The following is a 144,179-nucleotide window of genomic DNA, read 5'->3' as shown; positions in this document are numbered from 1 at the left end:
GTTTTCTGTTACTCCAGACCAGCATGACACTGTTTTCTGTTACTCCAGACATGCATGACCCTGTTTTCTGTTACTCCAGACAGGCGCAACACTGTTTTCTGTTACTACAGAAAACAGTGTCATGCTTGTCTGCAGTAACAGAAAACACCATTGAGGTTGACCCTAATGGCAGAAAACAGTGTCATGCTTGACTGGAGTAACAGAAAACGGTGTTGTGCTTGTTCCTAATAGCAGAAAACAATGTCATGATTCTCTGGAGTATCAGAAAACAGAGTTGTGCTTGACTGGAGAAACAGACAAGCACAATACAGTTTTCTGTTACTCCATACAAGTACCACATTGTTTTCTGTTACTCCAGACAAGCACAACATTGTTTTCTGTTACTCCAGACAAGCACAACACTGTTTTCTGTTACTCCAGACAAGGACGACACTGTTTTCTGTTACTCCAGACAAGCACGACACTGTTTTCTGTTACTCCAGACAAGCTCAACACTGTTTTCTGTTACTCCAGACAAGCACGACACTGTTTTCTGTTACTCCAGACAAGCATGACACTGTTTTCTGTTACTCCAGACACGCATGACCCTGTTTTCTGTTACTGCAGACAGGAGCAACACTGTTTTCTGTTACTCCAGACAAGCATGACACTGTTTTCTGCCATTAGGGTCAAGCTCAACACTGTTTTCTGTTACTCCAGACAAGCACGACACTGTTTTCTGTTACTCCAGACCAGCATGACACTGTTTTCTGTTACTCCAGACATGCATGACCCTGTTTTCTGTTACTCCAGACAGGCGCAACACTGTTTTCTGTTACTCCAGACAAGCACAACACTGTTTTCTGTTACTCCAGACAAGCACAACTGTGTTTTCTGTTACTCCAGACAAGCACAACTCTGTTTTCTGTTACTCCAGACAAGCATGACACTGTTTTCTGTTACTCCAGACAAGCACAACACTGTTTTCTGTTACTCCAGACAAGCATGACTCTGGTTTCTGTTACTCCAGACAAGCACGACACTGTTTTCTGTTACTCCAGACAAGCACGACACTGTTTTCTGTTACTCCAGACAAGCATGACACTGTTTTCTGCCATTAGGGTCATGCTCAACACTGTTTTCTGTTACTCCAGACAAGCACGACACTGTTTTCTGTTACTCCAGACAAGCTCAACACTGTTTTCTGTTACTCCAGACAAGCACAACACTGTTTTCTGTTACTCCAGACATGCATGACCCTGTTTTCTGTTACTCCAGACAGGCGCAACACTGTTTTCTGTTACTCCAGACAAGCACAACACTGTTTTCTGTTACTCCAGACAAGCACAACTGTGTTTTCTGTTACTCCAGACAAGCACAACTCTGTTTTCTGTTACTCCAGAGAAGCATGACACTGTTTTCTGTTACTCCAGACAAGCACAACTCTGTTTTCTGATACTCCAGAGAATCATGACATTGTTTTCTGTCATTAGGGACAAGCACAACACTGTTTTCTGTTACGCCAGACAATCATGACACTGTTTTCTGCCATTAGGGACAAGTACAACACTGTTTTATGTCACTCCAGAGAAGCATGACAGTGTTTTCTGTTACTTCGGAGAAGCACGACGCTGTTTTCTGTTACTCCAGACAAGCACGACACTGTTTTCTTTTACTCCAGCTAAGCACGACACTGTTTTCTGTCACTCCAGACAAGCACGACACTGTTTTCTGCCATTAGGGACAAGCACAACACTCTTTTCTGTTACTCCAGACAAGCATGACACTGTTTTCTGCCATTAGGGACAAGCACAACACTGTTTTCTGTTACTCCAGACAAGCACTACACTGTTTTCTGTTACTCCAGACAAGCACTATACTGTTGTCTGTTACTCCAGACAAGCACGACACTGTTTTCTGTTACTCCAGACAAGCATGACACTGTTTTCTGCCATTAGGGTCAAGCTCAACACTGTTTTCTGTTACTCCAGACAAGCATGAGACTGTTTTCTGTTACTCCAGACAAGCACGACACTTTCTGTTACTCCAGACAAGCATGACACTGTTTTCTGTTACTCCAGACAAGCATGATACTGTTTTCTGTTACTCCAGACAAGCATGACTCTGGTTTCTGTTACTCCAGACAAGCATGACTCTGGTTTCTGTTACTCCAGACAAGCACGACACAGTTTTCTGTTACTCCAGACAAGCACGACACTGTTTTCTGTTACTCCAGACAAGCATGACACTGTTTTCTGCCATTAGGGTCATGCTCAACACTGTTTTCTGTTACTCCAGACAAGCACAACATTGTTTTCTGTTACTCCAGACAAGCACAACTCTGTTTCCTGTTACTCCAGACAAGCACAACACTGTTTTCTGTTACTCCATACAAGTACCACATTGTTTTCTGTTACTCCAGACAAGCACAACATTGTTTTCTGTTACTCCAGACAAGCACAACTCTGTTTTCTGTTACTCCAGACAAGCACAACACTGTTTTCTGTTACTCCAGACAAGTACGACACTGTTTTCTGTTACTCCAGACAAGCACGACACTGTTTTCTGTTACTCCAGACAAGCTCAGCACTGTTTTCTGTTACTCCAGACAAGCACGACACTGTTTTCTGTTACTCCAGACAAGCATGACACTGTTTTCTGTTACTCCAGACACGCATGACCCTGTTTTCTGTTACTCCAGACATTAGCAGCACTGTTTTCTGTTACTCCAGACAAGCATGACACTGTTTTCTGCCATTAGGGTCAAGCTCAACACTGTTTTCTGTTACCCCAGACAAGCACGACACTGTTTTCTGTTACTCCAGACCAGCATGACACTGTTTTCTGTTACTCCAGACATGCATGACCCTGTTTTCTGTTACTCCAGACAGGCGCAACACTGTTTTCTGTTACTCCAGACAAGCACAACTGTGTTTTCTGTTACTCCAGACAAGCACAGCTGTGTTTTCTGTTACTCCAGACAAGCATGACACTGTTTTCTGTTACTCCAGACAAGCACAACACTGTTTTCTGTTACTCCAGACAAGCATGACTCTGGTTTCTGTTACTCCAGACAAGCACAACTCTGTTTTCTGTTACTCCAGAAAAGCACAACACTGTTTTCTGTTACTCCATACAAGTACCACATTGTTTTCTGTTACTCCAGACAAGCACAACATTGTTTTCTGTTACTCCAGACAAGCACAACTCTGTTTTCTGTTACTCCAGACAAGCACAACACTGTTTTCTGTTACTCCAGACAAGGACGACACTGTTTTCTGTTACTCCAGACAAGCACGACACTGTTTTCTGTTACTCCAGACAAGCTCAACACTGTTTTCTGTTACTCCAGACAAGCACGACACTGTTTTCTGTTACTCCAGACACGCATGACCCTGTTTTCTGTTACTCCAGACAGGAGCAACACTGTTTTCTGTTACTCCAGACAAGCATGACACTGTTTTCTGCCATTAGGGTCAAGCTCAACACTGTTTTCTGTTACTCCAGACAAGCACGACACTGTTTTCTGTTACTCCAGACCAGCATGACACTGTTTTCTGTTACTCCAGACATGCATGACCCTGTTTTCTGTTACTCCAGACAGGCGCAACACTGTTTTCTGTTACTCCAGACAAGCACAACACTGTTTTCTGTTACTCCAGACAAGCACAACTGTGTTTTCTGTTACTCCAGACAAGCACAACTCTGTTTTCTGTTACTCCAGACAAGCATGACACTGTTTTCTGTTACTCCAGACAAGCACAACACTGTTTTCTGTTACTCCAGACAAGCATGACTCTGGTTTCTGTTACTCCAGACAAGCACGACACTGTTTTCTGTTACTCCAGACAAGCACGACACTGTTTTCTGTTACTCCAGAGAAGCATGACACTGTTTTCTGCCATTAGGGTCATGCTCAACACTGTTTTCTGTTACTCCAGACAAGCACGACACTGTTTTCTGTTACTCCAGACAAGCTCAACACTGTTTTCTGTTACTCCAGACAAGCACAACACTGTTTTCTGTTACTCCAGACATGCATGACCCTGTTTTCTGTTACTCCAGACAGGCGCAACACTGTTTTCTGTTACTCCAGACAAGCACAACACTGTTTTCTGTTACTCCAGACAAGCACAACTGTGTTTTCTGTTACTCCAGACAAGCACAACTGTGTTTTCTGTTACTCCAGAGAAGCATGACACTGTTTTCTGTTACTCCAGACAAGCACAACTCTGTTTTCTGATACTCCAGAGAATCATGACATTGTTTTCTGCTATTAGGAACAAGCACAACACCGTTTTCTGTTACTCCAGTCAAGCATGACACTGTTTTCTGCCATTAGGGTCAAGCTCAATGGTGTTTTCTGTTACTGCAGACAAGCATGACACTGTTTTCTGTTACTCTAGACAAGCACAACATTGTTTTCTGTTACTCGAGACAAGCACGTCACTGTTTTCTGTTACTCCAGACAAGCACAACAACTGTTTTCTGTCATTAGGGACAAGCACAACACTGTTTTCTGTTACGCCAGACAATCATGACACTGTTTTCTGCCATTAGGGACAAGTACAACACTGTTTTATGTCACTCCAGAGAAGCATGACACTGTTTTCTGTTACTTCGGAGAAGCACGACGCTGTTTTCTGTTACTCCAGACAAGCACGACACTGTTTTCTTTTACTCCAGCTAAGCACGACACTGTTTTCTGTCACTCCAGACAAGCACGACACTGTTTTCTGCCATTAGGGACAAGCACAACACTCTTTTCTGTTACCCCAGACAAGCATGACACTGTTTTCTGCCATTAGGGACAAGCACAACACTGTTTTCTGTTACTCCAGACAAGCACTACAATGTTTTCTGTTACTCCAGACAAGCACTATACTGTTGTCTGTTACTCCAGACAAGCACGACACTGTTTTCTGTTACTCCAGACAAGCATGACACTGTTTTCTGCCATTAGGGTCAAGCTCAACACTGTTTTCTGTTACTCCAGACAAGCATGACACTGTTTTCTGTTACTCCAGACAAGCACGACACTGTTTTCTGTTACTCCAGACAAGCATGACACTGTTTTCTGTTACTCCAGACAAGCATGATACTGTTTTCTGTTACTCCAGACAAGCATGACACTGTTTTCTGATACTTCAGACAAGCACAACACTGTTTTCTGTTACTCCAGACAAGCATGACTCTGGTTTCTGTTACTCCAGACAAGCATGACTCTGGTTTCTGTTACTCCAGACAAGCACGACACTGTTTTCTGTTACTCCAGACAAGCACGACACTGTTTTCTGTTACTCCAGACAAGCATGACACTGTTTTCTGCCATTAGGGTCAACCTCAACACAGTTTTCTGTTACTCCAGACATGCACGACACTGTTTTCTGTTACTCCAGACACGCATGACCCTGTTTTCTGTTACTCCAGACATGCACGACACTGTTTTCTGTTACTCCAGACACGCATGACCCTGTTTTCTGTTACTCCAGACAGGCGTAACACTGTTTTCTGTTACTCCAGACAAGCACAACATTGTTTTCTGTTACTCCAGACAAGCACAACTCTGTTTCCTGTTACTCCAGACAAGCACAACACTGTTTTCTGTTACTCCATACAAGAACCACATTGTTTTCTGTTACTCCAGACAAGCACAACATTGTTTTCTGTTACTCCAGACAAGCACAACTCTGTTTTCTGTTACTCCAGACAAGCACAACACTGTTTTCTGTTACTCCAGACAAGTACGACACTGTTTTCTGTTACTCCAGACAAGCACGACACTGTTTTCTGTTACTCCAGACAAGCTCAACACTGTTTTCTGTTACTCCAGACAAGCACGACACTGTTTTCTGTTACTCCAGACAAGCATGACACTGTTTTCTGTTACTCCAGACACGCATGACCCTGTTTTCTGTTACTCCAGACAGGAGCAACACTGTTTTCTGTTACTCCAGACAAGCATGACACTGTTTTCTGCCATTAGGGTCAAGCTCAACACTGTTTTCTGTTACTCCAGACAAGCACGACACTGCTTTCTGTTACTCCAGACCAGCATGACACTATTTTCTGTTACTCCAGACATGCATGACCCTGTTTTCTGTTACTCCAGACAGGCGCAACACTGTTTTCTGTTACTCCAGACAAGCACAACACTGTTTTCTGTTACTCCAGACAAGCACAACTGTGTTTTCTGTTACTCCAGACAAGCACAACTGTGTTTTCTGTTACTCCATACAAGTACCACATTGTTTTCTGTTACTCCAGACAAGCACAACACTGTTTTCTGTTACTCCATACAAGTACCACATTGTTTTCTGTTACTCCAGACAAGCACAACATTGTTTTCTGTTACTCCAGACAAGCACAACTCTGTTTTCTGTTACACCAGACAAGCACAACACTGTTTTCTGTTACTCCAGACAAGGACGACACTGTTTTCTGTTACTCCAGACAATTACGACACTGTTTTCTGTTACTCCAGACAAGCTCAACACTGTTTTCTGTTACTCCAGACAAGCACGACACTGTTTTCTGTTACTCCAGACAAGCATGACACTTTTTTCTGTTACTCCAGACAAGCATGACCCTGTTTTCTGTTACTCCAGACAAGCATGACACTGTTTTCTATTACTCCAGACACGCATGACCCTGTTTTCTGTTACTCCAGACAGGAGCAACACTGTTTTCTGTTACTCCAGACAAGCATGACACTGTTTTCTGCCATTAGGGTCAAGCTCAACACTGTTTTCTGTTACTCCAGACAAGCACGACACTGTTTTCTGTTACTCCAGACCAGCATGACACTGTTTTCTGTTACTCCAGACATGCATGACCCTGTTTTCTGTTACTCCAGACAGGCGCAACACTGTTTTCTGTTACTCCAGACAAGCACAACACTGTTTTCTGTTACTCCAGACAAGCACAACTGTGTTTTCTGTTACTCCAGACAAGCACAACTCTGTTTTCTGTTACTCCAGACAAGCACAACACTGTTTTCTGTTACTCCAGACAAGCATGACTCTGGTTTCTGTTACTCCAGACAAGCACAACTCTGTTTTCTGTTACTCCAGACAAGCACAATACTGTTTTCTGTTACTCCATACAAGTACCACATTGTTTTCTGTTACTCCAGACAAGCACAACATTGTTTTCTGTTACTCCAGACAAGCACAACTCTGTTTTCTGTTACTCCAGACAAGCACAACACTGTTTTCTGTTACTCCAGACAAGGACGACACTGTTTTCTGTTACTCCAGACAAGCACGACACTGTTTTCTGTTACTCCAGACAAGCTCAACACTGTTTTCTGTTACTCCAGACAAGCATGACACTGTTTTCTGTTACTCCAGACACGCATGACCCTGTTTTCTGTTACTCCAGACAGGAGCAACACTGTTTTCTGTTACTCCAGAAAAGCATGACACTGTTTTCTGCCATTAGGGTCAAGCTCAACACTGTTTTCTGTTACTCCAGACAAGCACGACACTGTTTTCTGTTACTCCAGACCAGCATGACACTGTTTTCTGTTACTACAGACATGCATGACCCTGTTTTCTGTTACTCCAGTCAGGCGCAACACTGTTTTCTGTTACTCCAGACAAGCACAACACTGTTTTCTGTTACTCCAGACAAGCACAACTGTGTTTTCTGTTACTCCAGACAAGCACAACTCTGTTTTCTGTTACTCCAGACAAGCATGACACTGTTTTCTGTTACTCCAGACAAGCACAACACTGTTTTCTGTTACTCCAGACAAGCATGACTCTGGTTTCTGTTACTCCAGACAAGCACGACACTGTTTTCTGTTACTCCAGACAAGCATGACACTGTTTTCTGCCATTAGGGTCATGCTCAACACTGTTTTCTGTTACTCCAGACAAGCACGACACTGTTTTCTGTTACTCCAGACAAGCTCAACACTGTTTTCTGTTACTACAGACAAGCACAACACTGTTTTCTGTTACTCCAGACATGCATGACCCTGTTTTCTGTTACTCCAGACAGGCGCAACACTGTTTTCTGTTACTCCAGACAAGCACAACACTGTTTTCTGTTACCCCAGACAAGCACAACTGTGTTTTCTGTTACTCCAGACAAGCACAACTCTGTTTTCTGTTACTCCAGAGAAGCATGACACTGTTTTCTGTTACTCCAGACAAGCACAACTCTGTTTTCTGATACTCCAGAGAATCATGACATTGTTTTCTGCTATTAGGAACAAGCACAACACTGTTTTCTGTTACTCCAGTCAAGCATGACACTGTTTTCTGCCATTAGGGTCAAGCTCAATGGTGTTTTCTGTTACTGCAGACAAGCATGACACTGTTTTCTGTTACTCTAGACAAGCACAACATTGTTTTCTGTTACTCGAGACAAGCACGTCACTGTTTTCTGTTACTCCAGACAAGCACAACAACTGTTTTCTGTCATTAGGGACAAGCACAACACTGTTTTCTGTTACGCCAGACAATCATGACACTGTTTTCTGATACTCCAGAGAATCATGACATTGTTTTCTGCTATTAGGAACAAGCACAACACTGTTTTCTGTTACTCCAGTCAAGCATGACACTGTTTTCTGCCATTAGGGTCAAGCTCAATGGTGTTTTCTGTTACTGCAGACAAGCATGACACTGTTTTCTGTTACTCTAGACAAGCACAACATTGTTTTCTGTTACTCGAGACAAGCACGTGACTGTTTTCTGTTACTCCAGACAAGCACAACAACTGTTTTCTGTCATTAGGGACAAGCACAACACTGTTTTCTGTTACGCCAGACAATCATGACACTGTTTTCTGCCATTAGGGACAAGTACAACACTGTTTTATGTCACTCCAGAGAAGCATGACACTGTTTTCTGTTACTTCGGAGAAGCACGACGCTGTTTTCTGTTACTCCAGACAAGCACGACACTGTTTTCTTTTACTCCAGCTAAGCACGACACTGTTTTCTGTCACTCCAGACAAGCACGACACTGTTTTCTGCCATTAGGGACAAGCACAACACTCTTTTCTGTTACTCCAGACAAGCATGACACTGTTTTCTGCCATTAGGGACAAGCACAACACTGTTTTCTGTTACTCCAGACAAGCACTACACTGTTTTCTGTTACTCCAGACAAGCACTATACTGTTGTCTGTTACTCCAGACAAGCACGACACTGTTTTCTGTTACTCCAGACAAGCATGACACTGTTTTCTGTTACTCTAGACAAGCACAACACTGTTTTCTGTTACTCCAGACAAGCACAACTGTGTTTTCTGTTACTCCAGACAAGCACAACTCTGTTTTCTGATACTCCAGAGAATCATGACATTGTTTTCTGCTATTAGGAACAAGCACAACACCGTTTTCTGTTACTCCAGTCAAGCATGACACTGTTTTCTGCCATTAGGGTCAAGCTCAATGGTGTTTTCTGTTACTGCAGACAAGCATGACACTGTTTTCTGTTACTCTAGACAAGCACAACACTGTTTTCTGTTACTCCAGACAAGCACTACACTGTTTTCTGTTACTCCAGACAAGCACGACACTGTTTTCTGTTACTCCAGACAAGCACAACACTGTTTTCTGTTACTCCAGACAAGCATGACACTGTTTTCTGTTACTCCAGACTGGCGCAACACTGTTTTCTGTTACTCCAGACAAGCACAACATTGTTTTCTGTTACTCCAGACAAGCACAACACCGTTTTCTGTTACTCCAATCAAGCATGACACTGTTTTCTGCCATTAGGTCAAGCTCAATGGTGTTTTCTGTTACTGCAGACAAGCATGACACTGTTTTCTGTTACTCTAGACAAGCACAACACTGTTTTCTGTTACTCCAGACAAGCACAACTGTGTTTTCTGTTACTCCAGACAAGCACAACTCTGTTTTCTGTTACTCCGGACAAGCACAACACTGTTGTCTGTTACTCCAGACAAGCATTACACTGTTTTCTGTTTCTCCAGACAAGCACAACTCTGTTTTCTGATACTCCAGAGAATCATGACATTGTTTTCTGCTATTAGGAACAAGCACAACACCGTTTTCTGTTACTCCAGTCAAGCATGACACTGTTTTCTGCCATTAGGGTCAAGCTCAATGGTGTTTTCTGTTACTGCACACAAGCATGACACTGTTTTCTGTTACTCCAGACAAGCACGACACTGTTTTCTGTTACTCCAGACAAGCACGACACTGTTTTCTGTTTCTCCAGACAAGCACGACACTGTTTTCTGTTACTCCAGACAAGCACGACACTGTTTTCTGTTACTCCAGACAGGCGCAACACTGTTTTCCGTTACTCCAGACAAGCACGACACTGTTTTCTGTTACTCCAGACAAGCACGACACTGTTTTCTGTTTCTCCAGACAAGCACGACACTGTTTTCTGTTACTCCAGACAAGCACGACACTGTTTTCTGTTACTCCAGACAAGCATGACACTGTTTTCTGTTACTCCAGACACGCATGACCCTGTTTTCTGTTACTCCAGACAGGAGCAACACTGTTTTCTGTTACTCCAGACAAGCATGACACTGTTTTCTGCCATTAGGGTCAAGCTCAACACTGTTTTCTGTTACTCCAGACAAGCACGACACTGTTTTCTGTTACTCCAGACCAGCATGACACTGTTTTCTGTTACTCCAGACAAGCATGACTCTGGTTTCTGTTACTCCAGACAAGCACGACACTGTTTTCTGTTACTCCAGACATGCATGACCCTGTTTTCTGTTACTCCAGACAGGCGCAACACTGTTTTCTGTTACTCCAGACAAGCACAACACTGTTTTCTGTTACTCCAGACAAGCACAACTGTGTTTTCTGTTACTCCAGACAAGCACAACTCTGTTTTCTGTTACTCCAGACAAGCATGACACTGTTTTCTGTTACTCCAGACAAGCACAACACTGTTTTCTGTTACTCCAGACAAGCATGACTCTGGTTTCTGTTACTCCAGACAAGCACGACACTGTTTTCTGTTACTCCAGACAAGCACGACACTGTTTTCTGTTTCTCCAGACAAGCACGACACTGTTTTCTGTTACTCCAGACAAGCACAACATTGTTTTCTGTTACTCCAGACAAGCACAACACCGTTTTCTGTTACTCCAGTCAAGCATGACACTGTTTTCTGCCATTAGGGTCAAGCTCAATGGTGTTTTCTGTTACTGCAGACAAGCATGACACTGTTTTCTGTTACTCTAGACAAGCACAACACTGTTTTCTGTTACTCCAGACAAGCACAACTGTGTTTTCTGTTACTCCAGACAAGCACAACTCTGTTTTCTGATACTCCAGAGAATCATGACATTGTTTTCTGCTATTAGGAACAAGCACAACACCGTTTTCTGTTACTCCAGTCAAGCATGACACTGTTTTCTGCCATTAGGGTCAAGCTCAATGGTGTTTTCTGTTACTGCAGACAAGCATGACACTGTTTTCTGTTACTCTAGACAAGCACAACACTGTTTTCTGTTACTCCAGACAAGCACTACACTGTTTTCTGTTACTCCAGACAAGCACGACACTGTTTTCTGTTACTCCAGACAAGCACGACACTGTTTTCTGTTTCTCCAGACAAGTACGACACTGTTTTCTGTTACTCCAGACAAGCACGACACTGTTTTCTGTTACTCCAGACAAGCATGACACTGTTTTCTGTTACTCCAGACTGGCGCAACACTGTTTTCTGTTACTCCAGACAAGCACAACATTGTTTTCTGTTACTCCAGACAAGCACAACACCGTTTTCTGTTACTCCAATCAAGCATGACACTGTTTTCTGCCATTAGGGTCAAGCTCAATGGTGTTTTCTGTTACTGCAGACAAGCATGACACTGTTTTCTGTTATTCTAGACAAGCACAACACTGTTTTCTGTTACTCCAGACAAGCACAACTGTGTTTTCTGTTACTCCAGACAAGCACAACTCTGTTTTCTGATACTCCAGAGAATCATGACATTGTTTTCTGCTATTAGGAACAAGCACAACACCGTTTTCTGTTACTCCAGTCAAGCATGACACTGTTTTCTGCCATTAGGGTCAAGCTCAATGGTGTTTTCTGTTACTGCAGACAAGCATGACACTGTTTTCTGTTACTCCAGACAAGCACGACACTGTTTTCTGTTACTCCAGACAAGCACGACACTGTTTTCTGTTTCTCCAGACAAGCACGACACTGTTTTCTGTTACTCCAGACAAGCACGACACTGTTTTCTGTTACTCCAGACAGGCGCAACACTGTTTTCTGTTACTCCAGACAAGCACGACACTGTTTTCTGTTACTCCAGACAAGCACGACACTGTTTTTCTGTTACTCCAGACAAGCACAACACTGTTTTATGTTACTCTAGACAAGCACAACACTGTTTTCTGTTACTCCAGACAAGCACTACACTGTTTTCTGTTACTCCAGACAAGCACGACACTGTTTTCTGTTACTCCAGACAAGCACGACACTGTTTTCTGTTTCTCCAGACAAGCACGACACTGTTTTCTGTTACTCCAGACAAGCACGACACTGTTTTCTGTTACTCCAGACAAGCACGACACTGTTTTCTGTTACTCCAGACAGGCGCAACACTGTTTTCTGTTACTCCAGACAAGCACGACACTGTTTTCTGTTACTCCAGACAAGCACGACACTGTTTTTCTGTTACTCCAGACAAGCACAACACTGTTTTCTGTTACTCCAGACAAGCACGACACTGTTTTCTGTTACTCCAGACAAGCACGACACTGTTTTCTGTTACTCCAAACAAGCATGACACTGTTTTCTGTTACTCCAGACACGCATGACCCTGTTTTCTGTTACTCCAGACTGGCGCAACACTGTTTTCTGTTACTCCAGACAAGCACAACACTGTTTTCTGTTACTCCAGACAAGCACAACTGTGTTTTCTGTTTCTCCAGACAAGCACAACTCTGTTTTCTGATACTCCAGAGAATCATGACATTGTTTTCTGCTATTAGGAACAAGCACAACACCGTTTTCTGTTACTCCAGTCAAGCATGACACTGTTTTCTGCCATTAGGGTCAAGCTCAATGGTGTTTTCTGTTACTGCAGACAAGCATGACACTGTTTTCTGTTACTCTAGACAAGCACAACATTGTTTTCTGTTACTCGAGACAAGCACGTCACTGTTTTCTGTTACTCCAGACAAGCACAACAACTGTTTTCTGTCATTAGGGACAAGCACAACACTGTTTTCTGTTACTCCAGACAATCATGACACTGTTTTCTGCCATTAGGGACAAGTACAACACTGTTTTATGTCACTCCAGAGAAGCATGACACTGTTTTCTGTTACTCCAGACAAGCACGACACTGTTTTCTTTTACTCCAGCTAAGCACGACACTGTTTTCTGTCACTCCAGACAAGCACGACACTGTTTTCTGCCATTAGGGACAAGCACAACACTCTTTTCTGTTACTCCAGACAAGCATGACACTGTTTTCTGCCATTAGGGACAAGCACAACACTCTTTTCTGTTACTCCAGACAAGCATGACACTGTTTTCTGCCATTAGGGACAAGCACAACACTGTTTTCTGTTACTCCAGACAAGCACTACACTGTTTTCTGTTACTCCAGACAAGCACTATACTGTTGTCTGTTACTCCAGACAAGCACGACACTGTTTTCTGTTACTCCAGACAAGCATGACACTGTTTTCTGTTACTCCAGACAAGCATGATACTGTTTTCTGTTACTCCAGACAAGCATGACACTGTTTTCTGATATTTCAGACAAGCACAACACTGTTTTCTGTTACTCCAGACAAGCATGACTCTGGTTTCTGTTACTCCAGACAAGCATGACTCTGGTTTCTGTTACTCCAGACAAGCACGACACTGTTTTCTGTTACTCCAGACAAGCTCAACACTGTTTTCTGTTACTCCAGACAAGCACGACACTGTTTTCTGTTACTCCAGACAAGCATGACACTGTTTTCTATTACTCCAGACACGCATGACCCTGTTTTCTGTTACTCCAGACAGGAGCAACACTGTTTTCTGTTACTCCAGACAAGCATGACACTGTTTTCTGCCATTAGGGTCAAGCTCAACACTGTTTTCTGTTACTCCAGACAAGCACGACACTGTTTTCTGTTACTCCAGACCAGCATGACACTGTTTTCTGTTACTCCAGACATGCATGACCCTGTTTTCTGTTACTCCAGACAGGCGCAACACTGTTTTCTGTTACTCCAGACAAGCACAACTGTGTTTTCTGTTACTCCAGACAAGCACAACTCTGTTTTCTGTTACTCCAGACAAGCACAACACTGTTTTCTGTTACTCCAGACAAGCATGACTCTGGTTTCTGTTACTCCAGACAAGCACAACTCTGTTTTCTGTTACTCCAGACAAGCACAATACTGTTTTCTGTTACTCCATACAAGTAACACATTGTTTTCTGTTACTCCAGACAAGCACAACATTGTTTTCTGTTACTCCAGACAAGCACAACTCTGTTTTCTGTTACTTCAGACAAGCACAACACTGTTTTCTGTTACTCCAGACAAGGACGACACTGTTTTCTGTTACTCCAGACAAGCACGACACTGTTTTCTGTTACTCCAGACAAGCTCAACACTGTTTTCTGTTACTCCAGACACGCACGACACTGTTTTCTGTTACTCCAGACAAGCATGACACTGTTTTCTGTTACTCCAGACACGCATGACCCTGTTTTCTGTTACTCCAGACAGGAGCAACACTGTTTTCTGTTACTCCAGACAAGCATGACACTGTTTTCTGCCATTAGGGTCAAGCTCAACACTGTTTTCTGTTACTCCAGACAAGCACGACACTGTTTTCTGTTACTCCAGACCAGCATGACACTGTTTTCTGTTACTCCAGACATGCATGACCCTGTTTTCTGTTACTCCAGACAGGCGCAACACTGTTTTCTGTTACTCCAGACAAGCACAACACTGTTTTCTGTTACTCCAGACAAGCACAACTGTGTTTTCTGTTACTCCAGACAAGCACAACTCTGTTTTCTGTTACTCCAGACAAGCATGACACTGTTTTCTGTTACTCCAGACAAGCACAACACTGTTTTCTGTTACTCCAGACAAGCATGACTCTGGTTTCTGTTACTCCAGACAAGCACGACACTGTTTTCTGTTACTCCAGACAAGCACGACACTGTTTTCTGTTACTCCAGACAAGCATGACACTGTTTTCTGCCATTAGGGTCATGCTCAACACTGTTTTCTGTTACTCCAGACAAGCACGACACTGTTTTCTGTTACTCCAGACAAGCTCAACACTGTTTTCTGTTACTCCAGACAAGCACAACACTGTTTTCTGTTACTCCAGACATGCATGACCCTGTTTTCTGTTACTCCAGACAGGCGCAACACTGTTTTCTGTTACTCCAGACAAGCACAACACTGTTTTCTGTTACTCCAGACAAGCACAACTGTGTTTTCTGTTACTCCAGACAAGCACAACTCTGTTTTCTGTTACTCCAGAGAAGCATGACACTGTTTTCTGTTACTCCAGACAAGCACAACTCTGTTTTCTGATACTCCAGAGAATCATGACATTGTTTTCTGCTATTAGGAACAAGCACAACACTGTTTTCTGTTACTCCAGTCAAGCATGACACTGTTTTCTGCCATTAGGGTCAAGCTCAATGGTGTTTTCTGTTACTGCAGACAAGCATGACACTGTTTTCTGTTACTCTAGACAAGCACAACATTGTTTTCTGTTACTCGAGACAAGCACGTCACTGTTTTCTGTTACTCCAGACAAGCACAACAACTGTTTTCTGTCATTAGGGACAAGCACAACACTGTTTTCTGTTACGCCAGACAATCATGACACTGTTTTCTGCCATTAGGGACAAGTACAACACTGTTTTATGTCACTCCAGAGAAGCATGACAGTGTTTTCTGTTACTTCGGAGAAGCACGAGCTGTTTTCTGTTACTCCAGACAAGCACGACACTGTTTTCTTTTACTCCAGCTAAGCACGACACTGTTTTCTGTCACTCCAGACAAGCACGACACTGTTTTCTGCCATTAGGGACAAGCACAACACTCTTTTCTGTTACTCCAGACAAGCATGACACTGTTTTCTGCCATTAGGGACAAGCACAACACTGTTTTCTGTTACTCCAGACAAGCACTACACTGTTTTCTGTTACTCCAGACAAGCACTATACTGTTGTCTGTTACTCCAGACAAGCACGACACTGTTTTCTGTTACTCCAGACAAGCATGACACTGTTTTCTGCCATTAGGGTCAAGCTCAACACTGTTTTCTGTTACTCCAGACAAGCATGACACTGTTTTCTGTTACTCCAGACAAGCACAACATTGTTTTCTGTTACTCCAGACAAGCACAACACCGTTTTCTGTTACTCCAGTCAAGCATGACACTGTTTTCTGCCATTAGGGTCAAGCTCAATGGTGTTTTCTGTTACTGCAGACAAGCATGACACTGTTTTCTGTTACTCTAGACAAGCACAACACTGTTTTCTGTTACTCCAGACAAGCACAACTGTGTTTTCTGTTACTCCAGACAAGCACAACTCTGTTTTCTGATACTCCAGAGAATCATGACATTGTTTTCTGCTATTAGGAACAAGCACAACACCGTTTTCTGTTACTCCAGTCAAGCATGACACTGTTTTCTGTTACTCCAGACAAGCACGAAACTGTTTTCTGTTACTCCAGACAAGCACGACACTGTTTTCTGTTACTCCAGACAAGCATGACACTGTTTTCTGTTACTCCAGACACGCATGACCCTGTTTTCTGTTACTCCAGACTGGCGCAACACTGTTTTCTGTTACTCCAGACAAGCACAACATTGTTTTCTGTTACTCCAGACAAGCACAACACCGTTTTCTGTTACTCCAGTCAAGCATGACACTGTTTTCTGCCATTAGGGTCAAGCTCAATGGTGTTTTCTGTTACTGCAGACAAGCATGACACTGTTTTCAGTTACTCTAGACAAACACAACACTGTTTTCTGTTACTCCAGACAAGCACAACTGTGTTTTCTGTTACTCCAGACAAGCACAACTCTGTTTTCTGATACTCCAGAGAATCATGACATTGTTTTCTGCTATTAGGAACAAGCACAACACCGTTTTCTGTTACTCCAGTCAAGCATGACACTGTTTTCTGCCATTAGGGTCAAGCTCAATGGTGTTTTCTGTTACTGCAGACAAGCATGACACTGTTTTCTGTTACTCTAGACAAGCACAACACTGTTTTCTGTTACTCCAGACAAGCACTACACTGTTTTCTGTTACTCCAGACAAGCACGACACTGTTTTCTGTTACTCCAGACAAGCACGACACTGTTTTCTGTTTCTCCAGACAAGCACGACACTGTTTTCTGTTACTCCAGACAAGCACGACACTGTTTTCTGTTACTCCAGACAAGCATGACACTGTTTTCTGTTACTCCAGACTGGCGCAACACTGTTTTCTGTTACTCCAGACAAGCACAACATTGTTTTCTGTTACTCCAGACAAGCACAACACCGTTTTCTGTTACTCCAATCAAGCATGACACTGTTTTCTGCCATTAGGGTCAAGCTCAATGGTGTTTTCTGTTACTGCAGACAAGCATGACACTGTTTTCTGTTACTCTAGACAAGCACAACACTGTTTTCTGTTACTCCAGACAAGCACAACTGTGTTTTCTGTTACTCCAGACAAGCACAACTCTGTTTTCTGATACTCCAGAGAATCATGACATTGTTTTCTGCTATTAGGAACAAGCACAACACCGTTTTCTGTTACTCCAGTCAAGCATGACACTGTTTTCTGCCATTAGGGTCAAGCTCAATGGTGTTTTCTGTTACTGCAGACAAGCATGACACTGTTTTCTGTTACTCCAGACAAGCACGACACTGTTTTCTGTTACTCCAGACAAGCACGACACTGTTTTCTGTTACTCCAGACAAGCACGACACTGTTTTCTGTTACTCCAGACAGGCGCAACACTGTTTTCTGTTACTCCAGACAAGCACGACACTGTTTTCTGTTACTCCAGACAAGCACGACACTGTTTTTCTGTTACTCCAGACAAGCACAACACTGTTTTCTGTTACTCCAGACAAGCACTACACTGTTTTCTGTTACTCCAGACAAGCACGACACTGTTTTCTGTTACTCCAGACAAGCACGACACTGTTTTCTGTTTCTCCAGACAAGCACGACACTGTTTTCTGTTACTCCAGACAAGCACGACACTGTTTTCTGTTACTCCAGACAAGCACGACACTGTTTTCTGTTACTCCAGACAAGCACGACACTGTTTTCTGTTACTCCAGTCAGGCGCAACACTGTTTTCTGTTACTCCAGACATGCACGACACTGTTTTCTGTTACTCCAGACAAGCACGACACTGTTTTTCTGTTACTCCAGACAAGCACAACACTGTTTTCTGTTACTCCAGACAAGCACGACACTGTTTTCTGTTACTCCAGACAAGCACGACACTGTTTTCTGTTACTCCAGACAAGCACGACACTGTTTTCTGTTACTCCAGACAAGCATGACACTGTTTTCTGTTACTCCAGACACGCATGACCCTGTTTTCTGTTACTCCAGACTGGCGCAACACTGTTTTCTGTTACTCCAGACAAGCACAACACTGTTTTCTGTTACTCCAGACAAGCACAACTGTGTTTTCTGTTTCTCCAGACAAGCACAACTCTGTTTTCTGATACTCCAGAGAATCATGACATTGTTTTCTGCTATTAGGAACATGCACAACACCGTTTTCTGTTACTCCAGTCAAGCATGACACTGTTTTCTGCCATTAGGGTCAAGCTCAATGGTGTTTTCTGTTACTGCAGACAAGCATGACACTGTTTTCTGTTACTCTAGACAAGCACAAAATTGTTTTCTGTTACTCGAGACAAGCACGTCACTGTTTTCTGTTACTCCAGACAAGCACAACAACTGTTTTCTGTCATTAGGGACAAGCACAACACTGTTTTCTGTTACTCCAGACAATCATGACACTGTTTTCTGCCATTAGGGACAAGTACAACACTGTTTTATGTCACTCCAGAGAAGCATGACACTGTTTTCTGTTACTCCAGACAAGCACGACACTGTTTTCTTTTACTCCAGCTAAGCACGACACTGTTTTCTGTTACTCCAGACAAGCACGACACTGTTTTCTGCCATTAGGGACAAGCACAACACTCTTTTCTGTTACTCCAGACAAGCATGACACTGTTTTCTGCCATTAGGGACAAGCACAACACTGTTTTCTGTTACTCCAGACAAGCACTGCACTGTTTTCTGTTACTCCAGACAAGCACTATACTGTTGTCTGTTACTCCAGACAAGCACGGCACTGTTTTCTGTTACTCCAGACAAGCATGACACTGTTTTCTGTTACTCCAGACAAGCATGATACTGTTTTCTGTTACTCCAGACAAGCATGACACTGTTTTCTGATACTTCAGACAAGCACAACACTGTTTTCTGTTACTCCAGACAAGCATGACTCTGGTTTCTGTTACTCCAGACAAGCATGACTCTGGTTTCTGTTACTCCAGACAAGCACGACACTGTATTCTGTTACTCCAGACAAGCTCAACACTGTTTTCTGTTACTCCAGACAAGCACGACACTGTTTTCTGTTACTCCAGACAAGCATGACACTGTTTTCTATTACTCCAGACACGCATGACCCTGTTTTCTGTTACTCCAGACAGGAGCAACACTGTTTTCTGTTACTCCAGACAAGCATGACACTGTTTTCTGCCATTAGGGTCAAGCTCAACACTGTTTTCTGTTACTCCAGACAAGCACGACACTGTTTTCTGTTACTCCAGACCAGCATGACACTGTTTTCTGTTACTCCAGACATGCATGACCCTGTTTTCTGTTACTCCAGACAGGCGCAACACTGTTTTCTGTTACTCCAGACAAGCACAACACTGTTTTCTGTTACTCCAGACAAGCACAACTGTGTTTTCTGTTACTCCAGACAAGCACAACTCTGTTTTCTGTTACTCCAGACAAGCACAACACTGTTTTCTGTTACTCCAGACAAGCATGACTCTGGTTTCTGTTACTCCAGACAAGCACAACTCTGTTTTCTGTTACTCCAGACAAGCACAATACTGTTTTCTGTTACTCCATACAAGTACCACATTGTTTTCTGTTACTCCAGACAAGCACAACATTGTTTTCTGTTACTCCAGACAAGCACAACTCTGTTTTCTGTTACTCCAGACAAGCACAACACTGTTTTCTGTTACTCCAGACAAGGACGACACTGTTTTCTGTTACTCCAGACAAGCTCGACACTGTTTTCTGTTACTCCAGACAAGCTCAACACTGTTTTCTGTTACTCCAGACAAGCATGACACTGTTTTCTGTTACTCCAGACACGCATGACCCTGTTTTCTGTTACTCCAGACAGGAGCAACACTGTTTTCTGTTACTCCAGACAAGCATGACACTGTTTTCTGCCATTAGGGTCAAGCTCAACACTGTTTTCTGTTACTCCAGACAAGCACGACACTGTTTTCTGTTACTCCAGACCAGCATGACACTGTTTTCTGTTACTACAGACATGCATGACCCTGTTTTCTGTTACTCCAGTCAGGCGCAACACTGTTTTCTGTTACTCCAGACAAGCACAACACTGTTTTCTGTTACTCCAGACAAGCACAACTGTGTTTTCTGTTACTCCAGACAAGCACAACTCTGTTTTCTGTTACTCCAGACAAGCATGACACTGTTTTCTGTTACTCCAGACAAGCACAACACTGTTTTCTGTTACTCCAGACAAGCATGACTCTGGTTTCTGTTACTCCAGACAAGCACGACACTGTTTTCTGTTACTCCAGACAAGCATGACACTGTTTTCTGCCATTAGGGTCATGCTCAACACTGTTTTCTATTACTCCAGACAAGCACGACACTGTTTTCTGTTACTCCAGACAAGCTCAACACTGTTTTCTGTTACTACAGACAAGCACAACACTGTTTTCTGTTACTCCAGACATGCATGACCCTGTTTTCTGTTACTCCAGACAGGCGCAACACTGTTTTCTGTTACTCCAGACAAGCACAACACTGTTTTCTGTTACCCCAGACAAGCACAACTGTGTTTTCTGTTACTCCAGACAAGCACAACTCTGTTTTCTGTTACTCCAGAGAAGCATGACACTGTTTTCTGTTACTCCAGACAAGCACAACTCTGTTTTCTGATACTCCAGAGAATCATGACATTGTTTTCTGCTATTAGGAACAAGCACAACACTGTTTTCTGTTACTCCAGTCAAGCATGACACTGTTTTCTGCCATTAGGGTCAAGCTCAATGGTGTTTTCTGTTACTGCAGACAAGCATGACACTGTTTTCTGTTACTCTAGACAAGCACAACATTGTTTTCTGTTACTCGAGACAAGCACGTCACTGTTTTCTGTTACTCCAGACAAGCACAACAACTGTTTTCTGTCATTAGGGACAAGCACAACACTGTTTTCTGTTACGCCAGACAATCATGACACTGTTTTCTGATACTCCAGAGAATCATGACATTGTTTTCTGCTATTAGGAACAAGCACAACACTGTTTTCTGTTACTCCAGTCAAGCATGACACTGTTTTCTGCCATTAGGGTCAAGCTCAATGGTGTTTTCTGTTACTGCAGACAAGCATGACACTGTTTTCTGTTACTCTAGACAAGCACAACATTGTTTTCTGTTACTCGAGACAAGCACGTGACTGTTTTCTGTTACTCCAGACAAGCACAACAACTGTTTTCTGTCATTAGGGACAAGCACAACACTGTTTTCTGTTACGCCAGACAATCATGACACTGTTTTCTGCCATTAGGGACAAGTACAACACTGTTTTATGTCACTCCAGAGAAGCATGACACTGTTTTCTGTTACTTCGGAGAAGCACGACGCTGTTTTCTGTTACTCCAGACAAGCACGACACTGTTTTCTTTTACTCCAGCTAAGCACGACACTGTTTTCTGTCACTCCAGACAAGCACGACACTGTTTTCTGCCATTAGGGACAAGCACAACACTCTTTTCTGTTACTCCAGACAAGCATGACACTGTTTTCTGCCATTAGGGACAAGCACAACACTGTTTTCTGTTACTCCAGACAAGCACTACACTGTTTTCTGTTACTCCAGACAAGCACTATACTGTTGTCTGTTACTCCAGACAAGCACGACACTGTTTTCTGTTACTCCAGACAAGCATGACACTGTTTTCTGTTACTCTAGACAAGCACAACACTGTTTTCTGTTACTCCAGACAAGCACAACTGTGTTTTCTGTTACTCCAGACAAGCACAACTCTGTTTTCTGATACTCCAGAGAATCATGACATTGTTTTCTGCTATTAGGAACAAGCACAACACCGTTTTCTGTTACTCCAGTCAAGCATGACACTGTTTTCTGCCATTAGGGTCAAGCTCAATGGTGTTTTCTGTTACTGCAGACAAGCATGACACTGTTTTCTGTTACTCTAGACAAGCACAACACTGTTTTCTGTTACTCCAGACAAGCACTACACTGTTTTCTGTTACTCCAGACAAGCACGACACTGTTTTCTGTTACTCCAGACAAGCACGACACTGTTTTCTGTTTCTCCAGACAAGCACGACACTGTTTTCTGTTACTCCAGACAAGCACAACACTGTTTTCTGTTACTCCAGACAAGCATGACACTGTTTTCTGTTACTCCAGACTGGCGCAACACTGTTTTCTGTTACTCCAGACAAGCACAACATTGTTTTCTGTTACTCCAGACAAGCACAACACCGTTTTCTGTTACTCCAATCAAGCATGACACTGTTTTCTGCCATTAGGGTCAAGCTCAATGGTGTTTTCTGTTACTGCAGACAAGCATGACACTGTTTTCTGTTACTCTAGACAAGCACAACACTGTTTTCTGTTACTCCAGACAAGCACAACTGTGTTTTCTGTTACTCCAGACAAGCACAACTCTGTTTTCTGTTACTCCGGACAAGCACAACACTGTTGTCTGTTACTCCAGACAAGCATTACACTGTTTTCTGTTTCTCCAGACAAGCACAACTCTGTTTTCTGATACTCCAGAGAATCATGACATTGTTTTCTGCTATTAGGAACAAGCACAACACCGTTTTCTGTTACTCCAGTCAAGCATGACACTGTTTTCTGCCATTAGGGTCAAGCTCAATGGTGTTTTCTGTTACTGCAGACAAGCATGACACTGTTTTCTGTTACTCCAGACAAGCACGACACTGGTTTCTGTTACTCCAGACAAGCATGACACTGTTTTCTGTTACTCCAGACACGCATGACCCTGTTTTCTGTTACTCCAGACTGGCGCAACACCGTTTTCTGTTACTCCAGTCAAGCATGACACTGTTTTCTGCCATTAGGGTCAAGCTCAATGGTGTTTTCTGTTACTGCAGACAAGCATGACACTGTTTTCTGTTACTCCAGACAAGCACGACACTGTTTTCTGTTACTCCAGACAAGCACGACACTGTTTTCTGTTACTCCAGACAAGCACGACACTGTTTTCTGTTACTCCAGACAGGCGCAACACTGTTTTCTGTTACTCCAGACAAGCACGACACTGTTTTCTGTTACTCCAGACAAGCACGACACTGTTTTTCTGTTACTCCAGACAAGCACAACACTGTTTTCTGTTACTCCAGACAAGCACTACACTGTTTTCTGTTACTCCAGACAAGCACGACACTGTTTTCTGTTACTCCAGACAAGCACGACACTGTTTTCTGTTTCTCCAGACAAGCACGACACTGTTTTCTGTTACTCCAGACAAGCACGACACTGTTTTCTGTTACTCCAGACAAGCACGACACTGTTTTCTGTTACTCCAGACAAGCACGACACTGTTTTCTGTTACTCCAGTCAGGCGCAACACTGTTTTCTGTTACTCCAGACATGCACGACACTGTTTTCTGTTACTCCAGACAAGCACGACACTGTTTTTCTGTTACTCCAGACAAGCACAACACTGTTTTCTGTTACTCCAGACAAGCACGACACTGTTTTCTGTTACTCCAGACAAGCACGACACTGTTTTCTGTTACTCCAGACAAGCACGACACTGTTTTCTGTTACTCCAGACAAGCATGACACTGTTTTCTGTTACTCCAGACACGCATGACCCTGTTTTCTGTTACTCCAGACTGGCGCAACACTGTTTTCTGTTACTCCAGACAAGCACAACACTGTTTTCTGTTACTCCAGACAAGCACAACTGTGTTTTCTGTTTCTCCAGACAAGCACAACTCTGTTTTCTGATACTCCAGAGAATCATGACATTGTTTTCTGCTATTAGGAACATGCACAACACCGTTTTCTGTTACTCCAGTCAAGCATGACACTGTTTTCTGCCATTAGGGTCAAGCTCAATGGTGTTTTCTGTTACTGCAGACAAGCATGACACTGTTTTCTGTTACTCTAGACAAGCACAAAATTGTTTTCTGTTACTCGAGACAAGCACGTCACTGTTTTCTGTTACTCCAGACAAGCACAACAACTGTTTTCTGTCATTAGGGACAAGCACAACACTGTTTTCTGTTACTCCAGACAATCATGACACTGTTTTCTGCCATTAGGGACAAGTACAACACTGTTTTATGTCACTCCAGAGAAGCATGACACTGTTTTCTGTTACTCCAGACAAGCACGACACTGTTTTCTTTTACTCCAGCTAAGCACGACACTGTTTTCTGTTACTCCAGACAAGCACGACACTGTTTTCTGCCATTAGGGACAAGCACAACACTCTTTTCTGTTACTCCAGACAAGCATGACACTGTTTTCTGCCATTAGGGACAAGCACAACACTGTTTTCTGTTACTCCAGACAAGCACTGCACTGTTTTCTGTTACTCCAGACAAGCACTATACTGTTGTCTGTTACTCCAGACAAGCACGGCACTGTTTTCTGTTACTCCAGACAAGCATGACACTGTTTTCTGTTACTCCAGACAAGCATGATACTGTTTTCTGTTACTCCAGACAAGCATGACACTGTTTTCTGATACTTCAGACAAGCACAACACTGTTTTCTGTTACTCCAGACAAGCATGACTCTGGTTTCTGTTACTCCAGACAAGCATGACTCTGGTTTCTGTTACTCCAGACAAGCACGACACTGTATTCTGTTACTCCAGACAAGCTCAACACTGTTTTCTGTTACTCCAGACAAGCACGACACTGTTTTCTGTTACTCCAGACAAGCATGACACTGTTTTCTATTACTCCAGACACGCATGACCCTGTTTTCTGTTACTCCAGACAGGAGCAACACTGTTTTCTGTTACTCCAGACAAGCATGACACTGTTTTCTGCCATTAGGGTCAAGCTCAACACTGTTTTCTGTTACTCCAGACAAGCACGACACTGTTTTCTGTTACTCCAGACCAGCATGACACTGTTTTCTGTTACTCCAGACATGCATGACCCTGTTTTCTGTTACTCCAGACAGGCGCAACACTGTTTTCTGTTACTCCAGACAAGCACAACACTGTTTTCTGTTACTCCAGACAAGCACAACTGTGTTTTCTGTTACTCCAGACAAGCACAACTCTGTTTTCTGTTACTCCAGACAAGCACAACACTGTTTTCTGTTACTCCAGACAAGCATGACTCTGGTTTCTGTTACTCCAGACAAGCACAACTCTGTTTTCTGTTACTCCAGACAAGCACAATACTGTTTTCTGTTACTCCATACAAGTACCACATTGTTTTCTGTTACTCCAGACAAGCACAACATTGTTTTCTGTTACTCCAGACAAGCACAACTCTGTTTTCTGTTACTCCAGACAAGCACAACACTGTTTTCTGTTACTCCAGACAAGGACGACACTGTTTTCTGTTACTCCAGACAAGCTCGACACTGTTTTCTGTTACTCCAGACAAGCTCAACACTGTTTTCTGTTACTCCAGACAAGCATGACACTGTTTTCTGTTACTCCAGACACGCATGACCCTGTTTTCTGTTACTCCAGACAGGAGCAACACTGTTTTCTGTTACTCCAGACAAGCATGACACTGTTTTCTGCCATTAGGGTCAAGCTCAACACTGTTTTCTGTTACTCCAGACAAGCACGACACTGTTTTCTGTTACTCCAGACCAGCATGACACTGTTTTCTGTTACTACAGACATGCATGACCCTGTTTTCTGTTACTCCAGTCAGGCGCAACACTGTTTTCTGTTACTCCAGACAAGCACAACACTGTTTTCTGTTACTCCAGACAAGCACAACTGTGTTTTCTGTTACTCCAGACAAGCACAACTCTGTTTTCTGTTACTCCAGACAAGCATGACACTGTTTTCTGTTACTCCAGACAAGCACAACACTGTTTTCTGTTACTCCAGACAAGCATGACTCTGGTTTCTGTTACTCCAGACAAGCACGACACTGTTTTCTGTTACTCCAGACAAGCATGACACTGTTTTCTGCCATTAGGGTCATGCTCAACACTGTTTTCTATTACTCCAGACAAGCACGACACTGTTTTCTGTTACTCCAGACAAGCTCAACACTGTTTTCTGTTACTACAGACAAGCACAACACTGTTTTCTGTTACTCCAGACATGCATGACCCTGTTTTCTGTTACTCCAGACAGGCGCAACACTGTTTTCTGTTACTCCAGACAAGCACAACACTGTTTTCTGTTACCCCAGACAAGCACAACTGTGTTTTCTGTTACTCCAGACAAGCACAACTCTGTTTTCTGTTACTCCAGAGAAGCATGACACTGTTTTCTGTTACTCCAGACAAGCACAACTCTGTTTTCTGATACTCCAGAGAATCATGACATTGTTTTCTGCTATTAGGAACAAGCACAACACTGTTTTCTGTTACTCCAGTCAAGCATGACACTGTTTTCTGCCATTAGGGTCAAGCTCAATGGTGTTTTCTGTTACTGCAGACAAGCATGACACTGTTTTCTGTTACTCTAGACAAGCACAACATTGTTTTCTGTTACTCGAGACAAGCACGTCACTGTTTTCTGTTACTCCAGACAAGCACAACAACTGTTTTCTGTCATTAGGGACAAGCACAACACTGTTTTCTGTTACGCCAGACAATCATGACACTGTTTTCTGATACTCCAGAGAATCATGACATTGTTTTCTGCTATTAGGAACAAGCACAACACTGTTTTCTGTTACTCCAGTCAAGCATGACACTGTTTTCTGCCATTAGGGTCAAGCTCAATGGTGTTTTCTGTTACTGCAGACAAGCATGACACTGTTTTCTGTTACTCTAGACAAGCACAACATTGTTTTCTGTTACTCGAGACAAGCACGTGACTGTTTTCTGTTACTCCAGACAAGCACAACAACTGTTTTCTGTCATTAGGGACAAGCACAACACTGTTTTCTGTTACGCCAGACAATCATGACACTGTTTTCTGCCATTAGGGACAAGTACAACACTGTTTTATGTCACTCCAGAGAAGCATGACACTGTTTTCTGTTACTTCGGAGAAGCACGACGCTGTTTTCTGTTACTCCAGACAAGCACGACACTGTTTTCTTTTACTCCAGCTAAGCACGACACTGTTTTCTGTCACTCCAGACAAGCACGACACTGTTTTCTGCCATTAGGGACAAGCACAACACTCTTTTCTGTTACTCCAGACAAGCATGACACTGTTTTCTGCCATTAGGGACAAGCACAACACTGTTTTCTGTTACTCCAGACAAGCACTACACTGTTTTCTGTTACTCCAGACAAGCACTATACTGTTGTCTGTTACTCCAGACAAGCACGACACTGTTTTCTGTTACTCCAGACAAGCATGACACTGTTTTCTGTTACTCTAGACAAGCACAACACTGTTTTCTGTTACTCCAGACAAGCACAACTGTGTTTTCTGTTACTCCAGACAAGCACAACTCTGTTTTCTGATACTCCAGAGAATCATGACATTGTTTTCTGCTATTAGGAACAAGCACAACACCGTTTTCTGTTACTCCAGTCAAGCATGACACTGTTTTCTGCCATTAGGGTCAAGCTCAATGGTGTTTTCTGTTACTGCAGACAAGCATGACACTGTTTTCTGTTACTCTAGACAAGCACAACACTGTTTTCTGTTACTCCAGACAAGCACTACACTGTTTTCTGTTACTCCAGACAAGCACGACACTGTTTTCTGTTACTCCAGACAAGCACGACACTGTTTTCTGTTTCTCCAGACAAGCACGACACTGTTTTCTGTTACTCCAGACAAGCACAACACTGTTTTCTGTTACTCCAGACAAGCATGACACTGTTTTCTGTTACTCCAGACTGGCGCAACACTGTTTTCTGTTACTCCAGACAAGCACAACATTGTTTTCTGTTACTCCAGACAAGCACAACACCGTTTTCTGTTACTCCAATCAAGCATGACACTGTTTTCTGCCATTAGGGTCAAGCTCAATGGTGTTTTCTGTTACTGCAGACAAGCATGACACTGTTTTCTGTTACTCTAGACAAGCACAACACTGTTTTCTGTTACTCCAGACAAGCACAACTGTGTTTTCTGTTACTCCAGACAAGCACAACTCTGTTTTCTGTTACTCCGGACAAGCACAACACTGTTGTCTGTTACTCCAGACAAGCATTACACTGTTTTCTGTTTCTCCAGACAAGCACAACTCTGTTTTCTGATACTCCAGAGAATCATGACATTGTTTTCTGCTATTAGGAACAAGCACAACACCGTTTTCTGTTACTCCAGTCAAGCATGACACTGTTTTCTGCCATTAGGGTCAAGCTCAATGGTGTTTTCTGTTACTGCAGACAAGCATGACACTGTTTTCTGTTACTCCAGACAAGCACGACACTGGTTTCTGTTACTCCAGACAAGCATGACACTGTTTTCTGTTACTCCAGACACGCATGACCCTGTTTTCTGTTACTCCAGACTGGCGCAACACTGTTTTCTGTTACTCCAGACAAGCACAACATCGTTTTCTGTTACTCCAGACAAGCACAACACCGTTTTCTGTTACTCCAGTCAAGCATGACACTGTTTTCTGCCATTAGGGTCAAGCTCAATGGTGTTTTCTGTTACTGCAGACAAGCATGACACTGTTTTCTGTTACTCTAGACAAGCACAACACTGTTTTCTGTTACTCCAGACAAGCACAACTGTGTTTTCTGTTACTCCAGACAAGCACAACTCTGTTTTCTGATACTCCAGAGAATCATGACATTGTTTTCTGCTATTAGGAACAAGCACAACACCGTTTTCTGTTACTCCAGACAAGCATGACACTGTTTTCTGTTACTCCAGACAAGCACGAAACTGTTTTCTGTTACTCCAGACAAGCACGACACTGTTTTCTGTTACTCCAGACAAGCATGACACTGTTTTCTGTTACTCCAGACACGCATGACCCTGTTTTCTGTTACTCCAGACTGGCGCAACACTGTTTTCTGTTACTCCAGACAAGCACAACATTGTTTTCTGTTACTCCAGACAAGCACAACACCGTTTTCTGTTACTCCAGTCAAGCATGACACTGTTTTCTGCCATTAGGGTCAAGCTCAATGGTGTTTTCTGTTACTGCAGACAAGCATGACACTGTTTTCTGTTACTCTAGACAAGCACAACACTGTTTTCTGTTACTCCAGACAAGCACAACTGTGTTTTCTGTTACTCCAGACAAGCACAACTCTGTTTTCTGATACTCCAGAGAATCATGACATTGTTTTCTGCTATTAGGAACAAGCACAACACCGTTTTCTGTTACTCCAGTCAAGCATGACACTGTTTTCTGCCATTAGGGTCAAGCTCAATGGTGTTTTCTGTTACTGCAGACAAGCATGACACTGTTTTCTGTTACTCTAGACAGGCACAACACTGTTTTCTGTTACTCCAGACAAGCACTACACTGTTTTCTGTTACTCCAGACAAGCACGACACTGTTTTCTGTTACTCCAGACAAGCACGACACTGTTTTCTGTTTCTCCAGACAAGCACGACACTGTTTTCTGTTACTCCAGACAAGCACGACACTGTTTTCTGTTACTCCAGACAAGCATGACACTGTTTTCTGTTACTCCAGACTGGCGCAACACTGTTTTCTGTTACTCCAGACAAGCACAACATTGTTTTCTGTTACTCCAGACAAGCACAACACCGTTTTCTGTTACTCCAATCAAGCATGACACTGTTTTCTGCCATTAGGTCAAGCTCAATGGTGTTTTCTGTTACTGCAGACAAGCATGACACTGTTTTCTGTTACTCTAGACAAGCACAACACTGTTTTCTGTTACTCCAGACAAGCACAACTGTGTTTTCTGTTACTCCAGACAAGCACAACTCTGTTTTCTGATACTCCAGAGAATCATGACATTGTTTTCTGCTATTAGGAACAAGCACAACACCGTTTTCTGTTACTCCAGACAAGCACAACACTGTTTTCTGTTTCTCCAGACAAGCACGACACTGTTTTCTGTTACTCCAGACAAGCACGACACTGTTTTCTGTTACTCCAGACAAGCATGACACTGTTTTCTGTTACTCCAGACAAGCACGACACTGTTTTCTGTTACTCCAGACAAGCACGACACTGTTTTCTGTTACTCCAGACACGCATGACCCTGTTTTCTGTTACTCCAGACTGGCGCAACACTGTTTTCTGTTACTCCAGACAAGCACAACACTGTTTTCTGTTACTCCAGACAAGCACAACTGTGTTTTCTGTTTCTCCAGTCAAGCACAACTCTGTTTTCTGATACTCCAGAGAATCATGACATTGTTTTCTGCTATTAGGAACAAGCACAACACCGTTTTCTGTTACTCCAGTCAAGCATGACACTGTTTTCTGCCATTAGGGTCAACCTCAATGGTGTTTTCTGTTACTGCAGACAAGCATGACACTGTTTTCTGTTACTCTAGACAAGCACAACATTGTTTTCTGTTACTCGAGACAAGCACGTCACTGTTTTCTGTTACTCCAGACAAGCACAACAACTGTTTTCTGTCATTAGGGACAAGCACAACACTGTTTTCTGTTACTCCAGACAATCATGACACTGTTTTCTGCCATTAGGGACAAGTACAACACTGTTTTATGTCACTCCAGAGAAGCATGACACTGTTTTCTGTTACTCCAGACAAGCACGACACTGTTTTCTTTTACTCCAGCTAAGCACAACACTGTTTTCTGTCACTCCAGACAAGCACGACACTGTTTTCTGCCATTAGGGACAAGCACAACACTCTTTTCTGTTACTCCAGACAAGCATGACACTGTTTTCTGCCATTAGGGACAAGCACAACACTCTTTTCTGTTACTCCAGACAAGCATGACACTGTTTTCTGCCATTAGGGACAAGCACAACACTGTTTTCTGTTACTCCAGACAAGCACTACATTGTTTTCTGTTACTCCAGACAAGCACTATACTGTTGTCTGTTACTCCAGATAAGCACGACACTGTTTTCTGTTACTCCAGACAAGCATGACACTGTTTTCTGTTACTCCAGACAAGCATGATACTATTTTCTGTTACTCCAGACAAGCATGACACTGTTTTCTGATACTTCAGACAAGCACAACACTGTTTTCTGTTACTCCAGACAAGCCTGACTCTGGTTTCTGTTACTCCAGACAAGCATGACTCTGGTTTCTGTTACTCCAGACAAGCACGACACTGTTTTCTGTTACTCCAGACAAACTCAACACTGTTTTTTGTTACTCCAGACAAGCACGACACTGTTTTCTGTTACTCCAGACAAGCATGACCCTGTTTTCTGTTACTCCAGACAGGAGCAACACTGTTTTCTGTTACTCCAGACAAGCATGACACTGTTTTCTGCCATTAGGGTCAAGCTCAACACTGTTTTCTGTTACTCCAGACAAGCACGACACTGTTTTCTGTTACTCCAGACCAGCATGACACTGTTTTCTGTTACTCCAGACATGCATGACCCTGTTTTCTGTTACTCCAGACAGGCGCAACACTGTTTTCTGTTACTCCAGACAAGCACAACACTGTTTTCTGTTACTCCAGACAAGCACAACTGTGTTTTCTGTTACTCCAGACAAGCACAACTCTGTTTTCTGTTACTCCAGACAAGCACAACACTGTTTTCTGTTACTCCAGACAAGCATGACTCTGGTTTCTGTTACTCCAGACAAGCACAACTCTGTTTTCTGTTACTCCAGACAAGCACAATACTGTTTTCTATTACTCCATACAAGTACCACATTGTTTTCTGTTACTCCAGACAAGCACAACATTGTTTTCTGTTACTCCAGACAAGCACAACTCTGTTTTCTGTTACTCCAGAGAAGCACAACACTGTTTTCTGTTACTCCAGACAAGCACAACTGTGTTTTCTGTTACTCCAGACAAGCACAACTCTGTTTTCTGTTACTCCAGACAAGCATGACACTGTTTTCTGTTACTCCAGACAAGCACAACACTGTTTTCTGTTACTCCAGACAAGCATGACTCTGGTTTCTGTTACTCCAGACAAGCACGACACTGTTTTCTGTTACTCCAGACAAGCACGACACTGTTTTCTGTTTCTCCAGACAAGCACGACACTGTTTTCTGTTACTCCAGACAAGCACAACATTGTTTTCTGTTACTCCAGACAAGCACAACACCGTTTTCTGTTACTCCAGTCAAGCATGACACTGTTTTCTGCCATTAGGGTCAAGCTCAATGGTGTTTTCTGTTACTGCAGACAAGCATGACACTGTTTTCTGTTACTCTAGACAAGCACAACACTGTTTTCTGTTACTCCAGACAAGCACAACTGTGTTTTCTGTTACTCCAGACAAGCACAACTCTGTTTTCTGATACTCCAGAGAATCATGACATTGTTTTCTGCTATTAGGAACAAGCACAACACCGTTTTCTGTTACTCCAGTCAAGCATGACACTGTTTTCTGCCATTAGGGTCAAGCTCAATGGTGTTTTCTGTTACTGCAGACAAGCATGACACTGTTTTCTGTTACTCTAGACAAGCACAACACTGTTTTCTGTTACTCCAGACAAGCACTACACTGTTTTCTGTTACTCCATACAAGCACGACACTGTTTTCTGTTACTCCAGACAAGCACGACACTGTTTTCTGTTTCTCCAGACAAGCACGACACTGTTTTCTGTTACTCCAGACAAGCACGACACTGTTTTCTGTTACTCCAGACAAGCATGACACTGTTTTCTGTTACTCCAGACTGGCGCAACACTGTTTTCTGTTACTCCAGACAAGCACAACATTGTTTTCTGTTACTCCAGACAAGCACAACACCGTTTTCTGTTACTCCAATCAAGCATGACACTGTTTTCTGCCATTAGGGTCAAGCTCAATGGTGTTTTCTGTTACTGCAGACAAGCATGACACTGTTTTCTGTTACTCTAGACAAGCACAACACTGTTTTCTGTTACTCCAGACAAGCACAACTGTGTTTTCTGTTACTCCAGACAAGCACAACTCTGTTTTCTGATACTCCAGAGAATCATGACATTGTTTTCTGCTATTAGGAACAAGCACAACACCGTTTTCTGTTACTCCAGTCAAGCATGACACTGTTTTCTGCCATTAGGGTCAAGCTCAATGGTGTTTTCTGTTACTGCAGACAAGCATGACACTGTTTTCTGTTACTCCAGACAAGCACGACACTGTTTTCTGTTTCTCCAGACAAGCACGACACTGTTTTCTGTTACTCCAGACAAGCACGACACTGTTTTCTGTTACTCCAGACAGGCGCAACACTGTTTTCTGTTACTCCAGACAAGCACGACACTGTTTTCTGTTACTCCAGACAAGCACGACACTGTTTTTCTGTTACTCCAGACAAGCACAACACTGTTTTCTGTTACTCTAGACAAGCACAACACTGTTTTCTGTTACTCCAGACAAGCACTACACTGTTTTCTGTTACTCCAGACAAGCACGACACTGTTTTCTGTTACTCCAGACAAGCACGACACTGTTTTCTGTTTCTCCAGACAAGCACGACACTGTTTTCTGTTACTCCAGACAAGCACAACACTGTTTTCTGTTACTCCAGACAAGCATGACACTGTTTTCTGTTACTCCAGACACGCATGACCCTGTTTTCTGTTACTCCAGACAGGAGCAACACTGTTTTCTGTTACTCCAGACAAGCATGACACTGTTTTCTGCCATTAGGGTCAAGCTCAACACTGTTTTCTGTTACTCCAGACAAGCACGACACTGTTTTCTGTTACTCCAGACCAGCATGACACTGTTTTCTGTTACTCCAGACAAGCATGACTCTGGTTTCTGTTACTCCAGACAAGCACGACACTGTTTTCTGTTACTCCAGACATGCATGACCCTGTTTTCTGTTACTCCAGACAGGCGCAACACTGTTTTCTGTTACTCCAGACAAGCACAACACTGTTTTCTGTTACTCCAGACAAGCACAACTGTGTTTTCTGTTACTCCAGACAAGCACAACTCTGTTTTCTGTTACTCCAGACAAGCATGACACTGTTTTCTGTTACTCCAGACAAGCACAACACTGTTTTCTGTTACTCCAGACAAGCATGACTCTGGTTTCTGTTACTCCAGACAAGCACGACACTGTTTTCTGTTACTCCAGACAAGCACGACACTGTTTTCTGTTTCTCCAGACAAGCACGACACTGTTTTCTGTTACTCCAGACAAGCACAACATTGTTTTCTGTTACTCCAGACAAGCACAACACCGTTTTCTGTTACTCCAGTCAAGCATGACACTGTTTTCTGCCATTAGGGTCAAGCTCAATGGTGTTTTCTGTTACTGCAGACAAGCATGACACTGTTTTCTGTTACTCTAGACAAGCACAACACTGTTTTCTGTTACTCCAGACAAGCACAACTGTGTTTTCTGTTACTCCAGACAAGCACAACTCTGTTTTCTGATACTCCAGAGAATCATGACATTGTTTTCTGCTATTAGGAACAAGCACAACACCGTTTTCTGTTACTCCAGTCAAGCATGACACTGTTTTCTGCCATTAGGGTCAAGCTCAATGGTGTTTTCTGTTACTGCAGACAAGCATGACACTGTTTTCTGTTACTCTAGACAAGCACAACACTGTTTTCTGTTACTCCAGACAAGCACTACACTGTTTTCTGTTACTCCAGACAAGCACGACACTGTTTTCTGTTACTCCAGACAAGCACGACACTGTTTTCTGTTTCTCCAGACAAGCACGACACTGTTTTCTGTTACTCCAGACAAGCACGACACTGTTTTCTGTTACTCCAGACAAGCATGACACTGTTTTCTGTTACTCCAGACTGGCGCAACACTGTTTTCTGTTACTCCAGACAAGCACAACATTGTTTTCTGTTACTCCAGACAAGCACAACACCGTTTTCTGTTACTCCAATCAAGCATGACACTGTTTTCTGCCATTAGGGTCAAGCTCAATGGTGTTTTCTGTTACTGCAGACAAGCATGACACTGTTTTCTGTTACTCTAGACAAGCACAACACTGTTTTCTGTTACTCCAGACAAGCACAACTGTGTTTTCTGTTACTCCAGACAAGCTCAACACTGTTTTCTGTTACTCCAGACAAGCACGACACTGTTTTCTGTTACTCCAGACAAGCATGACACTGTTTTCTATTACTCCAGACACGCATGACCCTGTTTTCTGTTACTCCAGACAGGAGCAACACTGTTTTCTGTTACTCCAGACAAGCATGACACTGTTTTCTGCCATTAGGGTCAAGCTCAACACTGTTTTCTGTTACTCCAGACAAGCACGACACTGTTTTCTGTTACTCCAGACCAGCATGACACTGTTTTCTGTTACTCCAGACATGCATGACCCTGTTTTCTGTTACTCCAGACAGGCGCAACACTGTTTTCTGTTACTCCAGACAAGCACAACTGTGTTTTCTGTTACTCCAGACAAGCACAACTCTGTTTTCTGTTACTCCAGACAAGCACAACACTGTTTTCTGTTACTCCAGACAAGCATGACTCTGGTTTCTGTTACTCCAGACAAGCACAACTCTGTTTTCTGTTACTCCAGACAAGCACAATACTGTTTTCTGTTACTCCATACAAGTAACACATTGTTTTCTGTTACTCCAGACAAGCACAACATTGTTTTCTGTTACTCCAGACAAGCACAACTCTGTTTTCTGTTACATCAGACAAGCACAACACTGTTTTCTGTTACTCCAGACAAGGACGACACTGTTTTCTGTTACTCCAGACAAGCACGACACTGTTTTCTGTTACTCCAGACAAGCTCAACACTGTTTTCTGTTACTCCAGACACGCACGACACTGTTTTCTGTTACTCCAGACAAGCATGACACTGTTTTCTGTTACTCCAGACACGCATGACCCTGTTTTCTGTTACTCCAGACAGGAGCAACACTGTTTTCTGTTACTCCAGACAAGCATGACACTGTTTTCTGCCATTAGGGTCAAGCTCAACACTGTTTTCTGTTACTCCAGACAAGCACGACACTGTTTTCTGTTACTCCAGACCAGCATGACACTGTTTTCTGTTACTCCAGACATGCATGACCCTGTTTTCTGTTACTCCAGACAGGCGCAACACTGTTTTCTGTTACTCCAGACAAGCACAACACTGTTTTCTGTTACTCCAGACAAGCACAACTGTGTTTTCTGTTACTCCAGACAAGCACAACTCTGTTTTCTGTTACTCCAGACAAGCATGACACTGTTTTCTGTTACTCCAGACAAGCACAACACTGTTTTCTGTTACTCCAGACAAGCATGACTCTGGTTTCTGTTACTCCAGACAAGCACGACACTGTTTTCTGTTACTCCAGACAAGCACGACACTGTTTTCTGTTACTCCAGACAAGCATGACACTGTTTTCTGCCATTAGGGTCATGCTCAACACTGTTTTCTGTTACTCCAGACAAGTACGACACTGTTTTCTGTTACTCCAGACAAGCTCAACACTGTTTTCTGTTACTCCAGACAAGCACAACACTGTTTTCTGTTACTCCAGACATGCATGACCCTGTTTTCTGTTACTCCAGACAGGCGCAACACTGTTTTCTGTTACTCCAGACAAGCACAACACTGTTTTCTGTTACTCCAGATAAGCACAACTGTGTTTTCTGTTACTCCAGACAAGCACAACACTGTTTTCTGTTACTCCAGAGAAGCATGACACTGTTTTCTGTTACTCCAGACAAGCACAACTCTGTTTTCTGATACTCCAGAGAATCATGACATTGTTTTCTGCTATTAGGAACAAGCACAACACTGTTTTCTGTTACTCCAGTCAAGCATGACACTGTTTTCTGCCATTAGGGTCAAGCTCAATGGTGTTTTCTGTTACTGCAGACAAGCATGACACTGTTTTCTGTTACTCTAGACAATCACAACATTGTTTTCTGTTACTCGAGACAAGCACGTCACTGTTTTCTGTTACTCCAGACAAGCACAACAACTGTTTTCTGTCATTAGGGACAAGCACAACACTGTTTTCTGTTACGCCAGACAATCATGACACTGTTTTCTGCCATTAGGGACAAGTACAACACTGTTTTATGTCACTCCAGAGAAGCATGACAGTGTTTTCTGTTACTTCGGAGAAGCACGACGCTGTTTTCTGTTACTCCAGACAAGCACGACACTGTTTTCTTTTACTCCAGCTAAGCACGACACTGTTTTCTGTCACTCCAGACAAGCACGACACTGTTTTCTGCCATTAGGGACAAGCACAACACTCTTTTCTGTTACTCCAGACAAGCATGACACTGTTTTCTGCTATTAGGGACAAGCACAACACTGTTTTCTGTTACTCCAGACAAGCACTACACTGTTTTCTGTTACTCCAGACAAGCACTATACTGTTGTCTGTTACTCCAGACAAGCACGACACTGTTTTCTGTTACTCCAGACAAGCATGACACTGTTTTCTGCCATTAGGGTCAAGCTCAACACTGTTTTCTGTTACTCCAGACAAGCATGACACTGTTTTCTGTTACTCCAGACAAGCACAACATTGTTTTCTGTTACTCCAGACAAGCACAACACCGTTTTCTGTTACTCCAGTCAAGCATGACACTGTTTTCTGCCATTAGGGTCAAGCTCAATGGTGTTTTCTGTTACTGCAGACAAGCATGACACTGTTTTCTGTTACTCTAGACAAGCACAACACTGTTTTCTGTTACTCCAGACAAGCACAACTGTGTTTTCTGTTACTCCAGACAAGCACAACTCTGTTTTCTGATACTCCAGAGAATCATGACATTGTTTTCTGCTATTAGGAACAAGCACAACACCGTTTTCTGTTACTCCAGTCAAGCATGACACTGTTTTCTGTTACTCCAGACAAGCACGAAACTGTTTTCTGTTACTCCAGACAAGCACGACACTGTTTTCTGTTACTCCAGACAAGCATGACACTGTTTTCTGTTACTCCAGACACGCATGACCCTGTTTTCTGTTACTCCAGACTGGCGCAACACTGTTTTCTGTTACTCCAGACAAGCACAACATTGTTTTCTGTTACTCCAGACAAGCACAACACCGTTTTCTGTTACTCCAGTCAAGCATGACACTGTTTTCTGCCATTAGGGTCAAGCTCAATGATGTTTTCTGTTACTGCAGACAAGCATGACACTGTTTTCTGTTACTCTAGACAAGCACAACACTGTTTTCTGTTACTCCAGACAAGCACAACTGTGTTTTCTGTTACTCCAGACAAGCACAACTCTGTTTTCTGATACTCCAGAGAATCATGACATTGTTTTCTGCTATTAGGAACAAGCACAACACCGTTTTCTGTTACTCCAGTCAAGCATGACACTGTTTTCTGCCATTAGGTTCAAGCTCAATGGTGTTTTCTGTTACTGCAGACAAGCATGACACTGTTTTCTGTTACTCTAGACAAGCACAACACTGTTTTCTGTTACTCCAGACAAGCACTACACTGTTTTCTGTTACTCCAGACAAGCACGACACTGTTTTCTGTTACTCCAGACAAGCAAGACACTGTTTTCTGTTTCTCCAGACAAGCACGACACTGTTTTCTGTTACTCCAGACAAGCACGACACTGTTTTCTGTTACTCCAGACAAGCATGACACTGTTTTCTGTTACTCCAGACTGGCGCAACACTGTTTTCTGTTACTCCAGACAAGCACAACATTGTTTTCTGTTACTCCAGACAAGCACAACACCGTTTTCTGTTACTCCAATCAAGCATGACACTGTTTTCTGCCATTAGGGTCAAGCTCAATGGTGTTTTCTGTTACTGCAGACAAGCATGACACTGTTTTCTGTTACTCTAGACAAGCACAACACTGTTTTCTGTTACTCCAGACAAGCACAACTGTGTTTTCTGTTACTCCAGACAAGCACAACTCTGTTTTCTGATACTCCAGAGAATCATGACATTGTTTTCTGCTATTAGGAACAAGCACAACACCGTTTTCTGTTACTCCAGTCAAGCATGACACTGTTTTCTGCCATTAGGGTCAAGCTCAATGGTGTTTTCTGTTACTGCAGACAAGCATGACACTGTTTTCTGTTACTCCAGACAAGCACGATACTGTTTTCTGTTACTCCAGACAAGCACGACACTGTTTTCTGTTACTCCAGACAAGCACGACACTGTTTTCTGTTACTCCAGACAAGCACGACACTGTTTTCTGTTACTCCAGACAGGCGCAACACTGTTTTCTGTTACTCCAGACAAGCACGACACTGTTTTCTGTTACTCCAGACAAGCACGACACTGTTTTTCTGTTACTCCAGACAAGCACAACACTGTTTTCTGTTACTCTAGACAAGCACAACACTGTTTTCTGTTACTCCAGACAAGCACTACACTGTTTTCTGTTACTCCAGACAAGCACGACACTGTTTTCTGTTACTCCAGACAAGCACGACACTGTTTTCTGTTTCTCCAGACAAGCACGACACTGTTTTCTGTTACTCCAGACAAGCACGACACTGTTTTCTGTTACTCCAGACAAGCACGACACTGTTTTCTGTTACTCCAGACATGCACGACACTGTTTTCTGTTACTCCAGACAAGCACGACACTGTTTTTCTGTTACTCCAGACAAGCACAACACTGTTTTCTGTTACTCCAGACAAGCACGACACTGTTTTCTGTTACTCCAGACAAGCACGACACTGTTTTCTGTTACTCCAGACAAGCACGACACTGTTTTCTGTTACTCCAGACAAGCATGACACTGTTTTCTGTTACTCCAGACACGCATGACCCTGTTTTCTGTTACTCCAGACTGGCGCAACACTGTTTTCTGTTACTCCAGACAAGCACAACACTGTTTTCTGTTACTCCAGACAAGCACAACTGTGTTTTCTGTTTCTCCAGACAAGCACAACTCTGTTTTCTGATACTCCAGAGAATCATGACATTGTTTTCTGCTATTAGGAACATGCACAACACCGTTTTCTGTTACTCCAGTCAAGCATGACACTGTTTTCTGCCATTAGGGTCAAGCTCAATGGTGTTTTCTGTTACTGCAGACAAGCATGACACTGTTTTCTGTTACTCTAGACAAGCACAACATTGTTTTCTGTTACTCGAGACAAGCACGTCACTGTTTTCTGTTACTCCAGACAAGCACAACAACTGTTTTCTGTCATTAGGGACAAGCACAACACTGTTTTCTGTTACTCCAGACAATCATGACACTGTTTTCTGCCATTAGGGACAAGTACAACACTGTTTTATGTCACTCCAGAGAAGCATGACACTGTTTTCTGTTACTCCAGACAAGCACGACACTGTTTTCTTTTACTCCAGCTAAGCACGACACTGTTTTCTGTTACTCCAGACAAGCACGACACTGTTTTCTGCCATTAGGGACAAGCACAACACTCTTTTCTGTTACTCCAGACAAGCATGACACTGTTTTCTGCCATTAGGGACAAGCACAACACTGTTTTCTGTTACTCCAGACAAGCACTACACTGTTTTCTGTTACTCCAGACAAGCACTATACTGTTGTCTGTTACTCCAGACAAGCACGGCACTGTTTTCTGTTACTCCAGACAAGCATGACACTGTTTTCTGTTACTCCAGACAAGCATGATACTGTTTTCTGTTACTCCAGACAAGCATGACACTGTTTTCTGATACTTCAGACAAGCACAACACTGTTTTCTGTTACTCCAGACAAGCATGACTCTGGTTTCTGTTACTCCAGACAAGCATGACTCTGGTTTCTGTTACTCCAGACAAGCACGACACTGTATTCTGTTACTCCAGACAAGCTCAACACTGTTTTCTGTTACTCCAGACAAGCACGACACTGTTTTCTGTTACTCCAGACAAGCATGACACTGTTTTCTATTACTCCAGACACGCATGACCCTGTTTTCTGTTACTCCAGACAGGAGCAACACTGTTTTCTGTTACTCCAGACAAGCATGACACTGTTTTCTGCCATTAGGGTCAAGCTCAACACTGTTTTCTGTTACTCCAGACAAGCACGACACTGTTTTCTGTTACTCCAGACCAGCATGACACTGTTTTCTGTTACTCCAGACATGCATGACCCTGTTTTCTGTTACTCCAGACAGGCGCAACACTGTTTTCTGTTACTCCAGACAAGCACAACACTGTTTTCTGTTACTCCAGACAAGCACAACTGTGTTTTCTGTTACTCCAGACAAGCACAACTCTGTTTTCTGTTACTCCAGACAAGCACAACACTGTTTTCTGTTACTCCAGACAAGCATGACTCTGGTTTCTGTTACTCCAGACAAGCACAACTCTGTTTTCTGTTACTCCAGACAAGCACAATACTGTTTTCTGTTACTCCATACAAGTACCACATTGTTTTCTGTTACTCCAGACAAGCACAACACTGTTTTCTGTTACTCCAGACAAGCACGACACTGTTTTCTGCCATTAGGGACAAGCACAACACTCTTTTCTGTTACTCCAGACAAGCATGACACTGTTTTCTGCCATTAGGGACAAGCACAACACTGTTTTCTGTTACTCCAGACAAGCACTACACTGTTTTCTGTTACTCCAGACAAGCACTATACTGTTGTCTGTTACTCCAGACAAGCACGGCACTGTTTTCTGTTACTCCAGACAAGCATGACACTGTTTTCTGTTACTCCAGACAAGCATGATACTGTTTTCTGTTACTCCAGACAAGCATGACACTGTTTTCTGATACTTCAGACAAGCACAACACTGTTTTCTGTTACTCCAGACAAGCATGACTCTGGTTTCTGTTACTCCAGACAAGCATGACTCTGGTTTCTGTTACTCCAGACAAGCACGACACTGTATTCTGTTACTCCAGACAAGCTCAACACTGTTTTCTGTTACTCCAGACAAGCACGACACTGTTTTCTGTTACTCCAGACAAGCATGACACTGTTTTCTATTACTCCAGACACGCATGACCCTGTTTTCTGTTACTCCAGACAGGAGCAACACTGTTTTCTGTTACTCCAGACAAGCATGACACTGTTTTCTGCCATTAGGGTCAAGCTCAACACTGTTTTCTGTTACTCCAGACAAGCACGACACTGTTTTCTGTTACTCCAGACCAGCATGACACTGTTTTCTGTTACTCCAGACATGCATGACCCTGTTTTCTGTTACTCCAGACAGGCGCAACACTGTTTTCTGTTACTCCAGACAAGCACAACACTGTTTTCTGTTACTCCAGACAAGCACAACTGTGTTTTCTGTTACTCCAGACAAGCACAACTCTGTTTTCTGTTACTCCAGACAAGCACAACACTGTTTTCTGTTACTCCAGACAAGCATGACTCTGGTTTCTGTTACTCCAGACAAGCACAACTCTGTTTTCTGTTACTCCAGACAAGCACAATACTGTTTTCTGTTACTCCATACAAGTACCACATTGTTTTCTGTTACTCCAGACAAGCACAACATTGTTTTCTGTTACTCCAGACAAGCACAACTCTGTTTTCTGTTACTCCAGACAAGCACAACACTGTTTTCTGTTACCCCAGACAAGGACGACACTGTTTTCTGTTACTCCAGACAAGCTCGACACTGTTTTCTGTTACTCCAGACAAGCTCAACACTGTTTTCTGTTACTCCAGACAAGCATGACACTGTTTTCTGTTACTCCAGACACGCATGACCCTGTTTTCTGTTACTCCAGACAGGAGCAACACTGTTTTCTGTTACTCCAGAAAAGCATGACACTGTTTTCTGCCATTAGGGTCAAGCTCAACACTGTTTTCTGTTACTCCAGACAAGCACGACACTGTTTTCTGTTACTCCAGACCAGCATGACACTGTTTTCTGTTACTACAGACATGCATGACCCTGTTTTCTGTTACTCCAGTCAGGCGCAACACTGTTTTCTGTTACTCCAGACAAGCACAACACTGTTTTCTGTTACTCCAGACAAGCACAACTGTGTTTTCTGTTACTCCAGACAAGCACAACTCTGTTTTCTGTTACTCCAGACAAGCATGACACTGTTTTCTGTTACTCCAGACAAGCACAACACTGTTTTCTGTTACTCCAGACAAGCATGACTCTGGTTTCTGTTACTCCAGACAAGCACGACACTGTTTTCTGTTACTCCAGACAAGCATGACACTGTTTTCTGCCATTAGGGTCATGCTCAACACTGTTTTCTGTTACTCCAGACAAGCACGACACTGTTTTCTGTTACTCCAGACAAGCTCAACACTGTTTTCTGTTACTACAGACAAGCACAACACAGTTTTCTGTTACTCCAGACATGCATGACCCTGTTTTCTGTTACTCCAGACAGGCGCAACACTGTTTTCTGTTACTCCAGACAAGCACAACACTGTTTTCTGTTACTCCAGACAAGCACAACTGTGTTTTCTGTTACTCCAGACAAGCACAACTCTGTTTTCTGTTACTCCAGAGAAGCATGACACTGTTTTCTGTTACTCCAGACAAGCACAACTCTGTTTTCTGATACTCCAGAGAATCATGACATTGTTTTCTGCTATTAGGAACAAGCACAACACTGTTTTCTGTTACTCCAGTCAAGCATGACACTGTTTTCTGCCATTAGGGTCAAGCTCAATGGTGTTTTCTGTTACTGCAGACAAGCATGACACTGTTTTCTGTTACTCTAGACAAGCACAACATTGTTTTCTGTTACTCGAGACAAGCACGTCACTGTTTTCTGTTACTCCAGACAAGCACAACAACTGTTTTCTGTCATTAGGGACAAGCACAACACTGTTTTCTGTTACGCCAGACAATCATGACACTGTTTTCTGATACTCCAGAGAATCATGACATTGTTTTCTGCTATTAGGAACAAGCACAACACTGTTTTCTGTTACTCCAGTCAAGCATGACACTGTTTTCTGCCATTAGGGTCAAGCTCAATGGTGTTTTCTGTTACTGCAGACAAGCATGACACTGTTTTCTGTTACTCTAGACAAGCACAACATTGTTTTCTGTTACTCGAGACAAGCACGTCACTGTTTTCTGTTACTCCAGACAAGCACAACAACTGTTTCCTGTCATTAGGGACAAGCACAACACTGTTTTCTGTTACGCCAGACAATCATGACACTGTTTTCTGCCATTAGGGACAAGTACAACACTGTTTTATGTCACTCCAGAGAAGCATGACACTGTTTTCTGTTACTTCGGAGAAGCACGACGCTGTTTTCTGTTACTCCAGACAAGCACGACACTGTTTTCTTTTACTCCAGCTGAGCACGACACTGTTTTCTGTCACTCCAGACAAGCACGACACTGTTTTCTGCCATTAGGGACAAGCACAACACTCTTTTCTGTTACTCCAGACAAGCATGACACTGTTTTCTGCCATTAGGGACAAGCACAACACTGTTTTCTGTTACTCCAGACAAGCACTACACTGTTTTCTGTTACTCCAGACAAGCACTATACTGTTGTCTGTTACTCCAGACAAGCACGACACTGTTTTCTGTTACTCCAGACAAGCATGACACTGTTTTCTGCCATTAGAGTCAAGCTCAACACTGTTTTCTGTTACTCCAGACAAGCATGACACTGTTTTCTGTTACTCCAGACAAGCACGACACTTTCTGTTACTCCAGACAAGCATGACACTGTTTTCTGTTACTCCAGACAAGCATGATACTGTTTTCTGTTACACCAGACAAGCATGACACTGTTTTCTGATACTTCAGACAAGCACAACACTGTTTTCTGTTACTCCAGACAAGCATGACTCTGGTTTCTGTTACTCCAGACAAGCATGACTCTGGTTTCTGTTACTCCAGACAAGCACGACACTGTTTTCTGTTACTCCAGACAAGCACGACACTGTTTTCTGTTACTCCAGACAAGCATGACACTGTTTTCTGCCATTAGGGTCATGCTCAACACTGTTTTCTGTTACTCCAGACAAGCACGACACTGTTTTCTGTTACTCCAGACACGCATGACCCTGTTTTCTGTTACTCTAGACAGGCGCAACACTGTTTTCTGTTACTCCAGACAAGCACAACATTGTTTTCTGTTACTCCAGACAAGCACGACACTGTTTTCTGTTACTCCAGACAAGCATGACTCTGGTTTCTGTTACTCCAGACAAGCACGACACTGTTTTCTGTTACTCCAGACAAGCTCAACACTGTTTTCTGTTACTCCAGACAAGCACGACACTGTTTTCTGTTACTCCAGACAAGCATGACACTGTTTTCTATTACTCCAGACACGCATGACCCTGTTTTCTGTTACTCCAGACAGGAGCAACACTATTTTCTGTTACTCCAGACAAGCATGACACTGTTTTCTGCCATTAGGGTCAAGCTCAACACTGTTTTCTGTTACTCCAGACAAGCACGACACTGTTTTCTGTTACTCCAGACCAGCATGACACTGTTTTCTGTTACTCCAGACATGCATGACCCTGTTTTCTGTTACTCCAGACAGGCGCAACACTGTTTTCTGTTACTCCAGACAAGCACAACACTGTTTTCTGTTACTCCAGACAAGCACAACTGTGTTTTCTGTTACTCCAGACAAGCACAACTCTGTTTTCTGTTACTCCAGACAAGCACAACACTGTTTTCTGTTACTCCAGACAAGCATGACTCTGGTTTCTGTTACTCCAGACAAGCACAACACTGTTTTCTGTTACTCCAGACAAGCACAATACAGTTTTCTGTTACTCCATACAAGTACCACATTGTTTTCTGTTACTCCAGACAAGCACAACATTGTTTTCTGTTACTCCAGACAAGCACAACACTGTTTTCTGTTACTCCAGACAAGGACGACACTGTTTTCTGTTACTCCAGACAAGCACGACACTGTTTTCTGTTACTCCAGACAAGCTCAACACTGTTTTCTGTTACTCCAGACAAGCACGACACTGTTTTCTGTTACTCCAGACAAGCATGACACTGTTTTCTGTTACTCCAGACACGCATGACCCTGTTTTCTGTTACTGCAGACAGGAGCAACACTGTTTCCTGTTACTCCAGACAAGCATGACACTGTTTTCTGCCATTAGGGTCAAGCTCAACACTGTTTTCTGTTACTCCAGACAAGCACGACACTGTTTTCTGTTACTCCAGACCAGCATGACACTGTTTTCTGTTACTCCAGACATGCATGACCCTGTTTTCTGTTACTCCAGACAGGCGCAACACTGTTTTCTGTTACTCCAGACAAGCACAACACTGTTTTCTGTTACTCCAGACAAGCACAACTGTGTTTTCTGTTACTCCAGACAAGCACAACTCTGTTTTCTGTTACTCCAGACAAGCATGACACTGTTTTCTGTTACTCCAGACAAGCACAACACTGTTTTCTGTTACTCCAGACAAGCATGACTCTGGTTTCTGTTACTCCAGACAAGCACGACACTGTTTTCTGTTACTCCAGACAAGCACGACACTGTTTTCTGTTACTCCAGACAAGCATGACACTGTTTTCTGCCATTAGGGTCATGCTCAACACTGTTTTCTGTTACTCCAGACAAGCACGACACTGTTTTCTGTTACTCCAGACAAGCTCAACACTGTTTTCTGTTACTCCAGACAAGCACAACACTGTTTTCTGTTACTCCAGACATGCATGACCCTGTTTTCTGTTACTCCAGACAGGCGCAACACTGTTTTCTGTTACTCCAGACAAGCACAACACTGTTTTCTGTTACTCCAGACAAGCACAACTGTGTTTTCTGTTACTCCAGACAAGCACAACTCTGTTTTCTGTTACTCCAGAGAAGCATGACACTGTTTTCTGTTACTCCAGACAAGCACAACTCTGTTTTCTGATACTCCAGAGAATCATGACATTGTTTTCTGTCATTAGGGACAAGCACAACACTGTTTTCTGTTACGCCAGACAATCATGACACTGTTTTCTGCCATTAGGGACAAATACAACACTGTTTTATGTCACTCCAGAGAAGCATGACAGTGTTTTCTGTTACTTCGGAGAAGCACGACGCTGTTTTCTGTTACTCCAGACAAGCACGACACTGTTTTCTTTTACTCCAGCTAAGCACGACACTGTTTTCTGTCACTCCAGACAAGCACGACACTGTTTTCTGCCATTAGGGACAAGCACAACACTCTTTTCTGTTACTCCAGACAAGCATGACACTGTTTTCTGCCATTAGGGACAAGCACAACACTGTTTTCTGTTACTCCAGACAAGCACTACACTGTTTTCTGTTACTCCAGACAAGCACTATACTGTTGTCTGTTACTCCAGACAAGCACGACACTGTTTTCTGTTACTCCAGACAAGCATGACACTGTTTTCTGCCATTAGGGTCAAGCTCAACACTGTTTTCTGTTACTCCAGACAAGCATGAGACTGTTTTCTGTTACTCCAGACAAGCACGACACTTTCTGTTACTCCAGACAAGCATGACACTGTTTTCTGTTACTCCAGACAAGCATGATACTGTTTTCTGTTACTCCAGACAAGCATGACACTGTTTTCTGATACTTCAGACAAGCACAACACTGTTTTCTGTTACTCCAGACAAGCATGACTCTGGTTTCTGTTACTCCAGACAAGCATGACTCTGGTTTCTGTTACTCCAGACAAGCACGACACAGTTTTCTGTTACTCCAGACAAGCACGACACTGTTTTCTGTTACTCCAGACAAGCATGACACTGTTTTCTGCCATTAGGGTCATGCTCAACACTGTTTTCTGTTACTCCAGACAAGCACAACATTGTTTTCTGTTACTCCAGACAAGCACAACTCTGTTTCCTGTTACTCCAGACAAGCACAACACTGTTTTCTGTTACTCCAGACAAGCATGACTCTGGTTTCTGTTACTCCAGACAAGCATGACTCTGGTTTCTGTTACTCCAGACAAGCACGACACAGTTTTCTGTTACTCCAGACAAGCACGACACTGTTTTCTGTTACTCCAGACAAGCATGACACTGTTTTCTGCCATTAGGGTCATGCTCAACACTGTTTTCTGTTACTCCAGACAAGCACAACATTGTTTTCTGTTACTCCAGACAAGCACAACTCTGTTTCCTGTTACTCCAGACAAGCACAACACTGTTTTCTGTTACTCCATACAAGTACCACATTGTTTTCTGTTACTCCAGACAAGCACAACATTGTTTTCTGTTACTCCAGACAAGCACAACTCTGTTTTCTGTTACTCCAGACAAGCACAACACTGTTTTCTGTTACTCCAGACAAGTACGACACTGTTTTCTGTTACTCCAGACAAGCACGACACTGTTTTCTGTTACTCCAGACAAGCTCAGCACTGTTTTCTGTTACTCCAGACAAGCACGACACTGTTTTCTGTTACTCCAGACAAGCATGACACTGTTTTCTGTTACTCCAGACACGCATGACCCTGTTTTCTGTTACTCCAGACATTAGCAGCACTGTTTTCTGTTACTCCAGACAAGCATGACACTGTTTTCTGCCATTAGGGTCAAGCTCAACACTGTTTTCTGTTACCCCAGACAAGCACGACACTGTTTTCTGTTACTCCAGACCAGCATGACACTGTTTTCTGTTACTCCAGACATGCATGACCCTGTTTTCTGTTACTCCAGACAGGCGCAACACTGTTTTCTGTTACTCCAGACAAGCACAACTGTGTTTTCTGTTACTCCAGACAAGCACAGCTGTGTTTTCTGTTACTCCAGACAAGCATGACACTGTTTTCTGTTACTCCAGACAAGCACAACACTGTTTTCTGTTACTCCAGACAAGCATGACTCTGGTTTCTGTTACTCCAGACAAGCACAACTCTGTTTTCTGTTACTCCAGAAAAGCACAACACTGTTTTCTGTTACTCCATACAAGTACCACATTGTTTTCTGTTACTCCAGACAAGCACAACATTGTTTTCTGTTACTCCAGACAAGCACAACTCTGTTTTCTGTTACTCCAGACAAGCACAACACTGTTTTCTGTTACTCCAGACAAGGACGACACTGTTTTCTGTTACTCCAGACAAGCACGACACTGTTTTCTGTTACTCCAGACAAGCTCAACACTGTTTTCTGTTACTCCAGACAAGCACGACACTGTTTTCTGTTACTCCAGACACGCATGACCCTGTTTTCTGTTACTCCAGACAGGAGCAACACTGTTTTCTGTTACTCCAGACAAGCATGACACTGTTTTCTGCCATTAGGGTCAAGCTCAACACTGTTTTCTGTTACTCCAGACAAGCACGACACTGTTTTCTGTTACTCCAGACCAGCATGACACTGTTTTCTGTTACTCCAGACATGCATGACCCTGTTTTCTGTTACTCCAGACAGGCGCAACACTGTTTTCTGTTACTCCAGACAAGCACAACACTGTTTTCTGTTACTCCAGACAAGCACAACTGTGTTTTCTGTTACTCCAGACAAGCACAACTCTGTTTTCTGTTACTCCAGACAAGCATGACACTGTTTTCTGTTACTCCAGACAAGCACAACACTGTTTTCTGTTACTCCAGACAAGCATGACTCTGGTTTCTGTTACTCCAGACAAGCACGACACTGTTTTCTGTTACTCCAGACAAGCACGACACTGTTTTCTGTTACTCCAGAGAAGCATGACACTGTTTTCTGCCATTAGGGTCATGCTCAACACTGTTTTCTGTTACTCCAGACAAGCACGACACTGTTTTCTGTTACTCCAGACAAGCTCAACACTGTTTTCTGTTACTCCAGACAAGCACAACACTGTTTTCTGTTACTCCAGACATGCATGACCCTGTTTTCTGTTACTCCAGACAGGCGCAACACTGTTTTCTGTTACTCCAGACAAGCACAACACTGTTTTCTGTTACTCCAGACAAGCACAACTGTGTTTTCTGTTACTCCAGACAAGCACAACTGTGTTTTCTGTTACTCCAGAGAAGCATGACACTGTTTTCTGTTACTCCAGACAAGCACAACTCTGTTTTCTGATACTCCAGAGAATCATGACATTGTTTTCTGCTATTAGGAACAAGCACAACACCGTTTTCTGTTACTCCAGTCAAGCATGACACTGTTTTCTGCCATTAGGGTCAAGCTCAATGGTGTTTTCTGTTACTGCAGACAAGCATGACACTGTTTTCTGTTACTCTAGACAAGCACAACATTGTTTTCTGTTACTCGAGACAAGCACGTCACTGTTTTCTGTTACTCCAGACAAGCACAACAACTGTTTTCTGTCATTAGGGACAAGCACAACACTGTTTTCTGTTACGCCAGACAATCATGACACTGTTTTCTGCCATTAGGGACAAGTACAACACTGTTTTATGTCACTCCAGAGAAGCATGACACTGTTTTCTGTTACTTCGGAGAAGCACGACGCTGTTTTCTGTTACTCCAGACAAGCACGACACTGTTTTCTTTTACTCCAGCTAAGCACGACACTGTTTTCTGTAACTCCAGACAAGCACGACACTGTTTTCTGCCATTAGGGACAAGCACAACACTCTTTTCTGTTACCCCAGACAAGCATGACACTGTTTTCTGCCATTAGGGACAAGCACAACACTGTTTTCTGTTACTCCAGACAAGCACTACAATGTTTTCTGTTACTCCAGACAAGCACTATACTGTTGTCTGTTACTCCAGACAAGCACGACACTGTTTTCTGTTACTCCAGACAAGCATGACACTGTTTTCTGCCATTAGGGTCAAGCTCAACACTGTTTTCTGTTACTCCAGACAAGCATGACACTGTTTTCTGTTACTCCAGACAAGCACGACACTGTTTTCTGTTACTCCAGACAAGCATGACACTGTTTTCTGTTACTCCAGACAAGCATGATACTGTTTTCTGTTACTCCAGACAAGCATGACACTGTTTTCTGATACTTCAGACAAGCACAACACTGTTTTCTGTTACTCCAGACAAGCATGACTCTGGTTTCTGTTACTCCAGACAAGCATGACTCTGGTTTCTGTTACTCCAGACAAGCACGACACTGTTTTCTGTTACTCCAGACAAGCACGACACTGTTTTCTGTTACTCCAGACAAGCATGACACTGTTTTCTGCCATTAGGGTCAACCTCAACAGAGTTTTCTGTTACTCCAGACATGCACGACACTGTTTTCTGTTACTCCAGACACGCATGACCCTGTTTTCTGTTACTCCAGACATGCACGACACTGTTTTCTGTTACTCCAGACACGCATGACCCTGTTTTCTGTTACTCCAGACAGGCGTAACACAGTTTTCTGTTACTCCAGACAAGCACAACATTGTTTTCTGTTACTCCAGACAAGCACAACTCTGTTTCCTGTTACTCCAGACAAGCACAACACTGTTTTCTGTTACTCCATACAAGTACCACATTGTTTTCTGTTACTCCAGACAAGCACAACATTGTTTTCTGTTACTCCAGACAAGCACAACTCTGTTTTCTGTTACTCCAGACAAGCACAACACTGTTTTCTGTTACTCCAGACAAGTACGACACTGTTTTCTGTTACTCCAGACAAGCACGACACTGTTTTCTGTTACTCCAGACAAGCTCAACACTGTTTTCTGTTACTCCAGACAAGCACGACACTGTTTTCTGTTACTCCAGACAAGCATGACACTGTTTTCTGTTACTCCAGACACGCATGACCCTGTTTTCTGTTACTCCAGACAGGAGCAACACTGTTTTCTGTTACTCCAGACAAGCATGACACTGTTTTCTGCCATTAGGGTCAAGCTCAACACTGTTTTCTGTTACTCCAGACAAGCACGACACTGCTTTCTGTTACTCCAGACCAGCATGACACTATTTTCTGTTACTCCAGACATGCATGACCCTGTTTTCTGTTACTCCAGACAGGCGCAACACTGTTTTCTGTTACTCCAGACAAGCACAACACTGTTTTCTGTTACTCCAGACAAGCACAACTGTGTTTTCTGTTACTCCAGACAAGCACAACTGTGTTTTCTGTTACTCCATACAAGTACCACATTGTTTTCTGTTACTCCAGACAAGCACAACACTGTTTTCTGTTACTCCATACAAGTACCACATTGTTTTCTGTTACTCCAGACAAGCACAACATTGTTTTCTGTTACTCCAGACAAGCACAACTCTGTTTTCTGTTACACCAGACAAGCACAACACTGTTTTCTGTTACTCCAGACAAGGACGACACTGTTTTCTGTTACTCCAGACAATTACGACACTGTTTTCTGTTACTCCAGACAAGCTCAACACTGTTTTCTGTTACTCCAGACAAGCACGACACTGTTTTCTGTTACTCCAGACAAGCATGACACTTTTTTCTGTTACTCCAGACAAGCATGACCCTGTTTTCTGTTACTCCAGACAGGAGCAACACTGTTTTCTGTTACTCCAGACAAGCATGACACTGTTTTCTGCCATTAGGGTCAAGCTCAACACTGTTTTCTGTTACTCCAGACAAGCACGACACTGTTTTCTGTTACTCCAGACCAGCATGACACTGTTTTCTGTTACTCCAGACATGCATGACCCTGTTTTCTGTTACTCCAGACAGGCGCAACACTGTTTTCTGTTACTCCAGACAAGCACAACACTGTTTTCTGTTACTCCAGACAAGCACAACTGTGTTTTCTGTTACTCCAGACAAGCACAACTCTGTTTTCTGTTACTCCAGACAAGCATGACACTGTTTTCTGTTACTCCAGACAAGCACAACTCTGTTTTCTGTTACTCCAGACAAGCATGACACTGTTTTCTGTTACTCCAGAGAAGCACAACACTGTTTTCTGTTACTCCAGACAAGCATGACTCTGGTTTCTGTTACTCCAGACAAGCACAACTCTGTTTTCTGTTACTCCAGACAAGCACAACACTGTTTTCTGTTACTCCATACAAGTACCACATTGTTTTCTGTTACTCCAGACAAGTACAACATTGTTTTCTGTTACTCCAGACAAGCACAACTCTGTTTTCTGTTACACCAGACAAGCACAACACTGTTTTCTGTTACTCCAGACAAGGACGACACTGTTTTCTGTTACTCCAGACAATTACGACACTGTTTTCTGTTACTCCAGACAAGCTCAACACTGTTTTCTGTTACTCCAGACAAGCACGACACTGTTTTCTGTTACTCCAGACAAGCATGACACTTTTTTCTGTTACTCCAGACACGCATGACCCTGTTTTCTGTTACTCCAGACAGGAGCAACACTGTTTTCTGTTACTCCAGACAAGCATGACACTGTTTTCTGCCATTAGGGTCAAGCTCAACACTGTTTTCTGTTACTCCAGACAAGCACGACACTGTTTTCTGTTACTCCAGACCAGCATGACACTGTTTTCTGTTACTCCAGACATGCATGACCTTGTTTTCTGTTACTCCAGACAGGCGCAACACTGTTTTCTGTTACTCCAGACAAGCACAACACTGTTTTCTGTTACTCCAGACAAGCACAACTGTGTTTTCTGTTACTCCAGACAAGCACAACTCTGTTTTCTGTTACTCCATACAAGCATGACTCTGGTTTCTGTTACTCCAGACAAGCACGACACTGTTTTCTGTTACTCCAGACAAGCACGACACTGTTTTCTGTTACTCCAGACACGCATGACCCTGTTTTCTGTTACTCCAGACAGGCGCAACACTGTTTTCTGTTACTCCAGACAAGCACAACATTGTTTTCTGTTACTCCAGACAAGCACAACTCTGTTTTCTGTTACTCCAGACAAGCAGGACACTGTTTTCTGTTACTCCAGACAAGCACAACACTGTTTTCTGTTACTCCGGACAAGCACAACACTGTTGTCTGTTACTCCAGACAAGCACAACACTCTTTTCTGTTACTCCAGACAAGCACTACACTGTTTTCTGTTACTCCAGACAAGCACAACAACTGTTTTCTGTCATTAGGGACAAGCACGACACTGTTTTCTGTTACTCCATACAAGTACCACATTGTTTTCTGTTACTCCAGACAAGCACAACATTGTTTTCTGTTACTCCAGACAAGCACAACTCTGTTTTCTGTTACACCAGACAAGCACAACACTGTTTTCTGTTACTCCAGACAATTACGACACTGTTTTCTGTTACTCCAGACAAGCTCAACACTGTTTTCTGTTACTCCAGACAAGCACGACACTGTTTTCTGTTACTCCAGACAAGCATGACACTTTTTTCTGTTACTCCAGACATGCATGACCCTGTTTTCTGTTACTCCAGACAGGAGCAACACTGTTTTCTGTTACTCCAGACAAGCATGACACTGTTTTCTGCCATTAGGGTCAAGCTCAACACTGTTTTCTGTTACTCCAGACAAGCACGACACTGTTTTCTGTTACTCCAGACCAGCATGACACTGTTTTCTGTTACTCCAGACATGCATGACCTTGTTTTCTGTTACTCCAGACAGGCGCAACACTGTTTTCTGTTACTCCAGACAAGCACAACACTGTTTTCTGTTACTCCAGACAAGCACAACTGTGTTTTCTGTTACTCCAGACAAGCACAACTCTGTTTTCTGTTACTCCAGACAAGCATGACTCTGGTTTCTGTTACTCCAGACAAGCACGACACTGTTTTCTGTTACTCCAGACAAGCACGACACTGTTTTCTGTTACTCCAGACACGCATGACCCTGTTTTCTGTTACTCCAGACAGGCGCAACACTGTTTTCTGTTACTCCAGACAAGCACAACATTGTTTTCTGTTACTCCAGACAAGCACAACTCTGTTTTCTGTTACTCCAGACAAGCAGGACACTGTTTTCTGTTACTCCAGACAAGCACAACACTGTTTTCTGTTACTCCGGACAAGCACAACACTGTTGTCTGTTACTCCAGACAAGCACAACACTCTTTTCTGTTACTCCAGACAAGCACTACACTGTTTTCTGTTACTCCAGACAAGCACAACAACTGTTTTCTGTCATTAGGGACAAGCACGACACTGTTTTCTGTTACTCCAGACAGGCTCAACACTGTTTTCTGTTACTCCAGACAAGCACGACACTGTTTTCTGTTACTCCAGACAAGCATGACACTGTTTTCTGTTACTCCAGACACGCATGACCCTGTTTTCTGTTACTCCAGACAGGAGCAACACTGTTTTCTGTTACTCCAGGCAAGCATGACACTGTTTTCTGCCATTAGGGTCAAGCTCAACACTGTTTTCTGTTACTCCAGACAAGCACGACACTGTTTTGTGTTACTCCAGACAAGCATGACACTGTTTTCTGTTACTCCAGACACGCATGACCCTGTTTTCTGTTACTCCAGACAGGAGCAACACTGTTTTCTGTTACTCCAGACAAGCATGACACTGTTTTCTGCCATTAGGGTCAAGCTCAACACTGTTTTCTGTTACTCCAGACAAGCACGACACTGTTTTCTGTTACTCCAGACCAGCATGACACTATTTTCTGTTACTCCAGACATGCATGACCCTGTTTTCTGTTACTCCAGACAGGCGCAACACTGTTTTCTGTTACTCCAGACAAGCACAACTGTGTTTTCTGTTACTCCAGACAAGCACAACTCTGTTTTCTGTTACTCCAGACAAGCATGACACTGTTTTCTGTTACTCCAGAGAAGCACAACACTGTTTTCTGTTACTCCAGACAAGCATGACTCTGGTTTCTGTTACTCCAGACAAGCACAACTCTGTTTTCTGTTACTCCAGACAAGCACAACACTGTTTTCTGTTACTCCATACAAGTACCACATTGTTTTCTGTTACTCCAGACAAGCACAACATTGTTTTCTGTTACTCCAGACAAGCACAACTCTGTTTTCTGTTACACCAGACAAGCACAACACTGTTTTCTGTTACTCCAGACAAGCATGACACTGTTTTCTGTTACTCCAGAGAAGCACAACACTGTTTTCTGTTACTCCAGACCAGCATGACACTATTTTCTGTTACTCCAGACATGCATGACCCTGTTTTCTGTTACTCCAGACAGGCGCAACACTGTTTTCTGTTACTCCAGACAAGCACAACACTGTTTTCTGTTACTCCAGACAAGCACAACTGTGTTTTCTGTTACTCCAGACAAGCACAACTCTGTTTTCTGTTACTCCAGAGAAGCACAACACTGTTTTCTGTTACTCCAGACAAGCATGACTCTGGTTTCTGTTACTCCAGACAAGCACAACTCTGTTTTCTGTTACTCCAGACAAGCACAACACTGTTTTCTGTTACTCCATACAAGTACCACATTGTTTTCTGTTACTCCAGACAAGCACAACATTGTTTTCTGTTACTCCAGACAAGCACAACTCTGTTTTCTGTTACACCAGACAAGCACAACTCTGTTTTCTGTTACTCCAGACAAGCATGACACTGTTTTCTGTTACTCCAGAGAAGCACAACACTGTTTTCTGTTACTCCAGACCAGCATGACACTATTTTCTGTTACTCCAGACATGCATGACCCTGTTTTCTGTTACTCCAGACAGGCGCAACACTGTTTTCTGTTACTCCAGACAAGCACAACACTGTTTTCTGTTACTCCAGACAAGCACAACTGTGTTTTCTGTTACTCCAGACAAGCACAACTCTGTTTTCTGTTACTCCAGACAAGCATGACACTGTTTTCTGTTACTCCAGAGAAGCACAACACTGTTTTCTGTTACTCCAGACAAGCATGACTCTGGTTTCTGTTACTCCAGACAAGCACAACTCTGTTTTCTGTTACTCCAGACAAGCACAACACTGTTTTCTGTTACTCCATACAAGTACCACATTGTTTTCTGTTACTCCAGACAAGCACAACATTGTTTTCTGTTACTCCAGACAAGCACAACTCTGTTTTCTGTTACACCAGACAAGCACAACACTGTTTTCTGTTACTCCAGACAAGGACGACACTGTTTTCTGTTACTCCAGACAATTACGACACTGTTTTCTGTTACTCCAGACAAGCTCAACACTGTTTTCTGTTACTCCAGACAAGCACGACACTGTTTTCTGTTACTCCAGACAAGCATGACACTTTTTTCTGTTACTCCAGACACGCATGACCCTGTTTTCTGTTACTCCAGACAGGAGCAACACTGTTTTCTGTTACTCCAGACAAGCATGACACTGTTTTCTGCCATTAGGGTCAAGCTCAACACTGTTTTCTGTTACTCCAGACAAGCACGACACTGTTTTCTGTTACTCCAGACCAGCATGACACTGTTTTCTGTTACTCCAGACATGCATGACCCTGTTTTCTGTTACTCCAGACAGGCGCAACACTGTTTTCTGTTACTCCAGACAAGCACAACACTGTTTTCTGTTACTCCAGACAAGCACAACTGTGTTTTCTGTTACTCCAGACAAGCACAACTCTGTTTTCTGTTACTCCAGACAAGCATGACACTGTTTTCTGTTACTCCAGACAAGCACAACTCTGTTTTCTGTTACTCCAGACAAGCATGACACTGTTTTCTGTTACTCCAGAGAAGCACAACACTGTTTTCTGTTACTCCAGACAAGTACCACATTGTTTTCTGTTACTCCAGACAAGCACAACATTGTTTTCTGTTACTCCAGACAAGCACAACTCTGTTTTCTGTTACTCCAGACAAGCACAACACTGTTTTCTGTTACTCCAGACAAGGACGACACTGTTTTCTGTTACTCCAGACAAGCTCGACACTGTTTTCTGTTACTCCAGACAAGCTCAACACTGTTTTCTGTTACTCCAGACAAGCATGACACTGTTTTCTGTTACTCCAGACACGCATGACCCTGTTTTCTGTTACTCCAGACAGGAGCAACACTGTTTTCTGTTACTCCAGACAAGCATGACACTGTTTTCTGCCATTAGGGTCAAGCTCAACACTGTTTTCTGTTACTCCAGACAAGCACGACACTGTTTTCTGTTACTCCAGACCAGCATGACACTGTTTTCTGTTACTACAGACATGCATGACCCTGTTTTCTGTTACTCCAGTCAGGCGCAACACTGTTTTCTGTTACTCCAGACAAGCACAACACTGTTTTCTGTTACTCCAGACAAGCACAACTGTGTTTTCTGTTACTCCAGACAAGCACAACTCTGTTTTCTGTTACTCCAGACAAGCATGACACTGTTTTCTGTTACTCCAGACAAGCACAACACTGTTTTCTGTTACTCCAGACAAGCATGACTCTGGTTTCTGTTACTCCAGACAAGCACGACACTGTTTTCTGTTACTCCAGACAAGCATGACACTGTTTTCTGCCATTAGGGTCATGCTCAACACTGTTTTCTATTACTCCAGACAAGCACGACACTGTTTTCTGTTACTCCAGACAAGCTCAACACTGTTTTCTGTTACTACAGACAAGCACAACACTGTTTTCTGTTACTCCAGACATGCATGACCCTGTTTTCTGTTACTCCAGACAGGCGCAACACTGTTTTCTGTTACTCCAGACAAGCACAACACTGTTTTCTGTTACCCCAGACAAGCACAACTGTGTTTTCTGTTACTCCAGACAAGCACAACTCTGTTTTCTGTTACTCCAGAGAAGCATGACACTGTTTTCTGTTACTCCAGACAAGCACAACTCTGTTTTCTGATACTCCAGAGAATCATGACATTGTTTTCTGCTATTAGGAACAAGCACAACACTGTTTTCTGTTACTCCAGTCAAGCATGACACTGTTTTCTGCCATTAGGGTCAAGCTCAATGGTGTTTTCTGTTACTGCAGACAAGCATGACACTGTTTTCTGTTACTCTAGACAAGCACAACATTGTTTTCTGTTACTCGAGACAAGCACGTCACTGTTTTCTGTTACTCCAGACAAGCACAACAACTGTTTTCTGTCATTAGGGACAAGCACAACACTGTTTTCTGTTACGCCAGACAATCATGACACTGTTTTCTGATACTCCAGAGAATCATGACATTGTTTTCTGCTATTAGGAACAAGCACAACACTGTTTTCTGTTACTCCAGTCAAGCATGACACTGTTTTCTGCCATTAGGGTCAAGCTCAATGGTGTTTTCTGTTACTGCAGACAAGCATGACACTGTTTTCTGTTACTCTAGACAAGCACAACATTGTTTTCTGTTACTCGAGACAAGCACGTGACTGTTTTCTGTTACTCCAGACAAGCACAACAACTGTTTTCTGTCATTAGGGACAAGCACAACACTGTTTTCTGTTACGCCAGACAATCATGACACTGTTTTCTGCCATTAGGGACAAGTACAACACTGTTTTATGTCACTCCAGAGAAGCATGACACTGTTTTCTGTTACTTCGGAGAAGCACGACGCTGTTTTCTGTTACTCCAGACAAGCACGACACTGTTTTCTTTTACTCCAGCTAAGCACGACACTGTTTTCTGTCACTCCAGACAAGCACGACACTGTTTTCTGCCATTAGGGACAAGCACAACACTCTTTTCTGTTACTCCAGACAAGCATGACACTGTTTTCTGCCATTAGGGACAAGCACAACACTGTTTTCTGTTACTCCAGACAAGCACTACACTGTTTTCTGTTACTCCAGACAAGCACTATACTGTTGTCTGTTACTCCAGACAAGCACGACACTGTTTTCTGTTACTCCAGACAAGCATGACACTGTTTTCTGTTACTCTAGACAAGCACAACACTGTTTTCTGTTACTCCAGACAAGCACAACTGTGTTTTCTGTTACTCCAGACAAGCACAACTCTGTTTTCTGATACTCCAGAGAATCATGACATTGTTTTCTGCTATTAGGAACAAGCACAACACCGTTTTCTGTTACTCCAGTCAAGCATGACACTGTTTTCTGCCATTAGGGTCAAGCTCAATGGTGTTTTCTGTTACTGCAGACAAGCATGACACTGTTTTCTGTTACTCTAGACAAGCACAACACTGTTTTCTGTTACTCCAGACAAGCACTACACTGTTTTCTGTTACTCCAGACAAGCACGACACTGTTTTCTGTTACTCCAGACAAGCACGACACTGTTTTCTGTTTCTCCAGACAAGCACGACACTGTTTTCTGTTACTCCAGACAAGCACAACACTGTTTTCTGTTACTCCAGACAAGCATGACACTGTTTTCTGTTACTCCAGACTGGCGCAACACTGTTTTCTGTTACTCCAGACAAGCACAACATTGTTTTCTGTTACTCCAGACAAGCACAACACCGTTTTCTGTTACTCCAATCAAGCATGACACTGTTTTCTGCCATTAGGGTCAAGCTCAATGGTGTTTTCTGTTACTGCAGACAAGCATGACACTGTTTTCTGTTACTCTAGACAAGCACAACACTGTTTTCTGTTACTCCAGACAAGCACAACTGTGTTTTCTGTTACTCCAGACAAGCACAACTCTGTTTTCTGTTACTCCGGACAAGCACAACACTGTTGTCTGTTACTCCAGACAAGCATTACACTGTTTTCTGTTTCTCCAGACAAGCACAACTCTGTTTTCTGATACTCCAGAGAATCATGACATTGTTTTCTGCTATTAGGAACAAGCACAACACCGTTTTCTGTTACTCCAGTCAAGCATGACACTGTTTTCTGCCATTAGGGTCAAGCTCAATGGTGTTTTCTGTTACTGCAGACAAGCATGACACTGTTTTCTGTTACTCCAGACAAGCACGACACTGGTTTCTGTTACTCCAGACAAGCATGACACTGTTTTCTGTTACTCCAGACACGCATGACCCTGTTTTCTGTTACTCCAGACTGGCGCAACACTGTTTTCTGTTACTCCAGACAAGCACAACATCGTTTTCTGTTACTCCAGACAAGCACAACACCGTTTTCTGTTACTCCAGTCAAGCATGACACTGTTTTCTGCCATTAGGGTCAAGCTCAATGGTGTTTTCTGTTACTGCAGACAAGCATGACACTGTTTTCTGTTACTCTAGACAAGCACAACACTGTTTTCTGTTACTCCAGACAAGCACAACTGTGTTTTCTGTTACTCCAGACAAGCACAACTCTGTTTTCTGATACTCCAGAGAATCATGACATTGTTTTCTGCTATTAGGAACAAGCACAACACCGTTTTCTGTTACTCCAGACAAGCATGACACTGTTTTCTGTTACTCCAGACAAGCACGAAACTGTTTTCTGTTACTCCAGACAAGCACGACACTGTTTTCTGTTACTCCAGACAAGCATGACACTGTTTTCTGTTACTCCAGACACGCATGACCCTGTTTTCTGTTACTCCAGACTGGCGCAACACTGTTTTCTGTTACTCCAGACAAGCACAACATTGTTTTCTGTTACTCCAGACAAGCACAACACCGTTTTCTGTTACTCCAGTCAAGCATGACACTGTTTTCTGCCATTAGGGTCAAGCTCAATGGTGTTTTCTGTTACTGCAGACAAGCATGACACTGTTTTCTGTTACTCTAGACAAGCACAACACTGTTTTCTGTTACTCCAGACAAGCACAACTGTGTTTTCTGTTACTCCAGACAAGCACAACTCTGTTTTCTGATACTCCAGAGAATCATGACATTGTTTTCTGCTATTAGGAACAAGCACAACACCGTTTTCTGTTACTCCAGTCAAGCATGACACTGTTTTCTGCCATTAGGGTCAAGCTCAATGGTGTTTTCTGTTACTGCAGACAAGCATGACACTGTTTTCTGTTACTCTAGACAAGCACAACACTGTTTTCTGTTACTCCAGACAAGCACTACACTGTTTTCTGTTACTCCAGACAAGCACGACACTGTTTTCTGTTACTCCAGACAAGCACGACACTGTTTTCTGTTTCTCCAGACAAGCACGACACTGTTTTCTGTTACTCCAGACAAGCACGACACTGTTTTCTGTTACTCCAGACAAGCATGACACTGTTTTCTGTTACTCCAGACTGGCGCAACACTGTTTTCTGTTACTCCAGACAAGCACAACATTGTTTTCTGTTACTCCAGACAAGCACAACACCGTTTTCTGTTACTCCAATCAAGCATGACACTGTTTTCTGCCATTAGGTCAAGCTCAATGGTGTTTTCTGTTACTGCAGACAAGCATGACACTGTTTTCTGTTACTCTAGACAAGCACAACACTGTTTTCTGTTACTCCAGACAAGCACAACTGTGTTTTCTGTTACTCCAGACAAGCACAACTCTGTTTTCTGATACTCCAGAGAATCATGACATTGTTTTCTGCTATTAGGAACAAGCACAACACCGTTTTCTGTTACTCCAGACAAGCACAACACTGTTTTCTGTTTCTCCAGACAAGCACGACACTGTTTTCTGTTACTCCAGACAAGCACGACACTGTTTTCTGTTACTCCAGACAAGCATGACACTGTTTTCTGTTACTCCAGACAAGCACGACACTGTTTTCTGTTACTCCAGACAAGCACGACACTGTTTTCTGTTACTCCAGACACGCATGACCCTGTTTTCTGTTACTCCAGACTGGCGCAACACTGTTTTCTGTTACTCCAGACAAGCACAACACTGTTTTCTGTTACTCCAGACAAGCACAACTGTGTTTTCTGTTTCTCCAGTCAAGCACAACTCTGTTTTCTGATACTCCAGAGAATCATGACATTGTTTTCTGCTATTAGGAACAAGCACAACACCGTTTTCTGTTACTCCAGTCAAGCATGACACTGTTTTCTGCCATTAGGGTCAACCTCAATGGTGTTTTCTGTTACTGCAGACAAGCATGACACTGTTTTCTGTTACTCTAGACAAGCACAACATTGTTTTCTGTTACTCGAGACAAGCACGTCACTGTTTTCTGTTACTCCAGACAAGCACAACAACTGTTTTCTGTCATTAGGGACAAGCACAACACTGTTTTCTGTTACTCCAGACAATCATGACACTGTTTTCTGCCATTAGGGACAAGTACAACACTGTTTTATGTCACTCCAGAGAAGCATGACACTGTTTTCTGTTACTCCAGACAAGCACGACACTGTTTTCTTTTACTCCAGCTAAGCACAACACTGTTTTCTGTCACTCCAGACAAGCACGACACTGTTTTCTGCCATTAGGGACAAGCACAACACTCTTTTCTGTTACTCCAGACAAGCATGACACTGTTTTCTGCCATTAGGGACAAGCACAACACTCTTTTCTGTTACTCCAGACAAGCATGACACTGTTTTCTGCCATTAGGGACAAGCACAACACTGTTTTCTGTTACTCCAGACAAGCACTACATTGTTTTCTGTTACTCCAGACAAGCACTATACTGTTGTCTGTTACTCCAGATAAGCACGACACTGTTTTCTGTTACTCCAGACAAGCATGACACTGTTTTCTGTTACTCCAGACAAGCATGATACTATTTTCTGTTACTCCAGACAAGCATGACACTGTTTTCTGATACTTCAGACAAGCACAACACTGTTTTCTGTTACTCCAGACAAGCCTGACTCTGGTTTCTGTTACTCCAGACAAGCATGACTCTGGTTTCTGTTACTCCAGACAAGCACGACACTGTTTTCTGTTACTCCAGACAAACTCAACACTGTTTTTTGTTACTCCAGACAAGCACGACACTGTTTTCTGTTACTCCAGACAAGCATGACCCTGTTTTCTGTTACTCCAGACAGGAGCAACACTGTTTTCTGTTACTCCAGACAAGCATGACACTGTTTTCTGCCATTAGGGTCAAGCTCAACACTGTTTTCTGTTACTCCAGACAAGCACGACACTGTTTTCTGTTACTCCAGACCAGCATGACACTGTTTTCTGTTACTCCAGACATGCATGACCCTGTTTTCTGTTACTCCAGACAGGCGCAACACTGTTTTCTGTTACTCCAGACAAGCACAACACTGTTTTCTGTTACTCCAGACAAGCACAACTGTGTTTTCTGTTACTCCAGACAAGCACAACTCTGTTTTCTGTTACTCCAGACAAGCACAACACTGTTTTCTGTTACTCCAGACAAGCATGACTCTGGTTTCTGTTACTCCAGACAAGCACAACTCTGTTTTCTGTTACTCCAGACAAGCACAATACTGTTTTCTATTACTCCATACAAGTACCACATTGTTTTCTGTTACTCCAGACAAGCACAACATTGTTTTCTGTTACTCCAGACAAGCACAACTCTGTTTTCTGTTACTCCAGAGAAGCACAACACTGTTTTCTGTTACTCCAGACAAGCACAACTGTGTTTTCTGTTACTCCAGACAAGCACAACTCTGTTTTCTGTTACTCCAGACAAGCATGACACTGTTTTCTGTTACTCCAGACAAGCACAACACTGTTTTCTGTTACTCCAGACAAGCATGACTCTGGTTTCTGTTACTCCAGACAAGCACGACACTGTTTTCTGTTACTCCAGACAAGCACGACACTGTTTTCTGTTTCTCCAGACAAGCACGACACTGTTTTCTGTTACTCCAGACAAGCACAACATTGTTTTCTGTTACTCCAGACAAGCACAACACCGTTTTCTGTTACTCCAGTCAAGCATGACACTGTTTTCTGCCATTAGGGTCAAGCTCAATGGTGTTTTCTGTTACTGCAGACAAGCATGACACTGTTTTCTGTTACTCTAGACAAGCACAACACTGTTTTCTGTTACTCCAGACAAGCACAACTGTGTTTTCTGTTACTCCAGACAAGCACAACTCTGTTTTCTGATACTCCAGAGAATCATGACATTGTTTTCTGCTATTAGGAACAAGCACAACACCGTTTTCTGTTACTCCAGTCAAGCATGACACTGTTTTCTGCCATTAGGGTCAAGCTCAATGGTGTTTTCTGTTACTGCAGACAAGCATGACACTGTTTTCTGTTACTCTAGACAAGCACAACACTGTTTTCTGTTACTCCAGACAAGCACTACACTGTTTTCTGTTACTCCATACAAGCACGACACTGTTTTCTGTTACTCCAGACAAGCACGACACTGTTTTCTGTTTCTCCAGACAAGCACGACACTGTTTTCTGTTACTCCAGACAAGCACGACACTGTTTTCTGTTACTCCAGACAAGCATGACACTGTTTTCTGTTACTCCAGACTGGCGCAACACTGTTTTCTGTTACTCCAGACAAGCACAACATTGTTTTCTGTTACTCCAGACAAGCACAACACCGTTTTCTGTTACTCCAATCAAGCATGACACTGTTTTCTGCCATTAGGGTCAAGCTCAATGGTGTTTTCTGTTACTGCAGACAAGCATGACACTGTTTTCTGTTACTCTAGACAAGCACAACACTGTTTTCTGTTACTCCAGACAAGCACAACTGTGTTTTCTGTTACTCCAGACAAGCACAACTCTGTTTTCTGATACTCCAGAGAATCATGACATTGTTTTCTGCTATTAGGAACAAGCACAACACCGTTTTCTGTTACTCCAGTCAAGCATGACACTGTTTTCTGCCATTAGGGTCAAGCTCAATGGTGTTTTCTGTTACTGCAGACAAGCATGACACTGTTTTCTGTTACTCCAGACAAGCACGACACTGTTTTCTGTTTCTCCAGACAAGCACGACACTGTTTTCTGTTACTCCAGACAAGCACGACACTGTTTTCTGTTACTCCAGACAGGCGCAACACTGTTTTCTGTTACTCCAGACAAGCACGACACTGTTTTCTGTTACTCCAGACAAGCACGACACTGTTTTTCTGTTACTCCAGACAAGCACAACACTGTTTTCTGTTACTCTAGACAAGCACAACACTGTTTTCTGTTACTCCAGACAAGCACTACACTGTTTTCTGTTACTCCAGACAAGCACGACACTGTTTTCTGTTACTCCAGACAAGCACGACACTGTTTTCTGTTTCTCCAGACAAGCACGACACTGTTTTCTGTTACTCCAGACAAGCACAACACTGTTTTCTGTTACTCCAGACAAGCATGACACTGTTTTCTGTTACTCCAGACACGCATGACCCTGTTTTCTGTTACTCCAGACAGGAGCAACACTGTTTTCTGTTACTCCAGACAAGCATGACACTGTTTTCTGCCATTAGGGTCAAGCTCAACACTGTTTTCTGTTACTCCAGACAAGCACGACACTGTTTTCTGTTACTCCAGACCAGCATGACACTGTTTTCTGTTACTCCAGACAAGCATGACTCTGGTTTCTGTTACTCCAGACAAGCACGACACTGTTTTCTGTTACTCCAGACATGCATGACCCTGTTTTCTGTTACTCCAGACAGGCGCAACACTGTTTTCTGTTACTCCAGACAAGCACAACACTGTTTTCTGTTACTCCAGACAAGCACAACTGTGTTTTCTGTTACTCCAGACAAGCACAACTCTGTTTTCTGTTACTCCAGACAAGCATGACACTGTTTTCTGTTACTCCAGACAAGCACAACACTGTTTTCTGTTACTCCAGACAAGCATGACTCTGGTTTCTGTTACTCCAGACAAGCACGACACTGTTTTCTGTTACTCCAGACAAGCACGACACTGTTTTCTGTTTCTCCAGACAAGCACGACACTGTTTTCTGTTACTCCAGACAAGCACAACATTGTTTTCTGTTACTCCAGACAAGCACAACACCGTTTTCTGTTACTCCAGTCAAGCATGACACTGTTTTCTGCCATTAGGGTCAAGCTCAATGGTGTTTTCTGTTACTGCAGACAAGCATGACACTGTTTTCTGTTACTCTAGACAAGCACAACACTGTTTTCTGTTACTCCAGACAAGCACAACTGTGTTTTCTGTTACTCCAGACAAGCACAACTCTGTTTTCTGATACTCCAGAGAATCATGACATTGTTTTCTGCTATTAGGAACAAGCACAACACCGTTTTCTGTTACTCCAGTCAAGCATGACACTGTTTTCTGCCATTAGGGTCAAGCTCAATGGTGTTTTCTGTTACTGCAGACAAGCATGACACTGTTTTCTGTTACTCTAGACAAGCACAACACTGTTTTCTGTTACTCCAGACAAGCACTACACTGTTTTCTGTTACTCCAGACAAGCACGACACTGTTTTCTGTTACTCCAGACAAGCACGACACTGTTTTCTGTTTCTCCAGACAAGCACGACACTGTTTTCTGTTACTCCAGACAAGCACGACACTGTTTTCTGTTACTCCAGACAAGCATGACACTGTTTTCTGTTACTCCAGACTGGCGCAACACTGTTTTCTGTTACTCCAGACAAGCACAACATTGTTTTCTGTTACTCCAGACAAGCACAACACCGTTTTCTGTTACTCCAATCAAGCATGACACTGTTTTCTGCCATTAGGGTCAAGCTCAATGGTGTTTTCTGTTACTGCAGACAAGCATGACACTGTTTTCTGTTACTCTAGACAAGCACAACACTGTTTTCTGTTACTCCAGACAAGCACAACTGTGTTTTCTGTTACTCCAGACAAGCTCAACACTGTTTTCTGTTACTCCAGACAAGCACGACACTGTTTTCTGTTACTCCAGACAAGCATGACACTGTTTTCTATTACTCCAGACACGCATGACCCTGTTTTCTGTTACTCCAGACAGGAGCAACACTGTTTTCTGTTACTCCAGACAAGCATGACACTGTTTTCTGCCATTAGGGTCAAGCTCAACACTGTTTTCTGTTACTCCAGACAAGCACGACACTGTTTTCTGTTACTCCAGACCAGCATGACACTGTTTTCTGTTACTCCAGACATGCATGACCCTGTTTTCTGTTACTCCAGACAGGCGCAACACTGTTTTCTGTTACTCCAGACAAGCACAACTGTGTTTTCTGTTACTCCAGACAAGCACAACTCTGTTTTCTGTTACTCCAGACAAGCACAACACTGTTTTCTGTTACTCCAGACAAGCATGACTCTGGTTTCTGTTACTCCAGACAAGCACAACTCTGTTTTCTGTTACTCCAGACAAGCACAATACTGTTTTCTGTTACTCCATACAAGTAACACATTGTTTTCTGTTACTCCAGACAAGCACAACATTGTTTTCTGTTACTCCAGACAAGCACAACTCTGTTTTCTGTTACATCAGACAAGCACAACACTGTTTTCTGTTACTCCAGACAAGGACGACACTGTTTTCTGTTACTCCAGACAAGCACGACACTGTTTTCTGTTACTCCAGACAAGCTCAACACTGTTTTCTGTTACTCCAGACACGCACGACACTGTTTTCTGTTACTCCAGACAAGCATGACACTGTTTTCTGTTACTCCAGACACGCATGACCCTGTTTTCTGTTACTCCAGACAGGAGCAACACTGTTTTCTGTTACTCCAGACAAGCATGACACTGTTTTCTGCCATTAGGGTCAAGCTCAACACTGTTTTCTGTTACTCCAGACAAGCACGACACTGTTTTCTGTTACTCCAGACCAGCATGACACTGTTTTCTGTTACTCCAGACATGCATGACCCTGTTTTCTGTTACTCCAGACAGGCGCAACACTGTTTTCTGTTACTCCAGACAAGCACAACACTGTTTTCTGTTACTCCAGACAAGCACAACTGTGTTTTCTGTTACTCCAGACAAGCACAACTCTGTTTTCTGTTACTCCAGACAAGCATGACACTGTTTTCTGTTACTCCAGACAAGCACAACACTGTTTTCTGTTACTCCAGACAAGCATGACTCTGGTTTCTGTTACTCCAGACAAGCACGACACTGTTTTCTGTTACTCCAGACAAGCACGACACTGTTTTCTGTTACTCCAGACAAGCATGACACTGTTTTCTGCCATTAGGGTCATGCTCAACACTGTTTTCTGTTACTCCAGACAAGTACGACACTGTTTTCTGTTACTCCAGACAAGCTCAACACTGTTTTCTGTTACTCCAGACAAGCACAACACTGTTTTCTGTTACTCCAGACATGCATGACCCTGTTTTCTGTTACTCCAGACAGGCGCAACACTGTTTTCTGTTACTCCAGACAAGCACAACACTGTTTTCTGTTACTCCAGATAAGCACAACTGTGTTTTCTGTTACTCCAGACAAGCACAACACTGTTTTCTGTTACTCCAGAGAAGCATGACACTGTTTTCTGTTACTCCAGACAAGCACAACTCTGTTTTCTGATACTCCAGAGAATCATGACATTGTTTTCTGCTATTAGGAACAAGCACAACACTGTTTTCTGTTACTCCAGTCAAGCATGACACTGTTTTCTGCCATTAGGGTCAAGCTCAATGGTGTTTTCTGTTACTGCAGACAAGCATGACACTGTTTTCTGTTACTCTAGACAATCACAACATTGTTTTCTGTTACTCGAGACAAGCACGTCACTGTTTTCTGTTACTCCAGACAAGCACAACAACTGTTTTCTGTCATTAGGGACAAGCACAACACTGTTTTCTGTTACGCCAGACAATCATGACACTGTTTTCTGCCATTAGGGACAAGTACAACACTGTTTTATGTCACTCCAGAGAAGCATGACAGTGTTTTCTGTTACTTCGGAGAAGCACGACGCTGTTTTCTGTTACTCCAGACAAGCACGACACTGTTTTCTTTTACTCCAGCTAAGCACGACACTGTTTTCTGTCACTCCAGACAAGCACGACACTGTTTTCTGCCATTAGGGACAAGCACAACACTCTTTTCTGTTACTCCAGACAAGCATGACACTGTTTTCTGCTATTAGGGACAAGCACAACACTGTTTTCTGTTACTCCAGACAAGCACTACACTGTTTTCTGTTACTCCAGACAAGCACTATACTGTTGTCTGTTACTCCAGACAAGCACGACACTGTTTTCTGTTACTCCAGACAAGCATGACACTGTTTTCTGCCATTAGGGTCAAGCTCAACACTGTTTTCTGTTACTCCAGACAAGCATGACACTGTTTTCTGTTACTCCAGACAAGCACAACATTGTTTTCTGTTACTCCAGACAAGCACAACACCGTTTTCTGTTACTCCAGTCAAGCATGACACTGTTTTCTGCCATTAGGGTCAAGCTCAATGGTGTTTTCTGTTACTGCAGACAAGCATGACACTGTTTTCTGTTACTCTAGACAAGCACAACACTGTTTTCTGTTACTCCAGACAAGCACAACTGTGTTTTCTGTTACTCCAGACAAGCACAACTCTGTTTTCTGATACTCCAGAGAATCATGACATTGTTTTCTGCTATTAGGAACAAGCACAACACCGTTTTCTGTTACTCCAGTCAAGCATGACACTGTTTTCTGTTACTCCAGACAAGCACGAAACTGTTTTCTGTTACTCCAGACAAGCACGACACTGTTTTCTGTTACTCCAGACAAGCATGACACTGTTTTCTGTTACTCCAGACACGCATGACCCTGTTTTCTGTTACTCCAGACTGGCGCAACACTGTTTTCTGTTACTCCAGACAAGCACAACATTGTTTTCTGTTACTCCAGACAAGCACAACACCGTTTTCTGTTACTCCAGTCAAGCATGACACTGTTTTCTGCCATTAGGGTCAAGCTCAATGATGTTTTCTGTTACTGCAGACAAGCATGACACTGTTTTCTGTTACTCTGGACAAGCACAACACTGTTTTCTGTTACTCCAGACAAGCACAACTGTGTTTTCTGTTACTCCAGACAAGCACAACTCTGTTTTCTGATACTCCAGAGAATCATGACATTGTTTTCTGCTATTAGGAACAAGCACAACACCGTTTTCTGTTACTCCAGTCAAGCATGACACTGTTTTCTGCCATTAGGTTCAAGCTCAATGGTGTTTTCTGTTACTGCAGACAAGCATGACACTGTTTTCTGTTACTCTAGACAAGCACAACACTGTTTTCTGTTACTCCAGACAAGCACTACACTGTTTTCTGTTACTCCAGACAAGCACGACACTGTTTTCTGTTACTCCAGACAAGCAAGACACTGTTTTCTGTTTCTCCAGACAAGCACGACACTGTTTTCTGTTACTCCAGACAAGCACGACACTGTTTTCTGTTACTCCAGACAAGCATGACACTGTTTTCTGTTACTCCAGACTGGCGCAACACTGTTTTCTGTTACTCCAGACAAGCACAACATTGTTTTCTGTTACTCCAGACAAGCACAACACCGTTTTCTGTTACTCCAATCAAGCATGACACTGTTTTCTGCCATTAGGGTCAAGCTCAATGGTGTTTTCTGTTACTGCAGACAAGCATGACACTGTTTTCTGTTACTCTAGACAAGCACAACACTGTTTTCTGTTACTCCAGACAAGCACAACTGTGTTTTCTGTTACTCCAGACAAGCACAACTCTGTTTTCTGATACTCCAGAGAATCATGACATTGTTTTCTGCTATTAGGAACAAGCACAACACCGTTTTCTGTTACTCCAGTCAAGCATGACACTGTTTTCTGCCATTAGGGTCAAGCTCAATGGTGTTTTCTGTTACTGCAGACAAGCATGACACTGTTTTCTGTTACTCCAGACAAGCACGATACTGTTTTCTGTTACTCCAGACAAGCACGACACTGTTTTCTGTTACTCCAGACAAGCACGACACTGTTTTCTGTTACTCCAGACAAGCACGACACTGTTTTCTGTTACTCCAGACAGGCGCAACACTGTTTTCTGTTACTCCAGACAAGCACGACACTGTTTTCTGTTACTCCAGACAAGCACGACACTGTTTTTCTGTTACTCCAGACAAGCACAACACTGTTTTCTGTTACTCTAGACAAGCACAACACTGTTTTCTGTTACTCCAGACAAGCACTACACTGTTTTCTGTTACTCCAGACAAGCACGACACTGTTTTCTGTTACTCCAGACAAGCACGACACTGTTTTCTGTTTCTCCAGACAAGCACGACACTGTTTTCTGTTACTCCAGACAAGCACGACACTGTTTTCTGTTACTCCAGACAAGCACGACACTGTTTTCTGTTACTCCAGACAAGCACGACACTGTTTTCTGTTACTCCAGACATGCACGACACTGTTTTCTGTTACTCCAGACAAGCACGACACTGTTTTTCTGTTACTCCAGACAAGCACAACACTGTTTTCTGTTACTCCAGACAAGCACGACACTGTTTTCTGTTACTCCAGACAAGCACGACACTGTTTTCTGTTACTCCAGACAAGCACGACACTGTTTTCTGTTACTCCAGACAAGCATGACACTGTTTTCTGTTACTCCAGACACGCATGACCCTGTTTTCTGTTACTCCAGACTGGCGCAACACTGTTTTCTGTTACTCCAGACAAGCACAACACTGTTTTCTGTTACTCCAGACAAGCACAACTGTGTTTTCTGTTTCTCCAGACAAGCACAACTCTGTTTTCTGATACTCCAGAGAATCATGACATTGTTTTCTGCTATTAGGAACATGCACAACACCGTTTTCTGTTACTCCAGTCAAGCATGACACTGTTTTCTGCCATTAGGGTCAAGCTCAATGGTGTTTTCTGTTACTGCAGACAAGCATGACACTGTTTTCTGTTACTCTAGACAAGCACAACATTGTTTTCTGTTACTCGAGACAAGCACGTCACTGTTTTCTGTTACTCCAGACAAGCACAACAACTGTTTTCTGTCATTAGGGACAAGCACAACACTGTTTTCTGTTACTCCAGACAATCATGACACTGTTTTCTGCCATTAGGGACAAGTACAACACTGTTTTATGTCACTCCAGAGAAGCATGACACTGTTTTCTGTTACTCCAGACAAGCACGACACTGTTTTCTTTTACTCCAGCTAAGCACGACACTGTTTTCTGTTACTCCAGACAAGCACGACACTGTTTTCTGCCATTAGGGACAAGCACAACACTCTTTTCTGTTACTCCAGACAAGCATGACACTGTTTTCTGCCATTAGGGACAAGCACAACACTGTTTTCTGTTACTCCAGACAAGCACTACACTGTTTTCTGTTACTCCAGACAAGCACTATACTGTTGTCTGTTACTCCAGACAAGCACGGCACTGTTTTCTGTTACTCCAGACAAGCATGACACTGTTTTCTGTTACTCCAGACAAGCATGATACTGTTTTCTGTTACTCCAGACAAGCATGACACTGTTTTCTGATACTTCAGACAAGCACAACACTGTTTTCTGTTACTCCAGACAAGCATGACTCTGGTTTCTGTTACTCCAGACAAGCATGACTCTGGTTTCTGTTACTCCAGACAAGCACGACACTGTATTCTGTTACTCCAGACAAGCTCAACACTGTTTTCTGTTACTCCAGACAAGCACGACACTGTTTTCTGTTACTCCAGACAAGCATGACACTGTTTTCTATTACTCCAGACACGCATGACCCTGTTTTCTGTTACTCCAGACAGGAGCAACACTGTTTTCTGTTACTCCAGACAAGCATGACACTGTTTTCTGCCATTAGGGTCAAGCTCAACACTGTTTTCTGTTACTCCAGACAAGCACGACACTGTTTTCTGTTACTCCAGACCAGCATGACACTGTTTTCTGTTACTCCAGACATGCATGACCCTGTTTTCTGTTACTCCAGACAGGCGCAACACTGTTTTCTGTTACTCCAGACAAGCACAACACTGTTTTCTGTTACTCCAGACAAGCACAACTGTGTTTTCTGTTACTCCAGACAAGCACAACTCTGTTTTCTGTTACTCCAGACAAGCACAACACTGTTTTCTGTTACTCCAGACAAGCATGACTCTGGTTTCTGTTACTCCAGACAAGCACAACTCTGTTTTCTGTTACTCCAGACAAGCACAATACTGTTTTCTGTTACTCCATACAAGTACCACATTGTTTTCTGTTACTCCAGACAAGCACAACACTGTTTTCTGTTACTCCAGACAAGCACGACACTGTTTTCTGCCATTAGGGACAAGCACAACACTCTTTTCTGTTACTCCAGACAAGCATGACACTGTTTTCTGCCATTAGGGACAAGCACAACACTGTTTTCTGTTACTCCAGACAAGCACTACACTGTTTTCTGTTACTCCAGACAAGCACTATACTGTTGTCTGTTACTCCAGACAAGCACGGCACTGTTTTCTGTTACTCCAGACAAGCATGACACTGTTTTCTGTTACTCCAGACAAGCATGATACTGTTTTCTGTTACTCCAGACAAGCATGACACTGTTTTCTGATACTTCAGACAAGCACAACACTGTTTTCTGTTACTCCAGACAAGCATGACTCTGGTTTCTGTTACTCCAGACAAGCATGACTCTGGTTTCTGTTACTCCAGACAAGCACGACACTGTATTCTGTTACTCCAGACAAGCTCAACACTGTTTTCTGTTACTCCAGACAAGCACGACACTGTTTTCTGTTACTCCAGACAAGCATGACACTGTTTTCTATTACTCCAGACACGCATGACCCTGTTTTCTGTTACTCCAGACAGGAGCAACACTGTTTTCTGTTACTCCAGACAAGCATGACACTGTTTTCTGCCATTAGGGTCAAGCTCAACACTGTTTTCTGTTACTCCAGACAAGCACGACACTGTTTTCTGTTACTCCAGACCAGCATGACACTGTTTTCTGTTACTCCAGACATGCATGACCCTGTTTTCTGTTACTCCAGACAGGCGCAACACTGTTTTCTGTTACTCCAGACAAGCACAACACTGTTTTCTGTTACTCCAGACAAGCACAACTGTGTTTTCTGTTACTCCAGACAAGCACAACTCTGTTTTCTGTTACTCCAGACAAGCACAACACTGTTTTCTGTTACTCCAGACAAGCATGACTCTGGTTTCTGTTACTCCAGACAAGCACAACTCTGTTTTCTGTTACTCCAGACAAGCACAATACTGTTTTCTGTTACTCCATACAAGTACCACATTGTTTTCTGTTACTCCAGACAAGCACAACATTGTTTTCTGTTACTCCAGACAAGCACAACTCTGTTTTCTGTTACTCCAGACAAGCACAACACTGTTTTCTGTTACCCCAGACAAGGACGACACTGTTTTCTGTTACTCCAGACAAGCTCGACACTGTTTTCTGTTACTCCAGACAAGCTCAACACTGTTTTCTGTTACTCCAGACAAGCATGACACTGTTTTCTGTTACTCCAGACACGCATGACCCTGTTTTCTGTTACTCCAGACAGGAGCAACACTGTTTTCTGTTACTCCAGAAAAGCATGACACTGTTTTCTGCCATTAGGGTCAAGCTCAACACTGTTTTCTGTTACTCCAGACAAGCACGACACTGTTTTCTGTTACTCCAGACCAGCATGACACTGTTTTCTGTTACTACAGACATGCATGACCCTGTTTTCTGTTACTCCAGTCAGGCGCAACACTGTTTTCTGTTACTCCAGACAAGCACAACACTGTTTTCTGTTACTCCAGACAAGCACAACTGTGTTTTCTGTTACTCCAGACAAGCACAACTCTGTTTTCTGTTACTCCAGACAAGCATGACACTGTTTTCTGTTACTCCAGACAAGCACAACACTGTTTTCTGTTACTCCAGACAAGCATGACTCTGGTTTCTGTTACTCCAGACAAGCACGACACTGTTTTCTGTTACTCCAGACAAGCATGACACTGTTTTCTGCCATTAGGGTCATGCTCAACACTGTTTTCTGTTACTCCAGACAAGCACGACACTGTTTTCTGTTACTCCAGACAAGCTCAACACTGTTTTCTGTTACTACAGACAAGCACAACACAGTTTTCTGTTACTCCAGACATGCATGACCCTGTTTTCTGTTACTCCAGACAGGCGCAACACTGTTTTCTGTTACTCCAGACAAGCACAACACTGTTTTCTGTTACTCCAGACAAGCACAACTGTGTTTTCTGTTACTCCAGACAAGCACAACTCTGTTTTCTGTTACTCCAGAGAAGCATGACACTGTTTTCTGTTACTCCAGACAAGCACAACTCTGTTTTCTGATACTCCAGAGAATCATGACATTGTTTTCTGCTATTAGGAACAAGCACAACACTGTTTTCTGTTACTCCAGTCAAGCATGACACTGTTTTCTGCCATTAGGGTCAAGCTCAATGGTGTTTTCTGTTACTGCAGACAAGCATGACACTGTTTTCTGTTACTCTAGACAAGCACAACATTGTTTTCTGTTACTCGAGACAAGCACGTCACTGTTTTCTGTTACTCCAGACAAGCACAACAACTGTTTTCTGTCATTAGGGACAAGCACAACACTGTTTTCTGTTACGCCAGACAATCATGACACTGTTTTCTGATACTCCAGAGAATCATGACATTGTTTTCTGCTATTAGGAACAAGCACAACACTGTTTTCTGTTACTCCAGTCAAGCATGACACTGTTTTCTGCCATTAGGGTCAAGCTCAATGGTGTTTTCTGTTACTGCAGACAAGCATGACACTGTTTTCTGTTACTCTAGACAAGCACAACATTGTTTTCTGTTACTCGAGACAAGCACGTCACTGTTTTCTGTTACTCCAGACAAGCACAACAACTGTTTCCTGTCATTAGGGACAAGCACAACACTGTTTTCTGTTACGCCAGACAATCATGACACTGTTTTCTGCCATTAGGGACAAGTACAACACTGTTTTATGTCACTCCAGAGAAGCATGACACTGTTTTCTGTTACTTCGGAGAAGCACGACGCTGTTTTCTGTTACTCCAGACAAGCACGACACTGTTTTCTTTTACTCCAGCTGAGCACGACACTGTTTTCTGTCACTCCAGACAAGCACGACACTGTTTTCTGCCATTAGGGACAAGCACAACACTCTTTTCTGTTACTCCAGACAAGCATGACACTGTTTTCTGCCATTAGGGACAAGCACAACACTGTTTTCTGTTACTCCAGACAAGCACTACACTGTTTTCTGTTACTCCAGACAAGCACTATACTGTTGTCTGTTACTCCAGACAAGCACGACACTGTTTTCTGTTACTCCAGACAAGCATGACACTGTTTTCTGCCATTAGAGTCAAGCTCAACACTGTTTTCTGTTACTCCAGACAAGCATGACACTGTTTTCTGTTACTCCAGACAAGCACGACACTTTCTGTTACTCCAGACAAGCATGACACTGTTTTCTGTTACTCCAGACAAGCATGATACTGTTTTCTGTTACACCAGACAAGCATGACACTGTTTTCTGATACTTCAGACAAGCACAACACTGTTTTCTGTTACTCCAGACAAGCATGACTCTGGTTTCTGTTACTCCAGACAAGCATGACTCTGGTTTCTGTTACTCCAGACAAGCACGACACTGTTTTCTGTTACTCCAGACAAGCACGACACTGTTTTCTGTTACTCCAGACAAGCATGACACTGTTTTCTGCCATTAGGGTCATGCTCAACACTGTTTTCTGTTACTCCAGACAAGCACGACACTGTTTTCTGTTACTCCAGACACGCATGACCCTGTTTTCTGTTACTCTAGACAGGCGCAACACTGTTTTCTGTTACTCCAGACAAGCACAACATTGTTTTCTGTTACTCCAGACAAGCACGACACTGTTTTCTGTTACTCCAGACAAGCATGACTCTGGTTTCTGTTACTCCAGACAAGCACGACACTGTTTTCTGTTACTCCAGACAAGCTCAACACTGTTTTCTGTTACTCCAGACAAGCACGACACTGTTTTCTGTTACTCCAGACAAGCATGACACTGTTTTCTATTACTCCAGACACGCATGACCCTGTTTTCTGTTACTCCAGACAGGAGCAACACTATTTTCTGTTACTCCAGACAAGCATGACACTGTTTTCTGCCATTAGGGTCAAGCTCAACACTGTTTTCTGTTACTCCAGACAAGCACGACACTGTTTTCTGTTACTCCAGACCAGCATGACACTGTTTTCTGTTACTCCAGACATGCATGACCCTGTTTTCTGTTACTCCAGACAGGCGCAACACTGTTTTCTGTTACTCCAGACAAGCACAACACTGTTTTCTGTTACTCCAGACAAGCACAACTGTGTTTTCTGTTACTCCAGACAAGCACAACTCTGTTTTCTGTTACTCCAGACAAGCACAACACTGTTTTCTGTTACTCCAGACAAGCATGACTCTGGTTTCTGTTACTCCAGACAAGCACAACACTGTTTTCTGTTACTCCAGACAAGCACAATACAGTTTTCTGTTACTCCATACAAGTACCACATTGTTTTCTGTTACTCCAGACAAGCACAACATTGTTTTCTGTTACTCCAGACAAGCACAACACTGTTTTCTGTTACTCCAGACAAGGACGACACTGTTTTCTGTTACTCCAGACAAGCACGACACTGTTTTCTGTTACTCCAGACAAGCTCAACACTGTTTTCTGTTACTCCAGACAAGCACGACACTGTTTTCTGTTACTCCAGACAAGCATGACACTGTTTTCTGTTACTCCAGACACGCATGACCCTGTTTTCTGTTACTGCAGACAGGAGCAACACTGTTTCCTGTTACTCCAGACAAGCATGACACTGTTTTCTGCCATTAGGGTCAAGCTCAACACTGTTTTCTGTTACTCCAGACAAGCACGACACTGTTTTCTGTTACTCCAGACCAGCATGACACTGTTTTCTGTTACTCCAGACATGCATGACCCTGTTTTCTGTTACTCCAGACAGGCGCAACACTGTTTTCTGTTACTCCAGACAAGCACAACACTGTTTTCTGTTACTCCAGACAAGCACAACTGTGTTTTCTGTTACTCCAGACAAGCACAACTCTGTTTTCTGTTACTCCAGACAAGCATGACACTGTTTTCTGTTACTCCAGACAAGCACAACACTGTTTTCTGTTACTCCAGACAAGCATGACTCTGGTTTCTGTTACTCCAGACAAGCACGACACTGTTTTCTGTTACTCCAGACAAGCACGACACTGTTTTCTGTTACTCCAGACAAGCATGACACTGTTTTCTGCCATTAGGGTCATGCTCAACACTGTTTTCTGTTACTCCAGACAAGCACGACACTGTTTTCTGTTACTCCAGACAAGCTCAACACTGTTTTCTGTTACTCCAGACAAGCACAACACTGTTTTCTGTTACTCCAGACATGCATGACCCTGTTTTCTGTTACTCCAGACAGGCGCAACACTGTTTTCTGTTACTCCAGACAAGCACAACACTGTTTTCTGTTACTCCAGACAAGCACAACTGTGTTTTCTGTTACTCCAGACAAGCACAACTCTGTTTTCTGTTACTCCAGAGAAGCATGACACTGTTTTCTGTTACTCCAGACAAGCACAACTCTGTTTTCTGATACTCCAGAGAATCATGACATTGTTTTCTGTCATTAGGGACAAGCACAACACTGTTTTCTGTTACGCCAGACAATCATGACACTGTTTTCTGCCATTAGGGACAAATACAACACTGTTTTATGTCACTCCAGAGAAGCATGACAGTGTTTTCTGTTACTTCGGAGAAGCACGACGCTGTTTTCTGTTACTCCAGACAAGCACGACACTGTTTTCTTTTACTCCAGCTAAGCACGACACTGTTTTCTGTCACTCCAGACAAGCACGACACTGTTTTCTGCCATTAGGGACAAGCACAACACTCTTTTCTGTTACTCCAGACAAGCATGACACTGTTTTCTGCCATTAGGGACAAGCACAACACTGTTTTCTGTTACTCCAGACAAGCACTACACTGTTTTCTGTTACTCCAGACAAGCACTATACTGTTGTCTGTTACTCCAGACAAGCACGACACTGTTTTCTGTTACTCCAGACAAGCATGACACTGTTTTCTGCCATTAGGGTCAAGCTCAACACTGTTTTCTGTTACTCCAGACAAGCATGAGACTGTTTTCTGTTACTCCAGACAAGCACGACACTTTCTGTTACTCCAGACAAGCATGACACTGTTTTCTGTTACTCCAGACAAGCATGATACTGTTTTCTGTTACTCCAGACAAGCATGACACTGTTTTCTGATACTTCAGACAAGCACAACACTGTTTTCTGTTACTCCAGACAAGCATGACTCTGGTTTCTGTTACTCCAGACAAGCATGACTCTGGTTTCTGTTACTCCAGACAAGCACGACACAGTTTTCTGTTACTCCAGACAAGCACGACACTGTTTTCTGTTACTCCAGACAAGCATGACACTGTTTTCTGCCATTAGGGTCATGCTCAACACTGTTTTCTGTTACTCCAGACAAGCACAACATTGTTTTCTGTTACTCCAGACAAGCACAACTCTGTTTCCTGTTACTCCAGACAAGCACAACACTGTTTTCTGTTACTCCAGACAAGCATGACTCTGGTTTCTGTTACTCCAGACAAGCATGACTCTGGTTTCTGTTACTCCAGACAAGCACGACACAGTTTTCTGTTACTCCAGACAAGCACGACACTGTTTTCTGTTACTCCAGACAAGCATGACACTGTTTTCTGCCATTAGGGTCATGCTCAACACTGTTTTCTGTTACTCCAGACAAGCACAACATTGTTTTCTGTTACTCCAGACAAGCACAACTCTGTTTCCTGTTACTCCAGACAAGCACAACACTGTTTTCTGTTACTCCATACAAGTACCACATTGTTTTCTGTTACTCCAGACAAGCACAACATTGTTTTCTGTTACTCCAGACAAGCACAACTCTGTTTTCTGTTACTCCAGACAAGCACAACACTGTTTTCTGTTACTCCAGACAAGTACGACACTGTTTTCTGTTACTCCAGACAAGCACGACACTGTTTTCTGTTACTCCAGACAAGCTCAGCACTGTTTTCTGTTACTCCAGACAAGCACGACACTGTTTTCTGTTACTCCAGACAAGCATGACACTGTTTTCTGTTACTCCAGACACGCATGACCCTGTTTTCTGTTACTCCAGACATTAGCAGCACTGTTTTCTGTTACTCCAGACAAGCATGACACTGTTTTCTGCCATTAGGGTCAAGCTCAACACTGTTTTCTGTTACCCCAGACAAGCACGACACTGTTTTCTGTTACTCCAGACCAGCATGACACTGTTTTCTGTTACTCCAGACATGCATGACCCTGTTTTCTGTTACTCCAGACAGGCGCAACACTGTTTTCTGTTACTCCAGACAAGCACAACTGTGTTTTCTGTTACTCCAGACAAGCACAGCTGTGTTTTCTGTTACTCCAGACAAGCATGACACTGTTTTCTGTTACTCCAGACAAGCACAACACTGTTTTCTGTTACTCCAGACAAGCATGACTCTGGTTTCTGTTACTCCAGACAAGCACAACTCTGTTTTCTGTTACTCCAGAAAAGCACAACACTGTTTTCTGTTACTCCATACAAGTACCACATTGTTTTCTGTTACTCCAGACAAGCACAACATTGTTTTCTGTTACTCCAGACAAGCACAACTCTGTTTTCTGTTACTCCAGACAAGCACAACACTGTTTTCTGTTACTCCAGACAAGGACGACACTGTTTTCTGTTACTCCAGACAAGCACGACACTGTTTTCTGTTACTCCAGACAAGCTCAACACTGTTTTCTGTTACTCCAGACAAGCACGACACTGTTTTCTGTTACTCCAGACACGCATGACCCTGTTTTCTGTTACTCCAGACAGGAGCAACACTGTTTTCTGTTACTCCAGACAAGCATGACACTGTTTTCTGCCATTAGGGTCAAGCTCAACACTGTTTTCTGTTACTCCAGACAAGCACGACACTGTTTTCTGTTACTCCAGACCAGCATGACACTGTTTTCTGTTACTCCAGACATGCATGACCCTGTTTTCTGTTACTCCAGACAGGCGCAACACTGTTTTCTGTTACTCCAGACAAGCACAACACTGTTTTCTGTTACTCCAGACAAGCACAACTGTGTTTTCTGTTACTCCAGACAAGCACAACTCTGTTTTCTGTTACTCCAGACAAGCATGACACTGTTTTCTGTTACTCCAGACAAGCACAACACTGTTTTCTGTTACTCCAGACAAGCATGACTCTGGTTTCTGTTACTCCAGACAAGCACGACACTGTTTTCTGTTACTCCAGACAAGCACGACACTGTTTTCTGTTACTCCAGAGAAGCATGACACTGTTTTCTGCCATTAGGGTCATGCTCAACACTGTTTTCTGTTACTCCAGACAAGCACGACACTGTTTTCTGTTACTCCAGACAAGCTCAACACTGTTTTCTGTTACTCCAGACAAGCACAACACTGTTTTCTGTTACTCCAGACATGCATGACCCTGTTTTCTGTTACTCCAGACAGGCGCAACACTGTTTTCTGTTACTCCAGACAAGCACAACACTGTTTTCTGTTACTCCAGACAAGCACAACTGTGTTTTCTGTTACTCCAGACAAGCACAACTGTGTTTTCTGTTACTCCAGAGAAGCATGACACTGTTTTCTGTTACTCCAGACAAGCACAACTCTGTTTTCTGATACTCCAGAGAATCATGACATTGTTTTCTGCTATTAGGAACAAGCACAACACCGTTTTCTGTTACTCCAGTCAAGCATGACACTGTTTTCTGCCATTAGGGTCAAGCTCAATGGTGTTTTCTGTTACTGCAGACAAGCATGACACTGTTTTCTGTTACTCTAGACAAGCACAACATTGTTTTCTGTTACTCGAGACAAGCACGTCACTGTTTTCTGTTACTCCAGACAAGCACAACAACTGTTTTCTGTCATTAGGGACAAGCACAACACTGTTTTCTGTTACGCCAGACAATCATGACACTGTTTTCTGCCATTAGGGACAAGTACAACACTGTTTTATGTCACTCCAGAGAAGCATGACACTGTTTTCTGTTACTTCGGAGAAGCACGACGCTGTTTTCTGTTACTCCAGACAAGCACGACACTGTTTTCTTTTACTCCAGCTAAGCACGACACTGTTTTCTGTAACTCCAGACAAGCACGACACTGTTTTCTGCCATTAGGGACAAGCACAACACTCTTTTCTGTTACCCCAGACAAGCATGACACTGTTTTCTGCCATTAGGGACAAGCACAACACTGTTTTCTGTTACTCCAGACAAGCACTACAATGTTTTCTGTTACTCCAGACAAGCACTATACTGTTGTCTGTTACTCCAGACAAGCACGACACTGTTTTCTGTTACTCCAGACAAGCATGACACTGTTTTCTGCCATTAGGGTCAAGCTCAACACTGTTTTCTGTTACTCCAGACAAGCATGACACTGTTTTCTGTTACTCCAGACAAGCACGACACTGTTTTCTGTTACTCCAGACAAGCATGACACTGTTTTCTGTTACTCCAGACAAGCATGATACTGTTTTCTGTTACTCCAGACAAGCATGACACTGTTTTCTGATACTTCAGACAAGCACAACACTGTTTTCTGTTACTCCAGACAAGCATGACTCTGGTTTCTGTTACTCCAGACAAGCATGACTCTGGTTTCTGTTACTCCAGACAAGCACGACACTGTTTTCTGTTACTCCAGACAAGCACGACACTGTTTTCTGTTACTCCAGACAAGCATGACACTGTTTTCTGCCATTAGGGTCAACCTCAACAGAGTTTTCTGTTACTCCAGACATGCACGACACTGTTTTCTGTTACTCCAGACACGCATGACCCTGTTTTCTGTTACTCCAGACATGCACGACACTGTTTTCTGTTACTCCAGACACGCATGACCCTGTTTTCTGTTACTCCAGACAGGCGTAACACAGTTTTCTGTTACTCCAGACAAGCACAACATTGTTTTCTGTTACTCCAGACAAGCACAACTCTGTTTCCTGTTACTCCAGACAAGCACAACACTGTTTTCTGTTACTCCATACAAGTACCACATTGTTTTCTGTTACTCCAGACAAGCACAACATTGTTTTCTGTTACTCCAGACAAGCACAACTCTGTTTTCTGTTACTCCAGACAAGCACAACACTGTTTTCTGTTACTCCAGACAAGTACGACACTGTTTTCTGTTACTCCAGACAAGCACGACACTGTTTTCTGTTACTCCAGACAAGCTCAACACTGTTTTCTGTTACTCCAGACAAGCACGACACTGTTTTCTGTTACTCCAGACAAGCATGACACTGTTTTCTGTTACTCCAGACACGCATGACCCTGTTTTCTGTTACTCCAGACAGGAGCAACACTGTTTTCTGTTACTCCAGACAAGCATGACACTGTTTTCTGCCATTAGGGTCAAGCTCAACACTGTTTTCTGTTACTCCAGACAAGCACGACACTGCTTTCTGTTACTCCAGACCAGCATGACACTATTTTCTGTTACTCCAGACATGCATGACCCTGTTTTCTGTTACTCCAGACAGGCGCAACACTGTTTTCTGTTACTCCAGACAAGCACAACACTGTTTTCTGTTACTCCAGACAAGCACAACTGTGTTTTCTGTTACTCCAGACAAGCACAACTGTGTTTTCTGTTACTCCATACAAGTACCACATTGTTTTCTGTTACTCCAGACAAGCACAACACTGTTTTCTGTTACTCCATACAAGTACCACATTGTTTTCTGTTACTCCAGACAAGCACAACATTGTTTTCTGTTACTCCAGACAAGCACAACTCTGTTTTCTGTTACACCAGACAAGCACAACACTGTTTTCTGTTACTCCAGACAAGGACGACACTGTTTTCTGTTACTCCAGACAATTACGACACTGTTTTCTGTTACTCCAGACAAGCTCAACACTGTTTTCTGTTACTCCAGACAAGCACGACACTGTTTTCTGTTACTCCAGACAAGCATGACACTTTTTTCTGTTACTCCAGACAAGCATGACCCTGTTTTCTGTTACTCCAGACAGGAGCAACACTGTTTTCTGTTACTCCAGACAAGCATGACACTGTTTTCTGCCATTAGGGTCAAGCTCAACACTGTTTTCTGTTACTCCAGACAAGCACGACACTGTTTTCTGTTACTCCAGACCAGCATGACACTGTTTTCTGTTACTCCAGACATGCATGACCCTGTTTTCTGTTACTCCAGACAGGCGCAACACTGTTTTCTGTTACTCCAGACAAGCACAACACTGTTTTCTGTTACTCCAGACAAGCACAACTGTGTTTTCTGTTACTCCAGACAAGCACAACTCTGTTTTCTGTTACTCCAGACAAGCATGACACTGTTTTCTGTTACTCCAGACAAGCACAACTCTGTTTTCTGTTACTCCAGACAAGCATGACACTGTTTTCTGTTACTCCAGAGAAGCACAACACTGTTTTCTGTTACTCCAGACAAGCATGACTCTGGTTTCTGTTACTCCAGACAAGCACAACTCTGTTTTCTGTTACTCCAGACAAGCACAACACTGTTTTCTGTTACTCCATACAAGTACCACATTGTTTTCTGTTACTCCAGACAAGTACAACATTGTTTTCTGTTACTCCAGACAAGCACAACTCTGTTTTCTGTTACACCAGACAAGCACAACACTGTTTTCTGTTACTCCAGACAAGGACGACACTGTTTTCTGTTACTCCAGACAATTACGACACTGTTTTCTGTTACTCCAGACAAGCTCAACACTGTTTTCTGTTACTCCAGACAAGCACGACACTGTTTTCTGTTACTCCAGACAAGCATGACACTTTTTTCTGTTACTCCAGACACGCATGACCCTGTTTTCTGTTACTCCAGACAGGAGCAACACTGTTTTCTGTTACTCCAGACAAGCATGACACTGTTTTCTGCCATTAGGGTCAAGCTCAACACTGTTTTCTGTTACTCCAGACAAGCACGACACTGTTTTCTGTTACTCCAGACCAGCATGACACTGTTTTCTGTTACTCCAGACATGCATGACCTTGTTTTCTGTTACTCCAGACAGGCGCAACACTGTTTTCTGTTACTCCAGACAAGCACAACACTGTTTTCTGTTACTCCAGACAAGCACAACTGTGTTTTCTGTTACTCCAGACAAGCACAACTCTGTTTTCTGTTACTCCATACAAGCATGACTCTGGTTTCTGTTACTCCAGACAAGCACGACACTGTTTTCTGTTACTCCAGACAAGCACGACACTGTTTTCTGTTACTCCAGACACGCATGACCCTGTTTTCTGTTACTCCAGACAGGCGCAACACTGTTTTCTGTTACTCCAGACAAGCACAACATTGTTTTCTGTTACTCCAGACAAGCACAACTCTGTTTTCTGTTACTCCAGACAAGCAGGACACTGTTTTCTGTTACTCCAGACAAGCACAACACTGTTTTCTGTTACTCCGGACAAGCACAACACTGTTGTCTGTTACTCCAGACAAGCACAACACTCTTTTCTGTTACTCCAGACAAGCACTACACTGTTTTCTGTTACTCCAGACAAGCACAACAACTGTTTTCTGTCATTAGGGACAAGCACGACACTGTTTTCTGTTACTCCATACAAGTACCACATTGTTTTCTGTTACTCCAGACAAGCACAACATTGTTTTCTGTTACTCCAGACAAGCACAACTCTGTTTTCTGTTACACCAGACAAGCACAACACTGTTTTCTGTTACTCCAGACAATTACGACACTGTTTTCTGTTACTCCAGACAAGCTCAACACTGTTTTCTGTTACTCCAGACAAGCACGACACTGTTTTCTGTTACTCCAGACAAGCATGACACTTTTTTCTGTTACTCCAGACATGCATGACCCTGTTTTCTGTTACTCCAGACAGGAGCAACACTGTTTTCTGTTACTCCAGACAAGCATGACACTGTTTTCTGCCATTAGGGTCAAGCTCAACACTGTTTTCTGTTACTCCAGACAAGCACGACACTGTTTTCTGTTACTCCAGACCAGCATGACACTGTTTTCTGTTACTCCAGACATGCATGACCTTGTTTTCTGTTACTCCAGACAGGCGCAACACTGTTTTCTGTTACTCCAGACAAGCACAACACTGTTTTCTGTTACTCCAGACAAGCACAACTGTGTTTTCTGTTACTCCAGACAAGCACAACTCTGTTTTCTGTTACTCCAGACAAGCATGACTCTGGTTTCTGTTACTCCAGACAAGCACGACACTGTTTTCTGTTACTCCAGACAAGCACGACACTGTTTTCTGTTACTCCAGACACGCATGACCCTGTTTTCTGTTACTCCAGACAGGCGCAACACTGTTTTCTGTTACTCCAGACAAGCACAACATTGTTTTCTGTTACTCCAGACAAGCACAACTCTGTTTTCTGTTACTCCAGACAAGCAGGACACTGTTTTCTGTTACTCCAGACAAGCACAACACTGTTTTCTGTTACTCCGGACAAGCACAACACTGTTGTCTGTTACTCCAGACAAGCACAACACTCTTTTCTGTTACTCCAGACAAGCACTACACTGTTTTCTGTTACTCCAGACAAGCACAACAACTGTTTTCTGTCATTAGGGACAAGCACGACACTGTTTTCTGTTACTCCAGACAGGCTCAACACTGTTTTCTGTTACTCCAGACAAGCACGACACTGTTTTCTGTTACTCCAGACAAGCATGACACTGTTTTCTGTTACTCCAGACACGCATGACCCTGTTTTCTGTTACTCCAGACAGGAGCAACACTGTTTTCTGTTACTCCAGGCAAGCATGACACTGTTTTCTGCCATTAGGGTCAAGCTCAACACTGTTTTCTGTTACTCCAGACAAGCACGACACTGTTTTGTGTTACTCCAGACAAGCATGACACTGTTTTCTGTTACTCCAGACACGCATGACCCTGTTTTCTGTTACTCCAGACAGGAGCAACACTGTTTTCTGTTACTCCAGACAAGCATGACACTGTTTTCTGCCATTAGGGTCAAGCTCAACACTGTTTTCTGTTACTCCAGACAAGCACGACACTGTTTTCTGTTACTCCAGACCAGCATGACACTATTTTCTGTTACTCCAGACATGCATGACCCTGTTTTCTGTTACTCCAGACAGGCGCAACACTGTTTTCTGTTACTCCAGACAAGCACAACTGTGTTTTCTGTTACTCCAGACAAGCACAACTCTGTTTTCTGTTACTCCAGACAAGCATGACACTGTTTTCTGTTACTCCAGAGAAGCACAACACTGTTTTCTGTTACTCCAGACAAGCATGACTCTGGTTTCTGTTACTCCAGACAAGCACAACTCTGTTTTCTGTTACTCCAGACAAGCACAACACTGTTTTCTGTTACTCCATACAAGTACCACATTGTTTTCTGTTACTCCAGACAAGCACAACATTGTTTTCTGTTACTCCAGACAAGCACAACTCTGTTTTCTGTTACACCAGACAAGCACAACACTGTTTTCTGTTACTCCAGACAAGCATGACACTGTTTTCTGTTACTCCAGAGAAGCACAACACTGTTTTCTGTTACTCCAGACCAGCATGACACTATTTTCTGTTACTCCAGACATGCATGACCCTGTTTTCTGTTACTCCAGACAGGCGCAACACTGTTTTCTGTTACTCCAGACAAGCACAACACTGTTTTCTGTTACTCCAGACAAGCACAACTGTGTTTTCTGTTACTCCAGACAAGCACAACTCTGTTTTCTGTTACTCCAGAGAAGCACAACACTGTTTTCTGTTACTCCAGACAAGCATGACTCTGGTTTCTGTTACTCCAGACAAGCACAACTCTGTTTTCTGTTACTCCAGACAAGCACAACACTGTTTTCTGTTACTCCATACAAGTACCACATTGTTTTCTGTTACTCCAGACAAGCACAACATTGTTTTCTGTTACTCCAGACAAGCACAACTCTGTTTTCTGTTACACCAGACAAGCACAACTCTGTTTTCTGTTACTCCAGACAAGCATGACACTGTTTTCTGTTACTCCAGAGAAGCACAACACTGTTTTCTGTTACTCCAGACCAGCATGACACTATTTTCTGTTACTCCAGACATGCATGACCCTGTTTTCTGTTACTCCAGACAGGCGCAACACTGTTTTCTGTTACTCCAGACAAGCACAACACTGTTTTCTGTTACTCCAGACAAGCACAACTGTGTTTTCTGTTACTCCAGACAAGCACAACTCTGTTTTCTGTTACTCCAGACAAGCATGACACTGTTTTCTGTTACTCCAGAGAAGCACAACACTGTTTTCTGTTACTCCAGACAAGCATGACTCTGGTTTCTGTTACTCCAGACAAGCACAACTCTGTTTTCTGTTACTCCAGACAAGCACAACACTGTTTTCTGTTACTCCATACAAGTACCACATTGTTTTCTGTTACTCCAGACAAGCACAACATTGTTTTCTGTTACTCCAGACAAGCACAACTCTGTTTTCTGTTACACCAGACAAGCACAACACTGTTTTCTGTTACTCCAGACAAGGACGACACTGTTTTCTGTTACTCCAGACAATTACGACACTGTTTTCTGTTACTCCAGACAAGCTCAACACTGTTTTCTGTTACTCCAGACAAGCACGACACTGTTTTCTGTTACTCCAGACAAGCATGACACTTTTTTCTGTTACTCCAGACACGCATGACCCTGTTTTCTGTTACTCCAGACAGGAGCAACACTGTTTTCTGTTACTCCAGACAAGCATGACACTGTTTTCTGCCATTAGGGTCAAGCTCAACACTGTTTTCTGTTACTCCAGACAAGCACGACACTGTTTTCTGTTACTCCAGACCAGCATGACACTGTTTTCTGTTACTCCAGACATGCATGACCCTGTTTTCTGTTACTCCAGACAGGCGCAACACTGTTTTCTGTTACTCCAGACAAGCACAACACTGTTTTCTGTTACTCCAGACAAGCACAACTGTGTTTTCTGTTACTCCAGACAAGCACAACTCTGTTTTCTGTTACTCCAGACAAGCATGACACTGTTTTCTGTTACTCCAGACAAGCACAACTCTGTTTTCTGTTACTCCAGACAAGCATGACACTGTTTTCTGTTACTCCAGAGAAGCACAACACTGTTTTCTGTTACTCCAGACAAGTACCACATTGTTTTCTGTTACTCCAGACAAGCACAACATTGTTTTCTGTTACTCCAGACAAGCACAACTCTGTTTTCTGTTACACCAGACAAGCACAACACTGTTTTCTGTTACTCCAGACAAGGACGACACTGTTTTCTGTTACTCCAGACAATTACGACACTGTTTTCTGTTACTCCAGACAAGCTCAACACTGTTTTCTGTTACTCCAGACAAGCACGACACTGTTTTCTGTTACTCCAGACAAGCATGACACTTTTTTCTGTTACTCCAGACACGCATGACCCTGTTTTCTGTTACTCCAGACAGGAGCAACACTGTTTTCTGTTACTCCAGACAAGCATGACACTGTTTTCTGCCATTAGGGTCAAGCTCAACACTGTTTTCTGTTACTCCAGACAAGCACGACACTGTTTTCTGTTACTCCAGACCAGCATGACACTGTTTTCTGTTACTCCAGACATGCATGACCCTGTTTTCTGTTACTCCAGACAGGCGAAACACTGTTTTCTGTTACTCCAGACAAGCACAACACTGTTTTCTGTTACTCCAGACAAGCACAACTGTGTTTTCTGTTACTCCAGACAAGTACAACTCTGTTTTCTGTTACTCCAGACAAGCATGACACTGTTTTCTGTTACTCCAGACAAGCACAACACTGTTTTCTGTTACTCCAGACAAGCATGACTCTGGTTTCTGTTACTCCAGACAAGCACGACACTGTTTTCTGTTACTCCAGACAAGCACGACACTGTTTTCTGTTACTCCAGACACGCATGACCCTGTTTTCTGTTACTCCATACAGGCGCAACACTGTTTTCTGTTACTCCAGACAAGCACAACATTGTTTTCTGTTACTCCAGACAAGCACAACTCTGTTTTCTGTTACTCCAGACAAGCAGGACACTGTTTTCTGTTACTCCAGACAAGCACAACACTGTTTTCTGTTACTCCGGACAAGCACAACACTGTTGTCTGTTACTCCAGACAAGCACAACACTCTTTTCTGTTACTCCAGACAAGCACTACACTGTTTTCTGTTACTCCAGACAAGCACAACAACTGTTTTCTGTCATTAGGGACAAGCACGACACTGTTTTCTGTTACTCCAGACAGGCTCAACACTGTTTTCTGTTACTCCAGACAAGCACGACACTGTTTTCTGTTACTCCAGACAAGCATGACACTGTTTTCTGTTACTCCAGACACGCATGACCCTGTTTTCTGTTACTCCAGACAGGAGCAACACTGTTTTCTGTTACTCCATGCAAGCATGACACTGTTTTCTGCCATTAGGGTCAAGCTCAACACTGTTTTCTGTTACTCCAGACAAGCACGACACTGTTTTCTGTTACTCCAGACCAGCATGACACTGTTTTCTGTTACTCCAGACAAGCACAACACTGTTTTCTGTTACTCCAGACAAGCACAACTGTGTTTTCTGTTACTCCAGCCAAGCACAACTCTGTTTTCTGTTACTCCAGACAAGCATGACACTGTTTTCTGTTACTCCAGACAAGCACGACACTGTTTTCTGTTACTCCAGACAAGCACGACACTGTTTTCTGTTACTCCAGACAAGCATGACACTGTTTTCTGCCATTAGGGTCATGCTCAACACTGTTTTCTGTTACTCCAGACAAGCACGACACTGTTTTCTGTTACTCCAGACAAGCTCAACACTGTTTTCTGTTACTCCAGACAAGCACAACACTGTTTTCTGTTACTCCAGACATGCATGACCCTGTTTTCTGTTACTCCAGTCAAGCATGACACTGTTTTCTGCCATTAGGGTCAAGCTCAATGGTGTTTTCTGTTACTGCAGACAAGCATGACACTGTTTTCTGTTACTCTAGACAAGCACAACATTGTTTTCTGTTACTCGAGAGAAGCACGTCACTGTTTTCTGTTACTCCAGACAAGCACAACTGTGTTTTCTGTTACTCCAGACAAGCACAACTCTGTTTTCTGTTACTCCAGAGAAGCATGACACTGTTTTCTGTTACTCCAGACAAGCACAACTCTGTTTTCTGATACTCCAGAGAATCATGACATTGTTTTCTGCTATTAGGAACAAGCACAACACCGTTTTCTGTTACTGCAGACAAGCACGACACTGTTTTCTGTTACTCTAGACAAGCACAACATTGTTTTCTGTTACTCGAGACAAGCACGTCACTGTTTTCTGTTACTCCAGACAAGCACAACAACTGTTTTCTGTCATTAGGGACAAGCACAACACTGTTTTCTGTTACGCCAGACAATCATGACACTGTTTTCTGCCATTAGGGACAAGTACAACACTGTTTTATGTCACTCCAGAGAAGCATGACACTGTTTTCTGTTACTTCGGAGAAGCACGACGCTGTTTTCCGTTACTCCAGACAAGCACGACACTGTTTTCTTTTACTCCAGCTAAGCACGACACTGTTTTCTGTCACTCCAGACAAGCACGACACTGTTTTCTGCCATTAGGGACAAGCACAACACTCTTTTCTGTTACTCCAGACAAGCATGACACTGTTTTCTGCCATTAGGGACAAGCACAACACTGTTTTCTGTTACTCCAGACAAGCACTACACTGTTTTCTGTTACTCCAGACAAGCACGACACTGTTTTCTGTTACTCCAGACAAGCATGACACTGTTTTCTGCCATTAGGGTCAAGCTCAACACTGTTTTCTGTTACTCCAGACAAGCATGACACTGTTTTCTGTTACTCCAGACAAGCACGACACTGTTTTCTGTTACTCCAGACAAGCATGACACTGTTTTCTGTTACTCCAGACAAGCATGATACTGTTTTCTGTTACTCCAGACAAGCATGACACTGTTTTCTGATACTTCAGACAAGCACAACACTGTTTTCTGTTACTCCAGACAAGCACAACATTGTTTTCTGTCATTAGGGACAAGCACAACACTGTTTTCTGTTACGCCAGACAATCATGACACTGTTTTCTGCCATTAGGGACAAGTACAACACTGTTTTATGTCACTCCAGAGAAGCATGACACTGTTTTCTGTTACTTCGGAGAAGCACGATGCTGTTTTCCGTTACTCCAGACAAGCATGACACTGTTTTCTGTTACTCCAGACAAGCACGACACTGTTTTCTGTTACTCCAGACAAGCATGACACTGTTTTCTGTTACTCCAGACAAGCATGATACTGTTTTCTGTTACTCCAGACAAGCATGAAACTGTTTTCTGATACTTCAGACAAGCACAACACTGTTTTCTGTTACTCCAGACAAGCACAACATTGTTTTCTGTTACTCCAGACAAGCACAACTCTGTTTCCTGTTACTCCAGACAAGCACAACACTGTTTTCTGTTACTCCATACAAGTACCACATTGTTTTCTGTTACTCCAGACAAGCACAACATTGTATTCTGTTACTCCAGACAAGCACAACTCTGTTTTCTGTTACTCCAGACAAGCACAACACTGTTTTCTGTTACTCCAGACAAGTACGACACTGTTTTCTATTACTCCAGACAAGCACGACACTGTTTTCTGTTACTCCAGACAAGCTCAACACTGTTTTCTGTTACTCCAGACAAGCACGACACTGTTTTCTGTTACTCCAGACAAGCATGACACTGTTTTCTGTTACTCCAGACACGCATGACCCTGTTTTCTGTTACTCCAGACAGGAGCAACACTGTTTTCTGTTACTCCAGACAAGCACGACACTGTTTTCTGTTACACCAGACCAGCATGACCCTGTTTTCTGTTACTCCAGACAGGCGCAACACTGTTTTCTGTTACTCCAGACAAGCACAACACTGTTTTCTGTTACTCCAGACAAGCACAACTGTGTTTTCTGTTACTCCAGACAAGCACAACTCTGTTTTCTGTTACTCCAGACAAGCATGACACTGTTTTCTGTTACTCCAGACAAGCACAACACTGTTTTCTGTTACTCCAGACAAGCATGACTCTGGTTTCTGTTACTCCAGACAAGCACAACTCTGTTTTCTGTTACTCCAGACAAGCACAACACTGTTTTCTGTTACTCCATACAAGTACCACATTGTTTTCTGTTACTCCAGACAAGCACAACATTGTTTTCTGTTACTCCAGACAAGCACAACTCTGTTTTCTGTTACTCCAGACAAGCACAACACTGTTTTCTGTTACTCCAGACAAGGACGACACTGTTTTCTGTTACTCCAGACAAGCACGACACTGTTTTCTGTTACTCCAGACAAGCACAACACTGTTTTCTGTTACTCCAGACAAGGACGACACTGTTTTCTGTTACTCCAGACAAGCACGACACTGTTTTCTGTTACTCCAGACAAGCATGACACTGTTTTCTGCCATTAGGGTCAAGCTCAACACTGTTTTCTGTTACTCCAGACAAGCACGACACTGTTTTCTGTTACTCCAGACCAGCATGACACTGTTTTCTGTTACTCCAGACATGCATGACCCTGTTTTCTGTTACTCCAGACAGGCGCAACACTGTTTTCTGTTACTCCAGACAAGCACAACACTGTTTTCTGTTACTCCAGACAAGCACAACTGTGTTTTCTGTTACTCCAGACAAGCACAACTCTGTTTTCTGTTACTCCAGACAAGCATGACACTGTTTTCTGTTACTCCAGACAAGCACAACACTGTTTTCTGTTACTCCAGACAAGCATGACTCTGGTTTCTGTTACTCCAGACAAGCACGACACTGTTTTCTGTTACTCCAGACAAGCACGACACTGTTTTCTGTTACTCCAGATACGCATGACCCTGTTTTCTGTTACTCCATACAGGCGCAACACTGTTTTCTGTTACTCCAGACAAGCACAACATTGTTTTCTGTTACTCCAGACAAGCACAACTCTGTTTTCTGTTACTCCAGACAAGCAGGACACTGTTTTCTGTTACTCCAGACAAGCACAACACTGTTTTCTGTTACTCCGGACAAGCACAACACTGTTGTCTGTTACTCCAGACAAGCACAACACTCTTTTCTGTTACTCCAGACAAGCACTACACTGTTTTCTGTTACTCCAGACAAGCACAACAACTGTTTTCTGTCATTAGGGACAAGCACGACACTGTTTTCTGTTACTCCAGACAGGCTCAACACTGTTTTCTGTTACTCCAGACAAGCACGACACTGTTTTCTGTTACTCCAGACAAGCATGACACTGTTTTCTGTTACTCCAGACACGCATGACCCTGTTTTCTGTTACTCCAGACAGGAGCAACACTGTTTTCTGTTACTCCATGCAAGCATGACACTGTTTTCTGCCATTAGGGTCAAGCTCAACACTGTTTTCTGTTACTCCAGACAAGCACGACACTGTTTTCTGTTACTCCAGACCAGCATGACACTGTTTTCTGTTACTCCAGACAAGCACAACACTGTTTTCTGTTACTCCAGACAAGCACAACTGTGTTTTCTGTTACTCCAGCCAAGCACAACTCTGTTTTCTGTTACTCCAGACAAGCATGACACTGTTTTCTGTTACTCCAGACAAGCACGACACTGTTTTCTGTTACTCCAGACAAGCACGACACTGTTTTCTGTTACTCCAGACAAGCATGACACTGTTTTCTGCCATTAGGGTCATGCTCAACACTGTTTTCTGTTACTCCAGACAAGCACGACACTGTTTTCTGTTACTCCAGACAAGCTCAACACTGTTTTCTGTTACTCCAGACAAGCACAACACTGTTTTCTGTTACTCCAGACATGCATGAACCTGTTTTCTGTTACTCCAGTCAAGCATGACACTGTTTTCTGCCATTAGGGTCAAGCTCAATGGTGTTTTCTGTTACTGCAGACAAGCATGACACTGTTTTCTGTTACTCTAGACAAGCACAACATTGTTTTCTGTTACTCGAGAGAAGCACGTCACTGTTTTCTGTTACTCCAGACAAGCACAACTGTGTTTTCTGTTACTCCAGACAAGCACAACTCTGTTTTCTGTTACTCCAGAGAAGCATGACACTGTTTTCTGTTACTCCAGACAAGCACAACTCTGTTTTCTGATACTCCAGAGAATCATGACATTGTTTTCTGCTATTAGGAACAAGCACAACACCGTTTTCTGTTACTCCAGTCAAGCATGACACTGTTTTCTGCCATTAGGGTCAAGCTCAATGGTGTTTTCTGTTACTGCAGACAAGCACGACACTGTTTTCTGTTACTCTAGACAAGCACAACATTGTTTTCTGTTACTCGAGACAAGCACGTCACTGTTTTCTGTTACTCCAGACAAGCACAACAACTGTTTTCTGTCATTAGGGACAAGCACAACACTGTTTTCTGTTACGCCAGACAATCATGACACTGTTTTCTGCCATTAGGGACAAGTACAACACTGTTTTATGTCACTCCAGAGAAGCATGACACTGTTTTCTGTTACTTCGGAGAAGCACGACGCTGTTTTCCGTTACTCCAGACAAGCACGACACTGTTTTCTTTTACTCCAGCTAAGCACGACACTGTTTTCTGTCACTCCAGACAAGCACGACACTGTTTTCTGCCATTAGGGACAAGCACAACATTCTTTTCTGTTACTCCAGACAAGCATGACACTGTTTTCTGCCATTAGGGACAAGCACAACACTGTTTTCTGTTACTCCAGACAAGCACTACACTGTTTTCTGTTACTCCAGACAAGCACGACACTGTTTTCTGTTACTCCAGACAAGCATGACACTGTTTTCTGCCATTAGGGTCAAGCTCAACACTGTTTTCTGTTACTCCAGACAAGCATGACACTGTTTTCTGTTACTCCAGACAAGCACGACACTGTTTTCTGTTACTCCAGACAAGCATGACACTGTTTTCTGTTACTCCAGACAAGCATGATACTGTTTTCTGTTACTCCAGACAAGCATGACACTGTTTTCTGATACTTCAGACAAGCACAACACTGTTTTCTGTTACTCCAGACAAGCACAACATTGTTTTCTGTCATTAGGGACAAGCACAACACTGTTTTCTGTTACGCCAGACAATCATGACACTGTTTTCTGCCATTAGGGACAAGTACAACACTGTTTTATGTCACTCCAGAGAAGCATGACACTGTTTTCTGTTACTTCGGAGAAGCACGACGCTGTTTTCCGTTACTCCAGACAAGCATGACACTGTTTTCTGTTACTCCAGACAAGCACGACACTGTTTTCTGTTACTCCAGACAAGCATGACACTGTTTTCTGTTACTCCAGACAAGCATGATACTGTTTTCTGTTACTCCAGACAAGCATGACACTGTTTTCTGATACTTCAGACAAGCACAACACTGTTTTCTGTTACTCCAGACAAGCACAACATTGTTTTCTGTTACTCCAGACAAGCACAACTCTGTTTCCTGTTACTCCAGACAAGCACAACACTGTTTTCTGTTACTCCATACAAGTACCACATTGTTTTCTGTTACTCCAGACAAGCACAACATTGTATTCTGTTACTCCAGACAAGCACAACTCTGTTTTCTGTTACTCCAGACAAGCACAACACTGTTTTCTGTTACTCCAGACAAGTACGACACTGTTTTCTATTACTCCAGACAAGCACGACACTGTTTTCTGTTACTCCAGACAAGCTCAACACTGTTTTCTGTTACTCCAGACAAGCACGACACTGTTTTCTGTTACTCCAGACAAGCATGACACTGTTTTCTGTTACTCCAGACACGCATGACCCTGTTTTCTGTTACTCCAGACAGGAGCAACACTGTTTTCTGTTACTCCAGACAAGCACGACACTGTTTTCTGTTACACCAGACCAGCATGACCCTGTTTTCTGTTACTCCAGACAGGCGCAACACTGTTTTCTGTTACTCCAGACAAGCACAACACTGTTTTCTGTTACTCCAGACAAGCACAACTGTGTTTTCTGTTACTCCAGACAAGCACAACTCTGTTTTCTGTTACTCCAGACAAGCATGACACTGTTTTCTGTTACTCCAGACAAGCACAACACTGTTTTCTGTTACTCCAGACAAGCATGACTCTGGTTTCTGTTACTCCAGACAAGCACAACTCTGTTTTCTGTTACTCCAGACAAGCACAACACTGTTTTCTGTTACTCCATACAAGTACCACATTGTTTTCTGTTACTCCAGACAAGCACAACATTGTTTTCTGTTACTCCAGACAAGCACAACTCTGTTTTCTGTTACTCCAGACAAGCACAACACTGTTTTCTGTTACTCCAGACAAGGACGACACTGTTTTCTGTTACTCCAGACAAGCACGACACTGTTTTCTGTTACTCCAGACAAGCACAACACTGTTTTCTGTTACTCCAGACAAGGACGACACTGTTTTCTGTTACTCCAGACAAGCACGACACTGTTTTCTGTTACTCCAGACAAGCATGACACTGTTTTCTGCCATTAGGGTCATGCTCAACACTGTTTTCTGTTACTCCAGACAAGGACGACACTGTTTTCTGTTACTCCAGACAAGCACGACACTGTTTTCTGTTACTCCAGACAAGCTCAACACTGTTTTCTGTTACTCCAGACAAGCACAACACTGTTTTCTGTTACTCCAGACATGCATGACCCTGTTTTCTGTTACTCCAGTCAAGCATGACACTGTTTTCTGCCATTAGGGTCAAGCTCAATGGTGTTTTCTGTTACTGCAGACAAGCATGACACTGTTTTCTGTTACTCTAGACAAGCACAACATTGTTTTCTGTTACTCGAGACAAGCACGTCACTGTTTTCTGTTACTCCAGACAAGCACAACTGTGTTTTCTGTTACTCCAGACAAGCACAACTCTGTTTTCTGTTACTCCAGAGAAGCATGACACTGTTTTCTGTTACTCCAGACAAGCACAACTCTGTTTTCTGATACTCCAGAGAATCATGACATTGTTTTCTGCTATTAGGAACAAGCACAACACCGTTTTCTGTTACTCCAGTCAAGCATGACACTGTTTTCTGCCATTAGGGTCAAGCTCAATGGTGTTTTCTGTTACTGCAGACAAGCATGACACTGTTTTCTGTTACTCTAGACAAGCACAACATTGTTTTCTGTTACTCGAGACAAGCACGTCACTGTTTTCTGTTACTCCAGACAAGCACAACAACTGTTTTCTGTCATTAGGGACAAGCACAACACTGTTATCTGTTACGCCAGACAATCATGACACTGTTTTCTGCCATTAGGGACAAGTACAACACTGTTTTATGTCACTCCAGAGAAGCATGACACTGTTTTCTGTTACTTCGGAGAAGCACGACGCTGTTTTCCGTTACTCCAGACAAGCACGACACTGTTTTCTTTTACTCCAGCTAAGCACGACACTGTTTTCTGTCACTCCAGACAAGCACGACACTGTTTTCTGCCATTAGGGACAAGCACAACACTCTTTTCTGTTACTCCAGACAAGCATGACACTGTTTTCTGCCATTAGGGACAAGCACAACACTGTTTTCTGTTACTCCAGACAAGCACTACACTGTTTTCTGTTACTCCAGACAAGCACTATACTGTTGTCTGTTACTCCAGACAAGCACGACACTGTTTTCTGTTACTCCAGACAAGCATGACACTGTTTTCTGTTACTCCAGACAAGCACGACACTGTTTTCTGTTACTCCAGACAAGCATGACACTGTTTTCTGTTACTCCAGACAAGCATGATACTGTTTTCTGTTACTCCAGACAAGCATGACACTGTTTTCTGATACTTCAGACAAGCACAACACTGTTTTCTGTTACTCCAGACAAGCATGACTCTGGTTTCTGTTACTCCAGACAAGCATGACTCTGGTTTCTGTTACTCCAGACAAGCACGACACTGTTTTCTGTTACTCCAGACAAGCACGACACTGTTTTCTGTTACTCCAGACACGCATGACCCTGTTTTCTGTTACTCCAGACAGGCGCAACACTGTTTTCTGTTACTCCAGACAAGCACAACATTGTTTTCTGTTACTCCAGACAAGCACAACTCTGTTTCCTGTTACTCCAGACAAGCACAACACTGTTTTCTGTTACTCCATACAAGTACCACATTGTTTTCTGTTACTCCAGACAAGCACAACATTGTATTCTGTTACTCCAGACAAGCACAACTCTGTTTTCTGTTACTCCAGACAAGTACGACACTGTTTTCTGTTACTCCAGACAAGCACGACACTGTTTTCTGTTACTCCAGACAAGCTCAACACTGTTTTCTGTTACTCCAGACAAGCACGACACTGTTTTCTGTTACTCCAGACAAGCATGACACTGTTTTCTGTTACTCCAGACACGCATGACCCTGTTTTCTGTTACTCCAGACAAGCACAACTCTGTTTTCTGTTACTCCAGACAAGCACAACACTGTTTTCTGTTACTCCATACAAGTACCACATTGTTTTCTGTTACTCCAGACAAGCACAACATTGTTTTCTGTTACTCCAGACAAGCACAACTCTGTTTTCTGTTACTCCAGACAAGCACAACACTGTTTTCTGTTACTCCAGACAAGGACGACACTGTTTTCTGTTACTCCAGACAAGCACGACACTGTTTTCTGTTACTCCAGACAAGCTCAACACTGTTTTCTGTTACTCCAGACAAGCACGACACTGTTTTCTGTTACTCCAGACAAGCATGACACTGTTTTCTGTTACTCCAGACACGCATGACCCTGTTTTCTGTTATTCCAGACAGGAGCAACACTGTTTTCTGTTACTCCAGACAAGCATGACACTGTTTTCTGCCATTAGGGTCAAGCTCAACACTGTTTTCTGTTACTTCAGACAAGCACGACACTGTTTTCTGTTACTCCAGACCAGCATGACACTGTTTTCTGTTACTCCAGACTGGCGCAACACTGTTTTCTGTTACTCCAGACTGGCGCAACACTGTTTTCTGTTACTCCAGACAAGCACAACACTGTTTTCTGTTACTCCAGACAAGCACAACTGTGTTTTCTGTTACTCCAGACAAGCACAACTCTGTTTTCTGTTACTCCAGACAAGCATGACACTGTTTTCTGTTACTCCAGACAAGCACAACACTGTTTTCTGTTACTCCAGACAAGCATGACTCTGGTTTCTGTTACTCCAGACAAGCACGACACTGTTTTCTGTTACTCCAGACAAGCACGACACTGTTTTCTGTTACTCCAGACAAGCATGACACTGTTTTCTGCCATTAGGGTCATGCTCAACACTGTTTTCTGTTCCTCCAGACAAGCACGACACTGTTTTCTGTTACTCCAGACACGCATGACCCTGTTTTCTGTTACTCCAGACAGGCGCAACACTGTTTTCTGTTACTCCAGACAAGCACAACATTGTTTTCTGTTACTCCAGACAAGCACAACTCTGTTTTCTGTTACTCCAGACAAGCAGGACACTGTTTTCTGTTACTCCAGACAAGCACAACAACTGTTTTCTGTCATTAGGGACAAGCACGACACTGTTTTCTGTTACTCCAGACAGGCTCAACACTGTTTTCTGTTACTCCAGACAAGCACGACACTGTTTTCTGTTACTCCAGACAAGCATGACACTGTTTTCTGTTACTCCAGACACGCATGAACCTGTTTTCTGTTACTCCAGACAGGAGCAACACTGTTGTCTGTTACTCCAGACAAGCATGACACTGTTTTCTGCCATTAGGGTCAAGCTCAACACTGTTTTCTGTTACTCCAGACAAGCACGACACTGTTTTCTGTTACTCCAGACCAGCATGACACTGTTTTCTGTTACTCCAGACATGCATGACACTGTTTTCTGTTACTCCAGACAAGCATGACACTGTTTTCTGTTACTCCATACAAGTACCACATTGTTTTCTGTTACTCCAGACAAGCACAACATTGTTTTCTGTTACTCCAGACAAGCACAACTCTGTTTTCTGTTACTCCAGACAAGCACAACACTGTTTTCTGTTACTCCAGACAAGGACGACACTGTTTTCTGTTACTCCAGACAAGCACGACACTGTTTTCTATTACTCCAGACAAGCATGACACTGTTTTCTGCCATTAGGGTCATGCTCAACACTGTTTTCTGTTACTCCAGACAAGGACGACACTGTTTTCTGTTACTCCAGACAAGCACGACACTGTTTTCTGTTACTCCAGACACGCATGACCCTGTTTTCTGTTACTCCAGACAGGCGCAACACTGTTTTCTGTTACTCCAGACAAGCACAACATTGTTTTCTGTTACTCCAGACAAGCACAACTCTGTTTCCTGTTACTCCAGACAAGCACAACACTGTTTTCTGTTACTCCATACAAGTACCACATTGTTTTCTGTTACTCCAGACAAGCACAACATTGTATTCTGTTACTCCAGACAAGCACAACTCTGTTTTCTGTTACTCCAGACAAGTACGACACTGTTTTCTGTTACTCCAGACAAGCACGACACTGTTTTCTGTTACTCCAGACAAGCTCAACACTGTTTTCTGTTACTCCAGACAAGCACGACACTGTTTTCTGTTACTCCAGACAAGCATGACACTGTTTTCTGTTACTCCAGACACGCATGACCCTGTTTTCTGTTACTCCAGACAAGCACAACTCTGTTTTCTGTTACTCCAGACAAGCACAACACTGTTTTCTGTTACTCCATACAAGTACCACATTGTTTTCTGTTACTCCAGACAAGCACAACATTGTTTTCTGTTACTCCAGACAAGCACAACTCTGTTTTCTGTTACTCCAGACAAGCACAACACTGTTTTCTGTTACTCCAGACAAGGACGACACTGTTTTCTGTTACTCCAGACAAGCACGACACTGTTTTCTGTTACTCCAGACAAGCTCAACACTGTTTTCTGTTACTCCAGACAAGCACGACACTGTTTTCTGTTACTCCAGACAAGCATGACACTGTTTTCTGTTACTCCAGACACGCATGACCCTGTTTTCTGTTATTCCAGACAGGAGCAACACTGTTTTCTGTTACTCCAGACAAGCATGACACTGTTTTCTGCCATTAGGGTCAAGCTCAACACTGTTTTCTGTTACTTCAGACAAGCACGACACTGTTTTCTGTTACTCCAGACCAGCATGACACTGTTTTCTGTTACTCCAGACTGGCGCAACACTGTTTTCTGTTACTCCAGACTGGCGCAACACTGTTTTCTGTTACTCCAGACAAGCACAACACTGTTTTCTGTTACTCCAGACAAGCACAACTGTGTTTTCTGTTACTCCAGACAAGCACAACTCTGTTTTCCGTTACTCCAGACAAGCATGACACTGTTTTCTGTTACTCCAGACAAGCACAACACTGTTTTCTGTTACTCCAGACAAGCATGACTCTGTTTTCTGTTACTCCAGACAAGCACGACACTGTTTTCTGTTACTCCAGACAAGCACGACACTGTTTTCTGTTACTCCAGACAAGCATGACACTGTTTTCTGCCATTAGGGTCATGCTCAACACTGTTTTCTGTTCCTCCAGACAAGCACGACACTGTTTTCTGTTACTCCAGACACGCATGACCCTGTTTTCTGTTACTCCAGACAGGCGCAACACTGTTTTCTGTTACTCCAGACAAGCACAACATTGTTTTCTGTTACTCCAGACAAGCACAACTCTGTTTTCTGTTACTCCAGACAAGCAGGACACTGTTTTCTGTTACTCCAGACAAGCACAACAACTGTTTTCTGTCATTAGGGACAAGCACGACACTGTTTTCTGTTACTCCAGACAGGCTCAACACTGTTTTCTGTTACTCCAGACAAGCACGACACTGTTTTCTGTTACTCCAGACAAGCATGACACTGTTTTCTGTTACTCCAGACACGCATGAACCTGTTTTCTGTTACTCCAGACAGGAGCAACACTGTTTTCTGTTACTCCAGACAAGCATGACACTGTTTTCTGCCATTAGGGTCAAGCTCAACACTGTTTTCTGTTACTCCAGACAAGCACGACACTGTTTTCTGTTACTCCAGACCAGCATGACACTGTTTTCTGTTACTCCAGACATGCATGACCCTGTTTTCTGTTACTCCATACAAGTACCACATTGTTTTCTGTTACTCCAGACAAGCACAACATTGTTTTCTGTTACTCCAGACAAGCACAACTCTGTTTTCTGTTACTCCAGACAAGCACAACACTGTTTTCTGTTACTCCAGACAAGGACGACACTGTTTTCTGTTACTCCAGACAAGCACGACACTGTTTTCTATTACTCCAGACAAGCATGACACTGTTTTCTGCCATTAGGGTCATGCTCAACACTGTTTTCTGTTACTCCAGACAAGGACGACACTGTTTTCTGTTACTCCAGACAAGCACGACACTGTTTTCTGTTACTCCAGACAAGCTCAACACTGTTTTCTGTTACTCCAGACAAGCACAACACTGTTTTCTGTTACTCCAGACATGCATGACCCTGTTTTCTGTTACTCCAGTCAAGCATGACACTATTTTCTGCCATTAGGGTCAAGCTCAATGGTGTTTTCTGTTACTGCAGACAAGCATGACACTGTTTTCTGTTACTCTAGACAAGCACAACATTGTTTTCTGTTACTCGAGACAAGCACGTCACTGTTTTCTGTTACTCCAGACAAGCACAACTGTGTTTTCTGTTACTCCAGACAAGCACAACTCTGTTTTCTGTTACTCCAGAGAAGCATGACACTGTTTTCTGTTACTCCAGACAAGCACAACTCTGTTTTCTGATACTCCAGAGAATCATGACATTGTTTTCTGCTATTAGGAACAAGCACAACACCGTTTTCTGTTACTCCAGTCAAGCATGACACTGTTTTCTGCCATTAGGGTCAAGCTCAATGGTGTTTTCTGTTACTGCAGACAAGCATGACACTGTTTTCTGTTACTCTAGACAAGCACAACATTGTTTTCTGTTACTCGAGACAAGCACGTCACTGTTTTCTGTTACTCCAGACAAGCACAACAACTGTTTTCTGTCATTAGGGACAAGCACAACACTGTTTTCTGTTACGCCAGACAATCATGACACTGTTTTCTGCCATTAGGGACAAGTACAACACTGTTTTATGTCACTCCAGAGAAGCATGACACTGTTTTCTGTTACTTCGGAGAAGCACGACGCTGTTTTCCGTTACTCCAGACAAGCACGACACTGTTTTCTGTTACTCCATACAAGTACCACATTGTTTTCTGTTACTCCAGACAAGCACAACATTGTATTCTGTTACTCCAGACAAGCACAACTCTGTTTTCTGTTACTCCAGACAAGCACAACACTGTTTTCTGTTACTCCAGACAAGTACGACACTGTTTTCTGTTACTCCAGACAAGCACGACACTGTTTTCTGTTACTCCAGACAAGCTCAACACTGTTTTCTGTTACTCCAGACAAGCACGACACTGTTTTCTGTTACTCCAGACAAGCATGACACTGTTTTCTGTTACTCCAGACACGCATGACCCTGTTTTCTGTTACTCCAGACAGGAGCAACACTGTTTTCTGTTACTCCAGACAAGCACGACACTGTTTTCTGTTACTCCAGACCAGCATGACCCTGTTTTCTGTTACTCCAGACAGGCGCAACACTGTTTTCTGTTACTCCAGACAAGCACAACACTGTTTTCTGTTACTCCAGACAAGCACAACTGTGTTTTCTGTTACTCCAGACAAGCACAACTCTGTTTTCTGTTACTCCAGACAAGCATGACACTGTTTTCTGTTACTCCAGACAAGCACAACACTGTTTTCTGTTACTCCAGACAAGCATGACTCTGGTTTCTGTTACTCCAGACAAGCACAACTCTGTTTTCTGTTACTCCAGACAAGCACAACACTGTTTTCTGTTACTCCATACAAGTACCACATTGTTTTCTGTTACTCCAGACAAGCACAACATTGTTTTCTGTTACTCCAGACAAGCACAACTCTGTTTTCTGTTACTCCAGACAAGCACAACACTGTTTTCTGTTACTCCAGACAAGGACGACACTGTTTTCTGTTACTCCAGACAAGCACGACACTGTTTTCTGTTACTCCAGACAAGCTCAACACTGTTTTCTGTTACTCCAGACAAGCACGACACTGTTTTCTGTTACTCCAGACAAGCATGACACTGTTTTCTGTTACTCCAGACACGCATGACCCTGTTTTCTGTTATTCCAGACAGGAGCAACACTGTTTTCTGTTACTCCAGACAAGCATGACACTGTTTTCTGCCATTAGGGTCAAGCTCAACACTGTTTTCTGTTACTTCAGACAAGCACGACACTGTTTTCTGTTACTCCAGACCAGCATGACACTGTTTTCTGTTACTCCAGACATGCATGACCCTGTTTTCTGTTACTCCAGACTGGCGCAACACTGTTTTCTGTTACTCCAGACAAGCACAACACTGTTTTCTGTTACTCCAGACAAGCACAACTGTGTTTTCTGTTACTCCAGACAAGCACAACTCTGTTTTCTGTTACTCCAGACAAGCATGACACTATTTTCTGTTACTCCAGACAAGCACAACACTGTTTTCTGTTACTCCAGACAAGCATGACTCTGGTTTCTGTTACTCCAGACAAGCACGACACTGTTTTCTGTTACTCCAGACAAGCACGACACTGTTTTCTGTTACTCCAGACAAGCATGACACTGTTTTCTGCCATTAGGGTCATGCTCAACACTGTTTTCTGTTCCTCCAGACAAGCACGACACTGTTTTCTGTTACTCCAGACACGCATGACCCTGTTTTCTGTTACTCCAGACAGGCGCAACACTGTTTTCTGTTACTCCAGACAAGCACAACATTGTTTTCTGTTACTCCAGACAAGCACAACTCTGTTTTCTGTTACTCCAGACAAGCAGGACACTGTTTTCTGTTACTCCAGATAAGCACAACAACTGTTTTCTGTCATTAGGGACAAGCACGACACTGTTTTCTGTTACTCCAGACAGGCTCAACACTGTTTTCTGTTACTCCAGACAAGCACGACACTGTTTTCTGTTACTCCAGACAAGCATGACACTGTTTTCTGTTACTCCAGACACGCATGAACCTGTTTTCTGTTACTCCAGACAGGAGCAACACTGTTTTCTGTTACTCCAGACAAGCATGACACTGTTTTCTGCCATTAGGGTCAAGCTCAACACTGTTTTCTGTTACTCCAGACAAGCACGACACTGTTTTCTGTTACTCCAGACCAGCATGACACTGTTTTCTGTTACTCCAGACATGCATGACCCTGTTTTCTGTTACTCCATACAAGTACCACATTGTTTTCTGTTACTCCAGACAAGCACAACATTGTTTTCTGTTACTCCAGACAAGCACAACTCTGTTTTCTGTTACTCCAGACAAGCACAACACTGTTTTCTGTTACTCCAGACAAGGACGACACTGTTTTCTGTTACTCCAGACAAGCACGACACTGTTTTCTGTTACTCCAGACAAGCATGACACTGTTTTCTGCCATTAGGGTCATGCTCAACACTGTTTTCTGTTACTCCAGACAAGGACGACACTGTTTTCTGTTACTCCAGACAAGCACGACACTGTTTTCTGTTACTCCAGACAAGCTCAACACTGTTTTCTGTTACTCCAGACAAGCACAACACTGTTTTCTGTTACTCCAGACATGCATGACCCTGTTTTCTGTTACTCCAGTCAAGCATGACACTGTTTTCTGCCATTAGGGTCAAGCTCAATGGTGTTTTCTGTTACTGCAGACAAGCATGACACTGTTTTCTGTTACTCTAGACAAGCACAACATTGTTTTCTGTTACTCGAGACAAGCACGTCACTGTTTTCTGTTACTCCAGACAAGCACAACTGTGTTTTCTGTTACTCCAGACAAGCACAACTCTGTTTTCTGTTACTCCAGAGAAGCATGACACTGTTTTCTGTTACTCCAGACAAGCACAACTCTGTTTTCTGATACTCCAGAGAATCATGACATTGTTTTCTGCTATTAGGAACAAGCACAACACCGTTTTCTGTTACTCCAGTCAAGCATGACACTGTTTTCTGCCATTAGGGTCAAGCTCAATGGTGTTTTCTGTTACTGCAGACAAGCATGACACTGTTTTCTGTTACTCTAGACAAGCACAACATTGTTTTCTGTTACTCGAGACAAGCACGTCACTGTTTTCTGTTACTCCAGACAAGCACAACAACTGTTTTCTGTCATTAGGGACAAGCACAACACTGTTTTCTGTTACGCCAGACAATCATGACACTGTTTTCTGCCATTAGGGACAAGTACAACACTGTTTTATGTCACTCCAGAGAAGCATGACACTGTTTTCTGTTACTTCGGAGAAGCACGACGCTGTTTTCCGTTACTCCAGACAAGCACGACACTGTTTTCTTTTACTCCAGCTAAGCACGACACTGTTTTCTGTCACTCCAGAGAAGCACGACACTGTTTTCTGCCATTAGGGACTAGCACAACACTCTTTTCTGTTACTCCAGACAAGCATGACACTGTTTTCTGCCATTAGGGACAAGCACAACACTGTTTTCTGTTACTCCAGACAAGCACTACACTGTTTTCTGTTACTCCAGACAAGCACTATACTGTTGTCTGTTACTCCAGACAAGCACGACACTGTTTTCTGTTACTCCAGACAAGCATGACACTGTTTTCTGCCATTAGGGTCAAGCTCAACACTGTTTTCTGTTACTCCAGACAAGCATGACACTGTTTTCTGTTACTCCAGACAAGCACAACTCTGTTTCCTGTTACTCCAGACAAGCACAACACTGTTTTCTGTTACTCCATACAAGTACCACATTGTTTTCTGTTACTCCAGACAAGCACAACATTGTATTCTGTTACTCCAGACAAGCACAACTCTGTTTTCTGTTACTCCAGACAAGCACGACACTGTTTTCTGTTACTCCAGACAAGCATGACACTGTTTTCTGTTACTCCAGACAAGCATGATACTGTTTTCTGTTACTCCAGACAGGCGCAACACTGTTTTCTGTTACTCCAGACAAGCACAACATTGTTTTCTGTTACTCCAGACAAGCACAACTCTGTTTCCTGTTACTCCAGACAAGCACAACACTGTTTTATGTTACTCCATACAAGTACCACATTGTTTTCTGTTACTCTAGACAAGCACAACATTGTATTCTGTTACTCCAGACAAGCACAACTCTGTTTTCTGTTACTCCAGACAAGCACAACACTGTTTTCTGTTACTCCAGACAAGCATGATACTGTTTTCTGTTACTCCAGACAAGCATGACACTGTTTTCTGATACTTCAGACAAGCACAACACTGTTTTCTGTTACTCCAGACAAGCATGACTCTGGTTTCTGTTACTCCAGAAAAGCATGACTCTGGTTTCTGTTACTCCAGACAAGCACGACACTGTTTTCTGTTACTCCAGACAAGCACGACACTGTTTTCTGTTACTCCAGACACGCATGACCCTGTTTTCTGTTACTCCAGACAGGCGCAACACTGTTTTCTGTTACTCCAGACAAGCACAACATTGTTTTCTGTTACTCCAGACAAGCACAACTCTGTTTCCTGTTACTCCAGACAAGCACAACACTGTTTTCTGTTACTCCATACAAGTACCACATTGTTTTCTGTTACTCCAGACAAGCACAACATTGTATTCTGTTACTCCAGACAAGCACAACTCTGTTTTCTGTTACTCCAGACAAGCACAACACTGTTTTCTGTTACTCCATACAAGTACCACATTGTTTTCTGTTACTCCAGACAAGCACAACATTGTTTTCTGTTACTCCAGACAAGCACAACTCTGTTTTCTGTTACTCCAGACAAGCACAACACTGTTTTCTGTTACTCCAGACAAGGACGACACTGTTTTCTGTTACTCCAGACAAGCACGACACTGTTTTCTGTTACTCCAGACAAGCTCAACACTGTTTTCTGTTACTCCAGACAAGCACGACACTGTTTTCTGTTACTCCAGACAAGCATGACACTGTTTTCTGTTACTCCAGACACGCATGACCCTGTTTTCTGTTACTCCAGACAGGAGCAACACTGTTTTCTGTTACTCCAGACAAGCATGACACTGTTTTCTGCCATTAGGGTCAAGCTCAACACTGTTTTCTGTTACTCCAGACAAGCACGACACTGTTTTCTGTTACTCCAGACCAGCATGACACTGTTTTCTGTTACTCCAGACATGCATGACCCTGTTTTCTGTTACTCCATACAAGTACCACATTGTTTTCTGTTACTCCAGACAAGCACAACATTGTTTTCTGTTACTCCAGACAAGCACAACTCTGTTTTCTGTTACTCCAGACAAGCACAACACTGTTTTCTGTTACTCCAGACAAGGACGACACTGTTTTCTGTTACTCCAGACAAGCACGACACTGTTTTCTGTTACTCCAGACAAGCATGACACTGTTTTCTGCCATTAGGGTCATGCTCAACACTGTTTTCTGTTACTCCAGACAAGGACGACACTGTTTTCTGTTACTCCAGACAAGCACGACACTGTTTTCTGTTACTCCAGACAAGCTCAACACTGTTTTCTGTTACTCCAGACAAGCACAACACTGTTTTCTGTTACTCCAGACATGCATGACCCTGTTTTCTGTTACTCCAGTCAAGCATGACACTGTTTTCTGCCATTAGGGTCAAGCTCAATGGTGTTTTCTGTTACTGCAGACAAGCATGACACTGTTTTCTGTTACTCTAGACAAGCACAACATTGTTTTCTGTTACTCGAGACAAGCACGTCACTGTTTTCTGTTACTCCAGACAAGCACAACTGTGTTTTCTGTTACTCCAGACAAGCACAACTCTGTTTTCTGTTACTCCAGAGAAGCATGACACTGTTTTCTGTTACTCCAGACAAGCACAACTCTGTTTTCTGATACTCCAGAGAATCATGACATTGTTTTCTGCTATTAGGAACAAGCACAACACCGTTTTCTGTTACTCCAGTCAAGCATGACACTGTTTTCTGCCATTAGGGTCAAGCTCAATGGTGTTTTCTGTTACTGCAGACAAGCATGACACTGTTTTCTGTTACTCTAGACAAGCACAACATTGTTTTCTGTTACTCGAGACAAGCACGTCACTGTTTTCTGTTACTCCAGACAAGCACAACAACTGTTTTCTGTCATTAGGGACAAGCACAACACTGTTTTCTGTTACGCCAGACAATCATGACACTGTTTTCTGCCATTAGGGACAAGTACAACACTGTTTTATGTCACTCCAGAGAAGCATGACACTGTTTTCTGTTACTTCGGAGAAGCACGACGCTGTTTTCCGTTACTCCAGACAAGCACGACACTGTTTTCTTTTACTCCAGCTAAGCACGACACTGTTTTCTGTCACTCCAGACAAGCACGACACTGTTTTCTGCCATTAGGGACAAGCACAACACTCTTTTCTGTTACTCCAGACAAGCATGACACTGTTTTCTGCCATTAGGGACAAGCACAACACTGTTTTCTGTTACTCCAGACAAGCACTACACTGTTTTCTGTTACTCCAGACAAGCACTATACTGTTGTCTGTTACTCCAGACAAGCACGACACTGTTTTCTGTTACTCCAGACAAGCATGACACTGTTTTCTGCCATTAGGGTCAAGCTCAACACTGTTTTCTGTTACTCCAGACAAGCATGACACTGTTTTCTGTTACTCCAGACAAGCACGACACTGTTTTCTGTTACTCCAGACAAGCATGACACTGTTTTCTGTTACTCCAGACAAGCATGATACTGTTTTCTGTTACTCCAGACACGCATGACCCTGTTTTCTGTTACTCCAGACAGGCGCAACACTGTTTTCTGTTACTCCAGACAAGCACAACATTGTTTTCTGTTACTCCAGACAAGCACAACTCTGTTTCCTGTTACTCCAGACAAGCACAACACTGTTTTCTGTTACTCCATACAAGTACCACATTGTTTTCTGTTACTCCAGACAAGCACAACATTGTATTCTGTTACTCCAGACAAGCACAACTCTGTTTTCTGTTACTCCAGAAAAGCACAACACTGTTTTCTGTTACTCCAGACAAGTACGACACTGTTTTCTGTTACTCCAGACAAGCACGACACTGTTTTCTGTTACTCCAGACAAGCTCAACACTGTTTTCTGTTACTCCAGACAAGCACGACACTGTTTTCTGTTACTCCAGACAAGCATGACACTGTTTTCTGTTACTCCAGACACGCATGACCCTGTTTTCTGTTACTCCAGACAGGAGCAACACTGTTTTCTGTTACTCCAGACAAGCACGACACTGTTTTCTGTTACTCCAGACCAGCATGACCCTGTTTTCTGTTACTCCAGACAGGCACGACACTGTTTTCTGCCTTAGGGACAAGCACAACACTGTTTTCTGTTACTCCAGACAAGCATGACACTGTTTTCTGTTACTCCAGACAAGCACGACACTGTTTTCTGTTACTCCAGACAAGCACGACACTGTTTTCTGTTACTCCAGACAAGCATGATACTGTTTTCTGTTACTCCAGACAAGCATGACACTGTTTTCTGATACTTCAGACAAGCACAACACTGTTTTCTGTTACTCCAGACAAGCATGACTCTGGTTTCTGTTACTCCAGACAAGCAGGACTCTGGTTTCTGTTACTCCAGACAAGCACGACACTGTTTTCTGTTACTCCAGACAAGCACGACACTGTTTTCTGTTACTCCAGACACGCATGACCCTGTTTTCTGTTACTCCAGACAGGCGCAACACTGTTTTCTGTTACTCCAGACAAGCACAACATTGTTTTCTGTTACTCCAGACAAGCACAACTCTGTTTCCTGTTACTCCAGACAAGCACAACACTGTTTTCTGTTACTCCAGACAAGCATGACACTGTTTTCTGTTACTCCAGACAAGCATGATACTGTTTTCTGTTACTCCAGACAAGCATGACACTGTTTTCTGATACTTCAGACAAGCACAACACTGTTTTCTGTTACTCCAGACAAGCATGACTCTGGTTTCTGTTACTCCAGACAAGCATGACTCTGGTTTCTGTTACTCCAGACAAGCACGACACTGTTTTCTGTTACTCCAGACAAGCACGACACTGTTTTCTGTTACGCCAGACACGCATGACCCTGTTTTCTGTTACTCCAGACAGGCGCAACACTGTTTTCTGTTACTCCAGACAAGCACAACATTGTTTTCTGTTACTCCAGACAAGCACAACTCTGTTTCCTGTTACTCCAGACAATCACAACACTGTTTTCTGTTACTCCATACAAGTACCACATTGTTTTCTGTTACTCCAGACAAGCACAACATTGTATTCTGTTACTCCAGACAAGCACAACTCTGTTTTCTGTTACTCCAGACAAGCACAACACTGTTTTCTGTTACTCCAGACAAGTACGACACTGTTTTCTGTTACTCCAGACAAGCACGACACTGTTTTCTGTTACTCCAGACAAGCTCAACACTGTTTTCTGTTACTCCAGACAAGCACGACACTGTTTTCTGTTACTCCAGACAAGCATGACACTGTTTTCTGTTACTCCAGACACGCATGACCCTGTTTTCTGTTACTCCAGACAGGAGCAACACTGTTTTCTGTTACTCCAGACAAGCACGACACTGTTTTCTGTTACTCCAGACCAGCATGACCCTGTTTTCTGTTACTCCAGACAGGCGCAACACTGTTTTCTGTTACTCCAGACAAGCACAACACTGTTTTCTGTTACTCCAGACAAGCACAACTGTGTTTTCTGTTACTCCAGACAAGCACAACTCTCTTTTCTGTTACTCCAGACAAGCATGACACTGTTTTCTGTTACTCCAGACAAGCACAACACTGTTTTCTGTTACTCCAGACAAGCATGACACTGGTTTCTGTTACTCCAGACAAGCACAACTCTGTTTTCTGTTACTCCAGACAAGCACAACACTGTTTTCTGTTACTCCATACAAGTACCACATTGTTTTCTGTTACTCCAGACAAGCACAACATTGTTTTCTGTTACTCCAGACAAGCACAGCTCTGTTTTCTGTTACTCCAGACAAGCACAACACTGTTTTCTGTTACTCCAGACAAGGACGACACTGTTTTCTGTTACTCCAGACAAGCACGACACTGTTTTCTGTTACTCCAGACAAGCTCAACACTGTTTTCTGTTACTCCAAACAAGCATGACACTGTTTTCTGTTACTCCAGACACGCATGACCCTGTTTTCTGTTACTCCAGACACGCATGACCCTGTTTTCTGTTACTCCAGACAGGAGCAACACTGTTTTCTGTTACTCCAGACAAGCATGACACTGTTTTCTGCCATTAGGGTCAAGCTCAACACTGTTTTCTGTTACTCCAGACAAGCACGACACTGTTTTCTGTTACTCCAGACCAGCATGACACTGTTTTCTGTTACTCCAGACATGCATGACCCTGTTTTCTGTTACTCCAGACTGGCGCAACACTGTTTTCTGTTACTCCAGACAAGCACGACACTGTTTTCTGTTACTCCAGACAAGCATGACACTGTTTTCTGCCATTAGGGTCATGCTCAACACTGTTTTCTGTTACTCCAGACAAGGACGACACTGTTTTCTGTTACTCCAGACAAGCACGACACTGTTTTCTGTTACTCCAGACAAGCTCAACACTGTTTTCTGTTACTCCAGACAAGCACAACACTGTTTTCTGTTACTCCAGACATGCATGACCCTGTTTTCTGTTACTCCAGTCAAGCATGACACTGTTTTCTGCCATTAGGGTCAAGCTCAATGGTGTTTTCTGTTACTGCAGACAAGCATGACACTGTTTTCTGTTACTCTAGACAAGCAGAACATTGTTTTCTGTTACTCGAGACAAGCACGTCACTGTTTTCTGTTACTCCAGACAAGCACAACTGTGTTTTCTGTTACTCCAGACAAGCACAACTCTGTTTTCTGTTACTCCAGAGAAGCATGACACTGTTTTCTGTTACTCCAGACAAGCACAACTCTGTTTTCTGATACTCCAGAGAATCATGACATTGTTTTCTGCTATTAGGAACAAGCACAACACCGTTTTCTGTTACTCCAGTCAAGCATGACACTGTTTTCTGCCATTAGGGTCAAGCTCAATGGTGTTTTCTGTTACTGCAGACAAGCATGACACTGTTTTCTGTTACTCTAGACAAGCACAACATTGTTTTCTGTTACTCGAGACAAGCACGTCACTGTTTTCTGTTACTCCAGACAAGCAATACTGTGTTTTCTGTTACTGCAGACAAGCATGACTCTGTTTTCTGTTACTCTAGACAAGTACAACATTGTTTTCTGTTACTCGAGACAAGCACGTCACTGTTTTCTGTTACTCCAGACAAGCACAACACTGTTTTCTGTTACTCCAGACAAGCACTACACTGTTTTCTGTTACTCCAGACAAGCACTATACTGTTGTCTGTTACTCCAGACAAGCACGACACTGTTTTCTGTTACTCCAGACAAGCATGACACTGTTTTCTGCCATTAGGGTCAAGCTCAACACTGTTTTCTGTTACTCCAGACAAGCATGACACTGTTATCTGTTACTCCAGACAAGCACGACACTGTTTTCTGTTACTCCAGACAAGCATGACACTGTTTTCTGTTACTCCAGACAAGCACGACACTGTTTTCTGTTACTCCAGACAAGCTCAACACTGTTTTCTGTTACTCCAGACAAGCACGACACTGTTTTCTGTTACTCCAGACAAGCATGACACTGTTTTCTGTTACTCCAGACACGCATGACCCTGTTTTCTGTTACTCCAGACAGGAGCAACACTGTTTTCTGTTACTCCAGACAAGCACGACACTGTTTTCTGTTACTCCAGACCAGCATGACCCTGTTTTCTGTTACTCCAGACAGGCGCAACACTGTTTTCTGTTACTCCAGACAAGCACAACACTGTTTTCTGTTACTCCAGACAAGCACAACTGTGTTTTCTGTTACTCCAGACAAGCACAACTCTGTTTTCTGTTACTCCAGACAAGCATGACACTGTTTTCTGTTACTCCAGACAAGCACAACACTGTTTTCTGTTACTCCAGACAAGCATGACTCTGGTTTCTGTTACTCCAGACAAGCACAACTCTGTTTTCTGTTACTCCAGACAAGCACAACACTGTTTTCTGTTACTCCATACAAGTACCACATTGTTTTCTGTTACTCCAGACAAGCACAACATTGTTTTCTGTTACTCCAGACAAGCACAACTCTGTTTTCTGTTACTCCAGACAAGCACAACACTGTTTTCTGTTACTCCAGACAAGGACGACACTGTTTTCTGTTACTCCAGACAAGCACGACACTGTTTTCTGTTACTCCAGACAAGCTCAACACTGTTTTCTGTTACTCCAGACAAGCACGACACTGTTTTCTGTTACTCCAGACAAGCATGACACTGTTTTCTGTTACTCCAGACATGCATGACCCTGTTTTCTGTTACTCCAGACAGGAGCAACACTGTTTTCTGTTACTCCAGACAAGCATGACACTGTTTTCTGCCATTAGGGTCAAGCTCAACACTGTTTTCTGTTACTCCAGACAAGCACGACACTGTTTTCTGTTACTCCAGACCAGCATGACACTGTTTTCTGTTACTCCAGACATGCATGACCCTGTTTTCTGTTACTCCAGACTGGCGCAACACTGTTTTCTGTTACTCCAGACAAGCATGACACTGTTTTCTGCCATTAGGGTCATGCTCAACACTGTTTTCTGTTACTCCAGACAAGGACGACACTGTTTTCTGTTACTCCAGACAAGCATGACACTGTTTTCTGTTACTCCAGACAAGCTCAACACTGTTTTCTGTTACTCCAGACAAGCACAACACTGTTTTCTGTTACTCCAGACATGCATGACCCTGTTTTCTGCTACTCCAGTCAAGCATGACACTGTTTTCTGCCATTAGGGTCAAGCTCAATGGTGTTTTCTGTTACTGCAGACAAGCATGACACTGTTTTCTGTTACTCTAGACAAGCACAACATTGTTTTCTGTTACTCGAGACAAGCACGTCACTGTTTTCTGTTACTCCAGACAAGCACAACTGTGTTTTCTGTTACTCCAGACAAGCACAACTCTGTTTTCTGTTACTCCAGACAAGCACGACACTGTTTTCTGTTACTCCAGACAAGCTCAACACTGTTTTCTGTTACTCCAGACAAGCACGACACTGTTTTCTGTTACTCCAGACAAGCATGACACTGTTTTCTGTTACTCCAGACACGCATGACCCTGTTTTCTGTTACTCCAGACAGGAGCAACACTGTTTTCTGTTACTCCAGACAAGCATGACACTGTTTTCTGCCATTAGGGTCAAGCTCAACACTGTTTTCTGTTACTCCAGACAAGCACGACACTGTTTTCTGTTACTCCAGACCAGCATGACACTGTTTTCTGTTACTCCAGACATGCATGACCCTGTTTTCTGTTACTCCAGACTGGCGCAACACTGTTTTCTGTTACTCCAGACAAGCATGACACTGTTTTCTGCCATTAGGGTCATGCTCAACACTGTTTTCTGTTACTCCAGACAAGGACGACACTGTTTTCTGTTACTCCAGACAAGCACGACACTGTTTTCTGTTACTCCAGACAAGCTCAACACTGTTTTCTGTTACTCCAGACAAGCACAACACTGTTTTCTGTTACTCCAGACATGCATGACCCTGTTTTCTGCTACTCCAGTCAAGCATGACACTGTTTTCTGCCATTAGGGTCAAGCTCAATGGTGTTTTCTGTTACTGCAGACAAGCATGACACTGTTTTCTGTTACTCTAGACAAGCACAACATTGTTTTCTGTTACTCGAGACAAGCACGTCACTGTTTTCTGTTACTCCAGACAAGCACAACTGTGTTTTCTGTTACTCCAGACAAGCACAACTCTGTTTTCTGTTACTCCAGAGAAGCATGACACTGTTTTCTGTTACTCCAGACAAGCACAACTCTGTTTTCTGATACTCCAGAGAATCATGACATTGTTTTCTGCTATTAGGAACAAGCACAACACCGTTTTCTGTTACTCCAGTCAAGCATGACACTGTTTTCTGCCATTAGGGTCAAGCTCAATGGTGTTTTCTGTTACTGCAGACAAGCATGACACTGTTTTCTGTTACTCCAGACAAGCACGACACTGGTTTCTGTTACTCCAGACAAGCATGACACTGTTTTCTGTTACTCCAGACACGCATGACCCTGTTTTCTGTTACTCCAGACAGGAGCAACACTGTTTTCTGTTACTCCAGACAAGCACGACACTGTTTTCTGTTACTCCAGACCAGCATGACCCTGTTTTCTGTTACTCCAGACAGGCGCAACACTGTTTTCTGTTACTCCAGACAAGCACGACACTGTTTTCTGTTACTCCAGACAAGCATGACACTGTTTTCTGTTACTCCAGACACGCATGACCCTGTTTTCTGTTACTCCAGACAGGAGCAACACTGTTTTCTGTTACTCCAGACAAGCACGACACTGTTTTCTGTTACTCCAGACCAGCATGACCCAGTTTTCTGTTACTCCAGACAGGCGCAACACTGTTTTCTGTTACTCCAGACAAGCACAACACTGTTTTCTGTTACTCCAGACAAGCACAACTGTGTTTTCTGTTACTCCAGACAAGCACAACTCTCTTTTCTGTTACTCCAGACAAGCATGACACTGTTTTCTGTTACTCCAGACAAGCACAACACTGTTTTCTGTTACTCCAGACAAGCATGACACTGGTTTCTGTTACTCCAGACAAGCACAACTCTGTTTTCTGTTACTCCAGACAAGCACAACACTGTTTTCTGTTACTCCATACAAGTACCACATTGTTTTCTGTTACTCCAGACAAGCACAACATTGTTTTCTGTTACTCCAGACAAGCACAGCTCTGTTTTCTGTTACTCCAGACAAGCACAACACTGTTTTCTGTTACTCCAGACAAGGACGACACTGTTTTCTGTTACTCCAGACAAGCACGACACTGTTTTCTGTTACTCCAGACAAGCTCAACACTGTTTTCTGTTACTCCAAACAAGCATGACACTGTTTTCTGTTACTCCAGACACGCATGACCCTGTTTTCTGTTACTCCAGACACGCATGACCCTGTTTTCTGTTACTCCAGACAGGAGCAACACTGTTTTCTGTTACTCCAGACAAGCATGACACTGTTTTCTGCCATTAGGGTCAAGCTCAACACTGTTTTCTGTTACTCCAGACAAGCACGACACTGTTTTCTGTTACTCCAGACCAGCATGACACTGTTTTCTGTTACTCCAGACATGCATGACCCTGTTTTCTGTTACTCCAGACTGGCGCAACACTGTTTTCTGTTACTCCAGACAAGCACGACACTGTTTTCTGTTACTCCAGACAAGCATGACACTGTTTTCTGCCATTAGGGTCATGCTCAACACTGTTTTCTGTTACTCCAGACAAGGACGACACTGTTTTCTGTTACTCCAGACAAGCACGACACTGTTTTCTGTTACTCCAGACAAGCTCAACACTGTTTTCTGTTACTCCAGACAAGCACAACACTGTTTTCTGTTACTCCAGACATGCATGACCCTGTTTTCTGTTACTCCAGTCAAGCATGACACTGTTTTCTGCCATTAGGGTCAAGCTCAATGGTGTTTTCTGTTACTGCAGACAAGCATGACACTGTTTTCTGTTACTCTAGACAAGCAGAACATTGTTTTCTGTTACTCGAGACAAGCACGTCACTGTTTTCTGTTACTCCAGACAAGCACAACTGTGTTTTCTGTTACTCCAGACAAGCACAACTCTGTTTTCTGTTACTCCAGAGAAGCATGACACTGTTTTCTGTTACTCCAGACAAGCACAACTCTGTTTTCTGATACTCCAGAGAATCATGACATTGTTTTCTGCTATTAGGAACAAGCACAACACCGTTTTCTGTTACTCCAGTCAAGCATGACACTGTTTTCTGCCATTAGGGTCAAGCTCAATGGTGTTTTCTGTTACTGCAGACAAGCATGACACTGTTTTCTGTTACTCTAGACAAGCACAACATTGTTTTCTGTTACTCGAGACAAGCACGTCACTGTTTTCTGTTACTCCAGACAAGCAATACTGTGTTTTCTGTTACTGCAGACAAGCATGACTCTGTTTTCTGTTACTCTAGACAAGTACAACATTGTTTTCTGTTACTCGAGACAAGCACGTCACTGTTTTCTGTTACTCCAGACAAGCACAACACTGTTTTCTGTTACTCCAGACAAGCACTACACTGTTTTCTGTTACTCCAGACAAGCACTATACTGTTGTCTGTTACTCCAGACAAGCACGACACTGTTTTCTGTTACTCCAGACAAGCATGACACTGTTTTCTGCCATTAGGGTCAAGCTCAACACTGTTTTCTGTTACTCCAGACAAGCATGACACTGTTATCTGTTACTCCAGACAAGCACGACACTGTTTTCTGTTACTCCAGACAAGCATGACACTGTTTTCTGTTACTCCAGACAAGCACGACACTGTTTTCTGTTACTCCAGACAAGCTCAACACTGTTTTCTGTTACTCCAGACAAGCACGACACTGTTTTCTGTTACTCCAGACAAGCATGACACTGTTTTCTGTTACTCCAGACACGCATGACCCTGTTTTCTGTTACTCCAGACAGGAGCAACACTGTTTTCTGTTACTCCAGACAAGCACGACACTGTTGTCTGTTACTCCAGACCAGCATGACCCTGTTTTCTGTTACTCCAGACAGGCGCAACACTGTTTTCTGTTACTCCAGACAAGCACAACACTGTTTTCTGTTACTCCAGACAAGCACAACTGTGTTTTCTGTTACTCCAGACAAGCACAACTCTGTTTTCTGTTACTCCAGACAAGCATGACACTGTTTTCTGTTACTCCAGACAAGCACAACACTGTTTTCTGTTACTCCAGACAAGCATGACTCTGGTTTCTGTTACTCCAGACAAGCACAACTCTGTTTTCTGTTACTCCAGACAAGCACAACACTGTTTTCTGTTACTCCATACAAGTACCACATTGTTTTCTGTTACTCCAGACAAGCACAACATTGTTTTCTGTTACTCCAGACAAGCACAACTCTGTTTTCTGTTACTCCAGACAAGCACAACACTGTTTTCTGTTACTCCAGACAAGGACGACACTGTTTTCTGTTACTCCAGACAAGCACGACACTGTTTTCTGTTACTCCAGACAAGCTCAACACTGTTTTCTGTTACTCCAGACAAGCACGACACTGTTTTCTGTTACTCCAGACAAGCATGACACTGTTTTCTGTTACTCCAGACACGCATGACCCTGTTTTCTGTTACTCCAGACAGGAGCAACACTGTTTTCTGTTACTCCAGACAAGCATGACACTGTTTTCTGCCATTAGGGTCAAGCTCAACACTGTTTTCTGTTACTCCAGACAAGCACGACACTGTTTTCTGTTACTCCAGACCAGCATGACACTGTTTTCTGTTACTCCAGACATGCATGACCCTGTTTTCTGTTACTCCAGACTGGCGCAACACTGTTTTCTGTTACTCCAGACAAGCATGACACTGTTTTCTGCCATTAGGGTCATGCTCAACACTGTTTTCTGTTACTCCAGACAAGGACGACACTGTTTTCTGTTACTCCAGACAAGCACGACACTGTTTTCTGTTACTCCAGACAAGCTCAACACTGTTTTCTGTTACTCCAGACAAGCACAACACTGTTTTCTGTTACTCCAGACATGCATGACCCTGTTTTCTGCTACTCCAGTCAAGCATGACACTGTTTTCTGCCATTAGGGTCAAGCTCAATGGTGTTTTCTGTTACTGCAGACAAGCATGACACTGTTTTCTGTTACTCTAGACAAGCACAACATTGTTTTCTGTTACTCGAGACAAGCACGTCACTGTTTTCTGTTACTCCAGACAAGCACAACTGTGTTTTCTGTTACTCCAGACAAGCACAACTCTGTTTTCTGTTACTCCAGACAAGCACGACACTGTTTTCTGTTACTCCAGACAAGCTCAACACTGTTTTCTGTTACTCCAGACAAGCACGACACTGTTTTCTGTTACTCCAGACAAGCATGACACTGTTTTCTGTTACTCCAGACACGCATGACCCTGTTTTCTGTTACTCCAGACAGGAGCAACACTGTTTTCTGTTACTCCAGACAAGCATGACACTGTTTTCTGCCATTAGGGTCAAGCTCAACACTGTTTTCTGTTACTCCAGACAAGCACGACACTGTTTTCTGTTACTCCAGACCAGCATGACACTGTTTTCTGTTACTCCAGACATGCATGACCCTGTTTTCTGTTACTCCAGACTGGCGCAACACTGTTTTCTGTTACTCCAGACAAGCATGACACTGTTTTCTGCCATTAGGGTCATGCTCAACACTGTTTTCTGTTACTCCAGACAAGGACGACACTGTTTTCTGTTACTCCAGACAAGCACGACACTGTTTTCTGTTACTCCAGACAAGCTCAACACTGTTTTCTGTTACTCCAGACAAGCACAACACTGTTTTCTGTTACTCCAGACATGCATGACCCTGTTTTCTGCTACTCCAGTCAAGCATGACACTGTTTTCTGCCATTAGGGTCAAGCTCAATGGTGTTTTCTGTTACTGCAGACAAGCATGACACTGTTTTCTGTTACTCTAGACAAGCACAACATTGTTTTCTGTTACTCGAGACAAGCACGTCACTGTTTTCTGTTACTCCAGACAAGCACAACTGTGTTTTCTGTTACTCCAGACAAGCACAACTCTGTTTTCTGTTACTCCAGAGAAGCATGACACTGTTTTCTGTTACTCCAGACAAGCACAACTCTGTTTTCTGATACTCCAGAGAATCATGACATTGTTTTCTGCTATTAGGAACAAGCACAACACCGTTTTCTGTTACTCCAGTCAAGCATGACACTGTTTTCTGCCATTAGGGTCAAGCTCAATGGTGTTTTCTGTTACTGCAGACAAGCATGACACTGTTTTCTGTAACTCTAGACAAGCACAACATTGTTTTCTGTTACTCGAGACAAGCACGTCACTGTTTTCTGTTACTCCAGACAAGCACAACAACTGTTTTCTGTCATTAGGGACAAGCACAACACTGTTTTCTGTTACGCCAGACAATCATGACACTGTTTTCTGCCATTAGGGACAAGTACAACACTGTTTTATGTCACTCCAGAGAAGCATGACACTGTTTTCTGTTACTTCGGAGAAGCACGACGCTGTTTTCCGTTACTCCAGACAAGCACAACACTGTTTTCTTTTACTCCAGCTAAGCACGACACTGTTTTCTGTCACTCCCGACAAGCACGACACTGTTTTCTGCCATTAGGGACAAGCACAACACTCTTTTCTGTTACTCCAGACAAGCATGACACTGTTTTCTGTTACTCCAGACAAGCATGACACTGTTTTCTGCCATTAGGGTCAAGCTCAACACTGTTTTCTGTTACTCCAGACAAGCATGACACTGTTTTCTGTTACTCCAGACAAGCACGACACTGTTTTCTGTTACTCCAGACAAGCATGACACTGTTTTCTGTTACTCCAGACAAGCATGATACTGTTTTCTGTTACTCCAGACAAGCATGACACTGTTTTCTGATACTTCAGACAAGCACAACACTGTTTTCTGTTACTCCAGACAAGCATGACTCTGGTTTCTGTTACTCCAGAAAAGCATGACTCTGGTTTCTGTTACTCCAGACAAGCACGACTCTGTTTTCTGTTACTCCAGACAAGCACGACACTGTTTTCTGTTACTCCAGACACGCATGACCCTGTTTTCTGTTACTCCAGACAGGCGCAACACTGTTTTCTGTTACTCCAGACAAGCACAACATTGTTTTCTGTTACTCCAGACAAGCACAACTCTGTTTCCTGTTACTCCAGACAAGCACAACACTGTTTTCTGTTACTCCATACAAGTACCACATTGTTTTCTGTTACTCCAGACAAGCACAACATTGTATTCTGTTACTCCAGACAAGCACAACTCTGTTTTCTGTTACTCCAGACAAGCACAACACTGTTTTCTGTTACTCCATACAAGTACCACATTGTTTTCTGTTACTCCAGACAAGCACAACATTGTTTTCTGTTACTCCAGACAAGCACAACTCTGTTTTCTGTTACTCCAGACAAGCACAACACTGTTTTCTGTTACTCCAGACAAGGACGACACTGTTTTCTGTTACTCCAGACAAGCACGACACTGTTTTCTGTTACTCCAGACAAGCTCAACACTGTTTTCTGTTACTCCAGACAAGCACGACACTGTTTTCTGTTACTCCAGACAAGCATGACACTGTTTTCTGTTACTCCAGACACGCATGACCCTGTTTTCTGTTACTCCAGACAGGAGCAACACTGTTTTCTGTTACTCCAGACAAGCATGACACTGTTTTCTGCCATTAGGGTCAAGCTGAACACTGTTTTCTGTTACTCCAGACAAGCACGACACTGTTTTCTGTTACTCCAGACCAGCATGACACTGTTTTCTGTTACTCCAGACATGCATGACCCTGTTTTCTGTTACTCCATACAAGTACCACATTGTTTTCTGTTACTCCAGACAAGCACAACATTGTTTTCTGTTACTCCAGACAAGCACAACTCTGTTTTCTGTTACTCCAGACAAGCACAGCACTGTTTTCTGTTACTCCAGACAAGGACGACACTGTTTTCTGTTACTCCAGACAAGCACGACACTGTTTTCTGTTACTCCAGACAAGCATGACACTGTTTTCTGCCATTAGGGTCATGCTCAACACTGTTTTCTGTTACTCCAGACAAGGACGACACTGTTTTCTGTTACTCCAGACAAGCACGACACTGTTTTCTGTTACTCCAGACAAGCTCAACACTGTTTTCTGTTACTCCAGACAAGCACAACACTGTTTTCTGTTACTCCAGACATGCATGACCCTGTTTTCTGTTACTCCAGTCAAGCATGACACTGTTTTCTGCCATTAGGGTCAAGCTCAATGGTGTTTTCTGTTACTGCAGACAAGCATGACACTGTTTTCTGTTACTCTAGACAAGCACAACATTGTTTTCTGTTACTCGAGACAAGCACGTCACTGTTTTCAGTTACTCCAGACAAGCACAACTGTGTTTTCTGTTACTCCAGACAAGCACAACTCTGTTTTCTGTTACTCCAGAGAAGCATGACACTGTTTTCTGTTACTCCAGACAAGCACAACTCTGTTTTCTGATACTCCAGAGAATCATGACATTGTTTTCTGCTATTAGGAACAAGCACAACACCGTTTTCTGTTACACCAGTCAAGCATGACACTGTTTTCTGTTACTCCAGACAAGCATGACACTGTTTTCTGTTACTCCAGACACGCATGACCCTGTTTTCTGTTACTCCAGACAGGAGCAACACTGTTTTCTGTTACTCCAGACAAGCATGACACTGTTTTCTGCCATTAGGGTCAAGCTGAACACTGTTTTCTGTTACTCCAGACAAGCACGACACTGTTTTCTGTTACTCCAGACCAGCATGACACTGTTTTCTGTTACTCCAGACATGCATGACCCTGTTTTCTGTTACTCCATACAAGTACCACATTGTTTTCTGTTACTCCAGACAAGCACAACATTGTTTTCTGTTACTCCAGACAAGCACAACTCTGTTTTCTGTTACTCCAGACAAGCACAGCACTGTTTTCTGTTACTCCAGACAAGGACGACACTGTTTTCTGTTACTCCAGACAAGCACGACACTGTTTTCTGTTACTCCAGACAAGCATGACACTGTTTTCTGCCATTAGGGTCATGCTCAACACTGTTTTCTGTTACTCCAGACAAGGACGACACTGTTTTCTGTTACTCCAGACAAGCACGACACTGTTTTCTGTTACTCCAGACAAGCTCAACACTGTTTTCTGTTACTCCAGACAAGCACAACACTGTTTTCTGTTACTCCAGACATGCATGACCCTGTTTTCTGTTACTCCAGTCAAGCATGACACTGTTTTCTGCCATTAGGGTCAAGCTCAATGGTGTTTTCTGTTACTGCAGACAAGCATGACACTGTTTTCTGTTACTCTAGACAAGCACAACATTGTTTTCTGTTACTCGAGACAAGCACGTCACTGTTTTCAGTTACTCCAGACAAGCACAACTGTGTTTTCTGTTACTCCAGACAAGCACAACTCTGTTTTCTGTTACTCCAGAGAAGCATGACACTGTTTTCTGTTACTCCAGACAAGCACAACTCTGTTTTCTGATACTCCAGAGAATCATGACATTGTTTTCTGCTATTAGGAACAAGCACAACACCGTTTTCTGTTACTCCAGTCAAGCATGACACTGTTTTCTGCCATTAGGGTCAAGCTCAATGGTGTTTTCTGTTACTGCAGACAAGCATGACACTGTTTTCTGTTACTCTAGACAAGCACAACATTGTTTTCTGTTACTCGAGACAAGCACGTCACTGTTTTCTGTTACTCCAGACAAGCACAACAACTGTTTTCTGTCATTAGGGACAAGCACAACACTGTTTTCTGTTACGCCAGACAATCATGACACTGTTTTCTGCCATTAGGGACAAGTACAACACTGTTTTATGTCACTCCAGAGAAGCATGACACTGTTTTCTGTTACTTCGGAGAAGCACGACGCTGTTTTCCGTTACTCCAGACAAGCACGACACTGTTTTCTTTTACTCCAGCTAAGCACGACACTGTTTTCTGTCACTCCAGACAAGCACGACACTGTTTTCTGCCATTAGGGACAAGCACAACACTCTTTTCTGTTACTCCAGACAAGCATGACACTGTTTTCTGCCATTAGGGACAAGCACAACACTGTTTTCTGTTACTCCAGACAAGCACTACACTGTTTTCTGTTACTCCAGACAAGCACTATACTGTTGTCTGTTACTCCAGACAAGCACAACACTGTTTTCTGTTACTCCAGACAAGCACGACACTGTTTTCTGTTACTCCAGACAAGCACGACACTGTTTTCTGTTACGCCAGACACGCATGACCCTGTTTTCTGTTACTCCAGACAGGCGCAACACTGTTTTCTGTTACTCCAGACAAGCACAACATTGTTTTCTGTTACTCCAGACAAGCACAACTCTGTTTCCTGTTACTCCAGACAAGCACAACACTGTTTTCTGTTACTCCATACAAGTACCACATTGTTTTCTGTTACTCCAGACAAGCACAACATTGTATTCTGTTACTCCAGACAAGCACAACTCTGTTTTCTGTTACTCCAGACAAGCACAACACTGTTTTCTGTTACTCCAGACAAGTACGACACTGTTTTCTGTTACTCCAGACAAGCACGACACTGTTTTCTGTTACTCCAGACAAGCTCAACACTGTTTTCTGTTACTCCAGACAAGCACGACACTGTTTTCTGTTACTCCAGACAAGCATGACACTGTTTTCTGTTACTCCAGACACGCATGACCCTGTTTTCTGTTACTCCAGACAGGAGCAACACTGTTTTCTGTTACTCCAGACAAGCACAACATTGTTTTCTGTTACTCCAGACAAGCACAACTCTGTTTTCTGTTACTCCAGACAAGCACAGCACTGTTTTCTGTTACTCCAGACAAGGACGACACTGTTTTCTGTTACTCCAGACAAGCACGACACTGTTTTCTGTTACTCCAGACAAGCATGACACTGTTTTCTGTTACTCCAGACACGCATGACCCTGTTTTCTGTTACTCCAGACAGGAGCAACACTGTTTTCTGTTACTCCAGACAAGCACAACATTGTTTTCTGTTACTCCAGACAAGCACAACTCTGTTTTCTGTTACTCCAGACAAGCACAGCACTGTTTTCTGTTACTCCAGACAAGGACGACACTGTTTTCTGTTACTCCAGACAAGCACGACACTGTTTTCTGTTACTCCAGACAAGCATGACACTGTTTTCTGTTACTCCAGACACGCATGACCCTGTTTTCTGTTACTCCAGACAGGAGCAACACTGTTTTCTGTTACTCCAGACAAGCACAACATTGTTTTCTGTTACTCCAGACAAGCACAACTCTGTTTTCTGTTACTCCAGACAAGCACAGCACTGTTTTCTGTTACTCCAGACAAGGACGACACTGTTTTCTGTTACTCCAGACAAGCACGACACTGTTTTCTGTTACTCCAGACAAGCATGACACTGTTTTCTGCCATTAGGGTCATGCTCAACACTGTTTTCTGTTACTCCAGACAAGGACGACACTGTTTTCTGTTACTCCAGACAAGCACGACACTGTTTTCTGTTACTCCAGACAAGCTCAACACTGTTTTCTGTTACTCCAGACAAGCACAACACTGTTTTCTGTTTCTCCAGACATGCATGACCCTGTTTTCTGTTACTCCAGTCAAGCATGACACTGTTTTCTGCCATTAGGGTCAAGCTCAATGGTGTTTTCTGTTACTGCAGACAAGCATGACACTGTTTTCTGTTACTCTAGACAAGCACAACATTGTTTTCTGTTACTCGAGACAAGCACGTCACTGTTTTCAGTTACTCCAGACAAGCACAACTGTGTTTTCTGTTACTCCAGACAAGCACAACTCTGTTTTCTGTTACTCCAGAGAAGCATGACACTGTTTTCTGTTACTCCAGACAAGCACAACTCTGTTTTCTGATACTCCAGAGAATCATGACATTGTTTTCTGCTATTAGGAACAAGCACAACACCGTTTTCTGTTACTCCAGTCAAGCATGACACTGTTTTCTGTTACTCCAGACAAGCATGACACTGTTTTCTGTTACTCCAGACACGCATGACCCTGTTTTCTGTTACTCCAGACAGGAGCAACACTGTTTTCTGTTACTCCAGACAAGCATGACACTGTTTTCTGCCATTAGGGTCAAGCTGAACACTGTTTTCTGTTACTCCAGACAAGCACGACACTGTTTTCTGTTACTCCAGACCAGCATGACACTGTTTTCTGTTACTCCAGACATGCATGACCCTGTTTTCTGTTACTCCATACAAGTACCACATTGTTTTCTGTTACTCCAGACAAGCACAACATTGTTTTCTGTTACTCCAGACAAGCACAACTCTGTTTTCTGTTACTCCAGACAAGCACAGCACTGTTTTCTGTTACTCCAGACAAGGACGACACTGTTTTCTGTTACTCCAGACAAGCACGACACTGTTTTCTGTTACTCCAGACAAGCATGACACTGTTTTCTGCCATTAGGGTCATGCTCAACACTGTTTTCTGTTACTCCAGACAAGGACGACACTGTTTTCTGTTACTCCAGACAAGCACGACACTGTTTTCTGTTACTCCAGACAAGCTCAACACTGTTTTCTGTTACTCCAGACAAGCACAACACTGTTTTCTGTTACTCCAGACATGCATGACCCTGTTTTCTGTTACTCCAGTCAAGCATGACACTGTTTTCTGCCATTAGGGTCAAGCTCAATGGTGTTTTCTGTTACTGCAGACAAGCATGACACTGTTTTCTGTTACTCTAGACAAGCACAACATTGTTTTCTGTTACTCGAGACAAGCACGTCACTGTTTTCAGTTACTCCAGACAAGCACAACTGTGTTTTCTGTTACTCCAGACAAGCACAACTCTGTTTTCTGTTACTCCAGAGAAGCATGACACTGTTTTCTGTTACTCCAGACAAGCACAACTCTGTTTTCTGATACTCCAGAGAATCATGACATTGTTTTCTGCTATTAGGAACAAGCACAACACCGTTTTCTGTTACTCCAGTCAAGCATGACACTGTTTTCTGCCATTAGGGTCAAGCTCAATGGTGTTTTCTGTTACTGCAGACAAGCATGACACTGTTTTCTGTTACTCTAGACAAGCACAACATTGTTTTCTGTTACTCGAGACAAGCACGTCACTGTTTTCTGTTACTCCAGACAAGCACAACAACTGTTTTCTGTCATTAGGGACAAGCACAACACTGTTTTCTGTTACGCCAGACAATCATGACACTGTTTTCTGCCATTAGGGACAAGTACAACACTGTTTTATGTCACTCCAGAGAAGCATGACACTGTTTTCTGTTACTTCGGAGAAGCACGACGCTGTTTTCCGTTACTCCAGACAAGCACGACACTGTTTTCTTTTACTCCAGCTAAGCACGACACTGTTTTCTGTCACTCCAGACAAGCACGACACTGTTTTCTGCCATTAGGGACAAGCACAACACTCTTTTCTGTTACTCCAGACAAGCATGACACTGTTTTCTGCCATTAGGGACAAGCACAACACTGTTTTCTGTTACTCCAGACAAGCACTACACTGTTTTCTGTTACTCCAGACAAGCACTATACTGTTGTCTGTTACTCCAGACAAGCACAACACTGTTTTCTGTTACTCCAGACAAGCACGACACTGTTTTCTGTTACTCCAGACAAGCACGACACTGTTTTCTGTTACGCCAGACACGCATGACCCTGTTTTCTGTTACTCCAGACAGGCGCAACACTGTTTTCTGTTACTCCAGACAAGCACAACATTGTTTTCTGTTACTCCAGACAAGCACAACTCAGTTTCCTGTTACTCCAGACAAGCACAACACTGTTTTCTGTTACTCCATACAAGTACCACATTGTTTTCTGTTACTCCAGACAAGCACAACATTGTATTCTGTTACTCCAGACAAGCACAACTCTGTTTTCTGTTACTCCAGACAAGCACAACACTGTTTTCTGTTACTCCAGACAAGTACGACACTGTTTTCTGTTACTCCAGACAAGCACGACACTGTTTTCTGTTACTCCAGACAAGCTCAACACTGTTTTCTGTTACTCCAGACAAGCACGACACTGTTTTCTGTTACTCCAGACAAGCATGACACTGTTTTCTGTTACTCCAGACACGCATGACCCTGTTTTCTGTTACTCCAGACAGGAGCAACACTGTTTTCTGTTACTCCAGACAAGCACGACACTGTTTTCTGTTACTCCAGACCAGCATGACCCTGTTTTCTGTTACTCCAGACAGGCGCAACACTGTTTTCTGTTACTCCAGACAAGCACAACACTGTTTTCTGTTACTCGAGACAAGCACAACTGTGTTTTCTGTTACTCCAGACAAGCACAACTCTGTTTTCTGTTACTCCAGACAAGCATGACACTGTTTTCTGTTACTCCAGACAAGCACAACACTGTTTTCTGTTACTCCAGACAAGCATGACTCTGGTTTCTGTTACTCCAGACAAGCACAACTCTGTTTTCTGTTACTCCAGACAAGCACAACACTGTTTTCTGTTACTCCATACAAGTACCACATTGTTTTCTGTTACTCCAGACAAGCACAACATTGTTTTCTGTTACTCCAGACAAGCACAACTCTGTTTTCTGTTACTCCAGACAAGCACAACACTGTTTTCTGTTACTCCAGACAAGGACGACACTGTTTTCTGTTACTCCAGACAAGCACGACACTGTTTTCTGTTACTCCAGACAAGCTCAACACTGTTTTCTGTTACTCCAGACAAGCACGACACTGTTTTCTGTTACTCCAGACAAGCATGACACTGTTTTCTGTTACTCCAGACACGCATGACCCTGTTTTCTGTTACTCCAGACAGGAGCAACACTGTTTTCTGTTACTCCAGACAAGCATGACACTGTTTTCTGCCATTAGGGTCAAGCTCAACACTGTTTTCTGTTACTCCAGACAAGCACGACACTGTTTTCTGTTACTCCAGACCAGCATGACACTGTTTTCTGTTACTCCAGACATGCATGACCCTGTTTTCTGTTACTCCAGACAAGCACAACATTGTTTTCTGTTACTCCAGACAAGCACAACTCTGTTTTCTGTTACTCCAGACAAGCACAACACTGTTTTCTGTTACTCCAGACAAGCATGACACTGTTTTCTGTTACTCCAGACACGCATGACCCTGTTTTCTGTTACTCCAGACAGGAGCAACACTGTTTTCTGTTACTCCAGACAAGCATGACACTGTTTTCTGCCATTAGGGTCAAGCTCAACACTGTTTTCTGTTACTCCAGACAAGCACGACACTGTTTTCTGTTACTCCAGACCAGCATGACACTGTTTTCTGTTACTCCAGACAAGCACGACTCTGTTTTCTGTTACTCCAGACAAGCATGACACTGTTTTCTGCCATTAGGGTCATGCTCAACACTGTTTTCTGTTACTCCAGACAAGGACGACACTGTTTTCTGTTACTCCAGACAAGCACGACACTGTTTTCTGTTACTCCAGACAAGCTCAACACTGTTTTCTGTTACTCCAGACAAGCACAACACTGTTTTCTGTTACTCCAGACAAGCATGACTCTGGTTTCTGTTACTCCAGACAAGCACAACTCTGTTTTCTGTTACTCCAGACAAGCACAAAACTGTTTTCTGTTACTCCATACAAGTACCACATTGTTTTCTGTTACTCCAGTCAAGCATGACACTGTTTTCTGCCATTAGGGTCAAGCTCAATGGTGTTTTCTGTTACTGCAGACAAGCATGACACTGTTTTCTGTTACTCTAGACAAGCACAACATTGTTTTCTGTTACTCGAGACAAGCACGTCACTGTTTTCTGTTACTCCAGACAAGCACAACTCTGTTTTCTGTTACTCCAGACAAGCACAACACTGTTTTCTGTTACTCCAGACAAGTACGACACTGTTTTCTGTTACTCCAGACAAGCACGACACTGTTTTCTGTTACTCCAGACAAGCTCAACACTGTTTTCTGTTACTCCAGACAAGCACGACACTGTTTTCTGTTACTCCAGACAAGCATGACACTGTTTTCTGTTACTCCAGACACGCATGACCCTGTTTTCTGTTACTCCAGACAGGAGCAACACTGTTTTCTGTTACTCCAGACAAGCACGACACTGTTTTCTGTTACTCCAGACCAGCATGACCCTGTTTTCTGTTACTCCAGACAGGCGCAACACTGTTTTCTGTTACTCCAGACAAGCACAACACTGTTTTCTGTTACTCGAGACAAGCACAACTGTGTTTTCTGTTACTCCAGACAAGCACAACTCTGTTTTCTGTTACTCCAGACAAGCATGACACTGTTTTCTGTTACTCCAGACAAGCACAACACTGTTTTCTGTTACTCCAGACAAGCATGACTCTGGTTTCTGTTACTCCAGACAAGCACAACTCTGTTTTCTGTTACTCCAGACAAGCACAACACTGTTTTCTGTTACTCCATACAAGTACCACATTGTTTTCTGTTACTCCAGACAAGCACAACATTGTTTTCTGTTACTCCAGACAAGCACAACTCTGTTTTCTGTTACTCCAGACAAGCACAACACTGTTTTCTGTTACTCCAGACAAGGACGACACTGTTTTCTGTTACTCCAGACAAGCACGACACTGTTTTCTGTTACTCCAGACAAGCTCAACACTGTTTTCTGTTACTCCAGACAAGCACGACACTGTTTTCTGTTACTCCAGACAAGCATGACACTGTTTTCTGTTACTCCAGACACGCATGACCCTGTTTTCTGTTACTCCAGACAGGAGCAACACTGTTTTCTGTTACTCCAGACAAGCATGACACTGTTTTCTGCCATTAGGGTCAAGCTCAACACTGTTTTCTGTTACTCCAGACAAGCACGACACTGTTTTCTGTTACTCCAGACCAGCATGACACTGTTTTCTGTTACTCCAGACATGCATGACCCTGTTTTCTGTTACTCCAGACAAGCACAACATTGTTTTCTGTTACTCCAGACAAGCACAACTCTGTTTTCTGTTACTCCAGACAAGCACAACACTGTTTTCTGTTACTCCAGACAAGCATGACACTGTTTTCTGTTACTCCAGACACGCATGACCCTGTTTTCTGTTACTCCAGACAGGAGCAACACTGTTTTCTGTTACTCCAGACAAGCATGACACTGTTTTCTGCCATTAGGGTCAAGCTCAACACTGTTTTCTGTTACTCCAGACAAGCACGACACTGTTTTCTGTTACTCCAGACCAGCATGACACTGTTTTCTGTTACTCCAGACAAGCACGACTCTGTTTTCTGTTACTCCAGACAAGCATGACACTGTTTTCTGCCATTAGGGTCATGCTCAACACTGTTTTCTGTTACTCCAGACAAGGACGACACTGTTTTCTGTTACTCCAGACAAGCACGACACTGTTTTCTGTTACTCCAGACAAGCTCAACACTGTTTTCTGTTACTCCAGACAAGCACAACACTGTTTTCTGTTACTCCAGACAAGCATGACTCTGGTTTCTGTTACTCCAGACAAGCACAACTCTGTTTTCTGTTACTCCAGACAAGCACAAAACTGTTTTCTGTTACTCCATACAAGTACCACATTGTTTTCTGTTACTCCAGTCAAGCATGACACTGTTTTCTGCCATTAGGGTCAAGCTCAATGGTGTTTTCTGTTACTGCAGACAAGCATGACACTGTTTTCTGTTACTCTAGACAAGCACAACATTGTTTTCTGTTACTCGAGACAAGCACGTCACTGTTTTCTGTTACTCCAGACAAGCACAACTGTGTTTTCTGTTACTCCAGACAAGCACAACTCTGTTTTCTGTTACTCCAGAGAAGCATGACACTGTTTTCTGTTACTCCAGACAAGCACAACTCTGTTTTCTGATACTCCAGAGAATCATGACATTGTTTTCTGCTATTAGGAACAAGCACAACACCGTTTTCTGTTACTCCAGTCAAGCATGACACTGTTTTCTGCCATTAGGGTCAAGCTCAATGGTGTTTTCTGTTACTGCAGACAAGCATGACACTGTTTTCTGTAACTCTAGACAAGCACAACATTGTTTTCTGTTACTCGAGACAAGCACGTCACTGTTTTCTGTTACTCCAGACAAGCACAACAACTGTTTTCTGTCATTAGGGACAAGCACAACACTGTTTTCTGTTACGCCAGACAATCATGACACTGTTTTCTGCCATTAGGGACAAGTACAACACTGTTTTATGTCACTCCAGAGAAGCATGACACTGTTTTCTGTTACTTCGGAGAAGCATGACACTGTTTTCTGCCATTAGGGACAAGCACAACACTCTTTTCTGTTACTCCAGACAAGCATGACACTGTTTTCTGCCATTAGGGACAAGCACAACACTGTTTTCTGTTACTCCAGACAAGTACTACACTGTTTTCTGTTACTCCAGACAAGCACGACACTGTTTTCTGTTACTCCAGACAAGCATGACACTGTTTTCTGCCATTAGGGTCATGCTCAACACTGTTTTCTGTTACTCCAGACAAGGACGACACTGTTTTCTGTTACTCCAGACAAGCACGACACTGTTTTCTGTTACTCCAGACAAGCTCAACACTGTTTTCTGTTACTCCAGACAAGCACAACACTGTTTTCTGTTACTCCAGACATGCATGACCCTGTTTTCTGTTACTCCAGTCAAGCATGACACTGTTTTCTGCCATTAGGGTCAAGCTCAATGGTGTTTTCTGTTACTGCAGACAAGCATGACACTGTTTTCTGTTACTCTAGACAAGCACAACATTGTTTTCTGTTACTCGAGACAAGCACGTCACTGTTTTCAGTTACTCCAGACAAGCACAACTGTGTTTTCTGTTACTCCAGACAAGCACAACTCTGTTTTCTGTTACTCCAGAGAAGCATGACACTGTTTTCTGTTACTCCAGACAAGCACAACTCTGTTTTCTGATACTCCAGAGAATCATGACATTGTTTTCTGCTATTAGGAACAAGCACAACACCGTTTTCTGTTACTCCAGTCAAGCATGACACTGTTTTCTGCCATTAGGGTCAAGCTCAATGGTGTTTTCTGTTACTGCAGACAAGCATGACACTGTTTTCTGTTACTCTAGACAAGCACAACATTGTTTTCTGTTACTCGAGACAAGCACGTCACTGTTTTCTGTTACTCCAGACAAGCACAACAACTGTTTTCTGTCATTAGGGACAAGCACAACACTGTTTTCTGTTACGCCAGACAATCATGACACTGTTTTCTGCCATTAGGGACAAGTACAACACTGTTTTATGTCACTCCAGAGAAGCATGACACTGTTTTCTGTTACTTCGGAGAAGCACGACGCTGTTTTCCGTTACTCCAGACAAGCACGACACTGTTTTCTTTTACTCCAGCTAAGCACGACACTGTTTTCTGTCACTCCAGACAAGCACGACACTGTTTTCTGCCATTAGGGACAAGCACAACACTCTTTTCTGTTACTCCAGACAAGCATGACACTGTTTTCTGCCATTAGGGACAAGCACAACACTGTTTTCTGTTACTCCAGACAAGCACTACACTGTTTTCTGTTACTCCAGACAAGCACTATACTGTTGTCTGTTACTCCAGACAAGCACAACACTGTTTTCTGTTACTCCAGACAAGCACGACACTGTTTTCTGTTACTCCAGACAAGCACGACACTGTTTTCTGTTACGCCAGACACGCATGACCCTGTTTTCTGTTACTCCAGACAGGCGCAACACTGTTTTCTGTTACTCCAGACAAGCACAACATTGTTTTCTGTTACTCCAGACAAGCACAACTCTGTTTCCTGTTACTCCAGACAAGCACAACACTGTTTTCTGTTACTCCATACAAGTACCACATTGTTTTCTGTTACTCCAGACAAGCACAACATTGTATTCTGTTACTCCAGACAAGCACAACTCTGTTTTCTGTTACTCCAGACAAGCACAACACTGTTTTCTGTTACTCCAGACAAGTACGACACTGTTTTCTGTTACTCCAGACAAGCACGACACTGTTTTCTGTTACTCCAGACAAGCTCAACACTGTTTTCTGTTACTCCAGACAAGCACGACACTGTTTTCTGTTACTCCAGACAAGCATGACACTGTTTTCTGTTACTCCAGACACGCATGACCCTGTTTTCTGTTACTCCAGACAGGAGCAACACTGTTTTCTGTTACTCCAGACAAGCACGACACTGTTTTCTGTTACTCCAGACCAGCATGACCCTGTTTTCTGTTACTCCAGACAGGCGCAACACTGTTTTCTGTTACTCCAGACAAGCACAACACTGTTTTCTGTTACTCGAGACAAGCACAACTGTGTTTTCTGTTACTCCAGACAAGCACAACTCTGTTTTCTGTTACTCCAGACAAGCATGACACTGTTTTCTGTTACTCCAGACAAGCACAACACTGTTTTCTGTTACTCCAGACAAGCATGACTCTGGTTTCTGTTACTCCAGACAAGCACAACTCTGTTTTCTGTTACTCCAGACAAGCACAACACTGTTTTCTGTTACTCCATACAAGTACCACATTGTTTTCTGTTACTCCAGACAAGCACAACATTGTTTTCTGTTACTCCAGACAAGCACAACTCTGTTTTCTGTTACTCCAGACAAGCACAACACTGTTTTCTGTTACTCCAGACAAGGACGACACTGTTTTCTGTTACTCCAGACAAGCACGACACTGTTTTCTGTTACTCCAGACAAGCTCAACACTGTTTTCTGTTACTCCAGACAAGCACGACACTGTTTTCTGTTACTCCAGACAAGCATGACACTGTTTTCTGTTACTCCAGACACGCATGACCCTGTTTTCTGTTACTCCAGACAGGAGCAACACTGTTTTCTGTTACTCCAGACAAGCATGACACTGTTTTCTGCCATTAGGGTCAAGCTCAACACTGTTTTCTGTTACTCCAGACAAGCACGACACTGTTTTCTGTTACTCCAGACCAGCATGACACTGTTTTCTGTTACTCCAGACATGCATGACCCTGTTTTCTGTTACTCCAGACAAGCACAACATTGTTTTCTGTTACTCCAGACAAGCACAACTCTGTTTTCTGTTACTCCAGACAAGCACAACACTGTTTTCTGTTACTCCAGACAAGCATGACACTGTTTTCTGTTACTCCAGACACGCATGACCCTGTTTTCTGTTACTCCAGACAGGAGCAACACTGTTTTCTGTTACTCCAGACAAGCATGACACTGTTTTCTGCCATTAGGGTCAAGCTCAACACTGTTTTCTGTTACTCCAGACAAGCACGACACTGTTTTCTGTTACTCCAGACCAGCATGACACTGTTTTCTGTTACTCCAGACAAGCACGACTCTGTTTTCTGTTACTCCAGACAAGCATGACACTGTTTTCTGCCATTAGGGTCATGCTCAACACTGTTTTCTGTTACTCCAGACAAGGACGACACTGTTTTCTGTTACTCCAGACAAGCACGACACTGTTTTCTGTTACTCCAGACAAGCTCAACACTGTTTTCTGTTACTCCAGACAAGCACAACACTGTTTTCTGTTACTCCAGACAAGCATGACTCTGGTTTCTGTTACTCCAGACAAGCACAACTCTGTTTTCTGTTACTCCAGACAAGCACAAAACTGTTTTCTGTTACTCCATACAAGTACCACATTGTTTTCTGTTACTCCAGTCAAGCATGACACTGTTTTCTGCCATTAGGGTCAAGCTCAATGGTGTTTTCTGTTACTGCAGACAAGCATGACACTGTTTTCTGTTACTCTAGACAAGCACAACATTGTTTTCTGTTACTCGAGACAAGCACGTCACTGTTTTCTGTTACTCCAGACAAGCACAACTGTGTTTTCTGTTACTCCAGACAAGCACAACTCTGTTTTCTGTTACTCCAGAGAAGCATGACACTGTTTTCTGTTACTCCAGACAAGCACAACTCTGTTTTCTGATACTCCAGAGAATCATGACATTGTTTTCTGCTATTAGGAACAAGCACAACACCGTTTTCTGTTACTCCAGTCAAGCATGACACTGTTTTCTGCCATTAGGGTCAAGCTCAATGGTGTTTTCTGTTACTGCAGACAAGCATGACACTGTTTTCTGTAACTCTAGACAAGCACAACATTGTTTTCTGTTACTCGAGACAAGCACGTCACTGTTTTCTGTTACTCCAGACAAGCACAACAACTGTTTTCTGTCATTAGGGACAAGCACAACACTGTTTTCTGTTACGCCAGACAATCATGACACTGTTTTCTGCCATTAGGGACAAGTACAACACTGTTTTATGTCACTCCAGAGAAGCATGACACTGTTTTCTGTTACTTCGGAGAAGCATGACACTGTTTTCTGCCATTAGGGACAAGCACAACACTCTTTTCTGTTACTCCAGACAAGCATGACACTGTTTTCTGCCATTAGGGACAAGCACAACACTGTTTTCTGTTACTCCAGACAAGTACTACACTGTTTTCTGTTACTCCAGACAAGCACTATACTGTTGTCTGTTACTCCAGACAAGCACGACACTGTTTTCTGTTACTCCAGACAAGCATGACACTGTTTTCTGCCATTAGGGTCAAGCTCAACACTGTTTTCTGTTACTCCAGACAAGCATGACACTGTTTTCTGTTACTCCAGACAAGCACGACACTGTTTTCTGTTACTCCAGACAAGCATGACACTGTTTTCTGTTACTCCAGACAAGCATGATACTGTTTTCTGTTACTCCAGACAAGCATGACACTGTTTTCTGATACTTCAGACAAGCACAACACTGTTTTCTGTTACTCCAGACAAGCATGACTCTGGTTTCTGTTACTCCAGAAAAGCATGACTCTGGTTTCTGTTACTCCAGACAAGCACGACACTGTTTTCTGTTACTCCAGACAAGCACGACACTGTTTTCTGTTACTCCAGACACGCATGACCCTGTTTTCTGTTACTCCAGACAGGCGCAACACTGTTTTCTGTTACTCCAGACAAGCACAACATTGTTTTCTGTTACTCCAGACAAGCACAACTCTGTTTCCTGTTACTCCAGACAAGCACAACACTGTTTTCTGTTACTCCATACAAGTACCACATTGTTTTCTGTTACTCCAGACAAGCACAACATTGTATTCTGTTACTCCAGACAAGCACAACTCTGTTTTCTGTTACTCCAGACAAGCACAACACTGTTTTCTGTTACTCCATACAAGTACCACATTGTTTTCTGTTACTCCAGACAAGCACAACATTGTTTTCTGTTACTCCAGACAAGCACAACTCTGTTTTCTGTTACTCCAGACAAGCACAACACTGTTTTCTGTTACTCCAGACAAGGACGACACTGTTTTCTGTTACTCCAGACAAGCACGACACTGTTTTCTGTTACTCCAGACAAGCACAACTCTGTTTTCTGTTACTCCAGAGAAGCATGACACTGTTTTCTGTTACTCCAGACAAGCACAACTCTGTTTTCTGATACTCCAGAGAATCATGACATTGTTTTCTGCTATTAGGAACAAGCACAACACCGTTTTCTGTTACTCCAGTCAAGCATGACACTGTTTTCTGCCATTAGGGTCAAGCTCAATGGTGTTTTCTGTTACTGCAGACAAGCATGACACTGTTTTCTGTAACTCTAGACAAGCACAACATTGTTTTCTGTTACTCGAGACAAGCACGTCACTGTTTTCTGTTACTCCAGACAAGCACAACAACTGTTTTCTGTCATTAGGGACAAGCACAACACTGTTTTCTGTTACGCCAGACAATCATGACACTGTTTTCTGCCATTAGGGACAAGTACAACACTGTTTTATGTCACTCCAGAGAAGCATGACACTGTTTTCTGTTACTTCGGAGAAGCATGACACTGTTTTCTGCCATTAGGGACAAGCACAACACTCTTTTCTGTTACTCCAGACAAGCATGACACTGTTTTCTGCCATTAGGGACAAGCACAACACTGTTTTCTGTTACTCCAGACAAGTACTACACTGTTTTCTGTTACTCCAGACAAGCACTATACTGTTGTCTGTTACTCCAGACAAGCACGACACTGTTTTCTGTTACTCCAGACAAGCATGACACTGTTTTCTGCCATTAGGGTCAAGCTCAACACTGTTTTCTGTTACTCCAGACAAGCATGACACTGTTTTCTGTTACTCCAGACAAGCACGACACTGTTTTCTGTTACTCCAGACAAGCATGACACTGTTTTCTGTTACTCCAGACAAGCATGATACTGTTTTCTGTTACTCCAGACAAGCATGACACTGTTTTCTGATACTTCAGACAAGCACAACACTGTTTTCTGTTACTCCAGACAAGCATGACTCTGGTTTCTGTTACTCCAGAAAAGCATGACTCTGGTTTCTGTTACTCCAGACAAGCACGACACTGTTTTCTGTTACTCCAGACAAGCACGACACTGTTTTCTGTTACTCCAGACACGCATGACCCTGTTTTCTGTTACTCCAGACAGGCGCAACACTGTTTTCTGTTACTCCAGACAAGCACAACATTGTTTTCTGTTACTCCAGACAAGCACAACTCTGTTTCCTGTTACTCCAGACAAGCACAACACTGTTTTCTGTTACTCCATACAAGTACCACATTGTTTTCTGTTACTCCAGACAAGCACAACATTGTATTCTGTTACTCCAGACAAGCACAACTCTGTTTTCTGTTACTCCAGACAAGCACAACACTGTTTTCTGTTACTCCATACAAGTACCACATTGTTTTCTGTTACTCCAGACAAGCACAACATTGTTTTCTGTTACTCCAGACAAGCACAACTCTGTTTTCTGTTACTCCAGACAAGCACAACACTGTTTTCTGTTACTCCAGACAAGGACGACACTGTTTTCTGTTACTCCAGACAAGCACGACACTGTTTTCTGTTACTCCAGACAAGCTCAACACTGTTTTCTGTTACTCCAGACAAGCACGACACTGTTTTCTGTTACTCCAGACAAGCATGACACTGTTTTCTGTTACTCCAGACACGCATGACCCTGTTTTCTGTTACTCCAGACAGGAGCAACACTGTTTTCTGTTACTCCAGACAAGCATGACACTGTTTTCTGCCATTAGGGTCAAGCTCAACACTGTTTTCTGTTACTCCAGACAAGCACGACACTGTTTTCTGTTACTCCAGACCAGCATGACACTGTTTTCTGTTACTCCAGACATGCATGACCCTGTTTTCTGTTACTCCATACAAGTACCACATTGTTTTCTGTTACTCCAGACAAGCACAACATTGTTTTCTGTTACTCCAGACAAGCACAACTCTGTTTTCTGTTACTCCAGACAAGCACAACACTGTTTTCTGTTACTCCAGACAAGGACGACACTGTTTTCTGTTACTCCAGACAAGCACGACACTGTTTTCTGTTACTCCAGACAAGCATGACACTGTTTTCTGCCATTAGGGTCATGCTCAACACTGTTTTCTGTTACTCCAGACAAGGACGACACTGTTTTCTGTTACTCCAGACAAGCACGACACTGTTTTCTGTTACTCCAGACAAGCTCAACACTGTTTTCTGTTACTCCAGACAAGCACAACACTGTTTTCTGTTACTCCAGACATGCATGACCCTGTTTTCTGTTACTCCAGTCAAGCATGACACTGTTTTCTGCCATTAGGGTCAAGCTCAATGGTGTTTTCTGTTACTGCAGACAAGCATGACACTGTTTTCTGTTACTCTAGACAAGCACAACATTGTTTTCTGTTACTCGAGACAAGCACGTCACTGTTTTCTGTTACTCCAGACAAGCACAACTGTGTTTTCTGTTACTCCAGACAAGCACAACTCTGTTTTCTGTTACTCCAGAGAAGCATGACACTGTTTTCTGTTACTCCAGACAAGCACAACTCTGTTTTCTGATACTCCAGAGAATCATGACATTGTTTTCTGCTATTAGGAACAAGCACAACACCGTTTTCTGTTACTCCAGTCAAGCATGACACTGTTTTCTGCCATTAGGGTCAAGCTCAATGGTGTTTTCTGTTACTGCAGACAAGCATGACACTGTTTTCTGTTACTCTAGACAAGCACAACATTGTTTTCTGTTACTCGAGACAAGCACGTCACTGTTTTCTGCCATTAGGGTCAAGCTCAACACTGTTTTCTGTTACTCCAGACAAGGACGACACTGTTTTCTGTTACTCCAGACAAGCACGACACTGTTTTCTGTTACTCCAGACAAGCTCAACACTGTTTTCTGTTACTCCAGACAAGCACGACACTGTTTTCTGTTACTCCAGACAAGCATGACACTGTTTTCTGTTACTCCAGACACGCATGACCCTGTTTTCTGTTACTCCAGACAGGAGCAACACTGTTTTCTGTTACTCCAGACAAGCATGACACTGTTTTCTGCCATTAGGGTCAAGCTCAACACTGTTTTCTGTTACTCCAGACAAGCACGACACTGTTTTCTGTTACTCCAGACCAGCATGACACTGTTTTCTGTTACTCCAGACATGCATGACCCTGTTTTCTGTTACTCCATACAAGTACCACATTGTTTTCTGTTACTCCAGACAAGCACAACATTGTTTTCTGTTACTCCAGACAAGCACAACTCTGTTTTCTGTTACTCCAGACAAGCACAACACTGTTTTCTGTTACTCCAGACAAGGACGACACTGTTTTCTGTTACTCCAGACAAGCACGACACTGTTTTCTGTTACTCCAGACAAGCATGACACTGTTTTCTGCCATTAGGGTCATGCTCAACACTGTTTTCTGTTACTCCAGACAAGGACGACACTGTTTTCTGTTACTCCAGACAAGCACGACACTGTTTTCTGTTACTCCAGACAAGCTCAACACTGTTTTCTGTTACTCCAGACAAGCACAACACTGTTTTCTGTTACTCCAGACATGCATGACCCTGTTTTCTGTTACTCCAGTCAAGCATGACACTGTTTTCTGCCATTAGGGTCAAGCTCAATGGTGTTTTCTGTTACTGCAGACAAGCATGACACTGTTTTCTGTTACTCTAGACAAGCACAACATTGTTTTCTGTTACTCGAGACAAGCACGTCACTGTTTTCTGTTACTCCAGACAAGCACAACTGTGTTTTCTGTTACTCCAGACAAGCACAACTCTGTTTTCTGTTACTCCAGAGAAGCATGACACTGTTTTCTGTTACTCCAGACAAGCACAACTCTGTTTTCTGATACTCCAGAGAATCATGACATTGTTTTCTGCTATTAGGAACAAGCACAACACCGTTTTCTGTTACTCCAGTCAAGCATGACACTGTTTTCTGCCATTAGGGTCAAGCTCAATGGTGTTTTCTGTTACTGCAGACAAGCATGACACTGTTTTCTGTTACTCTAGACAAGCACAACATTGTTTTCTGTTACTCGAGACAAGCACGTCACTGTTTTCTGTTACTCCAGACAAGCACAACAACTGTTTTCTGTCATTAGGGACAAGCACAACACTGTTTTCTGTTACGCCAGACAATCATGACACTGTTTTCTGCCATTAGGGACAAGTACAACACTGTTTTATGTCACTCCAGAGAAGCATGACACTGTTTTCTGTTACTTCGGAGAAGCACGACGCTGTTTTCCGTTACTCCAGACAAGCACGACACTGTTTTCTTTTACTCCAGCTA

This window comes from Hypanus sabinus, chromosome 8, assembly GCF_030144855.1.
Source record: "Hypanus sabinus isolate sHypSab1 chromosome 8, sHypSab1.hap1, whole genome shotgun sequence".
In the NCBI taxonomy this organism is placed as follows: domain Eukaryota; kingdom Metazoa; phylum Chordata; class Chondrichthyes; order Myliobatiformes; family Dasyatidae; genus Hypanus; species Hypanus sabinus.
This window is presented reverse-complemented; position numbering follows the sequence as displayed.